Source organism: Rhinolophus hipposideros, assembly GCF_964194185.1.
Source record: "Rhinolophus hipposideros genome assembly, chromosome: 13".
NCBI lineage: Eukaryota > Metazoa > Chordata > Mammalia > Chiroptera > Rhinolophidae > Rhinolophus > Rhinolophus hipposideros.
In genome coordinates, this window is record NC_138059.1 from 75,660,927 (window position 1) to 75,792,594 (window position 131,668).

A 131,668-nucleotide genomic window follows, 5' to 3' on the forward strand; every position below is an offset into this window, starting at 1 on the left:
ATTCTGTAGTCAGGTTGGATTTTTCCTTTGTGGTTTCTTTCATAACTTTTATTTGAAGAAAATTCTCTCGTCAAGACAAAAGCAACCTATAGTTTTTCCAAGTTTTACATGGCTCCTTTTTTCTTCTTTTAATTCTTTAATCCATTTGGAAAATTTTTAGAATATGATGTGATGAGTTATTTATGTAGTTATTTTCCAATCCCATTTACTGAATAATTCATTCCGTTCCCATTAATGTAAATTATTTGTACAGCAGGCTTTTTTTATACAGTACCGATTATGTTATATTAATCTTGGTCATTATTTATTTTGTTTGGGAGAGAATATCTGCCCCTATAGTTGACTCAGGAAATAACTAGCTATTCCAGTTTCTTTTTTTCCCCAGATGAATTTAAGAGTCATTTGCAAGGTTTTCTGCCCTTATCTTCACCCCCCCACACACACACGCACACCCCAAATTGTGTTCTAGCGTGATGATGAAGAGTGTTGACAGTTCCAGACAGATCAGATTTGGAGAGGAAAGTCCAGAGCAGTGTTTCTAAAGGCTTTTTCTGGGCACTTTATCAGAACTAATGAGCCGACACTGGTGGTCGTGGCCCAGGAGTCTGCTCTTCAGCCGTCCTTCCTGGTGGGCAGTATGTGGTGTGGGGACACAGGGTCATGTGAGAGGGCCCCACACAGACCAGGGCCCAGACAAAGGTGGAGCAGTGACATAAAAGGGGCGGGTGAGATCGATTTCAAGGTAAGCAGTAATAGAATTTATTCTGAGCATTAGATTGTACTGAGTTCAAGTGCTTGTCTAAAGGATATGCCACTGATACAAATAGTGCGTTGAGGAAGGAGCCTTCCCCTCTGGGGGGAAATGATTAATTAATTCATAGACATGTCTAGTTTGATCTGATGTCAGAGTTTACAATCATTACATATCTAAAAAAGTAGGGAGACTCATATAATTTGTGAGGCAAGAGAAAGGTCTGCGCAAAGATGCACAGGGTTGCTGGTGCGCCCTGTTTTGCCACTTAGGGCTCATGACCTTCGGCAGATTACCTGCTTTCTCCAAGCCTCAGTTTTGATACGTGCTCGTAAGTGCGAGGTGGGTACCATGTTTTCTACATAGAGGAGGTAATTATGAAGCGGTCAGACTGGATTAGTTCTCCAGGGGGGAGGGGATAAGAATGGGATCAGAGGACACAGGACCGAGTCCTGAAGAGCTGCCACGTTGGAAGAATGGGTGGAAGAGAGGACCAGCAAATTGTCATGGGTGCTGCTGCCGCCTACCTTGCACGTAGACCAGAATCTGCCTAATGTGTATCCGACTACCGACACGATTCCTGTTGTATTGTGAACGGTGCCTCTGTATGGCTGCTGGTATTCTAAATTCTACTTAATAAGCACGTTGCGCTCTGCGGAGAATAACAATAGTGCGACCAGTTTCCTTTGCATGACTGATTCTGGCTTTTATATGCTGCTCTTTGGGGAACTAAAATTAGACCACAAATTCTAATGAAGAATACAAAATCCTGCTAGACAATAGCAATTCCTGTAATTTTCTGAGGTTTAGGGATCACATCGCAGATTTCAAACAGAGGTTCAAAGCTTTCCCTAGAAAATTTTATAATTCATAACACTTGGGGAGTAATTTGCCTAAATCACTAAGTTGTAACTCTCAGATTTTTGTGTGGACAGCAGCTACTCCGGATACTGATGACACCCAGTTCCCAGGTTCCACGCTGCCTGTTTGTATCTCAGTGGGTCTGGGGTGGGGACCAGCACTCTGCCTTTGCAGACTGACTCAGGGTCACTCTGATGCTGGTCCATAGGCTGCACTGTGAAATGCTGGGGTGCGTTCACGGCAAGGAAATCTTTGCGGGAGGTAGGTTTCCCTGGAGGGGCTAAGCCCTGAGAACCCCGCCTCTGCTCAGCCCCTATATTCACAAGGGTGAGTGTTGCGGGGCTGTGTGCCTGGGGGTCATCCCTCTGAAGCCTGCAGGTCGGGGAGTAAACAGTCAGTTACTCAGGCTGTACCCTTGTTCATGCTTTGCACATTCCACAAGCTCCTCTCACAGGTCTAGTAAGTTCTCGGAGGCCCACCTTTTTGTGTAAGCCTTGTTAGAGATGGATAACAAGCTCTGCAGAGGCAACTGCTCAGACGTTGCCTTGACAACCGTGTTTCAGGTTGTAAGTCTAGAATTTTCTCATCATTATCTGTTCTTCCTACAATGTATCATCACATATTAGAATTCCACCCCCCTAAGGACACTGGAGAAAACATAATCAAGTTATATGAATTTGAAGCAGTTTTTTGACTTACAAACAGGAGTTGTCCTTGTAATATATTGTCCTATGGGTGTCAGCAGTAACTAGGCGAGTGGGAAGGGGGCCTTCACTCATTGCTGTCCCCTGTGAGTGGCTCTACACACTAGCCGTTCAGGTGGACCAACTAGCCGTTAAGTGTTGCTGGAAGGGCACCAGCTGCTCTTAGAAGGAGCAGACTTGAGATTGGCGCCAGCACTTCCCGGCCATGAGAGCTCAGTGACTCATGCTTACCACTCCCTACTCCCTTCTTATACTTGTTACTGCATCGTCAGTCATCGTTTTCAGCCCTTCAGTGCATTTCACCTCACACCACGGTGTGCCACCTTCAGTGCCACCTTCTGGGCTGTACGGCTTGGACTTGGAAAGGGTGATGGCAGTGGGGAGAATGGAGAGAGGTCGATGAGCTCACCGTTTGGTTCCGAGCTTCAGCTGAGACAATGCAAGTGAGCGTTAGTCAGGATATGGGGTGTACACAAGTGTGAACGATCACTATTTGTTTCTCACTCCCCACCCCATCTGCCCATGTAATTCAGTGTCCCGAGGTATCTGTTTGAAGGGCCTTGTAAATGTAGATCTCTGTCAGACATGCTATATGATATTTAAAGATTAGATATAACTAAACTATCTAGCAAGGGGAACTGATTAAATAAATATGATACTTCTATACACTGGAGTACACACTAGTAAATGATGACAACAAACAACTTTTGAGCACTCACTGGGTGCCAGCGATGACTCTGAGTGCTTTGTTTATACATTAAATGGCTTAATTATCGTAACACCCTGTGAGGGAGCTGAAGAACAGAAAGGTTAAGTCATTTGCTCAGTTTCAGAGCTGTTAAGTGATGGAGTGGGGATTTGGTCCCTGGTGCCCACACTTCATGCAGTCTTTCCGACAGTCCGATGAGCAAAGAGGCTCTCGAAGCCGTAGAAAGGCGAACTCCTCCCCCGTCCCCAAGAAATAGGAAGTGCAGCTGGGTAGCTTTTCTGAAAAGAACCAAGGAAGACAGGAAGGAAAGGAAAGCCCAATGGAAGACATGGGTGCATGTGCACAGAACGGCTCGGGAGGCTACACCAGGAGTGGTAAGTGTGGTTCTTCCGGGCGGGCTCTGGGCAGCTGAGGCCAGGATGAAGTCTCAGTCTTCACTGCGAACCTCCCTGTGTCTTTTGATTTGTATGCCGCGTGCAGACATTACCCATTTAAGAAGTAAATACATTTGGAAGCATTGTAAAGCCCTCGGACGTAATGAACCCCCCAAAGCACATAACAACTGTGAGGTAGTTGTTTCTCCCAGTGGGTGTCGTCTGCAATCACAGGTTCACAGTGGGCACTAGAAGGCCTCGCTGCAGGGTGACATCACAAGTATGTTCTCCACCTGTTGCCAGTGACCTGCAGTAGCTTTCAGCCTTGAAGCAAGCAGCAGTCCCCACAGACTTGCCTCCCAGCCCAGCCCCACCCAGAAGGCCCTGTCTCACAGGAAGGCTTAAGCAGCCGCATAGATCAGGACTTTCCCAGTGAAAGATACACAGAAGTTGTCTCATAAGGGTCTTTGAATGAATAAGAGCAGAAAGGGAAGAAAAAGTCGTTGTGTAAGTTTACGTGCCCCCATATCTGTACAGTGGTGAGCTTGATTTGTCACCTGCATCTCATAAACTGGCTCTGTATCTGTTCTGAAACAAACTTCCCAGAGCGATCTGAGCAAGAGCAATTAGCTTAAGTCACCAATTGTACAGAAACTTCCATTTCACTTATCTTCCCCCTCAGGAGTGGGTGGATATGGGAACAGGACTTTAACTTGATCTTCATGACTTGTACCATTTATCCGGTCCATAAAAATCTTTGTAAATGATAAAAGCAAAACTCAATGTTCTACCTAGCTCATGTTGTAATTTTAAATAGGAACGTGTAGGACCTGACAATGACACAGAGATATTTTTGAGGTTGTGGTTTTATGGTCAGTTTGGCTACCAGGCAAGACAGGGCTCTCAGGCTCTTTAACTGCTCAGAGGATAGAAAATACAGGTTTGTCCTGATGGCTATCATGTATTTAAAGGTGTAGAGCCCAAGTTCAGTTCCTGATGAGGTAAATGACAGTGTGAGAAATGAGAAAGGCATTCCATCTTTAAACACATAGAGAACACGTCATAAACTGCACTATTCCCAGTTCTTCTGTCCTCCATGTCGTTGCCCTGGCACTTGAAGCAGGCATTTTCTGTGGGAGGCATGTACTTCCTGTTCCACTTGCATTGTGCTGGAGCATGTGATTGGCTTGGGCCCGTGGGATGTGAGTGGAAGAAACATACGGGACATCTGAGCAGAAGTTGTAAGAGCTGTTCATCTCTTGTCATACCTCTCTTTTCCTTCTGCCCCAGAATGGCTTGGAGCAGACTCTGAGATGAGCCTAGCTGTTTTGTATCATAAGCAAGAAGAAAATCTTTGAGGTTGTGAGCGCTGAGATCTGGGAGCTGTCTCTTACTGCAACATAGCCTGATAAAAGCTGACTGATACAGAGTGATGATTTGAAAAGCCATACTTGCTGCAGGAAAATTTTAAATCAGGAAAAAAAAAATAGGTGGTAAAACACAAGTTCGTAGGCCAGTACCTCACCCCTTTGGCCTGGTGACTGAGGGGCCTGGCAGTGGAGTTGGCTCCTCATGTGGCATGCCAGGTCAGCCATGAGTGGGCAGTGGCCTGGGTATCTCAGCTCCAGGCTGAGCCCCCCTGCCCTGGGCCTCCAGACTTGCAGAGGGACATTTGGAGCCTGGCACACTTGACCATCCATGGGATACAGCAGAACTGCTCTGACAGAGCATTGGAACCCCAAGAACCCTCAAAGAACATGTGTAAAGCACCAGATAACAAGGAGGTTAGGCTTTGCAAGCCATATCATCTCTGTCATACTGCTCACTCTCCCAGTCATACACAATATGTAGTGAACGATTGTGGCTGTGTTTCCATGAAACTTTATGTACAAAAACAGGTGACTGTCCATATTTGGCCTGTAGGCTATACTTTGCTCACCCTTGATCTAATAGAAAAGAAAATGGGACTTTGTTCCGCCAGTATCACACTTAGAAGTCTACTGTCAGCTGAAGAGAGGTTGCTGCACTACACACCTCATCCAGAGAACCTTGAAATGACCTTGCTCACTCAAGAAGCCATCAAAACCATGAAGGGAATTACCCTGGGGAACTATTTGGCAAGTTTAAGGACAACACTATATCATCAAACACAACAAAAGGCCCAGATGTCTTAACAGGGCTGGTGTGTGGACTTGCTGCAGAGTTTGAGGACCTAGAAGCACCAGCCTGTGGGGGAACGTGGCACACACAGTGGCAACCATGATTACAGGTTCTGAACGTAGAAAATATAGACGTTGAGAGGCAGGTATGAACAGGAGTTCATTATTTACCCAGGGTCACTGTGAAATGCGCACGCCCATTCCACACTTGCTTTGTCAGAGAGAACGTGGCTCTGAGCACGTGTCTGGAGAGTGAGCATGAGCTCATTCGGGAAAGGGACCCTAGGGTACCGTATCTTGGCCTTGCTGTTACTTTTCTTGGAAGGAAAACATATTTTATGTTCCAAGACGGAGTTTTTGTCTGCTGCACAAGAAATGAATTTAAATACGTGATACCCTTTCCCCAAAGCCCAGAATACTGAAATACAAGTTTCTTCGAAGTCTTGAGCGTTACTTTCACTGGAATAATGGGGCCAGTATTCTCCCTGGCGTCCTCAGAAAGAATTCTGTTCCCAAGGGGTTAGCGGTGTTATTAAACTTTAGGGACCTGAGGGTAAGTTGGGAGGTTTTTGCTTTTGAAGACTGGAGATTTGTGGGCTTTAGTTCTTGGGGTGGTTCCTTAATAAGCACGTCTACTGATAGTGCAGGTGGCAGTGGTGTGGGTGGAGTCGATGACAGGTTCCTTTTGACCAGATTCTGGTCAAAATCTGCAGATGATGCAGTTGGGGACGAATCCTGCTGCCCAGGCTGGGTCAGGCTTTCCCGACGCCACAGCCATGTGTCCCCTGACTGGTGTACCAGTTTCATTACCTCCCACTACCAGAGGCCTTAAACTCAGTTTAGGAGCTGTGTTTTAGTTGTATGCATGTAACAGGTAACACAAGACAGGCCTCTGTCATTTTGGTTTCTGAATATAAAATGGATATGTTTTTCCTAAGTTATGTTGTAACCACAGCAAACCCTTTTGTTGTTTCAGAGGAAATGTAAGTACCTCAGGAGAAAAACGTTATTTGCTAATGTCCTATTTTGGCCTGAGGTTTTATTTAAATAATTTTGCCAGAACGTAGAATTAAAACCTTAATTCTGCTGCCTTTCTTAGGTTCTTAATTTATAATGTCCCAGCTTTGTTGGCATAGCCTTTGAGTTGGACACAGCTACAGTCTTTGTATACTGGGGTATATGTAATGGGCAATCACCAGAGGACTACTTTGGAGATGGAGATTGAGTAGCTGTGCTGCCAGGCAGCATGTGCAGGAATCAGACAAGCAAACAGCGCAGCGTGAGACGTAACAGCAGTATACATAGCGGGCGATGGGCGAGAGCAGAGAGCCTGGTGTCCTGCAGGAAGACGACAGGCAGAGTCGGACGTGGAGTAATGTTCTCCATGATAGGGAGGGCTGGTGGCGGATAGCATGGAGCACACAGAGAAATCGAGGCGGTCTGGAAGTCGTGGGGTGTGGAAGAAGAATGCAAAATGGAAAGAATTGGGATGAAGCTCAAAAGACAAAGCCATGTGGATGCTGCCCTATCACTGGTGAGGGTCCGTTCAGTGATTAAAGCCAGGGGTGAAGCAGTATGGAAGATGAAGGGAGGAAGAGTCACAAAGAGGAGATTGCAAAGGTCCAGGAAAGACATGGTGTGTGTCTGCATTAACATAGTTGTAGTGGATCGAAAGGAAATGATACATTTACAGATACTTACTAGGACCTGACAGTTGATTGGCTGAAAGAGGTCATTGAGAAAAAAGCATTTCGAATGTCCTCCTCACACCGTGAGGGAGGATTGATTTTACCAGTCACCAGAGACTGGGAGAGGGCTTGCTTCGTAAACTGGTGAACGTGGTGCTTCTGTGACGTGTGGTGCTTCTGTGGCAGGGGGCCCAGCGTGGGCAGTAAGACAGGCAAGCGCGAGGCCCAGAGCGGAGGCCCACCCCGTGGAAACAGGAGCCACCACTGTCGGGTTCCCATGTGGCCAAGTGGGCTTGAGCAGGCAGAGAGAAGAGAAAATGGGCTAAGGACTGAGACAGGCTTCATCAGCATCAAGATGGGGCTGGTGGTAGGAAAAGAAGTCTGCGAGGGGAGCCAGCGTGAGTGGTCAGAGTGCTCAGTGACGTTCCAGGCAGCTGCGTCCCATGATAACTGCATTTTGTTTCGGGATGAGAACTCTGCCACCAGATTACAGCACTGTGTCCATGGTCCTGATTACTTCTCTGATGCTTTCGAAAGCGTACAGGTAGCCAGGACAGTACCAGGCTCCTTCCCGTCTAGGGCAAAGCAACAGCACTGTAGTGGTTTCGAAGCTCGAAAAACTTTAGGTAGAAGGTGGGAAAAAGATACTGGTTTAATCATCTTTAACAGCTCAGCTTACTTTAATGGTATCTGTCTGCTTACAGCTCTCCTCTACAGCTTTGATTTTAAGACACTGTAAACACTTAACTGTGTGAGCTTCTGTCTTGGGCAGTGTCTCACTGTTCCTACTCACTGACCATATGAAGTGTTACGATATGAGGGTCCTTCCCCTCGGCAGTTACTTATTTAAAAAATCCTATTGTGATAATACTGTGGTTTTCATCAAGAAAAAATATGCTACAAACCGAAAAGGTTCAGAAAACTGCTATAGCTATCATTGCTGTCATTTCAGTAGTTTTGAAAATCACCACCCTATTCAGATAAATATTGCCTAGCCTCTTTATTTGATGCTTTTTAATAAAAAGTAAGCTGTGACATGACAGGAATACACATTTAAAATTGAGACCTCAACCTTTCTATGACGGCACAAACAAATGAAAGAATTAGGTGACAATAAAACTTTTTGACCTCATTTCTTCCTGTCTGCTCCTCTCTGTGGAGCCCTTCGAATCTTCTGCTGCAACAGATGCCTGCCTCCTGACAGTAACGTCCCGAGCTTGCGCCAGGATCGGATCATCCTGCCTCTGCTCAGGTTCACGGCCCAGGCAGAGTCTCGGTTGTTCTGCCAACTTGGCATTGGCACCTGGAAAGTACTCGTGTGCATGGCTCCCACTTCTGTCCAATTTCTGGGTTTGTCTGTACAAAATAAGACTGGCTCAGTGGGTACAGAATGTTCGGTGCAGCTGCTCGCTTACCTTGGGATATATGTGAGTTCCATTAATCGGAACTGACATCCGATAATTAAAAGGGTTTGCGAAAGCTTAAACATCATCAGCAGGAAACTGGGAACATTGTTCCATACGACACCTTTGAGCATCAGTCAGAGCGGGAAGCTTTCCAGGTGTTAACATAGCACATCCAGAAAAGATGTGCTATGTAATCAGATATAGTAATGATACCATTCAAATAGAGGGAATGCCAAAAAATCACGCATTGAATTATGAAACAGATTATATGTCTTTGCAAGTAGGAATTTTCACCTCTTAGTTCCTCCGCAACTTACACATGTAGAATCAGTGATTTGATCTCATATGTCTTTCGGTGAAGTGTTTTTATGGGCATGGAAGGCGTCTCAGCACTGCATACACATGCGGAAAAGAACGGGAAATTAAATGCAAGCGTCAGGGATTTGCAGGGTTGATGTCTTCACCTTTAAGTGCAAGATGATTAATTTTTTTATATCCCCAGTCATTTAATGTGGAATCAGAATAAAACATTCAATGAGAAGGGGAAGAAATATTTATATATTTGCATGAACATATGCTATAAAGAATAAATGCTCTATAGAAATATGTTCATGTTTCTAGAGTTATATACTCATTCATATATTACATACACATATTTCTAGAGCTAAGGAGTTCTGAATTTTTAAAATTACTTTTTTTTATTTATTGAAGATGTAGTCACATAGTTCAGTGTTCAACAATTAGAAAATGAACAAATTTTCTTCCGTCCTGCCCCCCCCCCAAACACACACCCGCCATTCCCTCAGGTATTAACAACCACCCTCGTGCACTTGCAGACCTGGTCTGTGCATGTCCCAGGAGACACGCAGCCTTCAGTGTTTCCTTTTAACCCGGTGGTAGCGTGCTCCTTGCAGTATTCTGTATAGTATTCTGTGTCTTCAGCGGTTTTTTTAAAAGTCACTAATACATGTTTATGTGTATTTGTTTTGTTGCACACGAGCTTCCTTATTTCTTTTTATGACTGCATGTGGGTGAGTCTTAATTGAACTTGTCTCTCATTCTGCCCCTGTCAGTGTGGCTCTTAGGGAATCTTAACCCAAAGTAGTCAAATCTTATAATTCTCTAAGAGAAGCCATAAAATCTTTATGCTAAAAATTTCGTATCTTATATGTAGATACTAATTTTTAAAATTCTTTAGAAAACAATGCAAGTCATATATATACACATATATACACACACATATATGTGTGTATACGTATTACATTTGTAAGTTAAATCTGACCAGTCAGCCACTGTCCACTTTTTAAAAAAACTTTGCATCATTTAATTTAGTCCAAATCCTGTTTTTCTGTAGTGTATCTAAACCAACATTTAGAACTATATTAATACTGTATTTTAGGATTATGTAGATGTATTTAAGAACATATTATTTCAATCTATCTCTGAGGTTACTTTTGACAAACTTTTTCAATGTTCTCTTCCTGCTACATTAAACTTGCTTTATCTGATCATAAATTTTTAGGTTGCTGACTTAAATTTTTATTTTGACATGCAAATAGATATTTGAATCATAAACCAGATGAATAAAGTTTCTGAATAACATTAAGGTACTAACCACTGATGCTAGACATTCTCTAATAGCTGAATTATATTTAGACCAGAAGAGGGCACAAGAGCTATAGCAGTGAGAAATTACACACCAGACTGTGGACTCTTCCTCAAAGGACTGCATGAGAAGCCAGCCTATGCGATTTGTAATTCTTTTTTTCCTGATTAAAGAAACCATTCCTTACCCTGTGAAAATTTCTCCTTCCTTTTGAATTACATAGTGACTGAAGAAAACCAGAGTACAAACCTAAGAAAAAACAACTGAAACGCACACCACTCCAATTGGACAATCCCGAAATGACTCTCCCCACCATGTGGAACACCTGCAGAGCCAGCATGTGCGCCAAGAGAGCCACAGTTGTGCTTTAGGGCCGGGCCCCCTATGGAGGAGCAGGTTTTATGCCTGGAAAGGTAGGACCGCGTCTGGAAGACCTGACTCAGTCCTGAAAGCACAGATGTCACACACTGAGTCCTGGCTCCCTGCATGTGCGACCACGTTCCTGTTTGGAGGTGGAGGTTCCATTTGTGGAACCCCACTTGTGGGTCAGGGAGACCGGATCCATTCTTGTTGAACAATATTCCACATATGGAGGGACAGATTCCATGCCTGCAGGGCCCGATTCCAGGCCTCAAGAAGCAGCTCCCTGTGAGTGGGAGACCTTTTCCAGGCCTGAAGGTCCAAGGCCAGAGCCTGGGGAGCCTGGCTTCATGGCTGAAGGCCAGGGCCCCAGAGCCCAACGAGACCGTCCTGCCATGGTCTGCTCTGGCTGGGAAAGAGGATCTACATGCAATTTCTAACTCCAGAAATGGCCCAGTAATTGCCGAATTGAGACTGTGTTGTGATCAAGTGACCAAGAATAAGCAGAAAAATTAGGAGGCTTGCCAGGAGCTCTTGTGCAGTGGCCCAGGAAAATAATGCTTCTTCTGAACAAAAGTATTTGAAGGGGACAGTGGGAGACACAAATCAAGTATTTGGGTTACACATTTAGTAGTCGTGACCACTCAACATAGTAGCTGCATCATTAGTGATGGAGCAGTAATTAGTGTGCACCTGCATTGCTAGGTCTGTACCTGAATGGCATCATTTAGTTCCGGGGATGTGTCCTCCTGACAAATGAGGAAACTGTGGCACAGAGTTTGGCTGATTTTCCCAAGCCTCCTAGCTGGTATGCAGTAAAGGAAGACTGTGAGCTCTGCTCCATTTTGTACATTTTAAATGAGAATGGGCTTTGTCTGCAGGCTTGAATGAGCCCCAAACAAGTAGTACTTAATGCTGATCCTGTCTTTGTGGTGTGATGCACAAAATCTGAGCGGCAAAATCACCTTACATAGTATAAGAAATGCAATATCAACTCCCATAACTATTCCTTATAGCAATAAACAAGTTCCATTCGACTTCAGAGGTATGAAGGAATGGCACGCACAAAGCGAGCTGTCCCCAGTTAGTTCTTATAAAGCAATTTTTATCCCTGAAGAATTGTAGGAAATTAACTAATTAACCTTCGCCATATCCTTTGGAAAGAGGTGAGTGTCCTCTGTCTGCCAGAGCGAGCGGGACTCAGGATGCTTTCTGCCTGTCATGCACGCTGGGCAGCAGGCTCCAGGCCTTTCACACACACACGGTGACATTGAGGGTAGTCGGGTTGGTTCATTCACTAAGCAGATGTGTATTTAACACCATTTCTAGAAACCTGTCACTGGGCTGATGTCCCCCAGTGGTGAGGCATCTCCTGGCTGAATGCAGTGAGATTATGCGGGTGGGGTGATCTCTTTACAAAACACAGCAAACCCACCTTGAGCTCTTTGGCCCAGACATGGAACTAGTCTCCGGAGGGCCACCCTCCCCGCGCAGCTGCTGTGGCGTCCTTCTCACGCTGTCCAGCCTGCAGTTGACGCCTGGCTGAGCAGCACAAGTGTACCGCCTTGAACTTGAGATGCAGCCCCCAGTGTTTGTATCCGTCTGCTCCACACAGCTAGCGACACTTCCCACTGCCACATCTGACCTTCATTTTCAGCCCGTTCTCGTCTCTAGCACCATCTCACCAGTCTGAGAACAATTTAGCTCCCCGAGCCCGGAATCTGAGGTTCAGCATGCAGTCATCTGCTAGTCTAGCACTGACTGCTGGGCTAGTAACACTGTGAAAAGTACGCTTGTGTGTTGTCTTCTGCAAGGTTCCCCAGAAAAAAGGGGACACTTGTGCCAACGGTGTGTAGAGAGGACGTGCTCGGGAGAAACCAGTCAGGGAGGGAGAGATTCTGGGCAGCACAGGGGCTGGAGTGCAGTTCTTGTTCCACAGGAAGGGGGCGAGGCTGGTGTGTGCCCACGTGAGTCAGTCGTTGGATATGAGCCACCCTCAAAGAGGCACCAGGTCCATGGCGGGCATCTCTAGGTGAGGAGGCCCCCATTGGCCTTGCAGAAGACATCTGTCAGCAGCCACCTTCTGCAGCACCTGGGAGATGGGCACATGGGTCCGGCACAGGGCATCAGGCAGAACACCACCCTGGGCCCTGGCCCACCTCACACCACTCAACTCTGCCTACTTATTGTGTTGCGTTTTCTTGTACCCTCACCTTTTTCTGGCTTCAGTTTGGTCACAATTTCTGGATAAAGCAGAAGAGGCTTAGTGAGACAAACTACAGCCCTACTACTGCCTTGGGTCCAGAAGAAGCAACTAAAACCCATTCCCACCATCCTGTCCCACTGGTGTCTGTTCCGCTCCCCCTCAGCTCACACTTCTGCTGCTCTAGTTGGCTCGCCCGCTGGTGGACCTAGCCCTGATGACTTACCAGGCCATTAGCGCTTGTTGTATTGGCCCGTTCCAGTTAAACCCGGGCACGGAGTGTTTCTGGAGCTGCCCAGTGGCCACCGTGGATGCCCAGTGCATTTCTCCTTGCCTCTTGTATAATACCAGTCCTACCTCTTCATGATGATTACTTGGCATTTCATTCCTTTGTCTGCTGGCCTATTGGAACCATGATCCCAAGGAAACAGGTAGCAGCCGTAGCTTTTTGTTTAGTGAGACTTGCCCTGTCCTTTGGCAGAAGTATTCCCTTTCTGGGAACCAGGGTCTCTATTCCCACAGAGCCTCGTTACAGAGGCGGGAAACACAAATTCCCCAAGAAGTTCGCTGGGGATGATGTGACTAGGGCCCCTTGTACTTCTGCACCTTGGTTCCCATGTACTGGGGACACAAGAGCATGTAATGCAGGTAGATTTAGGGCATGGGCCACATCCTGAGGAAGCGTGTGCCACAGTTGCAGGGCTTTGTCTTGTCGGCTGGCATGTAGCAGCAGCAGCGGGTCCCGTCACCATGCGCCCACGGGATGTCCCAAGGATGACGCCATGACGGGTGTTCAGGACTGCTCCCTTACTGCACTCCCTCTGTACACCCCTCCACTGCACTCCCTCTGTACACCCCCTCCACTGCACTCCCTCTGTACACCCCCTCCACTGCACTCCCTCTGTACACCCCTCCACTGCACTCCCTCTGTACACCCCCTCCACTGCACTCCCTCTGTACACCCCTCCACTGCACTCCCTCTGTACACCCCCTCCACTGCACTCCCTCTGTACACCCCCTCCACTGCACTCCCTCTGTACACCCCTCCACTGCACTTCCTCTGTACACCCCTCCACTGCACTCCCTCTGTACGCCCCCTCCACTGCACTCCCTCTGTACGCCCCCTCCACTGCACTCCCTCTGTACGCCCCCTCCACTGCACTCCCTCTGTACACCCCTCCACTGCACTCCCTCTGTACACCCCTCCACTGCACTCCCTCTGTACACTCCCTCCACTGCACTCCCTCTGTACACCCCCTCCACTGCACTCCCTCTGTACACCCCCTCCACTGCACTCCCTCTGTACACCCCCTCCACTGCACTCCCTCTGTACACCCCTCCACTGCACTCCCTCTGTACACCCCCTCCACTGCACTCCCTCTGTACACCCCTCCACTGCACTCCCTCTGTACACCCCTCCACTGCACTCCCTCTGTACGCCCCCTCCACTGCACTCCCTCTGTACGCCCCCTCCACTGCACTCCCTCTGTACGCCCCCTCCACTGCACTCCCTCTGTACGCCCCCTCCACTGCACTCCCTCTGTACACCCCTCCACTGCACTCCCTCTGTACACCCCTCCACTGCACTCCCTCTGTACACCCCCTCCACTGCACTCCCTCTGTACACTCCCTCCACTGCACTCCCTCTGTACACCCCTCCACTGCACTCCCTCTGTACACCCCTCCACTGCACTCCCTCTGTACACCCCCTCCACTGCACTCCCTCTGTACACCCCTCCACTGCACTCCCTCTGTACACCCCTCCACTGCACTCCCTCTGTACACCCCCTCCACTGCACTCCCTCTGTACACTCCCTCCACTGCACTCCCTCTGTACGCCCCCTCCACTGCACTCCCTCTGTACACCCCCTCCACTGCACTCCCTCTGTACACTCCCTCCACTGCACTCCCTCTGTACGCCCCCTCCACTGCACTCCCTCTGTACGCCCCCTCCACTGCACTCCCTCTGTACACCCCTCCACTGCACTCCCTCTGTACACCCCCTCCACTGCACTCCCTCTGTACACCCCCTCCACTGCACTCCCTCTGTACACCCCCTTTACTGCACTCCCTCTGTACACCCCCTCCACTGCACTCCCTCTGTACACCCCCTCCACTGCACTCCCTCTGTACACCCCTCCACTGCACTCCCTCTGTACACCCCCTCCACTGCACTCCCTCTGTACACCCCTCCACTGCACTCCCTCTGTACACCCCCTCCACTGCACTCCCTCTGTACACCCCCTCCACTGCACTCCCTCTGTACACCCCTCCACTGCACTCCCTCACGTCAGCTCCAGGGATTGGTGACCCATCCCCAGGAAGTCGGTGAGCTCCCTACATGTCCACAGTTGTGTGAAGAGGCCAGTCAGAAAGGGATGCAGCTTCTTTCAAGGGCCCGAATAAGACCCCTGGGTCATGTACACAGAGCTGTCAGATCCCCTCTCCCACCTCCTTACAAGTCTGATGTTTTAAAAAATGTAGATGCTTATTAAAATTATAATAACTGTTTCCTCTATTTTATGTTTGTGAAATGGTATCTAAGTTCATCAAGCTTACGCTTTCTCTTTTGTGGGTGGGGGAGCCCTTGCTGAGGTTCCCTGAGCACATGCTTAGTCTGCTGGGGACCCAGCCAGGCCCCCCAGCTTTAGCAGTCCTGAGAACAGCTCTCCCTGCAGCTCTCCGGCCTCCTCCGCTCTGTCTTTTTATCATCAATCCAAGTAATTGCATGTTATGACAAGGAAGGAGCTAACATTCTTCATTCTCTTACTCTGATTCCTATATTCCGTATAAGATTTACTTATAAATCTGTTTTATAAATCTTTCCTTCTGTTGTTCATTCATTCCACATTTATTGAGTAACTACCATGTGTCTAGCAATTTACCAGACAAGACATAGAGGAGAACAACAGTGTGTACTCTCTAGCGTCTCAGAGTTCAGACAGACCTCCAGCACGGATACTAAAAAATTACTTGTAAAACACTGCTAAGGCACATGGAAGGGTGTGGGGGGTGCTATGGAAAGGAGGAGGGGGGAACCCAGCGCAGCTCCAGGGGTGGTGGGGGACGGGGGAATGTCTGGGCTGATTCTTAAAACCCAACCAAGTGGCCGCCAAGTGGGTTACCAAGTCTATGTGTTCCGGGCAGAGTGCCAAGGGTAGGGCCAGGAGCCATGCGGGTGGCGACGGAAGCCACGCTTCTGTCCCGTTACTTACGCGCACGGTGTCATGTGAGTGTTGTGCATGCATTCTTTAACCTGACCTCCTCTAAGCTGAGAAAATAGAGGCTCAGTAACATGCCTCGGTGTGGCCCTGACATGCTAAGCTGCGGGCCTTGGGGGGGGAGCCCAGGGCTTTGGATGGCAGCCTTTGTCTGCTTGAGCTCACCATTCCGCTCTGGTAATTCTGGGTGGTCAGGGCGCTGAGGCTGGGACAGGCAGGGTCAGGGCGCCAGCAGGCGACACAGCCAAGGCGCCTTTACCTAGAAGGCTCGCCCTGTGCACAGTGCAGGCGGGGGGCCGGCAGCGGCCTGGGCACTGCTCCACGGACAGGCCGGCTTCCCGGTCTCCTCGCTGGCTGGCGCGAGCATGGGAGGGGCAGTGGTTCCAAGGTAACCTTTGCAGCGACTGCAAAGGGGTGAGGATGGGCCAGAGGTGGGGCGAGGGGCCGTGAGGAGAGGGGTCTGAGGGTATTCCCGGGTTCCTCCTTCACATGAATTGATGAAGTGCGACATTGTTCACCAAAATATGGACGGAGAATATAGACCCATTCAGTTCAAAATGCCAAAGCAGTCTCCATAAGGAGATGTGCTCAGCCAGGCTGAAACATGACTGAACCCTGTGTTCGGCAGTGGGTGAGTGGATAAAAAAATGTGGTGTAGACCTACAGCAATAGTGTTTGCCATGAGAAAGAAAGAAAGCCCACCTCCGTGATAGCATAGCTGTGCTAAGTGAAATAAAACAGACAGAAAGACAAATACCGCATGGCATCACTTATAGGAGGAATCTTTAAAAAAACATGTCGAACTCCTGGAAGCAGAAAGCAGAAAAGTGGATGCCAGGGTGTGAGAGAAATAGGGAGAGTTTCGTAAAGGATACAGGCTTTTAGCTGTAGATGAATAAAGTCTGAGGGTCGGACGTAGAACGAGGTGAGTACAGTGGACAATACTGTATTGGGTAATTGAAATTTGCTAAGAGAACAGAATGAGATGTACCCTCACACACAGAACCTGACTGAGGTAAAACAGAAAAGGAAATTGGGGAAGGATGCCAGGTCGCTCAGGATATCAGGCTGGAGATTAAGTTTGGAGGGCAAGGCTGCCGAAGTCCCAGCCGCAGCCCCCATCACACTGTGGACTTCAGGGCTGGCTGGTGTGGTGTCCCCTCGACACTACGCTGCTTTTGCAGCTGCCATTAATCAAGTTCCCTTCAGGGGCCTTGATCCAGATTTAGAGTTGCCTTTCCACTGAGCCTTGATCCCTCTCTCCTTGAGCCACCCCCAGAGGAGGTGCATCCTGCCCGGATGAGGACCCCTCCTGGGGGACGGGTCCCTAGACAGGAGGGAGGCAGCCAAAGCAGTGGAGGAGTCCACTCACCTGCGGGGAGCGGTGGTGAGTCAGGCCCCACAGCAGAGCCTGCTGGAGAATTGTACACACGGAGCCAGGTGGATTCCTGGCTGTCTGAGGGGCTGAGGTAAGCTCCCCACGAGCAGAGAGGGACTGCAGGCAGTACATTCCCACACAGTTGTCAGCTTCTGAAATGCCTGACTAGCTTCCTGTCAAAGTCTTACCAACACCTGAGAGCTGGACCCGAGAATTACGCTTCTTTCCTTTCCTGGGCCCTTGGGAAGAAGATGCACTTCCTCCTGCCGGTGTCTCCCTTGTGTCTGATAGTACCTGGGCGGCGCGCTTCTGCGGTCCAGGGAGACGTGTGTGAGAACAGCTCTTCAGAGTGCACGCTGTCTACATTAAAAGAGAACCCGCAGGGCGGTTGGCTGCCACCCTGCAGAGCCTGTTGGACTTGGCTGTGAATGGGGACCTAATCCCGCTATGGCCTGGAGCCTCCCACGAGCATCAGAGAAGTCAGCTGTGGTACCCTGGTGCTGTGCGGAAAGCGGAAGCAGATGAATGACTAGGTGGTTGTCTGATCATTGATATTTTTTCTCGACAGACCATTAGAGGAAATAAGCAAAGCCACAGCAACAGACATTGTCATGTGAGTCAGCAAAGGTGACAGGAGCGCTTTTACTGACTTGCTACAAATAGCCCCTGGTTTTGGGGGGTGACTACTGATTATTCCCGTTCTCATTATAATCAGAGGTCGTCGTCTTTGTTACCTGCTCTTGTCACCGTGAGGTTGGCATAAAAATATTACCACTTTCAGGGCAGTTACAGGGGCCAGACTTATGCTGTGCTTGTTGCAGAAAAATCTATTCCACTCACTCTCCCGTGGCAAGAACTGATACTGTATTTTCTAAACTTGATGTTCATGGCCAGTACGCCCCCTCCTCCTCTTTCTGATCATTCTCCTTCAGTGATTGAGTGAATGAATACATGACTAGTATCCATGTGATGAGTTGGCCAGTCTGGTTTTAAGTGGTTGTGTGTTTTGATGAGCAGTATCAAAGGACAGACCTACTCCAGCAGTTCAGATCATGAGATTTGCAGTTAATCAGGGAAAAGCACACAGAGATGGTAGATCGATACTCCTGAAGCACAGCTCCAGGCAGTCTGCCCTGGCTGAGTGTGACGGCTCCATCTCCCCACCCAGTGGAGTCCCACATGGCACCCTGGACGTAGGTGTCTGCACCCGGTAGCCTCTGCCTGTCTTCCGATGGACTGTTCTGCTGTCTTGTACACACAGTGTAGACCAGGTCGGTGGTGCTTACATTACCTGGGAAGCTTTTTAAAACACTGGTGCCCAGGGCCCACTGCATGCTCATGGAATGTGCACCCTTATTTTGGTTGTCTATCGCTGTAAAACCAACCAGTCCGAGACTTACCATTATGAAACAGTGATGTCATGTCATAGGGCCATATTCGTTGCTCCGGAATTCAGAAGAGAACAGAATGACAGTGTGTCTCTGATGTTTGGGGGCCTGGCAGAGACGACAAAGATGGCTGGACATGGCAGACAGCCAGGTGCTGCCGTCTGCAGGTGTCTGTGCTCACAACTCTGCTGCTTGCGCTGGGAGGACTCAGGCTCGGCTCTGCTGGTGGCTGGGGCACCTGCACACGCTTCTCCATGTAGCTTGGCCTTCCTCAGAGCATGCGGGGGCCAGGGCATCAGGTTTCCCACGGGGAGGCCGGGCATCCAGGGGCAAATACTCTGCTGACAAAGAGGAATTGTGGGGCCTTTTGCACAGTTAGCCTCGGGGTACATGGCATAGCCATACACCCTGGTCATTCCAACATGCAGGCAGGGCTGGACCTGGGGTGCGGGAGGGAGACATGGGGTGCAGCAGTGAAGAAGGCGGTCACCCTGGGGGCCCTACAGGTGTAAGGTAGCCTGTCCTTCTGTCCTTTTGTGCCCACGTGCCTCCTGGCTTCGCCTCGCTACCTGGATCCCGTGTGTCCTGTATATGAATCACGGGTGGGAGGGGCTGAGTTTCCCCGGCCCATTCAGGACCCCTGGGGTGGGGACTGGGCTGCTGTGAGATAGGAACATGCCCAGTGGCCCAAGGACAGACTCCCTCTGCTTTGCCGCACCTTTTGCTCATGCTGTTCCCTTCACTGTCTGACAGCTGGGCAGGACCTACCAAGTGTTCGGCTCCACCTCAGATGCCACCTCGGTGTCAAGCCCTCTTGGTCCCATCAGTCGTCAGATCATAAACTGTCCCTCCTAAGAACCCCAGCACTCGTTCTGTGCCTAACGCACTCCCATTCTTCCTGTGCGGTGGCTGTTTGGTGACCTGTGTTACAGAAAGAACATGTTCTCATTTCTCGGGAAGCCACAGCATCAGATCTGGCCCCTGCCGCCAGTTCTCACAGGCACGGAGGTCCGAGGCCCGTCTGGCCCCAGATGTCCGGGGGGTGTCACCCCACAGCTGCTGGTGTGCATCGCACACATTACAGATGCCCAGTACACAGTGGCTGTTTCTCCTGAGCAGCCCTGGGGAAGCCCTCAGGTGCTGACTAATTACTCTGATTAAATTCTAAAGCATGGCCAGGGACTGACTTCAGGGCCTTCTTGCTGGAGCACCACCTGACCATCTCACACGTCCCCCCGACACCCCCACACCCCCACACCCCCAGCGATCTTGGGCTTCCTCTGCAGAGTCCACAGCACGGGCCTCTGACCGTGGCACTGATGCACTGAAGCGAAGAACCCTCTGAGCGACCCCCGCCCTCCCGCGCATTGGGACCATTTTGCTGGTGAGGAAAACTGAGGCTTAAAGGTAACTTGCTGGATCACAAGATAACAAAGTAAGGAGGGCAGGTTTGGAACCCAGGCCCCCAAGAGGCCGGAACTGAGTCGCTTCACCCCCTGCTCCTCGAGCCCCGCGTTAAGTGACAGGATCCCAGAACCAGCCGCTTTGGGGAGGGTGGGGCAGTCAGGTCCCAGGGACCACACGCAGCTTTTGCCAACTTTGCTTTTAAGCTGGGGGTGCTTTCCTCGGCGCTTTGGCCGCTCGGGATAAACCCTCTTCCATCTGTCCCCTCTGTCTGTGCCGCCCCCTCCCTCGAGGCACGTGGGGCTGTCGTGGATGGGCAGGGGCCTCGGGTCATGTCCGGCCACGCGGGTCCGATCTGTTCCCGGTGGGGGGCACAGCGCGCTGCTGAGCGCGGGGAGGGAGCCCGAGCGAGGGGCCCGGAGTCGGAGCGCGGGGGCGGGCGACTGGGCGCGGGCGAGGGACGCGCGGGGCCGCGGAGCCCGAGAGGCGGGGGCGGCGCGAGTCGGGGGCTGGCGCGGGGCGGGGCCGGGGCGGGGGCGGGCGGGGCCGGGCGGGGCCGCGGAGCCCGAGAGGCGGGGGCGGTGCGAGGCGGGGGCTGGAGCGGGGCGGGGCAGGGCGGGGCCGGGGCGGGGCCGGGCGGGGACGCGGAGCCCGAGAGGCGGGGGCGGCGCGAGGCGGGGGCGGGGCCGGGGCGGGGCCGGGGCGGGGCCGGGCGGGGACGCGGAGCCCGAGAGGCGGGGGCAGCGCGAGGCGGGGGCGGGGCCGGGGCGGGGCCGGGGCGGGGCCGGGCGGGGCCGCGGAGCCCGAGAGGCGGGGGCAGCGCGAGGCGGGGGCGGGACTGGGGCGGGGCCGGGGCGGGGCCGGGCGGGGACGCGGAGGCCGAGAGGCGCGAGCCGGGCTCTGCGAGCGGGCGGCCCCGCAGACCGGCCGGCGCGGCAGGGCTGCCAGGATGGAGGGAGCCCCCGGGAGCCCCGAGGATGCCCGCGGGACGCCGCCGTCCTCCGGCACCTCCTCGGAGGAGCTCAGCTCCGCCTGCCAGCTGTCCAAGGGCATGTCGATCTTCCTGGACGTAAGTGCAGGCGGGAGGCGTTGGGTCGCGCCCCAGCCCCCTCCCTCCCCGGTGCTGAGCTGCACCGCGCGCCTCCGGCCGCCCCCCGCCCCCGCCCGCCCCCCGGGACGAGCCGGAGCGGTGCCCGCCCCGCAGCCCGGCAGCGGGGGCTGCAGCCTGCACGCGTCCCAACAGGCTGGGTTTCGCGGCACCGATTTGTAAGCGCAGTCTCCGTCGGGTGAGCCTGGCGCGGGAAGAGGGCAGGCCGGTGACCCCGCGCGCCTGGGGTGCTGGGGGCGCAGTGTGCCCTGCCGCCCAGGGCGACACGCGAAGCCTGGCAGACACGCTGCCTCCCCGGCCCCCCGGGGACACTTTGACAACACTTGTTTTCCTTTGTCAGCGGTGGTCAGTCTCCCTTTCATGACGACCCTTCCCTGCCCCTCCCGGTGCATCCCCCCCCCCCCATTCTCCAGTGCAAGTCGTGATTCTCTTCATCGTCCGCACCTGCCTGTCTTCCTTTGGTCCTGTCCCTGGCTCCCTCCATTTCTCTGAGACAGCGGTTGGTCTCCCTCATGCTTTCTCTTCTGTTCTCTGCTGTTTTGCTGTCCTCATGCTGTGGTTCCTAGCTCTATAGGAGGCTTTTTATTATTTATTTCTCAATTTTGCTTCACTCTCCCTTCCTGCTGTTTCTGTTCTTTATTTTATCCACCCTGTTGCCCAGCTCTTTTCTCTGCCTTAAGGATTGGCGGTTTCCAGTCCCTCAGTTGCCTGCAGGCTCAGTCTCTCCCTCTTTCTCCCCTCCACCCCCCTTGCTCTCTCAGCCCCTCAGTTGTCACAATCATGCTGTCCCCCCAGGTAGTTTCTGGCTCAGTGGAGGACAATTCTGGCTGCTTCATTTTTAGGCAGATGGAAAATAGGCAGAGCATTGAGGAGTGCTGCGTGCTCTCTGCTCTGCCCTTCTCTGTGTCCTCATTTCTTGTTAGGATGGAGGTCAGGGGCCAGAGGCCAAGTACATGTGTTTGTGGAGAGATGAAAATAGCAGGAAATCCAATTGTTCAGTATCCTAATGTGGAGGCAGAGATGATGGAAATAATGGGAGGGAGGAGGAGACCTCCCGGTTTATTTTGAAGGGGTCAGCTAGAATGTTTTAATTGGACCGTGTAAGTAATTAGTCCTGGTCTAAAGCAAATGATATTCGTAAGGTTCCACTGGGCCTCCTATCAGCCTTCTCCCCTCATCACCCTGCGCTTCCAGCTGGGGGTCTAGACGTTGCAGGTTGGCCCTCGTCTTCCCACCGAACCCAAAGTGTTCTCTCGTAGGATGAGGGATGGTAAGACAGTAAGGTCCTAGCCTCAGAGCGCTCATCTCTGTGTGGCTTGGGGACAATCAGGTGATGCTATTGGGGCCTGTGTCTCACGGCTGCTACATTCCTCTGCAGTCCTGCTGTTCAGGACCAACAGGATGAGGCACACAACACATCTGAGGATATCCTCAAGGATAGAGTCAGGGCTCCCCCAAGTAATGTCAGTCATGAAGGCCACAGCTCAGCTGTCATGAGATTGGTTGACTCACAGAGGGTGAGCGGGCCCTCCATTCATTCTGACCTGGCCTTCACTCTGTCCCCAGGGTACCAAGTGCATCCCTGTGCCTTGGCACAGTCCTGGTGACACTGTACTGATGATGGATTGAAGCCATGAAGGTGGAAAGGCATCCTCCCTGGCACACACGCCAACCTAGGCCCAACTGTTCAAACTGCTACTTTAAACAATGGAAGAGAGAAGATTGAAATCTCCTTCATTACTACGTATACGCGATTTTTCCCAGGCTCAGTGAATGAGCAGCAGTGAGTCCTTGTCATGAAGGAGCGTGTATCTGTGAATAGGCCAGGCTTGTCTTCTTAGGTCTCCTCCTAGAATTGAACAGTAACAGTGTAAAACTGGTGCCGCCTGAGGTACTGACCTGCTTGTAAAACGCAAGAATCACACACACAAAAAAAGGCCCTGGGTTTTATTTCAAATAGAAAAGATTTTGTTTACACTTTCCTCTGAGTTATTTTGTGAAAAATCTATTGCTTTGGTGAAATATGTGACATGAAAAATGATTTGTTACTTAGGGATTTTTGAATTATTCATTTTCAGACCATATTGCTTCTAGCAAAAACTAAAATGTGAAATATAAATACATAATTTTATTTAATTAGTTTTAATATATTCTAGTAGCAATGCTAAGAAAGATTGCCTTTTGAATTCTGTTCAGATTATAATAAGTAGGTGATGAAAATTCCTATTCCAAAGAGGAACAGAAGTGAAACCAATTAGAAGCTTCTGCATCACAGAGACTGATTTCCAAATTTGTGGAAAACTTTTTGATTTCCAGTGTTTATATTCCAATGCTGCTGGAACAGTCAATCCGCTAAGAAATGATTCAAACCGCTTTTGAGGATACTGTTAATAATATAACTAGACATGTCCAGCTGGTTAGAGACTAGTCACAGGTCTGAAACTCAGAGAGAGATTTACCATAACTGTTGGCTTTTGTTTCATTTTCCCTATTTCCAAGTCAGCAATAATAGTGAGTACGATAGTTAATTCAAAGGTTAGTGCGAATAAGAGTCCATTGGACAGATCCTCGAGGAAAAAGGAAATGTGTTACATAAACTGGAGCTATGAGCATATGAATGCATAAGCAACAGTAGTCAAGTCCACAAATGAATGCAAGGGCTGTTTCTTTATCAATCTAACTTGTATGGTTTTCTTTCCAAAAACTGGCAGAATGAAGTGGCAGTTCATCATAAGTGCTCCTGTTACGTGCCAGGGCTTAGGAACCCAGGGCTGGTGTCAGGAACACGCATGTGCTGACAGTGGGGTGGTGTGTGTGCACGGCATACCTGCAGCTGCACGGGTTGTGTGGCTGTCTTCCTTTGACACCAGTGACTGTCTTCTCCCAGGTGGCTGCATTCCAGGGGACAGAGAACAAGTCCATGTAGCAGGGACCCTCTGTTCCATTAATTAACTCTACTGCTGTGCAAAGGGAGAAAAGCAAACCTCATCCCCAAAAGCAAGATAATTCCCAAGTGAAGTTTGTTGCAACTTTACTCTGGTGATGCCACTGTCTTCTCCCAGTTTTCCCAGTTTTGGTTTTAACTGGAAGGGAAGTGGTGAGGCAGAAGTGGGGTGGAAGGTTGCAAAGGAGAGCTGATTTCACCGTTTGTCTTCTTTTCCTTCCTGCAAACAAGCATGCCCATGTGTACACCGTGAACAAAAGACAGCGCCTGGCAGTCAGGGACTGGGTGAAAATGAGCCATAGTTTCTCCTTGCAAAGATACCTAATCCCAAAGCCTGTGTACGGTACTATCTGCGTGAGAGCTGACATGGACAGAGCACTGTCAGAGCAGAAACGGTTTTCCGGATTCAGTGGTTCTGTGACTAAATTCTGTTTCGGCCCCCTGTCTGGCATAGGACACAGCTGATGATTTGAGTGAGATCGTCCAGTTGGGAGAATGGCCACTAACCCCAGCATTGTTTACCCTAATTGGCAAGGCAGATGTCGCTCTGCTGGTTTCAGGAACCAGCAGAAATAAAGAAGACTTCATGTTGCTGTCAGCACACATTGGAAACTTTCCCCACACAAGGCCTAACCTGGGCGAAATGGGGACGATGAGACCGTATGTGTTGACTGTGTTTCTGCGTCCGTCTCTCAGTGCCTGCTTCCCCACGCCCTATCTCATGGTGACTGGTGGCATGGTGGAAAGTGACCTGCTGGGTGCTGAGCCCCATACCCCCAGACTCACCTTCTAGGTCTGCCCTCCTGGTTGAGCTCCACCTTCCCCTTCCCAGCTTCACCTTCACTCACCTTCCAGGAGTTCACTGAGTGACTGGCCTGTTAGCTCCCTTGTTGATTCTAACCTGGTACATGGTAGAAGGCCCTGAGCAAACACTGGCTCAGTAATGGTGGTTCTGTACATTTTCTATGCCTCCAAGATAACATTTGTATTTTAACACCTGCCTTTAATAACGTCAAATGAGAAATGAGGAATTTCAATCAAGACCATCCAAAAATACCTTTTGGGGTAAAAGATGCTATTTGAAAATCCTTAAATTGTTGCAAAAACATAGCCTTTAAGTTTTATTTCTGACCATAATATTTTTATCTCTGTACTATGTATTTTGTGATAGCAACCAATAAGATGAGCTGATTAGATTACTGTGGTAGTGTGATGTAATGGACTCAGTTCTCATCTGCAGTGCATTTTCTATGTGTTTGTGGGCTCAGAGGCAAAATTTACAGCAGAAATAGTTCTGTGCATGTTTAATTACAAAGCATTATCTTAATGTCTTAATTTCATCTCTAAGAAGCTGAATGCTATTGAAGATCATTCTTTTAAAGATTTTATTGGGGAAGGGGAACAGGACTTTATTGGGGAACAGTGTGTACTTCTGGGACTTTTCCAAGTCAAGTTATTGTCCTTTCAATCTCATTTATGGAGGGCGCAGCTCAGCTCCAGGTACAGTTGTTAGTTGCAGGGGGCACAGCAACTAACAACGACTTGCGGGAGTCGAACCGGCAACCTTGTGGTTGAGAGCCCGCGCTCCAACCAACTGAGCCATCTGGCCACCTGGGAGCTGAGCAGCAGCTCATTGACTTCATTCTAATTGTGGAGGGCACAGCTCGCTGGCCCATGTGGGAATCGAACCGGCAGCCCCGTTGCCCAGAGCTCGCGCTCTAACCAACTGAGCCACCCGTTCACCCCTGAAGATCATTCTTTATGAGATGAGATGATGACGTCCTGGGTCCAGGTCTCTGGTGTGTTGTTAGCCTCTCCTAGTCGTTTCAAACTCATAAGAACACAATAGAGCTTGAAATAAAATCATAAAGTTTTATCAAATGTCAGAAGGTGACTGTGCTGCTTATCTCCCTGACTCTGCTGGGCCTCCTAGTTTCAGAGAAGAGGAAGAAGCTAGTTATGATGGAGAGATGGATCCCCCCAAATCTCTAGAAATTACCTCTGTGGGGTAGGAAGAATTTGTGTCTCATTCTGCTCCAAGGTAGAAGCTCTTGGTATTGAAAGCAGTCATCTTGCAATAACTACATATGTTTGGTATAAAAGGGGACCAACTTCTTAGGCATACAACTGATACATACCTGTTGCTGGAAATTTTTTATAGGTGATATTTTTAGTAATAATGTCAATATTTTATCATAAAAACATATTGTAACCTGATGAGATTTGTACATACTTCATGTCTATGAAGTCAACAGAAGGAAAGGAGGCTGATGTTTCTGTACTAGAAAACAGTAAGACAGAAAACCCTGTAATAATAACAGCTGTCACTCATGTTTCAAGCTTGTCACCCGAAGTGACGACCTCAGTACAAGAGTGGCTCTGGTTATGTAAGCACAGCTACGTGCCGCTCTGGAAAAGAGGTCCCGGGGCCCCTTTCAGGTAATTCAGGTTGTCTCCTCAATATGATCAAGGGCCATTTTCTTTGGGACTGTATGTAACGTACGAGGTCTGACAATTAAGTTCAAGAACTCTTTCTAGAAAAAGTGCTACCTACCTCATTGCTGAATATCACTATGGTCACCTTTGAAGTGCTCCCCTTGGGAAGCTATGCACTGACGCCAGCACCTAGTTCACCTTTCAATGCAATTCTGGAACTCTTTTTCTGGAATGGTCATCAGAGCTGTCGTTGTATGACCCTTGATGTTCTGAATGTCATCTAAATGTCTTCCTTTCAATATTTCCTTTATCTTCTGGTAAAGAAAGAAGTCACTGGGGGTCAGATCAGGTAAGTAGGGAAGGTCTTCTAATACAGTTATGTGTTTACTGCCTAAAAACTCCCTCACAGACAGTGCTGTGTGAGCTGGTACATTGTCGTGATGCAAGAGCCATGAATTGTTGGCGAAAAGTTCAGGTGGTCTAAGTTTTTCACACATCCTTTTCAGCACTTCCAAATAGTAAACTTGGTTACTGTTTGTCCAGTTGGTACAAATTCATAATGAATAATCCCTTTGATATCAGAAAAGGTTAGCAACAAGTTTGCGAACTTAATTGTCCAACCTCGTAACTATGTAAGACGTTACCCACATTTTTTCTGTCAGTATACAGTATCAGGGCTCATTTGATTGTGTCTAATAGAAAAATAACCCAAACTATCTTGAGATTTAAAAAAAACAATAACGTATAGCTTCCTGTAATGAAAAGTCTGCACGGCTTGGTCAAGGCGGACTTGTCATCGGGGTTCAGTTTCTCTCAGGCTCTGCATACCGCGCGTCCTTGAATGTTGCTTGTTTCCAGGACATATGTTGTATGAATGTCTGGATCTGCTGTAGTAATGTACTCCATACAGGTGGCATCCTCTCCATTCTGAAGGCTAGAGAGGTGAGATGAAGGTGTTGGGGGACCCCAGGGCAGAATCTGTGCCTCTCCTGCCTCTGGGAGTGGCCGTCAGACCTCCCTTCCAATGGCTGTCAGCTGCACCCCTCCCTACCTGCCTCCAACATCACATGGGGGGGCTTTCTTCTCTGTGTCTGCATCTCTGAGTCTCTTCTTATAATGTCACTGGTCACTGGGATTAGGACCCACACCAATTCAGTAAGACCTTATCTGACTTTGATTACATCAGCAAAGCCTGTTTCCAAGCAAGGTCACAGGCACAGTTTCTGGGGGTGAGGACTTCAACACCTGCTTTTGGGCGACACAGTTCCGCCATGACTTATGCAACAGCAGAAAGGCTGACAGCAGTTCCTCACCTGTTTCTTCCTACATTCTAAGTCAGCAAAAGAGAAAGTGTATCTCTCTTGGCAGCTCAGACAGAACTGTCATTCGGGCCTGTCACTCACTGGCTCACTGTGCTCGGGCCAAGTAGTCACTGTGGCCAGGAGATGTGACCCGTGTCCGCCAGGCCCAATGGCTCTGCCCAGCCCTGGGGCTCATAGGCTCTGAGTGGAGGAGCGATGGCTGTCTCAGAAGCAAATTAGAAATCATTACCAAAGATGCTGGGCTACTAAGTGGTTTATAGCCACCAAACAGAATTTAAAATTGGTTCAAGAAAATATAATGCACAGTTCTTACAGTATGGACACCTATTTACCCACAATTGGTTTTTCTCTTTTTGCTTTCTGTTCATTCCCAGTTCTATCGAGATATGATTGACTTATAGTAAATCGCACATATTGAAAGTGAAAGTTAATGGGTTTTTACATATTTTACGCCCATGAAACCATTATCACAATCAAGATAAGAAACGGATCTGCCATTCCAGAGAGTTTCCCCATGCCCTGCGCCACCCTGATCTGTTTCTGTCGCTGTAGATTGCTTTATGTTTTCTAATTTTGTAGACATGGAATTGTATGGCCGGTATTCTTTTATGTCTGGTTTCATGCTTAGGACAGTTATTTGGCGGCCCGTCCCAGTTGCTGTGTGTCAGGTGCAGGTTCCATTCCAGCTCTCACAGTGCCCACCACATGTGGGCACTCCCACCACTGTGTGTCCCTTCACTGGTTTGTGGGCATCTGGGCTGTTTCCAGGTTTTGACTATTATGAAGACAGATCTCAATTAGGAAACCTTTATTCTAATTGGAAATTCTTCTATGTAATAATGGGTAAATTATATGTGAGTATAATGCTTACTGCATTACTTACAAAAAATGGTGATAAAATGTTTCGTTTTTCTTTTCCAGATACTGAGGAGAGCAGACAAAAATGGTAAGACCAAAAATCTGCAGTTTCTGTTAATTAGTCACTTATCTTTTAGATCTCCTTATGAAGAATAACATGGAAAAGGGGAGAACTCAAGGTGTTGACATAAAATGTCAGCTTCTTGTCCCAGGAGGAGTTTCAGGCACCTTCATGGCACGTCCAGACCCTCGTGACATGCTGACACAAGCATTTACATTTGGCAGGAAGATGGAATTTATGCCTGTGAAGTGAGGAGCCGTCATAGCTCTGGCTTTTCCTTCTTATGCTTTAAATTAATGAGAAGGGAATAACAGCTTCTGTTGGTTGAGTATCTACTACGTAACAGGCATTTGCCTGCATGTCTTAGCGTTAATAAAATACAGAGCTGAGATTTGGGCCCAGGTCTGTGTGGCATGGAAGTCCAGGCTCTCCACAGGGACCTCCCGTCATGGCTATGGGGGTGGGCACATTCTGAGACGGCCACGCAGGCACACCCAGAGCCCTCCCCACTCACAGCTCCTGCCGCAGTGCTCCTGCTTCAGGAGTGTGTGCTGGACGTGATCATCTACAGACACAGAAACAGGAGCAACTAGAAGCACAAATTGCTCTGCCAACAGGACGCAGTTTAGGCGCTGCCTTCCTGAAGTGCTGCTGTCCCGCAGTATCCTGACTCCTCATTCCTCCTCGAATTTTGTTCCATGGAATACCCACGCAGAGCTTACTGGGTTTATTGTGCTGCTGGAGTAGAGTACACAATAGACCTACATTGTTGACAAGTGTTTCTTGACATATTTATGATAAAAAGAGTTCTTTCCTTTTCTTGAATTCCAGTTTCTTACCTGTAAGGAGAGACTACAGGCAGAGTCCAGCTCTGACAGCGTAGACACATGTTATAGTCCAGTTTGCCATTAGCAGCCAGACCGAGGAAAGCTTGATGGTACCACACGCCTTTCCACACCATAGAGGAGCACTGAAACAGGGTCCCACGTCCTGATACTGTTTAACGGTGGCTAGGCACCAAAATGTTTTTGCAAACTGTGTTGCAGTGGTTGGTGTGTCATCAGTTCAAAGGGGTGTTTGTTTTCACTTGCACCACCTGACTGATTTTGTAGACAGACAGCGATGCTGTCGTCTTGGCTCGTCAGGCAGATGCCCAGTATCCAGCCCGAAAACCCCGCTGGGCAGTCCGTCTGTCCCCACGGACTGCCTCAGAAATGCCTCATGTCCCCCTCCCGCTCCTAATTGTCAGGCCACACCCCTTTCTTGGACCCCGAGGCTCTGGGTGAGGGCCACGCTTACCTGTGTGTCTGTCTCTCTTCTCGCCTTCAGAGCTTTCCTCTTTGGCAGCCCCCCATCATGACCCACGGTCACAATAACACCAGTTCACATGATGAGTGGGTTTTGTGGCCACCTCGTACCATGCTCTGTGGGGGGCACACGGGCACCGGGAGCCCCGGGCAGTTGGGCTCAGCCCCACGTTTCCTCTCCCGCCTCCTCCCTGTTCCCATCCAGTGCCCAAGGGCTGCCTGCCTGCTGCTCACCCACGTTTGCACCCCTGGAAGCACTTGGGCTTCTTCTCTGACACCCTCTGCGGACTGATCCCTGCCTTGACCGCTCTCAGCCAGCTCCATCCCTGCTCGGGGCCCTTGTCTGGGGAGGTTCCCATGCCCCTGCACCCGCTGCCCTAACTCTCCACACTTGGCTGCCTGGAGCATGGTCCTCAGGTGAGAACTGAAGACCCAGCCTCAGGCGAGACATGCCTCCAGGGCACGGAGCTTATGCTAAGGTAGACACTGGGCAGCCAGCAGAGGTGCCCCGTGGATGCCCGCTGAATGAATCAGGAAGGAGGAAGGATATTCCACCCCAGTTCCCATTCCTTTCCGTCTGCCTACTCGCTCCCGGCTTTTGTCCTGCTTCTCTTCTCCCTCGTTCTCATTGTGACGGAGGCAAAGGGAGGGCAGAGCCAGGCAGCCGTGCCACCTCGTAGCTTTGTGGCGCTGGGCAAGTAGCAGATGGCACCTCAGGTTTCTCCTCCAGCCCATGGAGATAAGGACATCTACCCCTGCCGTGGGTTATTACAAACAACACATGAGGTCGATGCACCAGGTCCCCGGGGGCCGTGCCTGACACGAGCTCGGGGTGCTGCTGTTGGGGTGTATATTGTCACTGTTACTCAAAGCTTGAGCTCTTTTTGTGTTGTGCTACCTTGGCTGTCGGAGTCAGTTGGTGACATTCCAGTCATTTATGTTTCAGTGGAGTTTAGTTGGGGGGAAAAAGACTGTTTACCATACATGCACAATTGGGAAAGGAAGTGGGTAATCAAATGTAAGTGAGAAGATACCGGCATAAAATCCCCCTACTGTACCCTTTGTCCCTCACATTCTGTGTCTGCAAACAACCAGCTGCCCAATGTACTTGTTCTCTGGGGGGCAGATTCTCGTATGACAACTCCTGGACTGCAGAACTGCTGCTGGAATGACAACAGAGTACGAGGCCATCCGCAGTATGATAGTACCTAGCACCAGAGTACATGTAGCTTTTGGGATCTGTCTGACATGAACGAAACTGCTGGAAAAGGGGAGAAAACACATGAGTAGTGATCAGCTCTAATGTGGCATCTTGGACCATCTTGGTGTTTGGTTTGGGTTGTTGTTTTTAACTTGCAGTCTAGGGTCCTAAACTGAAAGGTGAACCTCAACATAGGATTGCTTCCGGGAGATGTGAGCGCTCTGACCCAAGGAGTAGAGTGAAACCTAGAAATGCGGCTCCTGAGGAAGCTCGGTCATATGCAGGTTGAATGAAAATGGAAATGATGCACTGGCATTTGTAAAATTTGCTTAAGAGTTAACACAAAATCTTACTAGTAAGGGGGATCCATTGCACACGCATGCATGCACACACTCACATGCACACACACACACATGCCCGCACACGTATGCACACATACACATGTGCACACACTCACACACACGTGCACACACCCGCACCCGTGTGCCCCAACAATGACCCTATTGGAAGAAGCGGCTGATTACCCATGCACTGTGTAGGAAGGTGTGACTGCAACTTCTGACTAAAGACTTTTTAACAAAATAAGGGGAAAACAAATGTTCTATTTCTACAGTACAGTTTTTTTTTTCTAAAATTGGAAAGCAGTTTCACCCTCGTAAGTGTATTGCTTTTCTGCCAAAAGCAGAAAAGTGTGAAAATTCTTATCTTTACAGAGCTGGGCATATCAGTCGTCACAGAAAGAAACAGAAAATCCAGATTCAAATCTCTGAAGCAATGGTGTGGCTGCCATGGGCGGCCAACGGCCCAGGCGTCAGAGCTGGTCCCGTGGCCAGTGGGCGGGTGTGTCTGCCTCACACGGGCTTCTACGACAGCGTTCTCTGGGACCCAGACTCTGCATTCTTTCCCTTTCTCTTTGCAATGTACTCATCTTCATTCCCTCTGGATGCAGGACGCATGCGGCATTATGGCTGAGCTTGTACTCTAGTCAGATGTAAGTTCAAACTCTGGACAGGACAGAATGCGAATTAGAAAGCAATTCTACACTCTAATCAATACTGACATGGAGAGCTTTGCAGCGCTTCCTTACTTTCTGGCTCCATAAAATTTTCAGGCCCATCTTCTGTAATTGCTGCCTCCCTCCTACAATCAGCCGCTTCTCCAAGGAGCCCTGACCTTTGCTTTTGGGGGATGGTACTGGAAACCAAGATGTGGGTGATACACATGCTCATCGCTACTGGGGTGTCATCGCTGCTTCTGAGCTCCCTTAGCCGATGGAGAGGGAAGCACATGTGAATGCGAAGGCGGGCGTGCGTGTGCACATTTCCGTAGCTGCGTCTGTGTGCCTGTGTGTCCCTGCCTCAGGGAACGTGAGTTCACACTGACACTTAGAGTGTACACCGTCAGCCTGTGGTCACTGCACCTCCTCCCTTTGCTCTCCGAACCTCTCCCTCCAACAGTGAGAGCCACCATTTACATACTGTCACCCCAGCACACATGTACAGCCCAGGCTGTGTCACAGACACCCGTGGGGACGTCACCAACCACCGAGTCCCGCTCAGCACGGCCCATTTCCCTTAGTGCAGACCACTCATTTCTAGTCGCCCACCCTCCCTCCCTCCACTGAGGCGGGTGCAAACATTTCTGATACAGCTAAGCTTTCTGTCCCATGCGGATCCCTCCTTGGGATCCTCTGAACTCTTCAGTCGACTTCATCAGCTACTAAGAGGAGCGTTGAAGTCTCCATCTATAGTAGTTGGTTTGTCTATTTCCCTTCTCACGTCTATCAGTATTTGCCTCATGTACTTTGATGCTCTATTGGTAGGTGCATACACTCTTGGAATTATTGTCATCTGGGAGAATTGACCCCTTTATAATTAGGCAATCCCCCTGTTTATCCCTGATCATTTTCCTTGTTTTAAAGTCTATTTTGTTTGAAGTTAATATAGCTACTGAGCTTCCTTTTGCTTAGCATTCTTGTCAGGTCCCGTACACCACAGGGTCCCAAGCACGTCTCTGATGGCACTCACTGTGTCCCGTATGTGTCATACATGGGCCCACGTCTGTGCCTCGTCTCTCCTACTAGAGGCCCCTCTGTATTCTGTGTCTCACAAGAGGTAAAATTTGTTTGGCTTAAGAAGTGCTTGTTTGTTTAAAGAAGAAAGGACTGCACACCTGTGTTGGGCTATCGTGACAATTCTGACAGCTACATGGTAACGTCTAGTCATCCGTGTGCAGTTGTAAAACATCTGTTATTTATTCTGTAGCCTGCGAGGTCCTGTATATGAAGGCAAAAGTCCTAAATAATCGACTGTCTTGAGCTTTTCTTCGGTTGTGTGGATATCTTTTTGGTATGGCCAGTTACATTGCTTGTTAAATGTGTTTGCTGTGTGAGTAACTGAACCCAAAATACCCCAAACCACACAGACATGTTTCGTCAGGGTGACTACATCTGCAGTCTATGTGCTATGAAGACGTAGTAAATGATTTTTCTTGTTCACACCTCGAGTTGTTCTCTCTTCTTGAATATGTGTGTGTACATACACAAATAAACCTGCACAAGCATTTGCACAAAGTTTTAAAAATTAAAAGGTAAAAGAGTGTACAGTTTAAAATGATCTCTTCTGCTTGTCCTTAACATTTCAGATGATGGAAAATTGTCCTTTGAAGAATTCAAGGCCTACTTTGCCGATGGGCTTCTGAGTGAAGAAGAATTACACACGCTCTTCCACACCATTGACACCCACAACACCAAGTAAGGAGCTTTCATCCCGGGTTCTGTGCCCAAGGGGCCGTGGGAGCGAGTGCACAGCACTGCAAGGCAGGAGGTGCGGGCACACCCGTCGTTCTCCGGGGCTCACTTCTGAGGTGCCCCCTCTGTGACAACTGCCGTGTTCTGAAAACGAGTACCAGCCAGAAAACACTAATCTTGTGTCGGTGTGCTCCTAACGGAGTTTCAGAGTGTGCAAATCTGAAACAAACACATGGACAACTCGTTCTGATCAGTCTTTAATAAGTAAGTCGAGTCCTGCCTCGTTCCTTAGGTCTACGCTCAGTGTGCTGCATGTAACACCGGTGCTCGGGCCACTCTTCTTACAGCAGTTGGGCCAGTTCCCACTGCTCGCTCCGTTACCGGCCCCTGCAAGCGCAGACAGCAGAGGACCCAGAGCGTCCTCGGAGTGACCGGTGCACCCGGCGATTGTCTGTTCCATTTACTGTCCACTTGCAGACTGTCCTGTATTAGCACAGCTTTGATACAGGTTCTGTTGTGTTCTTACTACAAGTCACATAAAACATAGGAATGTAGGATGTAGGACAATAGAAACGTGCTGTTGCTTGACTTGGGTAGCGAACCAAATCATGTTATTTGTGCCAGTCGTGCTCACAGAACTCTAATGTGGAAACGCACCGTGCCAGCCGTGCCCAGGGACCCAGCCTGTGTCTGCTGCTGGAGCAGTCACTGTGTCCCTTTAGGCAGAGCATGGACTTGGTCCCCGTCGGAGAGCAGGCATGCCAGGAAAATGCTCTGGGGCTACATCCGTGCAGGCATTTGCTTGCAACAAGCTAGTAAGAAACAGTGAAAAATTAAATTCACTTTACTCAAGCAGATGGATATTTTAAAAAGACTATTTGGTAAGTTTCTTGCCTTTTCTTAGGGTTTCGGATTCCTGTGAAATATGTGGCTTTGGGTTTTGTTGTCAGAGCAGTGTTAGCAGATAACGGTGTCAGACGTTCTATTCTGTTTAACAAGACCAGGCAATCAGGTCCCTGGTAAGTGCCGGGGCCAGCTGACAGTTCAAGGGCAGCAGACCCACCCCCTGGTCATCTCTAAATGACATCACAAATGCTGGACTGAGGCTACTCATGGCACTGTGGGATGGGACTTTTAGCTCAGTTTGGCAGGGTAAGGTAGCCAGGAGCTGAGTCTTTATGGTAGAGTAGAAACCAATCAGGTAAAGGAAGAAATGGGGGAGTATTCCCATCGGAGGCGAAAGACCTAGATGCACAGGAGAATGGGAGCCTGTCAAAATGTCAGCTGTGAGGCTGAGAGTAGGTGGGGAAAGATCTGGAAAGAATGAGCCAGACAAGAAGGACTCTGCATTAGGAGATTGCAGAAGTGCCTCCACCTAACCTACAGGGACGCTTTAAAGCATGCAGGCCAGGGAGCATGGTCTCTGTGGTCACTCTGGCTGGATGCAAGACAGGCTTCCGGGGCAGAGGCAGAGGAGAACGGCCCATGTCCGCTGAATCCTCAGATCACTGTGGGTCGTCCTGAGAAATGAGCCCGGGACAGAGCCGAGGTTCCTTTGTAGGAATGGAGAAGCTTGGACTCCCTTGTGTCATGGTTATTTCTACTTCATGGAGTTTTAGTAACATTTAACAGTACCTCAGTTTGGAGCAATATTGATGGTCAAAGTTGCAAAATTAGGTATCTTCTCTCTGGGTCAAATATGTCTATCCTTTCTTCTATTTAAAAAAAAGTATGTTACTCTCTCAGTCATTTCAATTAGCCTTACTGCAGCGCCATTAAAGCTTTTTTAAACACATTTTCCCTCAAATTTTGTAAAAGTTACTGTTTATGAAAGAATACTTAAAGACCTTAAAATTTAAGTTTGAAAGAAAAGACTAGCAAAAAAATTAACGTAAAGCTTTGTTTGGTAGCTTACAAATTGAAACCATCACACCAGTGAGAGAGCAGGAATATAGAAGGAAGAGTGTTGAGTCAAGAGGAAATATTGGTGGTTCAGCCCGACTGCCGTCACTTATCAGAAAATCAGCTTGTGTGCATTATGCAGTCAGTTAAGGAAAACACGAAGAAGGTTGCAGAGACCCTTATGTTTAAGCACAGCACCGGCAGGGGACGCGTTCCCTGGAGACCAGAAACGGTTCTCTGAGTACGCTGCCCTCTGGAGTCCTTGATTGCCAGCATGGCCTGGTTGCAGACGAGGTGGCAGTGCTGCTGTTGTCTCAGGGAACCAGAGGAGTTCCCACAGCCTGCAGGGGGCTGTGGTGACAGGTGGACGCCTGAAGTCTGCAAGCCAAGCGTTCCTCTCTCCAGGCTCAAGTAACTATGGGTGCTGGGTGCTGGAACTTGGACCCAGCTCTTGTTAAATCACTGACGTACTTGTTAAATCACTGACATACGCCAAAGCAACAGGAACGTCACCACCGACTGAAAGAGCACAGTCCATCTTGAGCTCACTCTGAAAGTTTACAGTTTTCCTAAACAAAACTGAAATTTTCTCTCCAAACTTTCACTTACTTTTCTTAGTTCTATTCTTTAGCACTATGCTGAATATGGATAGTTTCTGACAAATCTTTCTAATATTTGAAGACAGGTCTTATGCACCAATGATGACATAGTAATAAAAGGGTAAGAATATCAAAGGGAAGGGTTGTTCCCCATGGCAGAATTTTGTTGCTTCTGAAACGAAAAGGTTGTTCATCTTGTATTTGTGAATGACAGTTAAATTCTGAAGTGCGATGAGTTGGTTGACAAAGCACTTTGTCTCTTGAGTCACCCCCATTGCGCTGCTCATGTAGGCAGTTTGTGGGCAGAGGAAGAGAAAGCAGGATCAGCAGTCGGTTGGTCCCAAGAGCCTGTAGCACGGCCTGCACCGCATGGTGACAGAAACTCATTGCAAGTCCAGTGGTGGGCACAGGGCGTGTCCCTGTTCATGTGGCCCCTGCCACCTTCAGCTGGAAGGCGGCAGCGACCAAGCCCTTAGCGCCTGGAGAACAGTTCAGGCCCCCGCCCCATGGCCGCAAGAGCTGGGCTGAGTGTGGCATGAATACGGTACACAGTCGAGAAGCCACAGGAGAGGGAGGTGGTGTCACTGTATGGCAAGTCCCGAGTACCCCAGGCTGATGTGAGGCAGGCCAGCTGGGGTGACAGGCCCCGGCAGGAGTGCTCCCGGCACTCAGATCAGGCCCCAGCTGGCCACCAGCAAGCCGACGGACAGCTCCGTGTCAGGACTTAGCTGGAGGGACCCAGCCGGGGCCGGCCTGTCCAGGATTACGTGTCTTCTGGCGCGTGTGCAGACAAGGCCAGTGCATGTGCACTGTTTTCCAGAGGGAGGTGCCATTGAACTGGCCCCGCTGGCCAACGACTTTCCTTCAGATGCTTTTGCCAAGTGAGGCGGGGCCAGAGGGGCGATGGAGCTGGGGAGGGGAGATGACATCCTTCGGATATGTTTTCCTTGGCTTTTCCCAGGCCCCACGTGGCAGAGGTCCCAGCAGACCATGTAGTAGGCTGTGCTTGCGGGCTGTGCCTGGCAGATACCTGCGCAGCTGACTTACAGGCCCTCAGATGTCATGCAAGGAACGTGCCTGCCCCCTCGCTCTCCTCTTTCCTGTGTCGGCTGTCATGGTGGGCCACCCTCTTGTCACCAGCGTCGCAAGCTCCCAGAGAGACGGCTTTCCTTTCCAGTGGTCCCAGCAAAATTCTGGTCTTGAATGGTGTTAACCTAGCTTGGCTCTCGTGCACATCACTGAGAAATCACTGTTTTCAGGAAAACGTAATGTGAAAGGGAACCATATACTGTCATCAGAATACAAGGGATAGATGCTGGGCCAGGAAAACCTGAGGCTCCTGCAGATCAAATAAGAGCCTCCTCAGCCTCAGAGACTTCCCCTTCCCATCTCAGGTCTCAGATTTTAGAGGAAGACGATCTGCCTCCCCAGAGGCAGGGGGTACGGGTGCGGGGGCTTGAATTCCAGATTTCCTGCTGCGTGTGGGGTCGCTCAGGAAATCTGAAGCTCTGTGGAGGCAGAGACAGAAGCCAGCGAGAAGGCTCTGTTGTAACAGGCGGCCGGTCCGCTGTGCTGTCCAGGGTGCTGACCACCGGGCTGTCCGTCCCGGGGCCACTATGCTGTCCAGGGTGCTGACCACCTGGCCATCTGTCCCCGGGGCCACTATGCTGTCCAGGGTGCTGACCACCTGGCCATCTGTCCCCGGGACAACTATGGTGTCCAGGGTGCTGACCACCGGGCCGTCCTGTCCCCGGGGCCACTATGCTGTCCAGGGTGCTGACCACCGGGCTGTCTGTCCCCGGGGCCACTATGCTGTCCAGGGTGCTGACCACCGGGCTGTCTGTCCCCGGGGCCACTATGCTGTCCAGGGTGCTGACCACCGGGCTGTCTGTCCCCGGGGCCACTATGCTGTCCAAGGTGCTGACCACTGGGCCGTCTGTCCCCGGGTCCTGTTCTCCGGGCTCCAGCTACCAGGGTCATGCCTGGAAAGCCACTTCTTTGCTCCTTGTGGTCCTGCCAGGTCTCTGTCTTCAGGGGCCGCCAAACTTAGGTGGTCTCAGTGAGTAATGTCTGGCCCTGCTCCTTCAGTCTTTCTGCACGATCTCCATCTAGCTGGGATACTCTGTGCACTCTCACATAACACATTATCCGTATGTACTAAGAATTTAAAAATTAGACTGTGTGTGTGGCCAAGGTAAACACCATTGACTGGACCCTATTTGGGCGCCTCGGGCCATGCTGTTAGAGACTGAAAACAAGTCCACCGTCTCACCAGGACTCGCCCCAGTCAGAAACCAGATCTGCAGTTATCGATTCTGTTGGGCCATTAGAATCACCCGTGGCTGTCAGACTCCCTCAGCATTCACTCAGTTTGGGGTGTGCCTTTCACTTCAGTCGTCTCTGAAATCCATGTACTTTTTTTGAGCATTTTCAGCTCATAAAGAGGTGGAGAGAAAGAACGGGCTGTTTCCTGAGAACTACTGCCAAATATCTTTTCTTTTCTGAGAAAGCATTTCCTCGCACCCCACTGTCCCCCTAGGTCAGGCTGCTCCACAGTTTGCAGCATGGCTTGGGGGGCTGGGTGCCCTCCCCTGCAGGAAGAGAGAGGGAGCCACAAGCAGAAACCCGCTGTATGATTACAAAGATAAGTACAATTTTAGGGACTTGGAAAGGAAAGAATTTTAAGGAGAATTGTTTCAAGTGACATGGAAATGGTTTCTCCTTAGTTATAACTTATGCGGGGGGGAAGGATTTTCTCTGACGAAGATGGTAGACAGGCCAAATATTGTGTCAAGGCAGTCATATGTAATTTCTAAAAACTACGTAATTTCTAAAGGAAATATTTAATTTCTAATTGAACAGGGAAATATATTCACTAATGACTGTGTGCGAGGCACTTATATAATCTTATTTGCTCTTCCCAAAAACCAAATTAAAAAGTTTCTATTATTCACAGCCTACCATTAAGGATACAGGAAGTTAAGTAACTTTCCCAAGGTCGCACAGAGTACGTGTAAAGGCCTGGGATTCTCTCAGGGTCGTCTGAGACAAAGCCCACTCTTCCCATTGTCACGCCACCTCCGTAGGTTTTTAGCTCTTTATTGTATGTATCAGAAACCAAAACATTCCAAGGCCAGTTTTGAAATTCACTTTCAGGTATATGTACATGTATATGCACATACACACACATATACATATATATACATACGTATACACACACGCATATAATTTTTTTTTAAGGAGAGCGCAGCTCACAGTGGCCCATGCAGGGATCAGACCAGCAACCTTGGTGTTATTAGTACCACACTCTAACCAACTGAGCTAACCGGCCACCCCCTGGTATATTATTCTTGATGAAAAGGTGGTTAACGCTCCAGCAGGAGACTATATTTGGATGTACACTATAGAGGTAATTGCTTTAATTGCTGCCGTTATCTCTTCTCTTTTTATATCCATTATGTAGGATTTTCACACTGTGGGAGTTGCTACAATGTAGAAGTGCTATTCCTTTTCTCTGTGGACATTATTTCCATTCTTGGCACATTTTTCCTGCCTCCAGCCTGCCTTTCTATCTTGAATTCATCTGCTTTTGGACTCAGTCCCCTCACCGCCCTCCTTTCCATCACTTTACATTTGCTGCATTTTCTCCATTGTTCTTCAGAGCACTCACAGAGTTTTACTGTTTCCTTTCATCACTTGTATTAAAGGCCTTTGCTTTCAAACCTTGTGCTTTTAATCTCACCTGGAGAATTATTTTCTGGCTGTCGTCCCGTCGTCTCTTCCCGTCAGTAAAGAACTTGAATTCTCTCTTAATCGTAACGGAACAGTTTCTGCACATCAGCCATAACACATTTGCAAACGGTGAATCAAAATCAATTACTAGTCAAAATCAAAACCGTCTACTGAGAAAACCAGGTGAATTATTTATTCACACAAGTGCATGTTCTTTCTTACCTCACCAGTGTCTGCCGAGTGGATGAAATCCAGCCAGTGAACTGTTAACCCCAGTCTCTTTAAAGTACTGTGCTCGCTTCTGGGACAGGTCCCTGCCCAGCTCCCGGGCCCAGTGCACACACCAGTTCTGTCCTTTCTCCCTGGCTGACTTGTCCTGGGAACCCACCTAACTCTCTTGATTGTCACAACAACATGCAAGCTTCCTCTCTTGCAGCTACATTATTTTCAAGAACAGTCAGTTTGGGGGAGCATTACAGTTATTTTTCTCTGTGATGCCTCAAGATTTCAGAATTCCTGAAATAAATGGAGGTTACAAACAACTTGGAAGTCAGTGTCACTTTTGAAATGAATGGTTTTCAAAAGCAATTTCTTTAGGAAAATACTTTCCCCACAATAAGAATTATATGAATAACTCATGCTTATTGTAAAAAGATTTCACACAATGTAGAAATGATTAAAAAAAAAAGAGCATAAAAATGCCTGAGTCCCACCACTTGGAGATACCTACCGGTAGCCTTTGGTTACTATACTTCCAGTGTGTGCATTGTTTTAATCAGAGACCTTTTTGTCTGGCTCTCTTCTCCTCCCCACGGCCCCCTGTCCCTTTCCCCGTAACCAGTTGTTGCTACCGCCTAAAGTGTGGTGCAGGTGGGGGGCACTGATTAGCTGGAAAAGGCGTGCAGCAGGACACTGCGGCGACCGTGGGGGTTAGAGCTTGCTTACTGACCTTAGACAGGCGAAGCCACGGACGCGTCCTGCCAAGTAAGGAAGCAAAATGATTCCTCACTGGGGACAGGAAATGATAAGTCTGGCTTTAGACTCAATGAAACAGTTTCACAGGTTAGTCCTCTTTTAAAATAGTTGTCTATCCCTGTGAATTAAAAACCATGAAACGTAATGTGAAGACGTAAATGTGGATGATTTCCTTTTTTTAACAGACTCAAATTAAGAATTTCTTCTTGTCCCAGTATATTTCATGGTTCTGCATTTATGTGTAAAAAGGTTTCTAATGCTTAAAAAGCAGCGTCTACTGCATAGGATGTTATATTCTCTTTTCTGATCTTAAAAGGTTTCTTAGTGGGAAAAATAGACTAAATAGCAAGAGCTTTCTTTAGCTGTTCAGTCGAACTGTGCCAGGAAGGAAACGAGCCTGGTGCCAGCAGGACCTCATCGCCCTCAGCTCACTCACTCATGGGTGCAGTGGCTTCATTTTATTTTTCATCTTCTCTGGGAATCCATTTTTAATCACCTTTAGATTAAAAACAATGAATCAGAATAATTACAAATCTGCGCATGGAGGCCCACGGGCATTGCTCATCCGCATAAGTAATTTCCCCTTCCCGTCCGCACTGCCCTCAGGTTCAAGTCCACAGGTGCAGATGTGAGACTGGCACAGAGCTTCTTTCTTTTCTTTCTTTCATTTGTTTTTGAATTGTAAATAGTTTCCAAGTGAAAATTCAGAATGGCAAATTTGACAACTGTTATTCCAGTTGAGATTGCAGTCTCTAAGAAATTAGTCATTTATTACCTACTTATTCATTTATTTATTCAACAAGTACATGTTAATCATTTGCAGTGGATACTACATGCCATATATTATGCATAAATAAATGAATACTTCACATTTGTGGACGGCCGGCATATTGATGAATAGAAAGTTGTTTTCCAAATATCTTCTGTAGGGTTGGCTTCTTGCAGAAGTAGAGTCCGTGTCTCCTGCTGAGCATGGGGAGCCATGAAGAGGCAGTCTTGTCCATCACCAGGTCTGTTTCCATGCCTATCTAACCCAGGATCTTTACAATAGTTCATTCCTGGTGACAAAAAGCAGTTTAACATGTTTATGTTACTGTTTGAACAACCTATCTTCTAACAAAAATTGGATTGTCTGGAAGTTATTAGTAAGACACTAACTTTTTAAAAATTGCTTCAAAACACCAGAGACTCCTGGGTTATGTGTCAGTGGAGGTCACCTGTCTCTCTTTGGCCAAAGGTCAGTCATTGAAGGAAATAATATAGACAGGGAAATCAAATCCCAGTACGGGAAAAATAATTGATCAGGGCCTCTGCTGTGGGCTCATCCAGAATCACATAGGGAGACTTACCATTTGACCTTTATTTCAAAAGTATGAGTTGCGATCATGGAATTGTATCTGCAGACTCCGAGTCCCTTTCGGCCTGGTTTCTCTTTCTCTCTCCCACTCTGCTCCCTCTCCAAACTTGATGTTGAAAAATTACGTCTGTACTGGACTAACTTAAACTAGAGTGGATTGTAAGAGTTCTGCAGTCTTTGGGTTTTTGTTTTGCTCTTAATTCTAATCGTCTCTTGACATTTCTACTTGCATTTTGTTTTCCTGGCAGTTTCATGACACCTGAAAGGGATGATGTCTTTGAAATAGAGTACATTCAGAGAGACATTCCAATGAAAAGAACAGGGTGTGTTTTTTATTTACTTGCTCTGAATGTATGAAAGATTATCATCCTCAGTTGTTGTTTTTAGTGGAATTATCCTTTACATTGAAGAAAATAATCTATATTTCAAAGCCTATGAGCGAAACATCCCCTCCCTTTCTCGGTCACAGGCTACACAGGAAATTTCTGTCCTTGATTTGTTATTTCAGAAACCTTTGGTACAAGGTTTCTTAACCTGGGAAATGAAATCCCTGGAAATTTCATATAAAATGTTATAGATATTACATATTTTCATTTTTGTGAAAGGGGGAAGAATGGCTGATACAGGCTTTCAATGTTCTAGGTCAAACCAGCAAAGAACCGCCACTCCAGATTTGTCTTCACTCTTAACTTCTAAGTCAAAGAAATCACCAGCCACTAGTGAATAATTTTATGTCAACCCTGATATAGCAAAAAAGAATTTACATATTGTCAGAGGCTACCACTAGAGCTTCTTGGGAATTGCAGGGTCGAAGACCCTAGAGATTAGGGAGAGAAGGAGGCTGTTAAAGTCGGGTCTGCCTCGCCCACACACACGGAGCTTGCCTTCCTTCCAGTAGAGACCTACCAGTTGTTTACTCTGTGCCAGGCACTGTGCTAAGTGCTGGGGATATTGTGGCACCCAAGGGATTTATACATTAGCCGAAAGGAGGAAAAGTGGTAACTCGTAGATTGTGACAAGGAACTACAACTGCTTTAGGGTTGACCCAGTACTACGGGCCAGTGAAGGCTTCTTAGAAGTTAATTTACAAGCCGTGTCCTGAGCTGTTGTCAGAAGAGGTGACGCTGTGGCTGGGGATGGAGAGACCTTCCAGCCGAAGAGAATCCATGTGGGAGCCTTCAGGGGAGACAGTGTGATACATGGCAGGTGCCAAAGGTCACCGGTTCAAGGGGGACGGCAAGGGGGCTCCAGAGACCAGCAGGGCCCGCTGAGGAAACGCTGTGACCGCCAGGTCAGTGCGGAGCTGTGAATGGGTCTTGAACATGGACATGACTGGATTGGGTGCATGATTTAAAAAGATGGGTCTCCCCAAAATGCCGAGGATTGGTGGGCGGAGACAGGTGTGGAGACGGACCAGGCCCGTGGCCTGTTCTAAGCTCCTCCCAGGCTTTAACCCATAACATGTACAGCAAACATGAGTGAGCCATTGTGCCCATGAGGAGACACAGCACCAGGGATTCCCCCAAAGTCCCCAGAGCCTTTTTGGGGGCCCCGCCCCGCACAGCCCTTGGCGAGTCAGACTTTGCCCGCTGCCTGGGCTGCGCTCTGCTGCTATGTGCTGGCCAAGCGACACTGCAGCGCTCTGCTTCCTTTGAATATTCAGTGCAGCTAAGAAGAGTTTGTGGCAGGAAGTAGTGAAAACGTATGAACAAGTGTTACGAAGCCTGCCAGCCGAGGCAGGAGCTACATAAACATGTGACGTTTGTTTGGCTTGGGCGACAGGACAGTCCCGAGCACATGACGCACAGCCCAGGGCCGCCCTCTGGGTTGGGGAGAGGAAGCATGTGGCTGTGCAGCCCTACATCATCTGTCCTGACTCTTTGGGGGATATGGCTGCTGTTGGGGCACCAGTGTCCTCCACCAAAACATGTAGTAGTAATTGAAGAGCTGTTATCGGGAAGAACAGAATGGCCGTGATGAGCCTGTCGGTTTAGTGGAGAATGTGCGGGAAATGCCATGGAGGGTGGAGCCAGCTCTCCGTACTGAAGAGCCTCAGAAATGGAAGTCCATGACAGGACCCGCCCTGTTCCCAAGCTCGTCTGCAGGGAGCAGTGGCAGCTGGGTAATGGGCTTCTCCGAAAGGACATGAGCACAGCACAGAGATAGGTGGGGGTCAGAGGACGTGGACTTCGGTGACAGCAGGAAAGGGAGGTGAGAACGGCTGTCCGGCTTGGTGCTGCGCCTCGCCCTCTCTCCTCTCCGTACCAGTATCTCAGCAGTGAGCGTGGCCTGGGGACTTGTTTCCCCAGACAGCAAGGAGAGGGGGGACTGAGCACACCCACCTCAGTCATAAGCAAGAAGAGCCCTCCTGATGGATAAGGGGTGGTGGCCCTGAGATTACCCGGCAGCAGTCTGGGTCCTGACAGGAATTACCAGAGACAAGGGTGGAGGGCGGTCGTTCAGGCTGAGGGGTCATTTGGGACACTGGGTGGCCAGGAGCCCACGTGGAAGGGAGAAGCTGGGATCCCACAAGATGAGCCGCAGGGAGCCCCCTGGAAGGCCACTCATCACAGATCACCTCTGCCTTTGGGCAAGAAGACGACGCCAGTATAAATCCATACGCCTAACAAACGTGATGTCGCTTGTGTTTGACATTTTCCCTTGTTTCTCATCCCTTAAGGACAGGTGCAGGACAGGATGGAGGGTTGCCCCCTGGACTGCCTGCAGGACACCCTGCTATGTGGCGGGGCTCCTTGGGTGCTACTGCCCCTGTTTCCCGGGGGCTGGAGCAGAGTGCTGGAGCGCTGTGCTCTGCAGGAGGCGGCCTCACCTGCGCTGCATGGTCAGCTCTTCGGCCACACGCAGGCTTTCCCGAGGCAGGGCATTGCATGCAACACCGCCACGGCCGAGACATGCTGCCATCGGGGTGGCCAGAGGGTTTGTCTTTGGTGGTCGTTCGAGGGATCTCAGACCATCACACATGACTGTTAACAGGATGTGCTTGAAGAGTTTTATGAAGTTGCTAATGAATTTCAGAGCAGTGTATGCAGTACGTGATTGTAAGTGCTGGAAAATTTGCCTTAGAGTGTGGCAGGTAGGGACAGATGGAAATATGAAGTGTGCTCCACTGTGCCCTTCCAGAACCATCCCTTTGGTTGAATGGGAGGAGAATTACTGGTCTTTTGCCTTTTTGTCCATGAGGTAATAGGTAAGCACTTCCCATGACAAAGGAAGGAGGGAAGCATCTTTTTGTTTCTTCTTTCTTTTTCTTTAATTTCTGTCAAAGCTATAATTTGCAGGTTCATGAGTGGAAAAGCTTTAATATTTTCTTTGCATGTAGTAGAGAAAGGAAAGTGATGACTTTTCATAAGGCCTAGTGTCATCGTTAGACATTTGACTGTTACGTCCTCAGCAGCCAGAGCAGTGAGACAGAATGAGGTGACAAGGCCCTAAGGGTCATTTTAGCACTGAACTCTGGGATTTGTGTGATGTCACCTAAACAGATATTTATCAAGCTCTGGCTGTGGGCTAGAAAATACACAAATGCAAAATCTGGCATAATTTTTGGACAGCACTATTTCCTCCTGGATGTTTCCTTTAACATTTGAGATCACTGAAGATGTATGTCAAGGAATCTTGCTTCTGCAGGGAACTTCTGGTCCCATGCCTTCATTTTATGTTTGAGAAAGCTGAGTTCAGAGGAGAGAAGTGAGTTGCCAGAATTGTGGCTGATGGGGCCTGGGCTGGATCCCGTGTCCCTGAGCCCGTGTTTTCTCCACTCTGTGTGGAGCCTTACTTCCAGAGGTAGCCGACCTTGACACGCAGGTGGGAGGGAACAGGAAACGTTAACTGCGTTTCTGTAACTTAACTTCTGTTTTGCGCATCCATTCCGCTGGTAAAAATTCAAGCTCCATCCGTCAGGGTCACGCCCTCCATTCTGGGGTCTGTGTGAGACCTGGGGTGTCTGAGCGCGACATCACAGACAGAAGGGGCCTGTTCCTCCGTGCTCATGCTCCGTGATGCCCTGCAGTGTGGGCTTCCTTCTCCCCTGATTTTGGTCATTGCTTAAGGCAGGTCCCTTGTATCTCCCTTTTTCTTATCTGCCAGCCCGTTCCTTCCAGCTCCCTGTGCCAGGTCTGCAGCTGTCGGGTCCCGAGCACCTCTGTTGGGTCCCTAAGCCTCTGGGCAGGTGACTTTGTGACGCTCATTGCCCAGGCGCTCCTGCCCAGACATGCGTGTCTGCTGCTCCCATCATGGCTGTGTCTGTGTGGAGATGGTCACAGAACCTCCCTGCTGTCAGAGCTCCACCTTCCCTCAGGTTCTGCCACCAAAAACACACGTCCTCTGCCAGGTCCACCTTCCAGACTTGGCCTTGGGAGACACAGGGCAGAGGACCTCAGGGAGAGTGATTCCTGAATCTAAGTTCTCCTCTCTCTCCACTTTCTTCTTTTCCTCATTTTCTCTAGAGAATCTTTATCTAGCTGGCGGATGAGAAGATTTAGAAATTACTGAGTCATAGCATTCTAAATCTTTCATCTTACCTGGGTCTAAGCTTTTCAAAAGTAAAGAATCGGACCTCATGCGTTAGTCAGGGTTCTCCAGAGGAGCAGACTAACAGGATGTGGATTAATATATTATAGAAGATTTAGTTTAAGGAATTGGCTCCTGATATTATGGAGGCCAGCCAGCCCAACATCTGCAGGATGAGCTGGCAGGCTGCTGGTGCAGGTCAAGTCCAGAGGCCATTGCTAGAGCGTTCCCTGTCGCCCGGGGGCGGGGGAGGGAGGGTCAGTCTTTTCTCTGGTCAGGCCTTCAACTGATTGGATGAGGCCCACCCACACCATGGAGGGTGATTTATTTTACTCACAGATCACCCATTTAACTGCCGTCCCATCCAAAACCACTCTCACAGAGACATCCAGAATAATGCGTGGCAATATCCATGGCCACTGTGGAGCAGTCACGATGACACATGACATTAACAATCACAACCCCCTCTGCCTGTGCTCAGCCTGGTCACTGCTTCTCCTAGTCCCCGGAAGTAGAAGGCAGTAATGGTGAGTGCTGCGGGGCAGAAGCGGAAGAGGAGACTCTGAGTCGTATCTTAAAGCACCTACCAGGCATAGTCACAATGCTTACGATTTGCTTTGTCATCAGTTAGAACTTTTCAGCATGCCACTTCATAAGTACAATTTCATTTCTATAGGTGTTTATCTTTGTTCTTCCAAAAAAATAATAAAGCTTATTGAAAGCAGGCACTGATTTCTCTCCCATTGATGATAGTGTTTTGTGCAATAGACAATAGACAATAAATAGCATTAATTGAAAAGTTTGTTTTTAAAGCACAAGGTGCAGTACTATATAGTTAAGTGAAAACTATGCAATTTTCAAGTAATAATTGGCAATAAAAGAATATTTGAAGTATAACTGCTTTTATTTAGCTTGATTTTTTCTTTTTAACTTTCTTGAGACGTGCATTTTTTTTGTCTTTATGAAACATCAAAACTAGTCTGGTGAAAGTTCTAGAAAAAATTTTCCAAAATGAGGAAAGGTTTTTGCTCAAAACAGCAGACGGTTTTTCTTGAGTGTCATCTTTGTTCTTGATTTTTAAAGTAGAATACTCCTGAGTGATTATAGAAAGCCAGCAAAGCGATGCTTACATCTTCTTTGAATTGCTGGGAGACCACAGAATTTTCTAGAATGAGGTGCCATCTGGTATATCCTGTATTCTGTGAAGCAGAGATCAAGCTGAGCTAAGTGAACAGAAAGTGGCTTATCCTTAATTACCACAGAATGATTCCTAATTGTCTTCATGCCAGCTTTCATGTAACACTGAGCACAGCCAAGCTACTGTTTCAGTGTCTTTCATCAGATCACCTTTCAGGTCTGGCATGAGTTCACCAGTTTTGCAGTATGCATTGTAACAGGAATCTTTTATGCGTGTCATCAACACGGATGACTGGCAGTCCTGACACACAGGGCCACCTCCTCGTTTGAGCTTCTGACAAAGAAGCAAGAATGCAATATTCCTCTGCTATAGGGCGAGGCATGAGGAATAGAGCATGGCGTACACGTGTTACCTTGCCCTGACCTAACGTAAACCATCACTTGGGCATAGGATGGCCTAGGCCTGGCTCCATCATCCTACCTGTGATAGGTCATCATTTCCATGGCTGAGGGTGAAGGAAGTGCTGTCCCATGGCAGATGACTAAGAGCCCACCCCCCGGTCTGCTGAGGTATCATTATTTAGGCATCCCTTAGAGTCAGAGCTGCCACTCCAGGGGGTATAAAGGGCTACAGGCGTCACATATGCTACTATTCACCCTTCACAAGTACTCCTTTGAGGGAGGTGTGATGATTATTATCCCCAGTCTGTCCTCGAGGGACCAGCTGAGAAATGTAAGCTCCCTAAGGTTGCACAGATCGTAAATGGGGGAGCCCAGCACACACTCAGCTCTGACTGTCACCAACTAAAGGACACTGCCTCACGGAACAAATTTAAGCCCATGCATGTCAAGGAAATCAATCAAGATATGGAAGAGCCTGAAGGGGCCTGGAGCACAGGAGAAGCCTCGAAAAGAGAACGGCACACTTCTTTGTCCAAACCTAAAATTTAAAGAAAAACTTGGATGCTTTGCTAAATATGAAATTCCATCAATAAAGAGTCTCTGTAAAAGAGAAAGCCCTTATACTGGCCCCATGCACAACTTTCATACTTGATACAAGATGCAATTTTTGCAGTATTTGTGCCTGAAACCTGTTCAAACAAAATCAGAGCCTTGGACTGTACTTGACATCTTGTTTGGATCTTCGTGCACTGCGTCCCCAGGCCATCTGCCACCAGTGTACGAGGTACTTAGAGAACCTCCCCCTGGAGCTTCAGCAAGTCCCTGCGAGTGGGGTGGGCCAGTGGCGGGCCAGTGGTGTCGGCGGTGTTGGGGGTGTAGAAAGCGCAATCAAACGTCCCAGAGAACGGAGCAGAGCCTAGGCGAACCTGTGGGGGCGTTAACCTGTGCTGCCACACTGCGGCCTGGAACGTGCAGCACACGTGCGACCTCAGGGCCACGCTGGGCGCAGCTGGGGCGGGCTGGGCATTGGGCACAGGATCTCCAGGTGCTTCCCGGTACCCTGAAGGCTGAGGCTCTGCTCTGAGCAGTGCCAGGCCACCCCACTGGGAAAGCGGGGAAGTGGGCTGCAGTAATGGAGCTGAGGTTTGAGGGAGGAGACAGCACTAGAGCTGACTGGAGTAAGTGTGGGGACAGAGTCCCAGAGAACAGTTTCCAGGCTCTCGGCTGGAAAGGTGCTGGCTCGGGTAGTAGATGGCTGTCAGCTGTGGCTAATTGCCCATCAGCTGTAACCCGTTAGCCATTAGCCACTGATGTAACTGCCAGGGCTACGCTGATTGGTTGGTAGGTTGGTTGGCAGAGAAGAGGACGGCGGATTGAGGATCGTGTGGTTCCTCCTTGCTGTGTTTCCATCCCAGCCGCCAGCGAGACTATAGTGGTATAAACCCCCATCCATGGCTCTGTGGGTGTTCCTTTTTGGCCTCACCATGTCCTGCGTTCTTGTGAGGGGAGCAGGACCAGAATCCTCGCATGACAGTAAGTGTGAGGACCGATGGCCTGTGGATGGGCAGGGTCAGAGGGCCTCCCGTGACCGTGACCGAGCAAGAACTTGCACTCCAGCCCGGCCTCTGAGGCCCCGGGCCTGGCTTACCACAGAGCACGGCTGGAACGTGATGTTTGCAGTTGGAGACCCAACTTGTGTAGAAGACGCTCTGTCCCCACTGCTTGGAACTCGGGCCTCCCTAGAGCCAGACAGTGGTGAGTACCAGGACGTCTGTGTTTGTGATTGTCGCGCCCACGCTGTGAACAGGCATGTGTCATTGTGACACAGGCTCCACTTCCATGCAGCAGGTCCTTTGCAGACTGTTCCATTTCCAAAAAAACACTTTCTTTGTTTGATTTGAGGATGTATTAGAGGCCGTGTTGAAAGGTAGAGGCTGTTTACTGAAATCACCTTTGCAACGTTTTGAAAAAGGAGACTCCTGAGCCACGTCTTGAATTTCTAAGGGTTTTGCCTTGAAATCTGCATTTTAAAGAATTCTTCAGGTGGTTCAGGTGCTCAGCCAGATTTGGAAACCTCTAAAGTAGAAAACAGACATGGGTATGAACCAGTTAGATTTCTGCCTTTTTTTCCTTTTTTTTGTTTTGTTTTAATTTTAGGCTTAGACAAAGAAATATACCTCCCTGTCTTGGAGGCTATACCTCTGCTCCAGTCCCACTCTCCACCTGTTTCTGCCTCTTTCCTCTCAGCCTCTTGTCCCAGCCCTGTAAAGACAACTTTCTTCCTTCATTTGAACGCCTCGTCCCCTGTGTCTTAGTCCTGCCTGATTTCTTGCTTTGATGCCACGTTTCTCCAAAGAGTCATGGTTATGTTTGCGTGCATTTCGTAGGCTCCCAATTTCAGGGAAGGACTGGAACTTGTTTGAAAAGCTGCCAGAACACTGACTGTGAATTGCAGTGGTGGTTCTTCGTTCCTTGTTATCGCTTGTTCAGTGTAGTGATCCCCTGGACCTCTCTTCTTCTTTGCTTCTAGAGCCTCATTTCTCTTCCAGTCCGTTACATGTTTTAGATTAGGAATGGCTGCTGAATCTTATTAAATTCCCCTTTAGTTCTTATGAGTATGCTGGGTATTCTCCTTTAAGTTATGTTAGGAGTTCTGTTGACTTATGTCCTGATGTCGACCGTTCTGCATCCCTGCGCCACATCTTCCTGGGTCAGGCTTTGTTCTTCTTATAGGAATGTGTCGTATCTGCTAACCTCTCGTCTTCTCTTCATCAGAGCCATGGGTGTCTGTTGTATACATGTAAACACTGAGCCATGTAACTCTTTGGTACGTGTTAGAAATCCTTTGAAATAAGTGATGGATCAAACTTATCTCAGAGGTTGCACTTAGGGAGTTCTAGCAGCTGTACCAAGTTGGGAATCATGACAACTAACAGTAAGTGCTTACTTTGTGCCACGTACTCTTTTAGCTGCTGGACATGTGCTGACCCGTTTATATCTTGTGGCATTGCTGTGAGCGAGAAATTCTTATTTTCTCCATCTGGGGGCTGAGGATCTGAGACTCAGGCACGGAGTCATCAGCGTGACCTAGACCGTCACTGGTAGAGTCAGGATTTGAACTCGGCCATTCTGGTTCCGGAGACTCACCGTGTGCAGTGCTCCCGGCATGCTGCTGGGGGTACAGACCCCAGGCCCCAGGAATTGTTTGGTCAGAGACAGAATCCGGCGCCATCGTTGTTAGTCACTGATGACTGGCTACTTAAGCGATGTGGCTTTTATAAGCAAAATGTAATAGCTACTGCCATCTATTAACATAATATAGTTGGGGGCATAACTGTACTTAGCCATTGAAAAGCTTTAAAAATATTCCCAAAGTAATACTTGTTTTTTCACCTTTTCAGCAATCTTGACACAGAAGAACTATGTGGTAAGTGTCTTTAAGACCAATCAAATCCATTATTTGCTTTGGAATGAAAAAGAACACTGTCCTATTTCCACATACCCTGAAATTAATGCCATAGATAATGTCGTGGAATGAAAGCGATTTCTTTATCAGTGAGCTTTGCTCTAGCGTGTATCTCACTGCAGAAAGAACTGGTCCTCATTAATTTGGTAGTGGGAGAGGAATTGTTAGTGAAAATGGTACCGTTAGTTTCACAAGAGTAAATTCTCCAGCAGTTTGAATGTATTTTAAAATTGTTGTTTAACGCAACTTTCTTGTTCTCTTTAAATACATTGTGCAGGGTTCTCTGTTACTGTTTTGCAAAACTGACCCTTGGTGTGTGAAAACAGCCTAGTTCCACACCTGCCTAGAGCATTCTGGAGTTTTAAATGTGACTTGCAAAACAGGTGATTCAATGGGGAGAGAAATCTTTACACATCCCCGATTTAATGGCCTCCTCACTTATTTTCTTCATCTTTGTGGAAACAAAAGTCAAAGGCTAGGAATGCAGAAAAGCAAATATTTTTGAGGACAAATATTTCTTTGTTATGAAAAAATTATGGAGTATAGTGAGACTGTTCCATTTGAAACAGCCATACTTCTCTGAAAACTGGAAGGTTTTAAGTTTTACACTTTAAGTGTACAGAGTAACACCTTTGTCCAAGTTTCGTCTTGTCAGGGAGGAACAAACTTCCCTCTGCCCCTCTTGGATTTTTTCAGCTGATCTAATCAAATCTACCTGAGACATATTAACAAGAGAAAATAACTAAATATAATTACATACATACGTGTGTGAACCCAACATACATGAGAGGTTCAGAGACAGAGAGGGGGAGTGAGGTATGTAAGACGTTCTGAGCTAAGTGTTGACGAAAGAACACCCAGCATATAGAAAAGTCATGTAAGAGTATTTTTTGAACCAAATTTTGAGGACATGCCTAGAAGGAAAATCTCAACCTACAGTAACCACACACAGGATGGTCTGGTCTGACTACACATTCCTAACCGGGCAGGTCGTAGTGCGTAGTCATGTCCCAGGCTGGTACCTCCTTATTAAAGTGAACTCTGTCCATTGATCTTGTGCATCTAGGATAACATAAGCAGTTTCCACTAGACGTGCTGAAGTCTAGCCTGGTGGTCTCCGTGGCTTCGTGTGATTGTACTTTCATTCACTTTAGTTCCATAAACATTGGCGGCACAGGAGAGAGACAGTGATACACTGCAGCTTATCTGAAAACAGGTTCCCAGGCGTGGGGCGGGCTTCTGACCTCAGATGGTAGTGACAGAATTCTGGATCTTTTCAATATAGGACTTTCTGTTAGGTTGGTCTTGTCTCTAGACCCAAGTTTATATTTTCCTATTTTTATAGGAAAGAACATTTTTTCAAGAATAATGGAAACCATCCAGGATTTTTATTTTTAAATGAAATAAGTACAGTGACTCTTTAGTCTCATTTGAATACCTTCCAGTTTTCATGTGTAACTGACATTTTGTTTCACTCATTTATGGAATACATAGTTGATTTTCTTGTTTTATGATTACCTAAATGCAAACTTGAGTTTATTTCAATACTTCTACTTTTCAGAATATTTTTCTCAGCACTTGGGCGAGTATGAAAATGTACTATCAGCACTTGAAGACCTAAATCTTTCCATCCTGAAGGCAATGGGCAAAACCAAAAAAGTAAGGAAATGTTGGTGTTTATTTTTCTATAAAATCTCTCCTTTGAAAAATGTTTTTCATGAACATCATACCTATTTTCTAATGCGTCAGAAGTATCCATTTGTTTTTCTCACTGATAATTCATCTCTGTTCCTATTAAATGAGCTATTTTGTTCATTCACAGTACAGTTACAAAACGTTTACGAGCTGTCAGGTACTGTGCTTCGTGCTGAGGATACAAGATAGGAGCAGTTCAGGCAGCTGTTACCTGATGTGAAGCAAGTGTGCAGACGCCCATCACAGTGGGTGCGTGTGTCTGGATGTCCTGATTCTTGCTGCAGGGAATGACCCTGAGCCATCAGAGACAGGGTAATTCTAGCCCAGCAAGAACCAGATTCTGCAGAGAGCGTTCAGGGAAATAAGGATGGTCAATAGGCTGAAGTGCAGAATCCCCAAGAGTGGTGGGCGATGAAACAGGAGCGGGAGGTGCGGACACACCTTTCATGATATTGCTGACAAACCTAAGGGTTTAGGCCCGAGTCCTAAGTGCAAACTAATCAGCCACTATCTTTGGCAGAGCTGTGAAAACTCATGCAGTGTTTTGAAAAGACCATGCAAGAATTAGCTTGGAATTAGGGTGGAGAACATGGGGTAGAATCAGGAAGGTGAGTGAGGTGGCGAATTCACTGATCCAGGGAGGCTGGAGGTATTGACAGAGATATGGAGAAAAATAAATGAATGCAAATACATCTGAGATCCTGGTGGTAGAGCTTGGAAAAGGATTGGATGTGGGGGTGGGTGGGAGAAGGACGCGTCCAGGCTGAAGTCTAGTTTTTAGCTTGTGTACCTGGCTAGTAGCACTGCCTGGGCAGAGAGTGCTGGGGACGACCGGGTTTGAGACGGGAAGAGCCAAAGTTCTCTTTCAGACGATGGAGTCTAGGCTGCCTTTGAGGCGCCTAAGGAAATGCAAGCCAGCCTGTGGTACCCAGGCCTGGAGCTGAGAGGTGAAGTCCAGACGGGGCTAGAAGCCTGTGGGTGTCAGTCATAGGCAGAGAGCTTGAATGATGGCGTCTGTAGGCAGAAGATCGCCTGAGGAGGACAGGGGACCCAGCGCGAGCTGTAAGGGACTCCAGCTCTTGGTAACGTGTGGAGAGCATGGAGCCAGTGAGAGTCAAGAGTCAGAGGAGGCGTGGGCAGAGGGTGCAGAGGGGATTTGGCGAAGTGGGGAGTGAGCAGGACTTGACCAGCATGGAGCGGTCAAGCGCCATGAGAACTGAAGTTTCCTTGCCAGAAAGCGAGGAGAGGAATGTCACCTTACAAGGTGCACACCGAGAAATGCAGTTCTACAGCGTGCGTGGGGTTTCTGGGCAAAGACAGCAGATGTACACTTACACTGAGCTCTGCTGGCCTGAGGCCCCATGAAAAAGACTGAAAGGAGATTTGTTTAATGGGAAATGTATAGCAACAAAATGTGGAAACGGAAAAGCAAACGGACATGTGGTCGCTGCAATCTTTACCAACCCGGGGGGGAAAAGGTCTTTGCATGAAAAAAAAGAAAAGAAAAGAAATTGTTAAAAATAAAATTGGGAAAGGTTCTTTGTAGCTCAAAGATGAGTGAGCTCAGGAGGCTGACAGTTTTCCAGCCTTTGCGCAGCTGACGTCCTCTAGGTGCGTCCAGCACAGTGACCTTTCCGAGGCGGAAATCGAGCATTTCCTTTTAAGAATCTCTGTATATTTTTACCCAGATGAAAAGTCCTATCTCAGTAGGAAGGGCTGGCTGTTCTGGGCTTTCATGAGAAATGAAACTCCAGCCGTTGGTGGTTTGTCCCTGGCAGCACCTCTGTCTGCTGTTCAGAGAATGGAAGAAGCAGCTTCCGACCATGCAGCTTGAACTCAGGACAGATACAGCCTGTCGTCATGACTGTCCTCCTCTCTCCTGCTGCCCGAGCCCCAGCCCCCTATCCATCCTTGGGTTTAGCTAGATTTCTGTGATTCGCTGTATTTCCGGAACAAGCACCAGAGGTCAAATTCCATGGGGTCATTTGAAAGCCCTGAGAGTAGCTAAAACCGGTCTGACTGGAATTTCACAAAACCACTGGGTTGTCAGCTCATTTTCCCTCCTGCAGGCCTGAGAAGCTAACTTACCCACATCACCATTTTGTGTTGTGCGGAGGTAGACGTCTCGTGCCCACGCTGACATTCCCTGTGGGCTGGGTTGTGTTCCATACGCCTGTGGGAAGGCTGACAGGAGCTTTTCGCAAGCTGAGTAACAGAATTCCCAGGGGGTTGTGGTCCCCTTGCGCAGTGACTCTGGGAAAAGGTCCAAAATTACAATATAGGTAGTTTATAGTTTTCTTCCAAAAGTTACTCTTCAAACAAGCACATCCTGGAATACATCTTCAGGGATAGTAAGAAGAACAGACGAGTCCCAGCACCCCTGAGCCTGTCTCTTCCTCGCCTCCTGCACCTACCTGTCTTTGGGGTCTGTGGTGTTTATCTCCTGGCATCTGTAGACAATTTCATGTCAACAACCGCAACTCTCCTCTCTTCTTCTCACCGTGTACTTAGCCTCTTGGCCTCCCCGGGCTCTGTATTCGTTTCACTAATGAGACATCACAGTGTTTTCATGTAGGAGAGTTCTTACTGTAAAGGAGGAGGAGAAATAGCAGTAGGTCTCAGAATTCATATCTGGGGAAAACATCATTGATTATTTTTACTATACTATTGATTACTATAATTACTATGTAGGATTTATCATTAAAAATTGCGTTTGCTTCAGGTAAAATGTAGGGGCTAAAATCATACCATGGGGGGAATAGTGAAACATCCTCTGAAGCTCAAAAAGGCAGGGACTTTCATCCTGAGCATTTCATTATAATCCTTTTAACTATTTCCAAACATAAAATGAAAAAAAAAATATCTTTGGCCTTCGGAGCAAGCACAGGAAAAGATTTTCCACAAGGCGTATTTGCCATCCCATGTGTTCCTTGAAATGGTCTTTTATGGAGTGTGTTTAGGAAGGAGAACAGGAGAAGCCCGTGAGGCCTGAGCCTTAGCGTCCTTCCCTCTCGGCGAGACTTGTACCGCTGCTGGCAGAAGGGACCCGGGCCCTTGGAAAGGCAGCTCCCCTAGACGGCCCATGTGCTCCCGACAGGTCTGCAGAACTGCACACTCAGGCGTCCAGGGCAGAGGGACTCGCCACCCCTGTCTGGGCGGCCAGGGGCAGGACTGAGGTCAGAGACCTGACCAGTTCACATGAGTCTGCTTGTGGGGTGTCAGAGGTGAGACACTATGGCACTGAGGTGACCACTATGGCTCAGAGAGGAGTGTGTGAATAGTTCAGGCGGAGGTCATTAAGGTGGTGGCTGGGACAGGAGGGACGAAGCTCCCTAGAAGCTGGGTGGGCCCAGGAGCTGCTGGCACCCGCCTGGCAGCCATGTCACTCGTACTTTCTAGCCATGGGCATGGCCCTGCCAGGTCCTGGCACCTGGCCTGACCTACCTGAGCCACAGACAGAATCTGTGTGACCTCCTCCTTAGCACTTTAGGCCTGTGGGCTGTGAGCAGTGAGGGAGTGCCCGGCCCCAGTCAGGGCGAGCCTGCGAGTGGTCAGGGCTCAGGGTGCTCTCTGTCCTCTGTGCTTCCCAGGGCCCTGGCGAGGAGCGGTAGCGAGTGGAAACATGCTCATTTCACAAGTGTGGAAACTGAGTCACAAAGTACTTCGATGCTTTATTGATGTCATAAAGTTAGTGAGATTTAAACCTAGTGATTCTCATGTGAAACTTTTTAATTTAAAGGCTTATGTGGTCCAGTATGGGACATGTTACAAATATGCAATTCTGAATTGCATCATGGCACAAAATCTTCCCGTGCTACAGGCATTTGGTCTTTGAAACAGTTGACCTCTTCAGAGTTCAGCTGTGGACCAGCAAAGGCTGGAGACTTCCAACTCCTCTGATAAAGTTATTTCTAATTTTGTTTTAGGCAAATGAACAAATAGGTGTCCAGAGATGAGTGTGACATGAAGAACACATCAAAGAAATTGCAGACAGGAGATGATATTAAATGCTGAAACTAATTAAACACTGAAAGCAGAAGATGAATGGTGCATAGCAAAGTTCTGGGCAAGGGAAGTTCACACATTTTTAAATACACTCTATCGTCATCAGAGAAATAGATGGAACTGTAATTAGGAAGCAAAGGAAGTTGCAGCCCATGTCAAACAAGGGATGTTGGCCTTTTTAGGAGAGTGAAATATATGCAAAGATGAGCTAATACCTTTGAGAACAGGAGGCAAAAGTATTGGTGGACTTGTGAGTGTAGGTAGATTTCTGAGGGTCCACAGGCGTCTACGTAGGAGATCAGCTGGTTTTTCCTAAACAGCCCCCTAGTGACGCTGATCTGGCATTTTCATTCCTGGTGCATTGCCTCCGGAGACCCACGTTCACTAGCCGAACACACCAGGTGGGGCCTGTGTTCGAGCTCACGTCCTCTCTCGGCGGACCACCTCTGTGTCCTGACCACATCTGCTCCATGCTGGAAAACTCAGGTGTATTTGAACTTGGGAAAGTACACGTCTACCCTGATGACTGTTCTTTCCAAACAGATTTGTCTGTTTCACCATTTCTACATAGTTTCATAAGAGTTATAATTATTTTTTTCAAATTCTAAGTAGAATTTTTATTGGATTCGCATTAAACTTGTAAAGTAATTTTGAGAGAACTATCTCTTGGTAACATTGTGCCTTCCCATGCAGGTGCATATCTGTTTCTAAATTTATTCAAGCTTCCCTTTACTTCTCCTTACGTCACTTTATAGATGATTTTATATTTTTGTAGCTTTTATAAATGCTCTACGTCTCCATATTCCTAGCTTAAAATTTGTGGCATGTTGGAGAATGATGGATTTCTGTGTATAGACTAACTGGGTTAGTTGCCGTCTTGAGTAGCTGCTCTGTGACATGCCATTTATCTTCCTTTGCCGACCTCATGAGCTTGAAGGTGAAGACGCATTGCCACTTCAGTGGCAGAACCAACCCATCTTATCTGCAGTGTCGCGTTCTGACTCACCTCCCATCTTTCTCATCTGAACTTGGAAGCTATACTATGTGCCTGTTGTATTACATAAATTTTGAGTTTCTACTTCAGTGCCACAGATAATGATAAATTATGACTCTGCACCTGAAAATCTTACATACTAGAGGAACAAGGTAATTTTTCACAATATCACATATGACTTTTAAAAGATTAAGTCACAAAATCGTACAGACTCGTAAAACATTAACATATTCTTTATCTATTTTTATTGGAAGAGAAAAAAAGCAGTGATAATACAACAGTGAACACATAATGTACTTAATTGCCAGTACATTGATATAGGCCATGAATAAACTTGACATTCAAAACAGAAATCTGTTAACTGAGTGGTCAGATAAAACTTCAGAAGAGGTGAGCCTCAAAGATGGGCGGGGTGTTAACAGAGAAAGGAGAAAGAAGAGTCTTCAGGGAAGGACCTTTCTTTCACCTTTTAAAGCCAGCCGTTTGGGGGCTGGTTCTGTCAGAGGCTCGCATTCGCGTCCCGAAGTGATGGCTTTTGTTGATGGAAAGGGTCAGCTTGGCCACATTACACCTTATTTACTGTTTCTTGAGGAGTATGCAAATGGCAGGCAGTGATCTTGCAAATAATCTTGAGTTGAAAGGACTTAAAAAAAAAACCACACTAACCAATTCCTAGACTGTGATAGTTAGAGTCTTGGTGATCACTCTGTTTCCAGGCATTCCCATCAGTCCTGCCAAACCTGGGACCCCCACCCCCACCACAACCAGAGAGAAGATGAGGGCAGGAGCTGCAGTGGTTACTGTCATGCCCCTGTGGTTTTCAGTAGCTGTTCATTTCCTTTATGGAAACCTTTGTTTTTCTTTCTTAAGTTGCTGACTGGAGCACTTATGTTCTTAGTGGAAGTGGGGAGTTAATTTTCAACTGGTGAAGTGTGAGTACCAAGTACACACTGTATGTAGACAGAAAGCCAGTTTGCGTCACCAGGCGTACAGATCTGAACCACACTCGCCGTCATGCTCCCTGCTCCCGAATAGCTGATATTTGGCACGTTAAAGCTGCACAAGGGAGACAAGTGAGAACAGACATTTCTGGGGGCTCCGCAGCGCAGCATGTGGCTCTTTCTGTCGTGAGGCTGACGCTGGAGGTGACTCATTCTTTGCATGTAGAGGGAAACATTGAAACTGGGCTGTGCTGTATTCCTCAGGTCTGACAGGCATCAGTTACTGTGAGGTCGAAGTTGTGTTTTTCCCTTTCCTGTTTTCCATTGCAAAAACACTATGTCTTAAGGATCAGTTTGCCAGCGCCCTGATTGAATAGTGTATTTACAACAGAATGAGTGTGTGGGGCGTCACACTGGTCCTCCTGTGTGGCCCCAGGACACCCGGTGCTGTGTGATGTCCCCTTTGGAAAGATTAGTTCTGTGGCCAGCCGCTTGTGCCCGAGCACATGGCCGGTAGCGCCAACAGACCTGCAGGGTCACAGATGTGGGGTCTCGGCTGTGGTGCGGCTCAGAAGTGACCCACTCCTAGAGCTCCGGTGTCTTGGACCAACTTCCGTCTGAGTCCTGTTATGGGTCACGTTCACTTTTCAGGACCGCCCAGTGCCCTGCACGTGGCCTAACTTGTCAGCGTGCGAGGAGGTGATTTATTTGTGCGCGCAGGGGTCCGTGCTGGCTGTGTGTTTTACTCTGTGAGATGGAACATCTACGCACGCAACCGCTTAGCTTTTGTTTTTCAACCAAATGATAAGAATGCCATAATACCGCTAGCGTTTATTGAGCAATGACCACTTAGTAAAGACTGGTGAACACCTTTCGTATCTTACTGAATTCTACCATTTTATTTGGTAGGTTCTGCTTTGTTCCTGTAAATGTCTGAAAAAACTGAGGCCAAAAAACAGTACAGTAACTCACTCAAGATCACAGCCAAGATGTGGACAAAAATCTCAAAGTGTCGCCCTGTGAATTTCTTCCTAGCTCTCCTTGGCTTGAAGTTACCATGGTTTCTAGTCAGTTTTTTTAAAAAATGACAAAAGTCATGATTGGGTGGATAGAAGAGAAAATATTTTCGGACTTGTCAGTTGTTATAGTTACCTCCTGCTGGGTAACAAACTTCCCCCCAAAATAATAGTCATTTCATGCAGTTTTTGAGGGTCGGAAACCCAGAAGTTATGTAGCTGAGTGATTCTGACTCAGGTTGTCATGAGGGTGTAGCCAGCAAATCTAGCCCACACTCACGGGGAGAAGAATTAAACTCCACTTCTTCACGGGAAGAGGATCAAAGAATCTGTGCATGTATCTTTCAAACCGCCGAAGCAGTCAGCTTTTTACTCTGGGTGTGGACATGGAGTGGGGGAAGAGAATCTTTATCTGCTTTTCATATTAATATCTGCCTCCATTAAAAGAAACCCAGTTGGTTTTTAAAACTCTGACCTGCATGTCCGTTCCTTGTCTTAGCAGAGTGCCATTAATGCTGAAAAGTACTGAGAGTCAGTTGTGTTTTGCCTGTAGAACTGTGCCTCGGGCCACATACACAAATGGGTGTTTAATGAGCAGTGTGACAAGCATGTGTGACAGGGTGTGACGAAACACCTTCTCTGTGTTTGAGTTAATAGTAAAGATGGCTATTCTAAAACCAGCTTTTAAAGAAGTACTTCGGGGGTACCAGCTTTCAAAGAGGGTTCGAGTTTACACTGACTGAAGCTGTCTCAGCATGACTGCGTTCAGTCACTGGGACAGCAGGACAGCCTGCTGGGAAGGGAAGGGGCCTCCGGAGGCTCTTGGAGCAGAATGGTGCCATGCAGAGCTTGGAATGCACTTGTGGGAATGGATCCGAGTACACACAGTAGGGACAGGAGCTAGGAACACCTCGCTCTGTCCAGTTGACGTGGACGCTGCCGGAGTACACGGTGTTGAAATTGAAAGAAGATCTGTGGGCAGAGTTGCTGGCAGAGGGTGGGATGGAAGTCACGTAATGGTGGCAGGGAGGTGACATGAGCAGATGTGTGAGGGACAGTGCACTGTGGTCGCGCCCGTCACTTTGTACTTGCCTGTCACCCTGACTGTCTTGAGGTGTCTTGTGCAAGGGCTGGTTAAGGCCCCGGGAAATGTTTGAATACATAACCTGCTCGCAAGAGAGCTGAGCGTGTGTGCCCAGCATGAATCAGCTGGAAGGGAAGAGGGGTGGGGTGACAGCAGTCCCTTCCTGGACGGTGGGGGCACCAAACTGAGTGCCCACGCAGGGCACTAGGAAGAAGGTGACCAGGGAGCAGACTCACGGGATTGCCACCGAAGAACCTGCCCAGGGCGGCAACATACCGTTCTGAATGTAGCAGCTCCTGGAGGGAGACTGCCTGTCTCCAGTCCCCCGGGCTCCACCAGTGCCAGAGGCAGTCAGGGCCCCGCAAGGGGCCAGATGCGCGGTGGCCAGCAGGTGAGGGCGTGGGGGGCCTGCAAAGAAGAAGGGTTTAGCTGCTGTAATCCCAGTGCTCGTGTGAGTCTGTGTTTTGTATCGGGGGCTGTCTTTTAGAAAGCTGCAGGCCAGCATCAGCTTTGCTCACAGTTGGGTTTTTCCTTCGTCCATTAGGTTGCAACTTGTCTACGAAATGGCTTTGTCTGTGATACATCTTGAGGTCCTGATTTTCTGTTCTGTTCTCTCATTTTGAGAGCTATAACTAAGATTGTAAATGTGGCAGAACATGGCAGGTGCCGCCGAGCAATATTCTTAGAGTATCTTAGAAACAGATTTCCATGCTGGTTCTATAAAGTGTGAGGAGGACAGAGAGACATCGTGTAAGTGTCATATAAAGGGCATTGATGCCATATTCAGGTAACTGTTCTCAGTTCCAAGTGCTTTTTTCCCACATAAATATTGTTAATAATGACGGGGATAGATAGACCCTGATTCTCTCTTACCACGTCAGGAAATGCACGGTACTGGAAGAAAGAGGGACCTACTGCTATTTCCTTGTCAGTTGTGCCTTTGAGTTCTGCAGAGGTCACTCATTTACACGAACATATGGGAACTGTCCTCCCCCAAACTCTGCAAATCAGCATAAAGGCAGCGGTGTCTCTGGAAGAACAGTGTCAGAACTGGGAGAGAGTCACCTTGGGTCCCCGGCCTGTTGCTTGCGAGGGGGTGCCCCAGTGAGCCTGTCGTTCCACATTTGTCAGCTGTGAACAACTGCACTTCTTTCCTCGGCTGTTGTGAGGGTGACGTGAGGTGTGTGTGCTGTATGTCTAGCACTGTCTGGGGCCCATCTGGGGAGTCAGAAGAGACTGGTTCTCCTTTTACTTCCGGGTCATGCCCAAGTTTCAGCCTTTGTTATTGGAAAACACTGCAAAGCATGTGGTTGGGAGCTTTATCCAGATATGATGGGTTGTTTCTTAGAACAACCAAAACATTTTGTTTCTATAAGAAAGAAAGAGAACTCAACAGAGCAGCAAACTACTCATCTAATAAAAGTTTGGAAGGTTCATCCTCCAAAGGAAACCTTCAACCGACAGGCTCCATCCTGATTCTTTGAAGTGTTACAAGAACTGTAGCACTCCAGAAACTTCCCTTCAGGGAAAGGACACAGGCTTCGGGTGGCCTGTGAAGCCCAGTCAGTCGCTGAGGCGACTGGCTCGTTCCTGGGAGAACGCCAGTCTGCTGGATGCACAGGGACGCGTGTGTGTGTCCTGCGTGACCGACCAGGCTGCCATTTACAGACTGATAACAGTCAGTCACAGAGCCACCCAGACCCAACAGGAATTCACTCCTCAGTACAGGGCAGGGCTGAGAGCGGAGCACGGCTTCTGGTGGGCCGTCGGCTCATTCACATGATGGACACACACTGTCTGCAGCGACAGAATGCGGCCTCCTTTCCGTCCTGGGGGCAGACTGTGATACGTCGTGGTGCATGCTGGGTATGCCTTTCTAGATTCAGAAAAAGTCAGAATTTTGTAACATATCCGGCCCCAGCAGTTTCAGTAAAAGAAGATTGAGTCAGCATGGCTCGATCAACATACAGGGTATGTTAAACAGATTCCATCAGATTGTCCGACACCATTGCCTGTTGGCATTGCCAAGGCACAGAGTCTTGCACTGAAAAACAGAACACCCTCTCTGTTCTTTGAGAGGCTCACTGCATTTCAGAGAGCAACAGGCACATCAGGTGTCACAAGTGAAAATGAAGCCCCAGTGCCCTGGGGAAATATGGGTGGCCTGTTAGCCCTTCAGCACAGACGCGGACTCTCGTAGGAGGCTGGCTGCTTGTGCAGGTGCACCGGCTTCTGCCCAGTCAGGAACGCTCCCACTAGTGGGCTTCGCTCCTGAGAGCAGTCAGGGCAGCCTCCTGGGACCCACGGCTGGTGCGGTCAGACGGCCGTGAGCTTGAGCCTTGGCTTGAAGAAGAATTCCTTTTGCTGTTTGCTGGAGTTATAGGAGAGGCTGTGTATTGTCGCTTACATGCTCGGTATCCTGTCTGGTGCAGTCATCTGTGCTTCCCTAGGCGGTAAAGAGAACGGCCTTTCAATTGTCTCCTACGTCTGGAAAGTCTCTGTAATCACACTACCGTTAGGAAAAGCCCATAATCACACATGTCACAATGGAGCTGTATTTTAATCAAGCCTCGGGGTTTCTTATGAGAATAGACTCAGACAGGAAGGAAGTCCAGGGCCCACCCCAAGGCCCTGTCTCTCAGCTCCCCACTTCCACCCACCATCACTCAGGACCCCAAATCTAAATTACAAATATAACCTTGTCTGTAGACCTGAGTGGTACTAGTACCTGTGGATTGAAACCAATATTCCCCCACGTCAGTGAAATCGAACATTATATGAACCATTCAGGAGCCTGTAAAGCCACAGAGCCCTGAAAACTGAATAGTTTCAATGTCTGGGGCCCACTGGGGCTGACCCCTCCAGGAGGCCTCAAGTTCAATGGAAGCAGCAGGTCCTGGGGCGTGCTGGTCCGCACCAAGGTGACAGAGTCGGTAGCTGCTCAGCTCAGGCTCCCTCAGGCCCCTGGCCCTGTCACACAGAAGCCAGTGTAATTCCTGCTGGTCCTGAGCATTTGGTGTCACAGCCACTGGGCATTCATTTACCCCAGACTCGTCAGGCTCCTGCAGGGGGCAGGCACTCAGCCTGGTTCCTCACCTCCCTTCCCACCCACAGTAGTTCATCTGTTTCACCCCGACAGCCCCTTACGTGGCACAGCAAACATTTATGGAGGACTGATCTGCTCAACTCCTCTGGAAAGCAGATGCCCCGATGGAGTTAGGGGTGCAAAAGATTGTGGCAGGCGGGGTGGGGGGGAACTCCTGGAAGGGACGAGGGGACAGGAAGCAGGAGGAGAGGGAAGAATCTTCAGAAGGTGACACAGGTCTGACACCTGGAGAAAGGCATAAAAAGCATGTGCCAAAGCCCCACCAGGCCAACGGGGAGCCGCAGAGCAAAGCCTGCCCATAAGACAGGCCCCATGTCATATGGAAATGGCTCCATTCTTTAGCCTTGGAAATGGCTCCATTCTTTAGCCTTCACCGCTGCCTGCGTGTGACCAGGACAGAGATGGCTTGAGCAGGACATTTTGTGGGCCTGAATTCAGTCACAACTCACTTGTAAGCTGCTGCTGCTGGAGGCTGTTAGTCAAGTCGTCTGCCCTTCTCCGAAAGCCTTCACTGCTGCCGCAGGACCCGGTTTACACCGAGGGTGATTCAGGAACGTGCAGCGTCCACAAATCCATCCAGTTCAGCTTCAAGAGATCCTGTCTCCTAAGTCTCACAGGTTTTCCAGTCTTTCAGAGTCCAGTCCCAGGTGTCCTGGGAAGGGAACCACCTGACGTCCTCCTTATCTAATAACGTAGCAAACCATAGTTGAGAGCTTGCTAAGAGTGAGAGGGTGGGACCCCCAAAATTCCAAGCTGGAGAAAGGTGAGAAACTCCGGGACAGAAACATGTGCAGTAAGGGGCTGTGACCCCACCAAAACAGACTGCCTACACCTGGCCCTGCTGCAGTGTGTGACCTGCTGCTCAGATCTCATCTGTGTTTATGTGACATTATACAGCACACCTGGTCTTCGTATGTATTTCCTAGGCCCTGCTTTGGCCCAGAAAGGTTGACAATGTACTCCTTCATCGTAGGAAATAGTAACTTAGGTACGTCCTTAGTCCTGCCAAGTTTAATAACAAAGCTAAACATCATTGTTCCTAGAATGTTCTGGAAATATTCTGAGATCCAGGTTGACAGAGCATGGGAAGGAAAGCAGACATTCCTTCCCAGAGTTCCACACTCGAGGATTTGAAACAGAGTGCTTACTGGGAGCTTTGAAGACCACGTTCGTATTGAAAGAGGTGCTGTGAAGGCACCCTCTCTCCTCAGAAGGAATGGAGTTTACTTAGTGTTTTTACATTTTCTTTATAGAATCATGTCCTTCATTTCATTAAGAAAATAAGTAAGTGAAGCAACTGACCTCAGTCTTTATCTACTGGAAATGGGAAGATTCAAGGGTCTTGTGAAACATCAGGATGATTACGTCACAGTGACCGTAAATCTCCCCATGCTGGTCTGCTTGAAGACCGATAGCAAGGAGAGAGGGTAGCGTGGGCCTGAGAAAATAGCGTCTCATTTGGGAAGAAGAGGAAAAATGGTTCTCCCCACCCAGAGCAGGATGACTGGTAAACACAGACTCCATCTGTTGTGGGGTAGAAGCTGAGACCCATGTTCCCATCTCCTAGATTTGAGGGAAAACTAAGGGCAGTGAATGGACTTGCCTAAAGTCACACTGTGAGGTCATGGCCAAGCCTGCCATCCAACACAGAATCGCATCCTCCTAGAGGATTAAAACCATGATTCAGGATTGGGTAGAAATGCTCAAATTAGATGCTTTCCGTCCAGTCTCTAACTGTAAGCACAGAGCCGCCTCTGAGCATAACTGAGGTTATGGCTGTAACCTTCCAGGCACAGGATTCTACAGCGGTTGCCATGGCAAAGAGGTACAATCTAAGCCTCTGATGAAAGTGAACCTTTTGTGAGACGCAGTAAGCTTCCTATCAGACGCTCATCACGATCTCAGTCCTTTCGTCTCCTGCAGCACCCCACGCCTGGAGCTGGTCATGGTTCACATACTCACCAAATTAATTCTGCTCCATCCATTTCGTGACTTTTTTCAGTAACATAAATGTACTTTAATCATTCAGAAGATTTGACTGTTTTGATTTCAGTTATGAAAAGTAGATTGATAGTGAGGTTCTAACTTATATTTCTTTCTTCTAGAATATAAATTTTACCTTTCACTATTAAGGTTTTTGAGTGTTTGAGTCAATATTGAACATAGAAAACCTGTCTCAAATATGAAAGGAATAGAAAATTACAAACGAGATAACTGGCAGCCTAGAGCTATTAATTCTAGCATAGGTTTTGATAAATCTTCACCTGAAGGCTGTAATTGTTTCTGAGAAAAATCCTTGAGGCTGATATCATTTAAGTGTCTCTGCTCAAGAAAAACTGAATTTCAGAAATTATATTGCCTCTTTGCTACTATCAGCTGAAAGAGAAATTCGGCTGCAATTCAGATAACATATTCCCTCCTTTTAACTGCCCATTTTCTGCCCTGAAAAGCTTACCTGCCAGCGGTGCCCTTGCGGGCACAGTGTTATAACCCGGAGCCTCTGACCGTCTGAGCTCCATGGGGCTGGAACTTGCTGTTTCTATCCAGAGATGTGTAACACCGATCCAGAATTGATCAAAAGGCTTTTTGTGTTTTAAACACTGTTCCATAGGAGGCCACAGGAAAAGAACACCTCTGTTCTAGCCTCGTCTAGGAGAGGTCTGTGATCTTGAGCGAGTCACCTTAATCTGTGTGGACCTCATTTTGGAAATGAGGAATTTGGATTCACTGTTCCCTTCCAGGCCATAATGCATTGTCTTCGGTTAAATAGCTGATTGTCTATGAAAGTCAGTGACTTTCTGATGCTGACTTTTGTTTTCCACATCGATAGACTATAGATATCTGTTACTATTCTTAATTAAATGTGTCTCATGCCAAATGAGACTTTTTAGTGATCATATACATTTAATGGAAGAACTAGAATGTTCCTTAATAGTAAATACTGTGTGTATTTAGTGTTTGCCTAAAACCTCGTTTGCACCCCTTTTATGTTTTATGTGCGTTAATGTAAGGTCAGTGTTTGTGAATTACACATTTTAGTGTATACAACTGCAAAGGCAGGCACTTTTATTTCCTCCTTTAACACACCGTACACGGCTATCTTTACAATGGGAGATTCAGTAAATAATAAAGGTACTGATATATATATATTATATTGTTTCCTTTTCAAAGTAAAGACTAGTCAATGAACTGGAAAGTAAAACTTCATTTAAAAAAAGATGTGGTGAGAGTCATTTGAAAATAGAGGTTTAGAATGTTTCCTTTCTTAATGTTTCTCGGTCTTTATTATTCTTACTTACTGTTCATGAATTTCTGTATCTTACTGTGGTGAGCACACTTAACATGAGATCTCCTCTCACGTGTTTACCTACACAGAGCAGTCCTGTCCCCTGTAGGTACAGCGGTGCACAGCCTCGTACACTGAGACCTGGAGCCCCTCGGTCAGTAACTCCCCATCCCTTCCTCACGTCTGGACCCTCTGAATGTGACTATGTTAGATGCCGCATATAAATGGAATCAGGCAGTCATTGTCTCCCAGCATTTGCTTATTACACGTGTCATAATGACCTCAAGGTTCGTCCGTGTGGTCACACATTGCAGAATTTCCTCTCTTTAAAGGCAGAATGTGTTCCACTGTGTGTGTGCACACCACATTGTCTCCGTCCACTCCTCCAGCTGGGACATGGAAGTTGTGTCTGCTTCTTGGCTGTTGGAAAGAGTGCTGCAGTGAACAGGACGTGCTAACCTCTCTCCGACATCATTAGTCTTTTGTGTAAGCACTCAGAAGTCACCATAGATCTGTGTTTAATTTTTGGACAAACCTCTGTAACAGCTGCATCATTTTGCATTTCCACCGACAGTGTACGAGGTTCCATTTTCTCCACATCCTCGTCCACACTTGCCTCTTTTTTTTTTATAATAGTCGTTCTGATGTAACATCTCATTATGGTTTTGATTTTCAGCTTCCTGATGACTAGTGGTATTAGGCATTTTTTCATATGCCTGTTGTTCACTCATGTATCTTCTTTGGAGAAATATCTATTTAAGTCCTTAGTCCGTTTAATCAGGTTATTAATTATTTTGCTATTGATTTGTAAGAGTTCATTATATATCTTGGAGATTAACCTTTTATCAGATACATGGTTTGCAAATATTTTCTCCCATTGCGTTGATTGCTTCCTTTGCTATACAGAAGCTTTTTCATTTGATGTCATCCCACTTGTCTTTTTGTTTTTGTTGCCTATGCTGTTGGTGTCATAGCGAAAAAAAATCATTGTCAAGACCAATGTCTTGACACTATTCTTCTGTGTTTTCTTCTGGGAGATTTCCAGTTTCAAGTCTTACATTAAGCCTTTAATCTATTTTGAGTTGATTTTTGTATATGACATAAGATCAGGGTCCAAATTCATTCTGTTAATTGCGGAGTTGACTTTTTTTTCTATTTTATTTTTTCTATTTTTTAATTGTTTTGTTAGTTTCACGTGATAGCAGTCCATTTTATTTATTTATTCATTGTTTTATTTATTTTTTAATTTTATTTTATGATAGCAGTCTATTTTAAACTGATTAGTTTAATCACATACCAAAACTCTGCACTGTAACTTTTCCCCGTACCCACATGTTATGTTGTTGTCACAGTAAACACGCATTCATATTGTGTATCTTTCAACATGTTAGTTATGGTTATAACCTTAATATTTGTCTTTTAATTTTAATCCTAGAATTAAAAATGATTTACTGACCATCATTACAGTAATACAGCGTTCTATATTTGTCTATATATTTACCTTTACCAGTGAGTTCCATACTTACTTATGCTATTGTGTTGCTGTTTAGCATCCTTTCATTTCAACTGGAAGAGTTGTTCTTTGGGTAACCCTAGAGATGTTGGGGTATGGGATGGAGGGACCAGCTCTGTCCCTATGCAGGTTAGAGGATGAGAGCTAGAATTTTTCATTTTTGCTCTGTGCTGAGCAGAGGCCAGGATCTATGGCATCTACCAGCCCAAGCCACCATCTCGCTTCACACCGGGCACCACATTGTGCCAAGCCTGTCAGAGCTCCAAGACTGTCCAGACAGAAGCCAGTCCTCTGGGGAGCCCCCTCAAAAAGTTGGGGTGCTATGTGTACAAACCTGAGAGAGGCTGGGAGCTAATGGTCGCTTCTTGATCATACGGTGCTTTGCTGGGGCCAGGGTCTCTGCTGAGAAGGTGTCCTGAATCTCCCTGTTGGCTTCAGGGAGTCTGCTTTCACGTTTGCTCAAGGTGCAGGAGCCTTTCAGTTAGTTTTTGGATTATTCACAGGGAAGTTGGGACTTGTTGCTCAGTCAGCGTCTTTGTGGGGGCCGGAGGGCTCCGGGGTCCTTGCTGTCCCGCTGCTGTCACTCACCTACTTATTATCTTCAGAGTAGGAAACTGGAGTCTGATTCCAAAGCCCATCCTCTTCCAAGCACACCACAGTTGCCTCTTTTCCTGAAACTTCCCCGATTATTCTGATACAAAGCATACCATTAATGAGCTGCATGTGGAGAAAAGGAATGAATTATGTGCTTACAAATGCCAAGGGTCTCGCCTCTCTCCATGTGTGTCACACACACATGCACATTACAGTTTTTGTGCTATCAGTAGTTCAATAAATATTAAATTGAAACTAAAATATTCTTTTATTAATAAAAAATACTTAAAATAATAATGCAGCGTATTCAAAAACACAGGAAAATGAAGTCTGTCAAACATAATGGGACTTAATCTGTCAGAGAGCTAGTTTAGTGATTGTATGTAACACTGTAATTTTACATTTAATTCCACTCAGTCGTTCTGCTTCTAGGAGTTTGCCTAAGGAAATAATTTAATATGTGTGCAAAGAATATTCATCATATAAAGTTTCTGATTTTTCTTACTATAAACAATCTAAATGTCCAAGAATATGGGATTGGATTAATAAATTAATGTAATGGAACAGACCACTCAGCCATTAATAATTATATTACAAATGGATATTTGTGGACATGAAAGATGGATGTATTTTTAAGTGCAAACAGCTGAAGCACATGCCATTGGGCACATACAAAAGGGAAGACTGGTGCTCAGACTGTCACATTGAATTCAGAGGATTAATAGCTGAGACCCCCCCCCTCCAATCACCCAACAGTTAAGATTTCTCTTTATGAGAACTGTTGACAGTTCAGACGCATAGCAGTCCCTAAGAAACCTGACTTGAAAGCAGTTGTCATGCTCAGGGTTTTACTTTAAGGAATCCTAGCCCTGTTCTAGCTCGTCACACCGACATGTGGACATTCTGGCTTTCCAGCCACACAGATGAAAATAGTCATGAGGCCGTGTTGCCACCTTGCACTGCTGGAATGTTCTTAAGACCTGAGAAACATCTGTTCATCTCCTTGCTAATATACATGAAGGACTAAACTGTATTTGAAACCAGAGGCAGAATCTGGCTATTGGATACCACCTGTACATGTTTTTACTGCTTTCTTAGACTAGTAGAAGTGGGTTTTGTCAGTCTCTCAAATTCCAGGTTTTGTTCAAAGCAACATATGCCTTAAGCCAACATATCAGTTGGCTTATCAGGGAGTTCAGCAAGCAAAGATTACAACCAACACACTTGTTGAGAATAAAAAGGGCCAGGCTTTGACCTTTTCCAGCTTGTTACCTATTGAATTTTCCATCTGCTTGTTTTGTCTTCCTAAGGAACCTGTGTGTATCTGAGAGAACGAGCAGGAAAATGGACCTGTGCCTCCTGGGTCTGCAGTCCTAAACCCTGGGTCCAGAATAGGGGAGGAAAGAGGCTGACAAATGGCCCAGAAAGTGAGCTGAAGACCAGCAGTCTGTTCAGAACAAAGTTGTGTTTCTCTCTGTTGCAGAGCCCACGTGAGCAGGAGGCTGGGCAGCAGCACGCACTGCCAGCAGGGGTAGGACGCCGGGCAGGCAGCTGGTGCCAGGGGGCGGCCAGGGCGCTCCAGCGAGTCTCCAGCTGGTCCCCGTTTTGCAAGACCCTTTAAGCGATTGTGGGGAGCTGCCACGAGCTAGGTTTCATTCTGGGCATTCTGAAGGTGGAGATGATTAAGACGTGTTGCCTCCCTTTAAAGAGCTGGCCGGAGACGGGGGAGATGAAGTAACCGACAGCTTACAGTGTGAAACGACAAATTCTGTTCCGCAGGCAGAGAAAAGGAAGGGTGTTGCAGGAACACAGAGGGCAGGGAGCCTGCCTGTTCCTACGAGGAGAGGTGGTGGGTGTGGGGCAGGGAAGGCTGTACAGAGATGGTGCCATGAGCTGTTCTGGGAGGATGAGCAGAAGCCACAGGGAAAGATCTGTTTTCCTCCCCAACGGGCGGGCAGCGCATAAGAGCAGATCTTCATAATCAGCCAAGAACGCGTAATTGTGCAGAGCCTTAAGCCCGCCCACCAGCCCTTTTAGTGTCAGGGCCTCAGCATGTCTGCCACGTGGACCAGCTGGTTGTGCGTTGCCCAGTGTCATCTGGAGTGTCCCAGTGAGGACAGCAGACTCTGCAGAGCAAGATGAAAGTCTCAGCACGATAGTGTGTAACTTTGCTGTGATCACACAGCGCCGTACAGCCAGCCGTCCATACACCTAAGGCTAATGTCACCAAGACTGCGAGCAAACACAGTGAGTTCTCAGCTCGCAGGCGTTTCTCTGCAAACAAGCAGATATCGGTGAGCCTCTGTGTGGGCCAGAGAGGCCTGCAGAGGTCTCAGCATGACCTTGGTGTCTGACTTCAGTGACTGCAGTGTTTCAAGTGGGTAACTGGAAAAAAGTTTCATTCCCATAGTGCTGCCAGGACAAACGCTTAACATTTAAATGCGAGCAGCAGGAGGCCGGTGTGGGGCTGCATTGCTCAGTAGGTGGGCACGTCTTTCACTTGCCAGACTGCCCACAAGCAGCTGTAAAGCGCCCGTCATTTGCTTTGGGTCAGTCACGCTGCACACCAGTCGCAGTGACTACTTGCAGAATCTCTGACCACGTAATTATGTCTTCTCCTCATTGTAACCACTTTCATTTCAACATATGCTCTAGAAAATGGAAATGACTGTGGGGAAAGAATCAAGAACACCTTTCTTCTATCACATTTCCTTTTCATCTCAAAGGAAAGCTTTACTCAATTAAAAAACAAAAAACTGAGAAATAAGTTTCACAGAAACTTATTTTCACAGAAAATATTTAGCAAGCTATTTGATCAAATAAAATATTTTGTATAGTTTTTTAGCTTGAAGTAACTCACCAAAATGCCTTATGTTGTTATGAGCATGTAATGTTTTGTCTTATGGTTAGTTTCTTGGGTAGAATTTAAAGGTATAAAAATTTTTTATTTGTAAATAAGACCATTAAATATAGTTGATACAAAAATTTTCTGTTGTTTACCTGCAGAAAGTGAATTTGAAAAGAGACTGATGATTGATTGAAACCTTTTACAATTTCAAATTGGGAAGGAAACTAGGTTTTCTGTGACATTCTGCTAACAGAAGAATTCTCAAGTAAAGTACATTAGGAGGCTGCAGGTCCAGTATTCCCGGCTTTAGAGGTGATGACAGCACAAAATATGTGTAAGCTGGAATGTGCCAAAGTTGTTTAGTCTGAGTTGTGAGAAAGCCGAGACCTTGAAAGATAAAATAACTAAGTCTTCTCAGTTTGGGCACAACTGTCATTAAGGTTCCCCAGCACATTGTGTCCCCTGGCATTATCTGTCACCACTGTTCTTTTCAACCATGAAAAACATCATTTTGTTTAGCGGCAAAGCCACATAAATTTGTCCTTCGCTGAACTCATATGTACTGTTCCCAGCCGAGGCTCTGAGTCAGGCTTAGCTGGCTGTTCCAGCACCAGGACCGGCTTCTGGCACCACTTCACCCCATGCTGCTCTGGTTGTCTTGTTTCTTGGTTCTCCCTGAAACTGTGGAGGACAAGCGTCCGCAACCCAGACCGTGCTGGGCAAGGGTAACTCGTTTCTGTGGAGATGTCGCTTGACCTGGGGCCGATGACATGCCCGGAGCGTCCAGTAGCTGCGGTGTTGTACTGCAAGTGACAGGCACATGGAGTTCAGGTGTCCCTCCCGAGGGAGGGACAGAGCACATTTACAAAACTGTTTAAATATTCTGAGCCCAACACATGCTGAATTGTGAGATAACTGCATGTAATTATTTCCACTTCAGTACACTATAGATGAGGCATAATAAATACATGGAGAGGGAAATAAGCCAATTGCTGAAACATGACTGCATTTACTTGGTAACAAATGACACGATGGCACCATCGTCATGTAAATGAAACAGAACAAACCCTGTGTAGTCACATTCCAACCTCTTTTCAGATATTTTTTATTTTCCTACCATTTTCTGTTCCATAATTCTACTGAATCTTGTCTTTTTCCCCAGTTGAGGCAGGTCACTTAGAGATGGGCTAATCCAGTCATTTCTGCAGCACTTTTATTCAGCTTCTGGTGGGTGGGTGGGTCTCTTCTCCCCTGTCTCACCTTTTCGAAGATGAAGCTGAGATTGATGGGTACTTGGGGGGAAAACGATTTCTAGTTATCTTTCCCTGCCATGCTTCTAATGGCATGTGTTTTGTCGTCCTTAGAACTACCAAGAGGCCTCCAATTTGGAACAATTTGTAACTCGATTTTTACTGAAGGAGACCTTGAATCAGCTGCAGTCTCTCCAGAATTCTCTGGAATGTGCCATGGAAACTACTGAGGAGCAAACCCGTCAAGAAAGGCAAGTTAAATGTTTTCACATTATGTCTCTTTAGTGAACTGTGTTTACAGAAAACCAGATGAGGGGCATTGTACTGACACTTGTGAAAACTAAAACTGAGAATTAACATATTCAAACAGGACAGCAGGGGCCGCCACGGGGTGCTTGTGTCTGCCTCTAAAGAGACCGTTCTCCTTCTCCTCTTACTGCTCCTCATATCTTCAACACATTTTAATGGAGAATGTCATAGACGAGGAAGACTTTAAAAGGCTCTGTGATGATATGAAGACACATTTCACATAATCCCAGTCCTTAGGGTGCTGACATCTGTTCCATAAATAAGATGTGAACTCTGAACCTGAGATGCAGGGTACACAGTGAGCGGTACCATAGGCAAGGTAAAGCAAACCACCATGGGATTGCACAAGGTAAAAGATTAAATACGGATAGAGGGATGAAAGACAACTTCACGGCGTTTCCTGATGACGTTTGAGCTCATCTTGGCAATGGGGATAATTTCAAAATGCAGAAATGATGGGAACGAGCCTTACAGGCAAAGTGAACGTGGATCTAAAGGGGAACCTGAGAATTCGGTTACCATGATTATGGAAATAGGGAAAAGAGAATGATGGGAAAGGATATCACACTCCAGTGCCAGCAATAATATCACTGAGAAGATAAGTAGTGATATTTTAACAGTTATGTAAATAAAAGCACTAATGCTAAAGAGAAAGCTGAGTTAGAAATGTGTAGAGGAGATACCAAAATAATTCCTGCCAACAGTTGGTGCTTTCTTGAGTTGTCATCGTTTAGAGAAGAGCTTGGCAAAACTCTCAGTTATGCAACATATTTTTGCAAGTGTTACTTTAAACCTGTGGATATGACTTATCTAACTTTTGCATTTTAAATTAGGGAGAAACACAGTTTTTTGAACAGGTTAATAATAGGCTGTTCTGTAAGGTTGATTTTTCTAAACAAATTAATGCATACGTAATTATTAGGACATCTCAGAAAAACAGTGGAATTTTCAGCCGTGTGTTGACAGTGTTGTGAATGAGTGAGCACCACCAAAATTGGACCAAAAAAGCCTGTAATCTCAGCTCTCAGAGCTCACGCAGCTGATGAAGGTGCGCGCACTCCTTGCCGGTCCTGTACCATTGCAACTTCCTGTTTTCATTGCACTGGGTGATTCCATATCAAATGGCAAAGTAGAACAATTAGCTCTAGAAAAGCAACAACCCAGCTCCTTGGGTTTGAGCAAGGATAAGTGAACATCATAAAGCCCAGTGAAATAGATTTCACGTTCCTACTGAAAAAACGAGGCCTAATGTCTTTTGTTTAGATTTTTTGGACGTAAAATGGATTCTTCTTTTTTATAATCAGTCATTTGCCAGCTGAAAGGAGGCTGAGGCAGCGCTCAGCTCCCCGTGCTCGCCTGCCCTTTGGGTTGTTCTGTAGCCACCCCCAGCACACAGGCTCTCTGTCAGGCTGCAGCCTGGCCTTGAACTTTGACCGCCACCAACAGCTGCACAGCAGCTATATTTACTGAGAAGAAGCATGATGATAGAATTTAAGAAAAGTGGAAGACACTAGAGAAGAAACGAACCTGTATGTCTGGGTGTCTAGCTCACAACCTGGAAGAGTGGGAAGTCCTACAGGTCGTCTGTCACTTTGGGTAGTGCTGCTGTGTAGGATTTGCTGAAGGCACCCAGGGAGGCCCACATCCCACTGCAAATGATTCTGCTCCTGGGAAGTTTCTGGGGGAAGAATACACAAAGAAGGAAATAGAAAAGGAGCTTCACTACAGGTGTGTGTCGGTGTGGTGTCTCTGGAGACTCTGACACTGAATCAGGCCCAGGCCTGGAGGGTCTTGTTTCCCCCAAGGCTCTGTCTTCCTCCCAGCTGACCACCAGGCCAGTGAGGGGAGTACCGGCGCCTCCCCAGTGTGGAAAAGACAGGGAGCCGGCTGCTGCTGCCCATGTCGCAAACAAGAGACCAGTGAGAAGCCTCCTGGGGAGACAAGACTTGAACCGACCTGCAGGGTGGTTTAACGGCAGCTGATGTGCTTGCTTCCTGCAGGGGTGGGTGCCCTCGCCGGCTCTCAGCACCTGCCCATAACACCCTCAGCACCCGCCCTCACCCACTCAGAGCACCCACAGCACCCAGCCACAGCACCCGCCCTCACCCGCCCGCAGCGCCCGCCCTCACCTGCCCACAGCACCTGGCTGACTCCCTGGCTGGCTTGCTCACTGGTTGAGCAGCACTTTCTCTGGAAGCCTTCGCTCAGAACAGAGCTTTGCAGCCCACTCCAGCACGGTCCACTCCCTCGTCCCCTTACTCGGAGCTGCGTAGCCCCTGTCCCTTACCTGCTTATTTCCCACATTAGACTTTTGAGTCTCTAGACGGCAGGGGATGGCCTTGTCTCCCTGCCTGGCACAGCTGCATGTGAAAGCTATGAAACGTACTGAATGAAAGGAAACCAAGGTAACGTGCACCGGAGGGGCAGTGAAAAGGCCCCGGGGCAGTGAGGAGACCTGCCTACCTGGCATCTGGGCTTAAGAAGGGTCTTACAAGCTACACACATGCGTTTACACGTAAAACTAGCAGAGATTGTCATTGGTGGTTTTAAAGAGAGGAGAAATCAAATGAAAGAGAGGTTTAAGGGACCTCAGTCTCACAGTGGTGCATGGTGAAGGTTTGGGGAAGAGGAGAGGTCAGCTCAGCGCACCCAGATGTCACACAGGAAGGAGCCGCCGTCCGCCACACCTGGGCTGTGACCATGTGCTTGCCTGCAGTGTCATTGTGACTTTGGGGGTTACCGTGTGTGAAACATAAGGATGTGAGGACTCTGTGGAATGTGACAGCTCTGGGAAGTCCTCTGTCCCACCGTCAGCCCCGGTCGGGGGTCACACAGCGTCGTGCACCCTGCAGGACCTCTGTCTGTTCCTGTGAAAGTGGCATTTTCACGTCAGAGGGACGTGTGCAGCTGGAATGCCAGAGGGCTGAGGTTTTCAGGTGGCATTCTGCAACTCTGCAAGCTGGCTAAACTGAGCCACTTTCACTCCTTTCCTTTGAAGAACCTGATAGCAGGTGACAAGAATACCCTTACGTTATACTGAGGTGTCCCTCTGGATGACCCTGTTCTCTTACATAAACCTTCATAAGCTGGATTCCCGAGAACACGGCTAGAATTCTATGTGAATTCCTTCTTTATAATGGAATCTGCAAACGGTTCTGTTTCCCAAAGTGCTTTATCCAGAGAGATGGCTCATTCGTTCCTTCTGGGCTTGGGTGTTATTTTCTCCTTTTGATGGCTATCCCTTTTAGAAGTAGGGAAAGGCTTTAATTTCACTTCCGGCTGATCATAAAATTCACAGTTTACGTTCCCTTAGCTTGAACATCTAGTCACCTACTCCTGCAACCCCACAAGCTGCCAGAAAATCGACTTTTTTTATGCCAGAGGCAAATCTAGGAAGATCTAGTTAAACATTAGAGAGTAAATATATATGATTTCTTTTGCTCCCTCCCTAAAGCCTTCAAAAAATGGCATTAAAAGTGCCTGGAAAGAAAGTCCTAACCACACAAGGCTAAAAAGGATGAAAGGAGAGGCAAAGGGATGGGTGAATCTGGTGGTGGCAGGTGAGAGGGGCTGGGAGAGCAGCCCCACTGGAGGGGCGGGCGGCGGGGGTGGGGGCGGTGCCTCCTGGAGAAAGTGAACGGATGTACCCTGGCTCATCTGGGGTTCGGGGCACAACACTAAGAAGGAGGCGTCAAGGGAGATTTGGGACCCCCTCAGAATGCTCTGCTCCCAGAGCACTGACACCGGCCTCAGCCTCCCATCGGGGACACTTCTCGGGCCATCTCTTGGTCCAGGCGTTGGTGTCCCCTGGTGAACAGCCCAGCTAGGCCCCCCGCAGAGCAGCTGCAGGCTGGAGCCCTCACCACACACAGATTCCAGTCGTCCTTGTTGCTCCTTCCTCTGCAATAGGCAGGGTCAAGCAGGACAACACAGCTACATAAAGGGACTGAGCAGAAACAGCGCTCATAGCATAAACTGCCAGGGGAGAATCGTCAGTGTCCCGAGGAAGCGAGGAGAGTCTGCGTTCAGGAACTAAGGAGAGGATGCTGGTTTTTTAAAAAGAATATTCAAAGCACACAAAGGAGCTCTTAGAAATTGTGATTGCGGAAATTAAAACCTCTGTGGAAGATTGGGATGTAGTGTGATGCTGTTTCCACAAAGAGATGAAAAGTAGGAAAAACAAACAAAACTATCGGGTAAGTCCAAGAGGCCTGATATTTGACACGCAGTAATTCCAGGAAAAGAACCAAAGTGAAAAATGGTTAGAGAGTTCAGTCAGAGCAGGGAGTGGGAATAACAGAAGCCTGACCCCAGGGCATGTGGCAGGCTGTAATTCTCGGGTTTTTCAGCTCACTTCCCTGGGAAGCTGGACTTGGGGGACTGAGCCCCGACCCTGGGCTGACCACTGTGTCTGTTGATAGGCGAGGCCCAGCCAAGCCAGAGGTCCTGTCTATCCAGTGGCCTGGGAAACGGTCAGGTCGCCGAGTCCACAGACACAACAGCTTCTCCCCCAACAGCCCTCAGTTTCCTGGTCCAGGTAATGAATGCAGCTTTGTGATTTCTCTTCTGAATAGTCAACTCCGTGTGTGTTTTCACAGTGACTTATTTTTAAACCTGCAGCCAGGGCGGTAGGAAGGGTGTGTGTTCCTGATGCACGTGAGTGTCTGAAGCCAAAGCAGCCAACAGGCTTGGGTGTTAAGAACTGGGTGATGGTTCTCACCATCGTCCTGTCAGACCCCTGGCGGTGCCACCGGGTGGGACAGAGACAGGGAGGGCTGGGGCGCGGCCCCCTCTCTGCAAAGGAGCTGTGCTTTCATCTTAGCCTACTACGCACTGGACGCCAAGCCCGCTGGGCACACCCTGAACCCACATAGGAAGGGCTCTTGTTTTCCTTCACGGTGGGACTGAAATCAGCTGTTAGTTCTGAAAGTTTATTGGAAGAAAACCGCAGTAATAATCATTAGGTTATTGCATTTTAACCACGTCATTTATAATAATTACTTTCGAATCAATTGGAAATATGCAAACTCAGGTTGGTAAATATCAGACTAATTGTTATAAATTGTGTGTGTATGTGTGTGTATGTCTGTGCACATATCACTTGAACATGTGGTTTTAACACAAATGAATCTTTAAATACCTAACATTTCAGAAAATCAAAGTGCTAACTAAAGCCTATATTACACAGACTCTACTGGAAATATTTCAAAGAACACTGTCTTATTTTATAGGGTAGATGTTAGTGCCTCCATTTCCCCAGAAAGTGAAGTGATCATAGGTCATTTTTACTACAGAACAAACAAACCTGAGGTCAGTGCTGATGGCTGCAGCACTTGGTTTTCATCCCAGGGCCTCTGGCCACGTGGGGTGCGGGCGCTGTCAGCCCGACACGGCTCCGGGCTGTAGCTTGGCTTCAGTGCCATTCTGCTGGGGTCGGTGGCCACTTGGGGCAGCTTGTCCTCCTCGGGGTGTCAGAGTCACACCGCTCACTTAAAAGTGCGGTGTGCATTTTATCTGCAAGCCCAGTAACGGGGGTGGCGAGTGGACCCCATCATGGGTGGAGGTGCTGCCCTCAGGGCGAGGCTGGAAACAGAGAACTACAGCAGGGAGACGAGGAAATGACAGTACTGTGCTCCGGCGTCACAGCATAGATTGGCCTTTCCACTTGAACCATTCAGAAACTGATGTTAAGCCCTGCTGTGCTCGCCACCTTCAGTTCTTCAAGGAACCACCGATGGCCATGAGCCGCCCATAGCACCACATGGCCACGTGCTACCTGATTTGGGATGGAAGCCGCTGTGGGTACACCAGCGACATTTCCTGTTCCCAGCACCCTCAGCGGGCTCTTTGCAGGCGCATGCCTGCCACATGCTCCGTCTTCCTCCTGCGTCCTGAGGCACTGGCTGAGCTCTGAGGGGCATTTCACCCCAGAAGCCGATTCTGACGGGAGTGCTACGTCTTTGGAAGTGAGGTCTTATCTTCCTAACAGTCAAAGCTAAACAAGGCTTTCTAGTCTTCAGTTAAGTCACATCCTCCTATCAAGAAATGGTAATGTATCACTTCAGCAAAGCCAGCTGTGCCGAGGGCGCCTGGGGACGCCAGAGTGTCTGTGCAGGGCTCATAAGGTGACAGTGACAGCAGCGGAGCTGGGCGGTGTTTACCTTGTTGGCGCCCGGCACACTGTCCCTGCAGGTGAGCTGTGCCTGTGAGCACGCACGTCTGTTCTCACAGTCACTCTGGGGCTGGGGATCCTGCACGTAATTACACTGAGGCCACAGGAGTCAAGTCATGTCACCAGCACCGGTGGCCCCAGTGTCCGCACTCACTGCCGTGTCCTGACCGCATTGTCCGTGTGAATGCGGATTAGTCCGGAGGCAAGTGGCCGCCTGCTGCCCTGCCTTCTGTCTGGTTGTAGCCATTTAGGCCACGACTCCTGACACTGCTCCACTAGTGAGATTAGAATCAGGGATCCATGCTTTCCTTTCTCCAAAACAAAAATGACGCAGCCACGAGGACAGAACGGCTCAGCAGGAGCTGTTCATTAGCCTATGAAAGGTCAGGGCAGGCCACAACCTAATACACAGGCCTGTGAAAATGAGCCTGGGGGCTCGGACCCTACGCAGCAGAGAGCAGTAACAGGGCGCTCGTGAACTGGCCTCAGGCTGTAGGCCATCAGTGACCCGCGCTCCTCCAGGGCGGCGAAAGGAAAGCCGAGGCGCACGCCTCCCCTCTGCCCACACTGTAACACATTCCCCCTGTATTTCCCTTAAGGCTTATCAGAGGAGGGTAACCAGTGGATGGCCCAGATCAACAGGCTGCAGAAACTAATCGATAGACTGGAAAGGAAGGTGGGTGCTTCCGCTTCTTTCTTCTCCCCTCGCTTTACAGGGGATTGTGATTCTCGTCCCCACCCCAGAGAGCACCCATGGCTGCCCAGGTCTGGGTCCCAGCCAGGATCCCGGTGATGCTGGGAATGGCTGCTTGGGAGTTATTTGGGGTTTTGTGAAAGCAAATGCAGACGCTGCTGTAAGTTCGCCTTCCCCACCCCACTCCTGTTACCTGGAGAGAGGCTGTGGTGGTGACCGTGAACTCAGTCTGCTGCACCGTCTGCCTCAGACTGTGGGACTAGGCCGCGTGTGCTGCGTGGATGCAAATGGCTGACTGCTGCGGAGTGGCTGTGTGACATCCTAAGAGAGGAGACTGCATCCTGGGCTTCTGGAAATTAGCGAATGAAGTGATGACTTTCAGCATTAAAACCAGTTAGGATGTGACGAAGACTTCCTTAGAACGTGCGTCATGTGCCTAATTACGGTGTTTTCCTGCCCGATTCGATGAGTCCCCGGCAGCCCTGACGTGGTAGTGACTCCCCTCGGACAGCTGGCTGGAGAGGCAGCCTCTGTCACCATTCGGAGCCTGAGTTTCTTGCGCTGCCCGGCCCCATGTCAGGGCCTTAGGTCTGAGACAGGTACCGACTGTGCAGAATCCAGCCACCGGCAGAGCTCTCCGCCAGCACAACGAGCCAGGCTTTCTGAGTGTGGTGGTTGGTGCAGAACCCGGCCCAGCGTCAGTGCCCTGGGAACGGGGCAGCCCTCGCAGCCAACAGCCTCCTCACCCTGGCGTTTTCTTTTCCCGCCCTCCCCTCTCTGTTTTCACAAATCTTGTGTCCACTTGTTGTTCTCTTTCCACGGCATTGGTAAACCTTAGTAATGACGGACTGAACACACCTGAAATTGCTTCTCACAGTTGATCCAATGGGTGAAAGTCTCTATTGGAACAACTCATTTTTTAAAAATCTGAATTCTTTCATCGCCTTTCAGATAATGTGGTTCTCTTCGTTCAATAGTAGCCATAAAGAAGCTGCCATTCAAATATATGCTGTTTCTCGTAATTAACTAATTTCTGGTCTCTCCCTGCCCCCCGATTTCTTCCTCTAACTGAAGGATCTTAAACTTGAACCTCTGGAAGAAGAAGTTACTGAAGGGAACACTAAATCTGTAAGTACTTTTTCTGGGTCAGAATTTTAGAAATATATACTTTGAAAATATGATTTAATTCCTTCAAAATTAGTTACTATCTCAGTGAAAATTTGAAAAAGTGTAAGGAATCCTTGGGCATATTTCACTTTGTATGGCTAAGAAGTATTTTCTACATGGTGACTTGTGGAAACCCAATGCCTTCCCCACAGGGTTTTGTGACGCTCCTGCTGGGTGTTATGTGCAGAATGAAAATCTTACACGTGTGAGCTATTGAGTGAGCTCATGGGCACAAGTGGCATACGAGGGCAGGTTCAGACTGCAATTCAGTCATGTTTTATGCTCCCTGCCATCTCTTAGCCAGGGCCAGGGCCAGGCCCAGCAAGTTTTAAAAGATCTGTCACCCACAAGCGTTGCGGATTCAATAGCATTAAGAGTAGTTAAAAAATAGCACTGGGCAAGCTGGTCGGCATTCAATGTTACTTAAAAGCAGGGAAGGCTATTCCTTAACCGTTTTCAATCCTGTGTAAAGGTGAAGTAATCATGTCTTTGGGAACACACAGATAGTAATAATAATAGTCTGAACTGGTTTGTTTTTGCAGAAATACCACTAAGATAGTTGTTATTAAAAGTTGTGTATTTTCCTTGTGGTTGTGCCTACATTACTGCCCACTCACTCCATAATCTGTATTCAGAATGACCAAAACAGTTTCCACTGTTCCTTCACAGCTAGCATTCATAATTGTATGCCACTGTGTGTTGAATGACTTCTCCTGGTGAGCAAAAGCAGTTTGAGAATTCATGCACTAGAGAAGTGTTTCCTTTCCCATATCAGAAAGAGAAGAACAAACCTGTTTTACACACTTCTTGTCTAAAAGCTAATCTTTCCTAAGCCTTCACTGCATGCCAGGTGTTGTGCCAAACGCCCATATAACTCATTTCATCCTCATAGTAGCCTTGTGAGGTGGTGCTGCTATGGGCCCATTTTACAGATAAAGAGATTGGGGTGTAGAGATGTGGATATGCCCCAGCTGAGCCCCAGCAGTGAGGGCTCCTCACATCGTAACAGTCCCCCTCGGCGTGCGGTGCCCTGCCAGGCAGTGAGGGACACTTGCTGTCTGCCGTGAGCTGGCGAGCTCACAGATGACTGTGTTTTGTGAGATTCCGCAGCCCTGGGGCAGAGCAGGGATTGGGTAGGCTGGTAAGCACACAGCCAGTCTTGGACTCCAGCAGCTGCCATGTCTAGTTGTCTGGGACACGAGCCGTTGTGTAACGATGAGTATAAGATATGGTTTCTTTTTTTAAGTTCATTTTTTTTTCTCAGCTCGGTGTAAGAGAAGTAACATTATCTATCATGGTCAAGATCTTTACATACACGATTCCATTGAATCCTCCCCCAAACTCTGTGATATCATTCCCTCTACTCCAATGTCGCATATCAGAAGACATAAGATGACCAAGATTATGTTATTAACTTCTTCTGTCCACAGAGCTGGTACAATTGAACCAGTTATTTTAAATCAAGACCCCTTAACTTAAAGGAGAAAGAAGAAAGGAAAGAGGACAGATGGTGGAGACAGATAAGAGAACCCCCAGATACACACAGGCCCTAGAGTTTTCCAGACCACCTCAAATCCTTTGCTGGAATGACTAATATATAAATAGAATTATTAAAGGAATTCTAAGGACAGGCAATGGCTGAAAGCGAAAACACAAATAATTGATCAGTAACTGCATGCCAGGCTCTGAGGGAGAATATACAGTGGTGAATATTACGGCTGGGGGACGACTAGAAGGAAATGGAGGCAGTGAAAAGGGGTCTACAATAAGGTGTGACAAGGGACCGCCACCTGCTTTAGGGGCCCAGGAAAGGCTGCCAACCATACAGTCCTAGATAAATGGACATCAGGTATCATCCCGGATCTGGCCGTGGACCTGGACATGGGTGGTTTTGGTGTACAAAACTGGCGTGGCGGGACAGTGGGTTCCGTCAGCCGGCCGGGCGCTCGTGGTTCCCGCACAGGGGTTCCCGCACAGGCGGCCCGGCCCGCACCGTCCCCGACACGGGCCCCCCACGCGGGCTCCGTGCTGCGCGCTGTGTGCGGGGCGGCAGGCGGGGCGGCCCGGGGCCCAGAATGCAGCACGTGCCGTTCACCCGGGAGCCTGTGCGGCCCGCGCGGGGCGGGGGGGGGCGGGGGGGGTCCCTAACGCCGCGCCGCCCCCACAGCACATCCTGCTGGTGCAGCGCCGGATGTCGGTGGTGGCCGAGGACGCGGCGGCCTTCCAGGGGGCGCTGAAACGCTACGCGGACGGCGCGGCCGCCCAGCGCGGCTGCTTGCGGTGAGTGCCCCGCGCCGGGTCTGCGGGCGGTCGGGGCGCGGGCGGGTCGGGGCGGGGCGCGGGCGGGGCGGGGCGCGGGGCGGGGCGCGGGGCGGGGCGCGGGCGGGGCGGGGCGCGGGCGGGCGGGGCGCGGGCGGTCGGGGCGGGGGCGGGGCGCGGGTCGGGGCGCGGGGCGGGGCGCGGGCGGGGCGGGGCGCGGGGCGGTCGGGGCGGGGGCGGGGCGCGGGTCGGGGCGCGGGCGGGGCGGGGCGGGGCGCGGGGCGGGCGGGGCGCGGGCGGGGCGCGGGGCGGGGCGCGGGCGGGGCGGGGCGCGGGCGGGCGGGGCGCGGGCGGTCGGGGCGGGGCGCGGGCGGGGCGGGGCGCGGGCGGTCGGGGCGGGGCGCGGGCGGGGCGCGGGCGGGGCGGGGCGGGCGCGGGCGGGGCGCGGGCGGTCGGGGCGGGGCGCGGGCGGTCGGGGCGGGGCGCGGGCGGGGCGCGGGCGGGCGGGGCGCGGGCGGGCGGGGCGCGGGCGGGCGGGGCGCGGGCGGGGCGGGGCGCGGGCGGGCGGGGCGCGGGCGGGGCGGGGCGCGGGGCGGGGCGGGGCGCGGGGCGGGGCGTGGGCGGGCGGGGCGCGGGGCGGGGCGGGGCGCGGGCGGGGCGGGGCGCGGGGCGGGGCGCGGGGCGGGGCGCGGGCGGGGCGGGGCGCGGGCGGGCGGGGCGCGGGCGGTCGGGGCGGGGGCGGTCGGGGCGGGGGCGGGGCGCGGGTCGGGGCGCGGGGCGGGGCGCGGGCGGGGCGGGGCGCGGGGCGGTCGGGGCGGGGGCGGGGCGCGGGTCGGGGCGCGGGCGGGGCGGGGCGGGGCGCGGGGCGGTCGGGGCGGGGGCGGGGCGCGGGCGGGGCGCGGGGCGGGGCGCGGGCGGGGCGGGGCGCGGGCGGTCGGGGCGCGGGCGGGGCGCGGGCGGTCGGGGCGGGGCGCGGGCGGGGCGGGGCGCGGGCGGTCGGGGCGGGGCGCGGGCGGGGCGCGGGCGGGGCGGGGCGCGGGCGGGTGGGGCGCGGGCGGGCGGGGCGCGGGCGGTCGGGGCGGGGGCGGTCGGGGCGGGGGCGGGGCGCGGGTCGGGGCGCGGGGCGGGGCGCGGGCGGGGCGGGGCGCGGGGCGGTCGGGGCGGGGGCGGGGCGCGGGTCGGGGCGCGGGCGGGGCGGGGCGGGGCGCGGGGCGGTCGGGGCGGGGGCGGGGCGCGGGCGGGGCGCGGGGCGGGGCGCGGGCGGGGCGGGGCGCGGGCGGTCGGGGCGCGGGCGGGCGGGGCGGGGCGCGGGCGGGGCGGGGCGCGGGCGGTCGGGGCGGGGCGCGGGCGGGGCGCGGGCGGGGCGGGGCGGGCGCGGGCGGGGCGCGGGCGGTCGGGGCGGGGCGCGGGCGGTCGGGGCGGGGCGCGGGCGGTCGGGGCGGGGCGCGGGCGGGGCGCGGGCGGGCGGGGCGCGGGCGGGCGGGGCGGGGCGCGGGCGGTCGGGGCGGGGCGCGGGCGGTCGGGGCGGGGCGCGGGGCGGTCGGGGCGCGGGCGGTCGGGGCACGGGCGGGGCGCGGGGCGGGGCGCGGGCGGGGCGGGGCGCGTCGCCGTCGGGGCGCCGAGGCCGGTGACAGGCAGGGGGCGCCCGTCTCGGCGGCAGCTTCCCGCAGGCCGAGCGCCCCGTGCGGCCCGCGGGCCGTCGCCCACCCAACGCCTGGCGGGGCAGCTGGACCCCAGCCCCGGCTCGCGTGCCCGCAGGCCCCGGGGCGGAAGCGAGGAAGCCGCTGTCTGACGTCCGGATCGCAGGCGGGTCGCGGCCCCCGCCCACGGGACGCGCTGCGCTGACCTTCAGGGCCCGGCCAAGGGCGCCGCCGCGAGAACGCACCGTCCGCTTTGGCGCGTCCAGTCTCCAGGGACGGAGTCAGGCGGTCGCTCGCTTAGCAAAGGGCACGAAGCTTCACTGCCTTAGAGGGTCACAAATATTGCTTGACTGTGTAGGGAAGATGATGTGAAGCTGCTGGGAGCAGAGTAGAGGGATCACAGCAGGATGTGGCCCGCTGTCCTCTGGCAACGCGAGCAACCTCTGCTGTGACGTGCGGAGAACAAAATCCTTTCCCTGCCACGTAACCCGGGACTCGGGGCCTCCTGTGCCCGGCGGGTTGGTTGCACAGCTCCTCACCCGTTTCTTCCTGCCCATTCTCCAGCGAATGTCTTGCTTTCACAGGAATCATCAGAGCAGATTTTGTCCCATGGAATAAGCATCAGTCAGTCCCCACAATGGAGAGTATGCGGAGCGCACACTAGCTGCTGGCCGGGCCATTCAGTTGTGCCAGCCTCTCAAGCCGTCACCGTCACCGGGCTCCTTGGCGGGCTGAGGGAGTCAAGCTCTGAGCCGTCCGCTTTCAGTCTCCTCGTCTGCGTTTGGCCCAGACTCCCTGTGGTTAGACAGGAAATGCTGCTATAAAATGAAGTAGAAATTAAGGATTTACTAGGCAACTCACTTTGTGTCCATTTTCTCATTTGATCGTCACTGCAGGCTCCCGAGCTGTGTATCACAGCGGGGCTAGGCTCCAATGGGATCAGTGGATTCAACAACATGCCCAAAACCCACGTGTGAGCCTTCCTACTAAGCCTTTGGCCACCCTCGAATTAGTTTCCTGGACTTTTCTGTGGTTAACCAGGGATAGAATGGGCAAGATCCCTACTGTCCCAATTACAAGGTCATGCTTTTTAATCTTGGGTCACTGAATTAGAGAGGCTTTGGCCCTCTACGTAGTTGACTGGGAGACTCGGAGGTTTGGGGACTGACAGAGCCCCCGTCATACAATTCAGTCCATTGAGTTTAGGCATTTTTTTGGTTTGTATGGTAGGAAAATATTTTTGACACTTTTTGAAATTTTGATTTTTCAATTACAGTTGACATGCAGTATTATTAGTTTCAGGGGTGCAGCATAGTGGTTAGACGTTTCTGTAATTTACAGTGATACCCCTAACTAGTCTAGCCTCCTGGCACCATGCAGAGTGATTACAATATTCCTATATTCCCTGTGCTGTATTTTATGCCCCCCCCTTCCCAGTGACTTTTGTAACCACCAATTTGTATTTCTTAATGCCTTCACCTTTTTCACAGGGCTCCCCAACCCCCCTGCTGCCCATCAACCATCAGTTTGTTCTCTGTGAGTCAGTTTGTTCTCTTGTTTTTTAGATTACACACACATGAAATCATGTTATTTTTTTCTCTCTTAGTTCACTGAGCATAATACCCTGTATTATCCATGTTGTCACAAATGGTGATTTCATTCTTATGGCTGAGTAATATTCTGTTGTATTTATGTACCACCTCTTTATCCAGTCATCTACTGATGGGTTTCTTCCATATCTTTCTGAATAAATGAAATGTTGCAAAAGTTATATTTGTGATGTCTGTAATATACTGAGAAAGTCTCATGATGCCAAACCAGAAAACTAGAAAGTTGTTACGTCAAACAGACATATTGAAGTTAGACTCCTGACAAAAGTCTTCAATTTTCTGGCAGGCACCATAGGTGTTTCCTTTACCAGTGGATAAGATCATTTCATACCACCAAGAGATACGATTAGAAATAATGGTTTGCTCCTTGACTTTAAAGTGGCTTTAAAGTAGCTTGACTTTCCTGTGGCTAATTTTGCCTTTTTGTTTGCATTTCAGTATTTCTATACAGAAACTTTCAAATGAACCTCGCTACATGATATATGAGTTCTGGGAGGACAGTAGTGCGTGGAATAGGTAAGTGATTAGCAGGCTGTCTTTAATTTATTCATTCTATTTATTTTGTTTTGCCAGGGAGCTGGCCACATACATGATGAATTCCAGGACTTGTAGGAAATGCTCCATGCCCTCTATCTACCTCGCCTTAAAACTTGGCCCATTTGCTTCTTTTCAAAATCCCACTCTTTTAGGAATTTACTTCCTGGGTTAGAAACCACTTTCCTCTTGGAACACAAATGCTCTTGGTAATGGTCCCGCTTTAAGTAGTAACATTTTACTGATGCTTTCAGGTAAAAAATTTTATATATGGGCCATAGTTGTCTAAAGCATGGGAGAGAGGTGAGGGACATGGGATGCAGAAAAGGACAAGAAAAAAAATTTTTACTTCCTAATTTTTCTTAAGCTCTGTAAATTTTACAACAAAATTATGTATATAGTGGTTAAGGTCATAGCAGCCTCACTTTTCTAAATGTCTTTAAGCACTGCAAATAAAGGGGAAATATAAGACATTGGAAAAGATTAAAAATAGATCAACATCTCTTGGTAATCAAATCATCACACTGTACACTTCGTATATAATCATTTGTCAATTACTCAGTCAAGTTAAGGCAACTTCTTTAAAATAATTGCTAATAAGTAACAAATATATAATTAGAAAAATGTGATGAAAGAAATTTGCAGATTATACAGTTCTAGTTGGTTTTAAATGGCACAGAGAATACAGCTCTCCTAATTTCACATTTAGGGTGCAAAGCACAGTAATGGAAGTAGTGGAATACCTGAGAACTTAGTTGATACATGTTTCACCTAGAAGTTTCGTTTTTGTGGCTATCTGAAGGCATTTTATGTTATCATGCCTAATGACACCAATACAACTTCAGGCACTTCAAAGAGGCTTAAAGTAACTGATTTAAGTCTATGCTCCCAGCCTACTCTTTCAGAGGATGTTTCTTTTTGTTCACCAAGGACGGAAAAATCTATAATCCCTCTTCATAGCTATCCTAGGTTTTAAACATCCTTAGAGCCAAGAGAATCCTTCCTTCTGTTTAAACTTCTTGCTGCCATTCAAGTCAATCTCCTTTTTGTTTCACTTCTGTAGAGATTTAACGGTCTCCTGTTTTTAAGTCTTTTTTTTTAAATTTCTGATGACAACTGTTAAATTACTCGTCTTTTTTTGTTCGTTTGTTTGTAAGTAACTCTAAAAAGAAGTCTGTATTCAGGCACTTAATCCAAATCATCCAAAATCTTGTCATCTTCACTGAAGAACTCTGCTGCTCTCTACTTAGGAAGATTGTTAATAAAAATTCACAGCCTTAACCTATAATTTACATAGCCACCTTCAGACGAATTACAGCAAGACCTTCCAAAGAAGTAACGTGGACTTCTTGGAAACTCCAGAACTCATCTCTACTATGCTAGTTCCTGGTAACTATCCTGGGTCCACGGTGCTTCTGTGAGCTTTTGATAGTCTGGCACTTTTTCAAAGAGAGAGAGGGGGGAGGAAATGGAATCTGTATTTATTTATTCTATTGCCTTTAGTCCTTAGTCCACCCTATTTGTATTTCTGGCTTTATTAAACCTATTATTAGTCTGTTGTTGGTCACCTTCAAAATGTTACCTTGAAGTACATGTTAAATCATGGTATTTGTTTACCACATTATAATGTAGTGTTTGGAATAAGATTAGAAATAAGTGACCCACATACTGGAAATTATTAGATTTATGTTAGAAATACTTTTTTATTATAATAGTTGTTAAAATATTACTTGTAATGGGGGAAAAGGAGAAAGAGGAATAACAAATGAAATTGTGTGAGACGTACGGCATAACAAAAGCTTAATATAACTGAGGACCAAACTCATTTGTTCACTTCTCCATCCATGCAGTTACTGGTTCAACATCTAATTACTGAGTGGTAATCTGTGCTCGGCAGGGCTCCTGAGGGGGTAGCCCTTTGCACTAGCAGTGACTGCACTCCAATTTTGAAGAAGCACTGTGCATGTTACCAAGTGAAATGCAGTCCCTACCCATGAAAGGCTGGCTGTGCAGTGGGAGATACGGATGTCTACAGAAAAGAACCCAGCTCAGGGCATACAGTAGTAGTTACCATCCGAGTCCTGTTTTACGTGGATTTAGAACAGTGACTGCTTCTGTAACGGTGCATGAGGAGGAGTTGACCCTTGAGCTGGACCTTAAAAAATGAGATTTGGACAAATAAGATCCTGTTGTCAGCAAGAGTATTATTTAAACAGCTTTGAAAACAAATTTTAATCCTTTTCATTTGTTTCTCAAAGCATGTCACTGCCATAGGTTTGTCTTTGGGATAATTATATTCACTGGGGAAAACATTTACAAGTTTACAATATTGATAGGCTAAAATATATTTTTTTAAAACACACGCACTTGCTTATACTTAATCTTTCTGAAATCGGTATATAAGGGAGTATTTCCAAACTACCACTCACTACTTGGTAGCTTAAAACAATAACATGATTTTATCTACACGGCATTTGTAATCTCATTACCAAGACAAATTCTACTCATATGTGACAGAAAATTTCTCAGTTAGGCTATGACCAAGTGCCAAAAGGTATGGGATAAACCACAGTTGCACAGGAAGAGTCCATCCTGGTTCCCACAGTTAGGAAATAGTGACTGAGAAAGGTGGGTACATATGCAGGCTAAGGTGGGAATGGTCTCTAAGAATGATTTACACCCCTTAGGCAGGTATTTTCCTCCTTTAAACACCTGTTTTTCTCTTTCAGCTTCCTGGTGGACCCTGAACAACAACTAGATGGTCCTAGGCATTTGCTTTATCATTACAAATACAAACCAAACGCTTACTAAGATGTGTTGTACTCTTCTTAAATGTCTTCTGTAACTTTATCTTGTGTGAATTTTTGCTCAATTTTCAAAGTTCACCACCATTCTCAATATTTGCTGTTGTGCTATATTGTAACCCCATACCCTTAGTCATAAAGTTCTAATATGTGAAAAAATGTTCACCTAAAGGAACAAAATTGTGAAAAAGAAATTATGATAAAGAAAAAGTAATTAAGTGGCAATTTTTAGTATGTTACTTCATAGAACAGATTTGTAGATTTGTCAAAAGGTTAAATTGGTGTTTTGTGATTTTTAAGTAACTGATTTTTCTGAGTGAAGTTTATACTTCAGTAATGCCTACTCCATTCCCAACTCATGATCATATGACTATTCACTTTACATTACTTAAAAAGTTAATACATTATCCAATGTGACTGGTGTCCTTATAGGCAGAGAGAACGCATAAGGATTCAGGTGCTCAGAGAAAAGGTCACGTCAGACCACAGTAAGAAGGTGGCCAACTGAAAGCCAAGGACAGAGGCCTCAGGAGAAACCAACCCTGCCAACACCTTGATCTTGGACTCCTAGTCTCTAGAAGTAAGAAAATGTTTACTGTTTCAGCTAAAAACAAAAAACAAAAAAACTATTAATAGGTAACTGTGTCTAAAAACCTTGGCTGTAATCTGTATTGATTATAAAGTGGTTTTCCACAAGTGAACAGTTCAGTGAGAGGGTACCATTTGTTAATGTGTACAATTCCTATCATTTTTCAGTATAATTCCTGGGATGTAAATGAAGAACAGTGGAGTTAGTTTTACTTTGAGAAAATCTGGTTAAAAAAAAAAAATCTGGTTCAAATTTCACGCCATATAATCCAGGTGGCAAAAATTTCTTATGAAAAGTAGACATTTGTATTTAAAGAGTAATTGAAAATTTGTTAAAAACAAAATTTTAACCTGAGTGAACAAAGAAGAAATATAGAATAAGCACAAATTTTAGGGAAGTAATAAAATAGTAGGGAAGGTACGGGACGGAAGTTTCAGCACTGGAATGACTACAATCCCCGTTTCACTAGAAGAACTAAAACTATGTACCTTACATACTTTTCTGTGCAAGCTCAGAAATAGTGTTTAACAGTAAAATCTTTTCTGATGATATATGCTGCTAACAAACATACAGTGCATGTTGAAATTTGTCACGATGTCATTCTCTAGTTCAAATTCCTTTGAAACCACAGATATTGCAGGGCCAAAAATTGTAAGGTAAAGTTTTTTTTTCCCCTTTTTCTTTTTTTCAAGCTAAATTATTTTTTCATAGATCTACTACACATAGGACATAAATTTTTACATAATATATACACACATATGTATGTCAATACGTGTGTGTCTTGGGACATTTCTAAAGATGAGAAACACTATGAGACAATACCTGGCTCAACTTTTAATTTATATACATAGCAAAGAACAACAGACATGTACAATGGCAAGATAAAACAGTTCCAGTTTGCACTCTGATTATGTACAGTAAGAAAGGATCAAAAGACAAACCTAGGGTACGTTTGACCTACAGACTCTTATTAAAAACACTAGTTATAAATGGTTTCAAAAATACAAATTACAGCCAATCAAAACGTTATGGCCAGTCCATTTAAGTATCATATTCAGAAGGTGCGGGATCCAGTCTTTGGGGAGGAGGCAGTGTTACTAAGGGTTCTGCCCTCTTAAGTCACTGCACCATGTGGAAAGGTTCTTCAGATTCCAAATTGGAAAAGGGTCTATCGTATTTTAACTAAAATCAAAAGACCTTGAGAACAGGCAAATAATAAAGCAAACCAATTTAATTATATGGTAATTCTGACCCCAGCTCTTATATAAATTATTCATGTATTCTGTGTGAGAGCATTTCTGCGTGTGTGTGTGTGTATATATATATATGTATATATATATATATACACATATATACATATATACATATATATGTCCAAAAATATATGTATATGTATATATATAATGGAGCCTATAATATAAAGGGAAAATGGGGCAAAAAAACCCACCCCTATATAAATAAATATCTCATTTGAAAGTAACTGATAAATTCATAGTTAATGAAGTTTTTTTCTATTTCAAAAAAAAAATCTATATTTCTATGGAACAAAGTAATGAAAAGTAGGGTGCTAAAAGACCAAGAGGGGATAGCTACTTAAAGCGTAACTATGGATAAGAAACCCAAAGACCAGTGAAGAAACAGGTACTGGTTTTAGGAGTTTACAATTCAGTTCAAGATAAACTTTCTGCCAAACAATGGCCTTCCCAACAGACAGGGGAATAAGAGCATCTGAGAGTAGGAGTAAGGAGACTTTACACTTACCTTTATATCTGCAATATTTTTTTGACGCTGCGCTGGAAGAAACGTTTCCTTGTGACAGTAAAATCCAGAGTGACAAACTGCAGGAAATTTATTGTATAAAAGTTCGAGCAGCTAAAAGTTTTAAGCCCAAAAATTCTTCATCCGTACGTGTTTTAAGACATTACAGAATTGAATCTTAATGTACCTCAATTATTTGCAAATGCCTAAATGTTTCATCTTCGGAAATAATTTCACTTTTTGGAGTTGCTCAACTGCTACTGTTCATATGGTCTGATTAGTAACACAAGTAGCAGCTATTTTTCACTTTCAATACCACTGTTTCCAAAATGTCAATCTTTGATTGTAATTATGACTCAGACAATGTTATGAAAACCTACAGAGCAATCTTATATTGGAAAAGAAATGCGTACTAAAATTTCTCCCTCCTGTCATTGAGATTTCTGCATTGAGCATTCTGAATCGTTCTAAGCCTCTGCAGAGATTGTAAAGATCCTTTCAAGTGCTGGTTGGAAATGGCTGTGAAACAAAGCAAAAGCAACTTTAAAAGCAACAAGAAATTATGTACCATATATACATCGTACCAAATACTTTTTATATTTGAGAATCTTTACAGCTTCCATTTCCATTATTGCAAGTGATGAAAAACAAAAAAATTGCAAGTAGCATGCAAATTATCAAGTCTATTTCACTAACCACAAGTGTTCCTTCCCAATTTATGCAGGAAACTGCCTGCAAGCTGAAACTGATTAGAAAATTCTTTATAGTTTAAAATATCTCTTTCTCATGTTAAGAGAAACCAAATATCCATCAAATTTAAAAATAAATTGAATTGTCATAGTCCATTATAGTTATTGTTACTATATCCACTTCATTTGCAGGTGTCCAAAATACAAAACAATTCTTCATCTGTTCTTAAAATGCTACTTAAAACTGTGGTTGTTTTCCTGTAATATAGAAGAAACGGTTAATTTATTAGATTGAATGAACACAGTTTTAGTATTTCATTTGTCAAACCAAAAATACTGTGACCCTACCAAGTGCTTACAGCTTGAAATGCATGATACTATAGAATCTATTAAAGTAACTGGAATTTGGCAGATAAAACAAGTATGTGTAATAAAACATAAGTAATTCATGTTTAAATAGATTAGATTGTATTCCAAACCTGTTGTTTCTGTGATGCCTAATTTTTAAAAACTGTTATTAATGCATAAATCAAATTTTAACTCAATTCTAATGTATGAGGTGTGTTCAAAATAATAAGTATGTCAAACTTATTTACAAAATAAACTATTAGAGACAGAAAGCCTGAAATTGAACGAGTCACTATTTTATATAGCATTGAAGTTTAAGGTTTATTCTTACAAGATCTCTGAACAGATGGGACAATTCAAACGTCATTAAGGGCATTTTTCCTATTTAAATTACTGCTTTAATTTTTAAAAGCATTGACTGGAGGAGTGCAAGTTACAGACAAATTAAGCAACACCGATGTACTATGAGCAAGTTAAAACTCAAAAATTTTAAAAATTGTAATTAAAGAAAAAGATGTATTTAAAAGATGTGTTTAAAAAATGTAATTAAAGAAAAAGTTATGAAGTCCAAAGAGTTAGAAATCCCTGAAATGGAGACACAGGAGGTAGTCTGTATGACTTGGAGCCAATCTCAGCTCATCTTCATAGTATTCTAATTGTTGTTTTTAACCAATACTGTGTTTATGAAAACTCTGTAAAAGTCACATTCCAGTCAAAATGGAAAAGACCATAAAAGATGAAAATCAACATTTACCGAGTATGCAATGAAAGGACTCCCATACTAAGTACTTTTATACATTGTTAGGATTTCATCCTAACAAGTGGAGATCAAACTGAGGCTAAGGAAGGTTAAGTCTTAAGTTTGAACAGGACACCAGTACACAGAGTAACCCAAGCAAGCCTGATGCCAACACTCATGTCCTTCCTATCAATACCATAAAAGATATTTATTTTGATGGAATCTGATGAGGTGACAGAACTACAAAAGGCTGAGAACAGCAAAGACATGCTGAAGAAGAGTAAGTGGGATGACTTTTTTTACGATTTAAAAAGACAAATGAACAGAACAGAGGGCCCAGAAACACAGCACATATTTTACCACAAGGTGGCAGAGGACTTACCACTTCAATACATATTGCTAAGATGTGAGGAGATCCGTGCAGAGAAAAACAAACACACACTTCCACCTCACATCATACAGCAAAATCAATTCCAGGTATAATATAGAACTTAACTGAAAAATGGAACTTTTAGAAGAAAATTTTGCATGCTCTTTTTATGACCTTTCAATGGAAAAATATTTTTTGAAATATGAACTATTCCAATGAAATATAACTATTCCATTCTATTTCTTGGCGAGAGTGGTTAAGTACTTAACAGTAATTGGTTACATTATATATTTAGATTTATGTACCTTTCTCAATTATATTTCACAATGAAAACAATTAAAAATCGAGAGAATCAAATGAAAATATTAAACACAAACGTTCTGGAATTAAAATAAATCAAAATTAGAAAACTACTTACTGGTTTTTGAAGTACAATGGGATGATCAGGCAGAAAGTCTGGTTTTTTCCTGCAGATGGAAACACTTGACAGCTTCAACAGGAAATCTCTGCTGTATTTAATTCTCTCTGTAGATATTAAACATCAAATATAATATTATAAAACTTAGAACTCTCCCAGATCATTTTTTGATGATGTGATCATATCAATAGATGCAGAAAAAGTATTTGACAAACTTCAACATCGATTTATGATAAAATTCCTCAGCAAAGTGGGGATAGAGGGAACATACCTCAACATAATAAAGGCCACATATGACAAATGCACAGGTAATGACATACTCAATGGAAAAAAGCTAAAGGGTTTTTTCTTCAAAATCAGGAACAAGATAAGGACGTCCAATTTCCACTTTTATTCAAGATAGTATTGGAAGTCCTAACCACAGCAGTCAGACAGGACGAAGAAAGAAATTGGCATCCAAATTGGCAAGGAAGAAATAAAACTGGTGCTATTAGCAGATGGCATGATATTATATGCAGAACTCCCTGAAGACTCCACCAAAAAAACTATCAGAAGAAATGAATTCAGTAATGTTTCAGGCTACAAAATTAACTGACGGAAATCTGTTGATTTCTATACACTAATAACAAATGATCAGGAGAAATTAAGAAAACAATCCCATTTACAATCGCATCAAAAAGAACAAAGCACCTAGAAATAAGCTTAAACAAGAAGCTGAAAGACCTGTACTCTGAAAACTATAAGACACTGAAGAAATTGAAGCAGACACACAAAATTATGGAAAGATACACTGTGCTCATGCAATTAGAAGGATTAAAATGTCCGTATTACCCAAAGCAATCTACAGATTCAATGCAACCCCAAATACCAATAGTCCTCTTCTCAGAACTAGAACAAATAATCCTTAAATTTATATAGAACCACAAGAGACCCTGAAGAGCCAATCAATGCTAAGTTAAGAAAAAATAACTAAAAAGAACATATCACGCTTCCTGATTTCAAACTACTATACTACAATGTTATATTAATCAAAACAGGATAGTACTGGCATAAAAACAGACACATCAATCAATGACCAGAATAGAGAGCCCAGAAATAAGCCCAGGTTTATATTATATGGTCAATTAATCTACAAAAAAGGAGGCAAGAATATACAATGGGGAAAATGACAGTCTCTTCAATAAGTGGTATTAAGGAACCCTGGACAGATACAAGCAAAAAATAGAAGCTGGACCACTTTCTTACATCATAGACAAGGATAAACTCAAAATGAGTTAAAATACTTAAATGTGAGACCTGAAACCATAAAACTCCTAGAGGAAACCACAGACAGTAAATTCTTTGGCGTCCTTCTTAGCAGTAACTTTTCTTTTTGATACTCCTCGAGGAAAGGCAACAAAAGCAAACATAAATGGGACTACATCAAACTAAAAAGCTTTTGCACAGTGAAGGAAGCCAGCAACATAACAAAATGACAGCCTACTGAATGGGAAAAGATACCCATAAATGATATATCCGGTAAGGGGTAAAGATCCAAAATATAAGAAACTCATACATCTCAACATCAAAACAACAGTTGGATTGGAAAATGAGCACAGGACCTGAATATACATACATTTCTCCAAAGAAGACATACCGATGGCCAACAGACATATAAAAAGATGCTCTATAGATATCATTATCAGGAAAATGTAAATTAAAACTACAACAGGATACCACGTCACACCTGTCAGAATGGCAATGTCAAAAAGTCAACACACAACAAGTGTTGGTGCGGATGTGGAGAGAGAGGAACCCTCATGCACTATGGGAAAGACTGTAAGTGGGTGCAGCCACTATGAGAAACAGTATGGATGTTCCTCGAAAAATTAAAAATAGAACTATCACCCATCCCAGCAATTACACTTCTTGATACTTATCCAAAGAAAACAAAAACACTAATTTGATACATGCAAGATACATGCACCCATATGTTCCTTGCAGCATTATTTCAATAGGCAAGATATGGAAGCAACCTAGCTGTCCATCGCTAAACAAATAAATAAAGATGTGGTTCATGTATACAATGGACTATTACTCATCAATGAAAAATAATTAAATATTGTCATTTGCGACAACATGGATGGCCCTAGAGAGTACTATGCTAAATGAAATAAGTCAGAAAGACAAAAACAGTATGATTTCACTTGTATGTGGAATCTAAAAAAAAAAGAAAAACGAAAAACTAAAATAAAAACATGCTCATAACTACAGAAAACAAAATGATGGTTGCAAGAAGGGAGGAGGATGATGGAATGGGTGATAAAAGTGAAGGTGAATAAGAAGTACAAACTTTCCAGTAATAAACTAAATAAGCCAAGGTGACATAGTGTACAGCCCAGTGAATATAGTCGATAATATAGTAACTTTGCATGTCACAGATAGACTTACTGTGGATGATACTGTAAGATCTACAATTATCAAATCAACATGTTGTACACCAAACATGTTATTGTATGTCAACCATACTTTAATTAAAAAAAAAAAATTTAAAGAACGTGGAGTAAAGGGAACCCCATGTATAGTGTTGCTATTAATATAAATTGGTGTAGCCACTATGGAAAATAGTATGGAAGTACCGCAAAAAATTAGAAATAGAACGAGTTCATTGCTTGTTAGCTTGCCTTACAAGAAATGTGGAGGGACTCCTTCAGGATCACACACGGTAACGAGACTCCACAAGAAGAAATAAAGAACACTAGTAAACATAACTGCACAGGTAAATAGATAGGTCAGTATCAATGAATTCTGGATGTAACACCTTTTTTTTCTTATGTGATTTAAAAGACAAATCATAAAAATGCATAAGTCTAGGTTGATACGTTACATAGTCTATAAAAATGGAATTTATGATGATAATAAAATAAAGGTGGGAAGGAGCTATACAGAAGCAAAGTTTTATGGAATACTGAAAGCAAGTTGATTGAATTCAAATTAGATCTCTGTAAATTATCCCCCAGTGCAACAACTAGGAAAATAACCATACACACACACACACACACACACACACACACACACACAGAGTTATGAATAGATTTTATATATATATATATATATATGTATACACACACACACACACACACACACACACATATATGGAAATAAAAAGCAAAAAAAATGGTACACTAGAAAGAATCTATTAAGTCCGAAAGAAGACATCAATGGGAGAATTGAAGAACAAAAAAATATGACTTATAGAAGACAAATAGCAAAATGAGTAGAGTAAGTCCTTCCTTATCAGTAATTACATTCAATGTCATGAAATCTCCAATTAAAGAGCAGAGATTGTACCACCGTTTCTTAATCCAGTTGTCTACCGATGGGCATTTCGGTTGTTTCCATGTCTTGGCTATTGTGAATAGCGCTGCAGTAAACATAGGGGTATATATATTTTTCAAATTAGCATTTTGGAGTTCTCTGGATAGATACCTAAGAGTGGAATTGCTGGGTCATAAGGTAGTTCCATTTCCAGTTTTTTGATTCCATACTGATTTCCACAATGGCTGTACAAATCTGCAATCCCACCAACAGTGCACGAGGTATGCATTACATTGTTTTGTACACCTGAAACTAAAAAAAACACAAAAAAAAGAAACAAAAAAAAAGAAACTAATAAGATAAACTGGGGTGATGGAAGGAGAACTGACTGAGTGGTAAACACACAATGTGATATATAGATGATTACTACAGAATTGTATACTTGAAACCTATGTAACTTTAGTAACCACTGTCACCCCAATAAACTTGAATTAAAAATAAATATTAAAAAGGCAGAGATTGGCAGAATAGATAAAAATATCTAAAGATAATCACTTTATATCCAATCACCAAAGTAAGTTTAAAGAAAAAGAATGAAAAAGATATCTGATGCAGAAAATAACCAAGAGAACTGGAGTGTGCTCAGACAAAAAGACTTTAGGTTGGAAGACCACAATGGAATGAATCCAGATAACAACAACAGAAGTAAAACTGGAAAATTCACAAATATGTGGAAATTAATGAACTATAGAAATGATCCCTGAAAGTAAAGTCTTAATATGTGGAAATTAAAAACATTCTCTTAACCAATGGGTCAAAGAACAGACAACCGAGGACTGATGAAATAGTTTGAGACAAATGAAAACAAAGACAAAACATATCAAAACTTATGGGATGCAGCAAAAGCATTGTTCAGAGTAAAATTTATAGCTACAAATACCTACATTAAAAAATGAGAATAGCTCAAATAAATTACTAACATTAAACATTAAGGAATTAGAAAAAGAAAAGCAATCTAAATCAAAAGCTAGCAGAATGAAGGAAATAGTAATGATTAGAGTGGAGAAAAATTAAATAAGAGAAGAAAAATTAAATAAGAGAAAAAAATAGATAAAATAAATGAAACCAAATTTAGTTATTTGGAAAGATCAAAACTGACAAAGACTAAGAAGACTCAAATTTCGAAAATCACGAATGACACTTGATTTTGTATCCTGCAACTTTACTGAGTTCATCTATTAGCACTAATAATTTTGTATGTGGATTCTTGAGGATTTTCTATATTTTAAGATTGTGTCATCTGTGAATAGAGATAACTTTACTTTGTCCTTTCCAAATCTGAATAGCTTTTTATTTCCTTTTCTTGCCTAATTGCTCTTGCTAGAAGTTCCAGTATACTCTTAATGAAAAGTGTTGAAACTGTGGTGATCACTGTAAGGTATATAAAAGTTGAATTACTATGTTATATACCTAAAACATAATATTGAATGTCAACTATAATTAAAATTAAATGTTAAGAGTAGTGAGAGTGGGCATCCTTGACTTGTTATTGGTCTTAGAGTGAGGGGAAAGCTATCAGTCCTGCACCACTGAGGGTGATGTTAGCTGTGGAGTTTTCATATATACCCTTTATCGTGTTGAGGAAGTTCCCTTCTATTCCTTCAACGGTGAGAGGTTTTATCACGAAAGGGTTTTGCCAAATGCTTGTCAGCATTAGCTGTGATGGTAATGTGTTTCTACAGCTGCACACTGTTAAGGTGTTGTAATGTCCCGATTGATTTTCACGTGCTGGGACCACCCTGGCATTCTTGGAATTAGTCCCATGTGCCCGTGATGTATAATCTGTTTACTGCGCTGTTGGATTTGGCTTGCTAGTATTTTGTTAATTTTTTAATCTATATTGTAAGAGATATTGACCTGTAGTTTTGACAGTTTTTTTTTTCCATGCGATATTTTTGTCTGGCTTAGGTATCAGCCTCTAAAAATAGCTGGGAAATTTCCCCTCCTATTTTTGGAAGAGTTTGAGAAAGACTGGTGTCAATTCTTTAAATGTTTTACAGATTCACTAGTGAAGCCATGAAATCCTGGACTTTTCTTTCTTGGGAGATTTTTTAATTAAAAATACAATCTTCTTACTTGCTATAGATTTATTCAGATTTTCTATTTCTTCTTCACTAGATTCTGGCAATTTCTGTGTTTCTAGAAATTTCTCTGTTGCACCCAGGTAATCTAATTTGTTGGCATACAATTATTTGTTCACTGTATCCTCTTAGAATACTTTTTATTTCTGTAAACTTATAGTAATATCCCCACACAAAATCGGTTGTACTTTCTACACTATCAATGAACAATGCAAAAAAGAAATTTAGAAATCAATTACATTACCATCAAGAAGAATAGTTAGAAATAAATCTGACCAAAGAGATATGAGATTGGTACACTGAAAATTGTAAAACACTGCTGAAATAAAGACCTAAATGAATGGAAACATATACCATGTTCGTGGGTTGGAAAACGTAATATTGTTAGTATGACAACAATGACAATAATCCCCTAAAGTCATCTATGAATTCAAGATCATCCCTATCAAAAATCCAAGGAAAAGATATCCTAAAAACCACATGGAATTGCAAGGGACCCCAAAAAAAACAAAAAGACCTTAAAAAAGAACAAAACTGGAAGACTCACACTTACCAATTTCAAAACTTACCATAAAGTTATAGTAATCAAAACACTGTGGTACTGCTATAAGGACATACAGATCAAGGGAACAGAACAGACAATCCAGGAATAAACACATAAACCCATGGTCAAATGATCTTCAACAAAGATGCCAAGATCAATTAATGGAGAAAAATTACTCTCTTTAACAAATGGTATGCCACAACTGAATATCCAAGGGGGTAAGCTGGGCTCTTACCTCACACTATATACAAAAATTAATTCAAATGAATCAAAGACCTAAATATAAGAGCTGAAACTATAAAACTCATAAGGATGAATCTTCCAATCTTGATTTTTAGTAATGATTTCTTAGGTATGACACAAAAAGCATGACAAAGGGAAGGAGAAAGAGGGAGAGCAGGGAAAGAGGAAAGGGGAAGGCGGAGAGTGAGAGAGAGAATAGATAAGGGTCTACTATCGAGAGCTCTTACAACTCAACAACAGAAGGAAAACAACCCAATTAAAAAAAGGTCTCAGGACTTGAATAGACTTTTCTCCAAAGAAGAATTACAAATGGCCAAAAAGTACATGAAAAGACACTCAAATTCATTAGTCATTAGACAAATACAAATCAAAATTACAAGGAGATAAGTACTTCACACCCACTAGGATGGCTATAATAAATACAGATCCTAACAAGGATGTACAGAAATTGGAATCCTCATATATTGCTAATGGGAATATGAAGTGGTGTTGCTACCACGGAAAACAATTTGTCAATTCTTCAAAAAGTTAAATATACAATCACCATATGACCCAGCAAGTCTTCTCCTAACTATATATATCCAAAAGAACTTAAAGCAGATGTCCAAACAAAATCTTGTACACAAATATTCATAGCAACGTTATTCATGATAGCCAAAAAGTAAAAACGACCCAAATGTCCATCAACTGAGAAACAAACAAAATGTGGCATTATACATACAATGGAATAGTATTCAGCACTAAAAAGGAAAGACATATGATACATGCTATACATGAATGGACCTTGAAAACCTTATAGTAACCAAAAGAAGCCAGACACAAAACATCACATATTGTATACTTCCATTAAATGAGATGTTCAGAACAAGTAAATCTATCAAGACAAAAAGCAAACGAGTTTGCCAGGGGCTGAGCAGAAGGGAGAATGGGGAGTATTCTCTTAATGGGTATATTTTTCTGGGGTGATAAAAATGTTCTGGAATTAGACAGTTGTGATGGTTGCACGATAAAGTACTAACAGCCACTGAACTGTACATTTTACAGTGGTTTAAAATAAACCATTAAAACAACAGCTGCACAGCATACAAAAGAGTCACTAGTCCAGGATAATGGAGGATTACAAAAGGAAAGTCTCCTCCAGGATTCTTAGTGTCTAGACCAACTGATACAGTTAAGCATAATGACAATATCATAGAGTGACAGTTGTCAGAGCATTTGAGGGGGAAAATTAATAACAGTTATACAGAAAAACAAAGTAAGCATTAGCTCCAGGAAAATTGAAGAATTTTAAGAAAGAGAGATGCATCTCTCAGCTAAGCAACTATATTCACATACTAGTCATATAACATAGAGAAGGGAGCCTTGTGAAAGAATGCTGTGGAGAGGGCAGACAGAGGCTGAAGGAACGGGTGGAAGATACATGTTCTTCCACTGAGGTGGAAGATGTACGTTCTCATTTTCCAAAATTCTCCATCAATTTATAATACCAAAAAATGAGAAATTAAGAAAATTTAAACATTGTATTTAGAAATATAGAGTTAAATACTCAGAGAAAAAGCTAATACAGTATTCTGATAACTTTTAACTTTTGAACTACATACATAGATTACTTGGTAAAAATTTGGAAACTAAATTATTTTATATTTTACTAAAAAGTAGCTACTGTGGGAGAGACTACTGATTCTCCGTAAGAGTTCTTTCCTTCTGCTTCAATAACAGAATTCCTAGCTGGCTGCGCAGCTAAAGATGACATTTTCCACTCTGCTTTGCAAAGCATGACTAAGTGCTGGCCAATGAGATATTAAGTGAAAGTGACATATGCAATTTCTGGGCCACTCCTTTAAAGAGAACTACCTTTCCTTTCATCTCCTTCCTGATGGCAAGATATGGCACATGATGGCTGGCACAGAGGCATTCATCTTGGGCAATGAGATAGAAGCCATGTGTTAAAGGCAGCAAAGCCATGAGACAGTACACATAACCCTTCAACAACGTGGGGGTTAGGGGTACTGACCACACACTCCCCCAGTGAAAAATCCACGCATAACTTTTGACTCCCCCAAAATTTAATGACTAATAGCCAACTGTTGACTGGAAGCCTTATGAATAATAACATAAACAGCTGATTTAACACTTATTTTGTATGTTAGCTGTATTATATACTGTATTCTTATACTAAAGTAAGCTAGAGAAGAGGAATCATTATTAAGGAAATCATAAGGAAGGGAAAATACATTTAACAATATTTACTTAAAAAAGAAATTCTCACGTAAGTGCACCTGCACGGTTCAAACCCATGTTGTTCAAGGGCCAACTGTATAACCCTGGGACCAGCAGTCACTTCACAGAACAGAGCAAGTACACCAGCTCAAAAGTTTACATGATATAGAAGATACAGAAATAAATTTCTACTTTGTTTAAGCCATTCCTATTGTGGTCTCACCTTCACAGCTGTCAAACCTACAGCCTGACTAATGTGGACAGAAATCAACCAAAACAATGTAATAAAATTTCTTATGTACATAAGGTTTGCAGCTAAGCAAATATTACTTTCACATGAATGCTAAGACTCGCTTATGAAATTTGGGAATTATGATAAAAAATTACCTTTTTTAACTGGAGACTGATGTTGCTGTTGGTCTTTAAGACCTTGAGCAAAGGTTTGCATTCCATTCGTCTTACACTGTTGAAAACAGAAAGCACACTTTTTAACTAAAGTTTAAACTTTTTATACAATGCTTTTTTTTAACCATCCAAAAATATTTTCCTAAACAATCAAAGTATTAGTCAAGGCATATTTTTGAAGTAATGGATAAATCAGGTCCTAGGTGTACTAATCAAAAATAAGCAACAAAAATATCTTTCAAAATACATTTGAATATAACTATTTTAGTCATGATTATAATTATTTTTGAAAGGGAACCTAAAACCAAAGATGAATAGTAAATTAAATAATTCCAAAGTAAGTAAACATAGATTTTAATTCATGAAAACAGCAGATTTTTTATTCATGAAAACCTGCAATAACAATACTATTTACTTTTTTCGAAGTTATGTAAAGTAGATCCTTGATGTCAGCATATAAACTGTTCACACATTAACTGGAAATATGGAAAATAAGAAAATATCGCTTCATCCAATGAAGCAAAGAGAAAGAAGAAACACTGTCAGAACTCAACATCCTGAGAAGAGGAGGCCTTCCCAAAGTTTTCCAGCCCTACTTGTTGGACCATCTTTACTATGGTCTTGGCTAAACTAATCTGATGACATTTTAAACAATATTTTCACTCTTCTACTGACTACATCCTCACCAAGAAATATTCTGATTACAATTTAGCTTCCCGTAAATTTCCCTAAAGCAGATAATACACCAGTAGAACCAATGAGAGAATCCCAGAATAAAAGACAGCCAGATTTCTCATTATAAAATAATGGGTTTTCTGATTTTATAAATCAGTTTCGTGTACTTGGTCAACACAGTCTACCCCTAGGGATGATCTACTCTTTTAGCAGACAAAAATCAATTTGCAAACAGTAGGCCAGACTCTGCACCATGGTAATTCCCTAAGGTAGGTTTCTGTGGGGATATCCTTAAAAATGAGTATCTCCGCTCCATCAATCACTATGTTAGCAAGTTGTAGCCCATTCTTTAAATATCTGCAAATTCTACCCAGCTAACTGCCTAAAGTCAAAGAATTGATTGTCTTACCATATGACACAACGAAGAGTAATGAGGTAATTCTACATCACCAAGACATCACAATAAATCATCAGATAAAAATCAAATTTTGTCACACCAAAGACTTGGTTCTCCAAAGTTCTTCCTGTTAGATTTAATAAACTATAAAAACAATTATATGGTTCTTTAAAAAAATTAATATTTTCAAACTGAAAAATTCATCAGAGGCACACTTCACTAGCTTTGTAACACTACCTAAATGCAAGACCTAAAATCAAAATCAAAAGTAAACTAAAATCTGGAAAAAATAAATAAATCAAGCAAACAATCTGTTTCTAAAATAGTATCAAAAACAATAAAATACTTAGGAATAAATTTAACCAAAGAGGTGAAATATCTGTACACAGAAAAACTATATAAGATACTGATTAAAGATATTGAAGATGAAGGTAAATGGAAAGATATCCTATGTTCTTGGATTGGAAGAATATTATTAAAACGTCCAAGTACCTAACGCAATCTACAGATCCAATGCAATCCCTACCTAAATTCCAGTAGCATTATTCATAGAAATAGAAAAAAACATCCTAATACTCACATGGAACCACAAAAGACCCTGAATAGTCAAAGTAGTCTTGTAAGAACAAAGCTGGAGGCATCACACTTCCTGACTTCAAAGTATATTACAAGGCAGTAATAATCAAAATAGTAAGATACTGGCTTAAAAACACACATAGACCAATGGGGCAGAATAGACAGCACAAAAATAAACCAACGCATATACATTCAACTATTCCTTGACAAGAAAGCCTTAAATACAGAATGTTGAAGAACAGTCTCTTCAAAATATAGTGTTTGAGAGAAGTGACTATCCATGTGCAAAAGAATGAAATTGGACTCTTATCTAATACTATGAACAAAAATGAACTCAAAATGGTCAAAGACAAATAAAACACCTGAAACCATATCACTCCTAAAAGAAAATGGGAAAACCTTCACATTCATCTTGGCAGTGATTTTTTGGATATAATACCAAATGCTCAAGCAACAAAAGCACCTATAAATAAGTAGTAGAACTATATCCAACTAAAAACGAAGAAAAGAAAATCAACAATGAAAGAACAACCTACAGAAAAGGGACAAAATATTTGCAAACGATGTATCTGATATGGACTTAATACCAAAAATATATAAGGAATTCCTACAACATAATAGCAAACAAACAAGTAATCCAATTTTTAAAAAATAGTAAGAGGAACTGAATAAACATTTCTCCAAAGGAGACATACCGATCAGCTATCGCGTCATAACAGTCAGAGTGGCTATCGTCAATAAACATTTGTTGGCGAGGATGTGGTGAAAAGGGAACCCTCATGCACTGCTGGTAGGATTGTAAATGGGTGCAGCCATGATGGAAAACCGTATCGAAGTTGCTCAGAACATTAAAAATAGAACTGCCATATGACCCAGCAATCCACTTCTGGGTATTAATCCGAAGAAATCCAAAACACTGATTTGAAAAGATATATGAACCCCTATGTGCACTGCAGCATTATTTCAACAGCTTAGATATGGCATCAACCTAACTGCATTGGTAGATAATTGGATAAAGATGTGGTACATACATACAATGGAATACTACTCGGCTATAAAAAAAAATGAATTCTTACCATTTGTGACAACATGGAGGAACTTGAGAGTATTATGTTAAGTGAAATAAGTCAGACAGAGAAAGACAAATAGCATATGATTCCACCTATATGTGGAATCTAAAAAACAAAATAGTAGTCATAAGGATGTAGGGTAGCATAAAGAATATAGTGAATAACATTGTAGTAACTATGCATGGTGTTAGACGGATACTAGATTAATCCAGGTGATAGAGGGAGGGAACTTGGGGGACAGAATGAAAAAGGTGAAGGGATTAAGAAGTAGAAATTGGTAGTTACAAAATAATCATGGGGATGTAAATTAAAGCATAGGGAATATAGTCAATAATATGGTAAAAACTATGTATAGTGCCAGGTGAGTACTAGACTAGTCAGGGGGATCACATCTTAAATTATATAAATGTCTAACCACTCTGCTGCACACCTGAAATTAATATAACATTGAATGTTAACTGTGATTGAAAACTTTAAAAGGAAGGGGAAAGGTGAAGGGGAATAAGAGGTTCAGATTTCTAGATATAAAGTAAGTTAAGTCATGGGGATGTAACGTACAGCATAGGGAATTTGGTCAATAATGTGATAGCATGGTACAGAGTCAGATGGTTACGAGACTTATGGTGATCACTTCCTTAGGCATATAAATGTTGACAAGTATCGTGTACACCTGAAACCGACATAATGTTGTATGTTACTTATATTTTTTAATAAAAATATTTTTAAAAATTTAAAAATAAAAAATAGACAACAAAATAAACAAACAAAACAGAAACAAACTCATAGATACAGAGAACAAATTGATGGTTGCCACATGAAACGGGTTAAGGGAATGGGTGAAAAAGTTGAAAGCAGTTATAAAACAGTCATGGAAATGTAAAGTACAGGATGGCAAATATAGTCAATAATATTTTAATAACTATGTATGGTGCCAGGTGAGTACTACACTTACTGGGGGGATCATTTTGTTAAGTTAAATGAATGTCTAATCACTATGCTGTATGCATGAAACTAATATAATACTGAATGTCAACTATAATTGAAGAAGAAAAAAATTCATTTAAAAAAACATAGCAGACAGAAAAAACGGGAAATGAAACAATGTAGATATAGAACGACCAGAAAACAAAGAAATGGATATAGTAAGTCCTCATATATCAATAATCACCCTAAATGTAAATGGACTAAACTTACCAATCAAAAGGAACAGAGTAGCTGGATGGATTAAAAAACAAGATCCAACTATATGTTGCTTTCAGCAGACCCATCTGAACTATGAAAACATAGGCTCAAAGTGAAGGGGTAGAAGATGATATTCCAAACAAATGGTATCTAGAGAAAAGTGGGTGTAGCCATACTTATATCAGACAAAATTAATTTCAAGACAAAAAGGTAACAAGAGAGACAAAGATGGACATTTCACAGTGATAAAGAGGACAATATATCAGGAAGACATAACAGTTATCAATATACCAGGGTTGCCAAAAAAGTATACAAGTGGACACTTTCGTCAGTGTTGCTCAAGTAGTAGTTCACCATAATCAGAACTGTCTGGACGCTGATGGTAACCACTTTGAACACCTCTTGTAAGTGCAGAAGTCAAACGTGACTTGTATTCATCTTTTATTATCAATATCTATTGAGTATTACAATTTTAATACAGTTTTCCTTTCTTAAAACGTGTATACATTTTTTTGCACCCTCTGTATATGTACCCAACCTAGAAGCACCAAAATATATAAAGCAAGAATTAATAGACCTAAAGGCAGAAACAGAAAGCAACAAAATAATAGTAGAGGAAAGTCATTGGCCTTAAATGACACATTAGATCACATAGAGTTAATAAATATTTATAGAACTTTTCATCCCAAAATGACAGAATGTACATTCTTCTCTAGTACACATGGAACATTCAAAAGGATAGACAATATGTTGGCACAAAAATCAAGTATCGATAAATTTCAGAAGACTGAAATCATATCCAGCATCTTTTCCAAACACCAAGGTATGAAACTGGAAATGAACTACAAGAAGAAAGCTGGAAAATAATCACCAATATGTAGGATTAAACATGTCACTGAACAGCTACTGTGTCAATGAAGAAATAAATCAAAAGATATAAAGAAAGAAATGAAAACATGACATACCAAAACTTTTGGGATCCAGCAAAAGCACTACTAAGAAGGAAGTTTATAGCAATACTGGCCTAGCTCAAGATACAAGAAAAATCTCAATATAACATTACACCTTGAAGAACTAGAAACAGAACAAACAGATCAAACTACAGAGGAGGAAGGAAATGAAGATCAGAGTAGAAATAAAATAAAGACTTAGAAAACATAAATGAAACCAAAAGCTGGTTCATTGTAAACAAACAAAATTGGTAAAGCTTTATTAATTATCCACACTCACCAAGAAAAATAGAGGGCCCAAATAAAATCAGAAATGAAGGAGAAATTTCAGCAAATATCACAGAAATACCAAGGATTATAAGGAACACTAGGAAAGGCTATATGCTACCAAACTGAAATTGGACAACCCGGAAGACAGACAAATTCTTAGAAGCATATAAACTTCCCAGATTGAATTATGAAAAATTACAAAACTTGAATAAACTAATCATTAGTAAGGAAATTAAAACAGTAATCAAAAACCTCCCCAGGACATCCAGGACCAGATGGCTTCACTAGTGAATTCTATCAAACATTCAAAGAAGATTTAATACCAATCCTTCTCAACTCTTCTAGAAATTGAAGAGGAGGAAATGCTTCCTAAATCATATACCAAATATACCAAAGTCCTATACTCTAATACCAAATATACCTAAGTTGTATGCCCTAATACCAAAACCAGGCAAGGACATCACCAAAAAAACACAAAAAAACAAAAAAAAAAACTTTACAGGCCAGTATCTTTGATGAACAGAGATGCAAAAATCCTGAATGAAATACGTTGGCATCTCGGTTTTTGAACGTAATCCATTCTGGAAGACCCTTCGAGTTCTGAAACATTCGAAAACATCCAACAGTTAGGCCTCAGGATCTTGCACTTAGCGGAACCTGCGTGACATGTTTGACTTCCGAGGCGTGTTTCAAAATCGAAGCATTTACTTCCGGGTTTACGGCATTCGTAAACTGAAATATTTGTCAACAGAAACGTTCGAAAACTGAAGTACTACTGTACTAGCAAATTGAGTACAACAATACATTAAAAGAATCACATATCACGATCAGGTGGGATTCATTCCAGAGAATGTAAGGATGGTTCAATGTCTGCAAATCAATCAATATGATACACCACACAAACAATGAGTGATAAAAATCATCTCAATAGATGTAGAAAAAACACTTGACAAGATACAACATCCGTTTATGGTACAAACTCTCAATAAGATGTGTATAATAAAGAGCACATATGAAAAAAAAAGAGCACATATGACAAACCCTCAACTAACATAGTCAATGGTGAAAAACTGAAAGCTTTCCATAAAATCAGGAAAAGGACAAGGATGCCCACTCTTGCCACTGTTATTCAACATAGTACTGGAAGCCCTGTCCAGAGCATTTAAGCAAGTAGAAGAAATAAAGACATCCAAATTGGAAAGGAAGAAGTAAAACTGTCACTATTTGCAACCGACATTATTTTATATATAAAAAACCATAAAGACTCTAAAAAAAACTATTAGAAATAATATACAAATACAGTAAAGTTGCAGGATACAAAAATCAATATTCAAAAATCATGTTTCTATATACTAACAACAAACTATGAGAAAGAGAAATGAAGAAAACAATCCCACTTATAATAGCAACAAAAATAATAAAATAGGAATGAATTTACAAAACATTCCCAAAAAAACTGAAGATGACACAAAGAAATGGAAAGATATGCCACACCCATGGACAGGAGGAATTAACATTATTAACACATCCATTACTACCCAATGTAATTTACAGATTCACTGTATTCCCTATCAAAATCCCAATGGCATTTTTCACAGAAATAGAACAAAAACATCCTCAAGTTTGTATGGAACCACAAAAGGCCCCAAACATCCAAACAATCCTGAGAAAAAAAGAACAAAGCCACAGGTAGGTATCACACTCCCCAATTTAAAACTATACTACAAAACCGCAGTAATCAAAGCAGTGTGGTATAGACAGAAAAACACACAGACCAATGGGACAGAATATATATAGGCAACTAATTTACGACAAAGGAGCCAAGAACATACAGTGAAGAAAGGAAAGGCTCTTCAATAAACAGTCAATACCGGACAGCCATATGCAAAAGCGTGAAACTAGACCACTACTTTACAATATAACACAAAAATTAACTCAAAATGATTAAAGACTCGAATGTAAGTCCTAAAACAATAAAATACATAGAAGAAAACACAGGCTCTAAGCTTGTGGACAGTGGTCTCTGTGGTGTTTTTGTGTGAATTTGTCTGCAAAAGCAAGGGAAACAAAGCAAAAATAAACAAGACTATATCAAACTAAAGAGCTTCTGCACAGCAAAGGAAACCATCAACCAAACAAAAAGACAACCAACCAAATGGGAGAAGATATTTGCAAATGATACTTCTGATGAGTGCTGAATATCCAAAATAGATAAAGAATTCATGCAACTCAACAACAAAAACAAACTATCTGAATAAAAAATGGGCAGAGGATCTGAATAAACATTTTTCCAAGAAGACATACAGATGGCCTACAGGCATAAATGAAAAGATGTTCAACATCATTAATTGTTAGGGAAATGCAAATCAAAACAACAATGAGATATCACCTCACACCTTTAGATTGTCTATGGTCAAAAGAAAAAGAAATGACCACTGTTAGAGACGACATGGAGAAAAAGGAACCCTCATGCATTACTGGGATTGTACATTAGTATAGCTTCTATGATACAGTATGGAAGTTCCTTAAAAAATAAAGAATAGAACTATCATACAATTCATCATCAATTCCTCTTTTGGGTAGTTATCCAAAAAAAATATGAGAACACTAATTCATAAAGATATATGCACCCTTGTGTTCATTGCAGCATTATTTACAATAGCCAAGATATGGAAGCAAAATAAGTATCCATCAATGGATGAATGGATAAGAGAGGGTATACATACAGACAAACACACACACACACACACACACACACACAAACATAATGAAATATTACTCAGCCATAAAATAGATGAAATATTGTCATTTTTCGACAGCATGGATTGATCTTGAGGGTATTATGAAAAGTGTAATAAGTCAGACGGAAAAGGACAAAAACCATGTCATGTCCCTCACATGTGGAATATAAACAAAAAGTAACAAATTAACAAAACAAAAAAAATACTCAAAGACAAAAGAATGGTGGTTATCAGAGGGGAAAGGGGTAGAAGGAGGGAGAATTATGTAAAGGGGGTCAAATATACGACATCCAAAGGAAACCAGACTCTTCATGGCGAGCACACAATAGAATATTCAGATACCAAATTATAACATTGTATACCTGAAATTTATATAATGTTATTAACCAATATTACCATAATAAATTTTTTAAAAAGATTTAAGACTTCTGAACTGAAACACCACAGAAAATAAACAAATCTCTGGACCTATTCTCAGGACATAAAATATTTGCTGTGCATGTAAGAATCCAGAATATATTGTAAAAGAATATAAAAAAAGAAGAAAAAGAACACAAGGAAAGTGGACAGATTATATGAATAAGCAGTTTATGGAAGAGAAAATCCAAATGGCCGAATTAAACATACGATGCTCCACTTCACAAGTAACAAGAGAATTAAACTTTTAAACCAACCAAAAGATATTATTTCTCAAAAATTAAATAAGAAAATAATTTAAAGTGTGACAATTACAAAGTAAGAGTATAGAAAAATCAGAACCCTCATGCATTGCTCATATGAATCACATTGGAGAATAATTTGGCAGTACTTAATAATGCTGACAATTAACATAGCAATTCTACTGCAGTTTTATAACTGTATAAAATGTAACATATACATGGATGTGTGTTGTAGCATTTATTGTAAAACAAAAAAAAGAACCACGCCCATCAGTAGAAAATGCAAAAACGTGGCATATTAATATATAGAAAAGATTTCCCTGTATCAGCACATATGGAACAGCTACATTCACTTTAATAGTTGCCTGCTATCCATCTATGAACATACTTATGATTGTGCAAGCATAATCTATTTCTGGAAGTATCTAGATAAGAAAGTGTTACAATGGCTACTTCTGGTTAGAGGTGACAGGGATAGAGATTGTAGGGAAACTTTTCACTAAATGCTATATTTGCATGCTTTGAGTATCAAACTTCGTGGTTATTTTACTTAGTTGAAAAATTAAATTAGAATTTTTAAAATATAAACCTAAAGGTGAAAAAATAATTATAAAATAATGTGGATATAATACCATTTGTATAAAATTGTAAACCAGTTAAAACAATTCTATTTGTTATAGAAAATGTATCAATATACTCATGGAGGGCCGGCCAGGTGGCTCAGGTGGTTAGAGCACCGTACTCCTAACGCCAAAGGCCGCCGGTTTGATTCCCACATGGGCCAGTGAGCTACAGCTAAGATTGTGAATAACAGTTCTCCCTGGAGCTGGGCTACCGTGAGCAGCCGCAGGTTGATATGTGCTGCCGTGGGCTACCGTGTTCCATCATGAGTGGGCAGTGACCAGCGTGAGTGGCCGGCAGCCATTGTGAGCGTCTGGCAGCCAGCGAGAGCTGCCATGAGCTGCTGTGAGTGACTGGTGACCGATTGCCTCAGTGTGTGGAGCGCAAGGCTCATAATACCAGCATGGGCCAGGAAGCTGTGTCCTACACAACTAGACTGAGAAACTAGACTGAGGCTTGAACTGGAGGGGGGGAGGCGAAAGAAAGGGGAGGAAAAGAAATATATATATATATATATATATATATATATATATATATATACACACACACACATATATATATACACATACATATATAATACATGTGTATACATATATACATAATACATATATACATAATACATAATATAATACATATATATGTGTATATATATACTTATGGAAATCATAACTGAGGACAGTTATCTTGGAGAAAGGTAGGAAAGGGTTGGTGGAGGGCTAAATGGGGGTTTTAAGTTTATCTGTAAAGTTTTCAAAATTTGCTAAAACAAATATAGCAAAATGTTTAGATTTGAAAATGGTGGGCAACAGGTATGATGAATATTTTATTCTAATATATGCTTGAAACATACCAAGTTTTTAAAAAAATATATAAAGCACTTAGCATACTAAAGGCACACAACAGCCATCTATCAAATGTTACTTTCCAGCCTGCAATGCTTCAGTTTATTATAATTTCTAAGACTTACTCTGCTGCCTCCACTTTGTAAGTACTGAGTGTTGCACGGATATTCATTCTGAAAGTCGAAAGGGAATACTACTCCTGGTAGGAGAGAAAAAAAGAACACTATTTTAAATACCCACGTCTTCAATAGATGACATAATATCACCTAAAAACCTTAATTATCCAGGATATTCTAGACACTGTTTTATAATGTTTTTCTGACAGTTCATTTATTCAATACTATGAAATGTCAGCAACTGTGTTAGGAGATGGGTATGTAAGTGAGAACAAAGTTTAGAGATAAATGAGTTTGCAGCCTATTTTAAAATACAAACTCATAAATAATGACTATAATAAAAATAAGTTATATGAAAGGAACAGAGAAAATGGTAGGAGACAGCTAAGTGGGCTTTGGGGTACCAAGAAAGGCCTCACAGAATGAAATATTTCAGTCTGGGTCTTAAAAAAGATTTCTTTATGGACATGAGGTAGACTAGGGTATGGAAATATGTTCAGAAAAGCCAAAATTAATTTCAGATTTACTACACTTTGCCTAATAAAACCCTATTCTTGTCTGGATTTTAAAATGATATAATTTAATGAGAGATAGGGACTATCAGCTCACCCCCATTAACCCTGTAACAAGCTTGGAAGAAAAAAATCAGTGAAAAACGTACTCTGTACAGATGAGGGAGGGAGGGGTGGGGTAAAAAGGGAGGTGACAGAAAGGAGCTACTGACAGCTGCTTTATATCCTTCCCTTTAGGATAAAATCAGAGATTTGACCCCACACACCAGTTTCTTCAGCACACCAGAAGGATATGCCATCAGCATTGCTAAGCTGAGATCCAAAAGATCCATAAAATTTGTCCTAAGTCACAGCAATCTTCCAAGGAAACATTACCAAAGTGGAGACAATCTTCCTTGTAGGAACCAAGGATGGGAGAACAATGGGGGAACTGAGGAATTCGTACCATTTCTATCTTTTCCGCTTCACCTTTGAACCCAAGAAAAGAACGATTTTTTCCTTTTTCAAAGTAAGCCATTATTCAGTTGGAGACATGGACTAGAGACCGTAAATAGGAAACACTCGTGCGGCGCGCGCGTTTGTGTGTGTGTGTGTGTGTGTGTGTGTGTGTGTGTGTGTGTGTCTTTCTCTGTCTGTCTCTTTCTCTCTACCTATCTATACCGGGGTTGCCAAAAAAACTGTATACACATTTTAAGAGATGTTATCTATGTATTAGTTTTTGAAGTTGAATTGAATTACAGTAGCAATGTGTAGTATGACGTTTGCTCAAAAAATGGCATTAATCAAATGAATCGCATCACGATGCGACAGGCAGGACAGTCAAAGAAAATGGCGGAAGCACAGTTGTTCAAAGAACGCAAGACCACTTTGAAGTGGTATCTGAAACTCAAGAACATTGTAAAAGTACAATGGAGACGTGAGTATGCAACAGAACCACCAACACACCTACCACGTTTCCCCAAAAGTAAGATCTAGCCAGACAATCAGCTCTAATGCGTCTTTTGGAGCAAAAATTAATATAAAACCCAGTCTTATTTTAGTTTAAGACCGGGTCTTAATATAGTATAATGTATACAATTATAATATAATAAATATAACAATATAAAATTATAAATATAAGACTGGGTCTTATATAAATTTTTGCTCCAAAAGACATATTAGAACTGATTGTCCACATTAGAACTGATTGTCCAACTGATTGTCCAACTGATTGTCTTATTTTCGGGGAAACAGGGTAACAACTGTATGTGATAAGCATTTGTGATAAGTTTGAAATGCATGGTATTATGTGTGATGTGCACAAGGGAAGATCCGGGAGGCAACAAATCCTGCTTCTTCGGCTATGGTGTTGGAACAGTTTACACAATCACAGCAGAAGTCTGCCATACAATGTTTGCCATAATCAGAAGTGTCTGGACGCTGATCGTAACCACTTTGAGTACCTCTTGTAATTGCAAAAATCAAATGTGACTTGTATTCATCTTTTGTTAGCAGTATCTTTTGAGTATTACAATTTTAATACAGCTCTTTCCTTTCTTAAATAGTGTATACATTTTTTAGCACCCTCTGTATATATGTACCTATATGTATGTATATGGATTACATATACATAGACATATATCTCCTAAATTAGAATATGGAAGCCTTTCTAGCAACAACTAATAAAAAGAATAAAATGGTTAATATCCCAATTTAGGAATTAAATACCAAGTATTTCAAGAATTTGTTCAAAAGGTCAGATTTACGTGCAAAGAAAAAAATTTAATTTTAGACATTATTTGTTTAGATTTCCTGAAAAATTACTATATGCTCCAACTCAAGCACAGCCCTACCTGTAAAGAGTTGTTCTGTACTAATCTTGGTTTTGGGGGGTTTTTTTGCAGTTGGGTATATTTTTTTAAAAGGGTAATTCTCTTTCCAGCATGACTGTTCCACATTGATCTTAATCACAGGGCTCAATTTGTATTGAGAGTATCGATCTGAATAGAAGCCAGTTAACCATAAAAATGAGACAAAAAAATACAAAAAGTTGCTCTCAGGTCAGAGCTATTATTTCTGCTATTAAGATTCGTTTTCTTTGGTACTACTTTTATATTCAGCCAATGATATTATTTATTTTATTTTATTTCTTTAAATATCAACCATGAACAATTACTTTCTATATTATTTAGCCTTTAAAATACTAATTAGCCATTAACCAATTAATATTTAACGATATGCACCCTATGTACTCACCAGGGGGGGAAGTCAGATGGCGAGCAGGTCTTGCTGGTTGAAGCGGTTTGCCAATCAATTTTTTGGTTTCCATTATCACAAAGACCTTGAGGTTCCATACTGTGGAGGGAAAAATACATGTTTATGTTTTGGACAAAATAATCAAGATGCTTTATAGACATACAAATAACCACAACATGCATTTGAAGATAACCTATTTTATGAGTTAAGGTACAAAACACAAACAAAAATGGAAGCATTTAAAATAAAATAAGATACAACAACCTTAGACCCCTGTATAGCATCTATCACAACTGAACATTCCCTCTTGAAAACATTTTCCTCCCTTTACTTCCCTGTTTTCTTTTGGTTGTTTCTAATTTTTTAAATTGCCTCTCCTAATTTCCTTAGTTGTTTCCTCTTCTTCAATTAAATTTAGGAATTCTTCCAAACGTGGCTTTGGTTCTCTTAGCTAACCTCTACTATTCTCATTGGAACTACCTAGCTACATGATATATCCAGTGCCCACCTCTTTTATTTTGTTTAATTTTCTAATTATGCAAGGATATTTCCATTTATATCTTATAACAGGCACCTCACATCCAACATATTCAAAATCGAATTCACTGCTTTGACTCCAAAGATGTCCCTCTTGCTGTTCCTCTTAAGGTCATCATCCCCTCCCTCAGACCACCCTTAGTTACAGACACCTTCAATTTGACATTCTAAATTAGAGCCCCACCGCATAATCACTCTCTGCTTCCTGTCCAGTCTACTTCCAGAATCTCTCTCTTAAATCTGTTTCCTGTACTCCCACCACTACTCTTTTAGTTCTGTCCTCGTTTTAATTCATCTCCCTGATTACCCAGTCTGATGTAAATACTCCCTCCCGCTGTGTTCCCTGGACACAGTGCATACGTCCACATAGTGGAATTCAAAGACTGAAGTATACTATGATCCCTCATTTATTTGTCTTCCATTTATTTGCCTCACTTTAGGCAAAAGTGAGGAATAGGTTTTTCTTAAAATGAGCAAATGAGAGAATACAGCCTCTTTTCCCCAAACTATGAATCCTGTATTTACACACACCTGCTTAAGCTTCAGTTCCTCACCCATCCTGGCTGACTAATACATAATAGAAACAGGAGCCAACATCCAGGTGTCATGCACAGCAAACCATTTGCCTAACTTACATTTTTAATATTCACAACAACTCTATAAATTAGGCACTGTTAATAGAGCTCAGGTGTCAGGTCAGCCTACCTGATGTTATGGCCCCACCATCCTGCTATGTAACTGGAAAACTGCCTCCACCCACTAGATTTGATGTGAAGACTGAATAAGATAATCGGTATGAAGCACCAGCACCATGCTGGGCACACAATAAGTATTCGATAAATGTTAGCTGTATTTTTTTATTCTATTTTTAGGTAAGACTTAGAGAAATTAGGTAACTTGCCGAAGGTCATAAGTAAAGGAAGTAATAGCTTTACCCATGCCCATGTTTGCAGCCAGCACCTTACAATCAAGCCTCAACCTTTCTTTTCACCCCTCCACCAAGCAGAAGTACCCAAATTCTGGTTAAGTACCCTTATGTGCTCAGGAAGCACCCGATATTGTCCGGCAATGTGGTACTTACTGCATTAGCTGCGATTCGCTATCATCTTACTATTAAATTATAGCTCTGTCACTCAGGTATATCTCCAGTGTCTGCCACACAGTGTGTGATACAGAGTGCATGTTCAGTAAATTGTTTAATTCAGAAATATTATTTTGCTTCATCATATAGCTGTACATTCAGGAGCTCTGTCTGGAGTCTCCTCACCCTTCCCGACTGCTCATCTTCCAAACTGCCATTCATCCTTCAAGATCAAAGTCAAGTTCTTGCTACTTCCTTGAAAAATATCCTCAACAGTGACATTAAGTAAAATAGTTCACATAGTTTTCTAGTTTCTAACAAACAGTTGATAGTAAAATAATAACAATAATAATTTCTCTTTTTTCCTACACTAGACCCTACTTTGTTTATCAATTTTTCTAAAATGTATCATAGTAAATCGATTAGTCATACCTCAGAGATACTGTGGTTTCAGTTCCAGACCACCATAATAAACTGAGTATTACATTAAAGCAGTAAAGCGAGTCGGAATCTTTTTGCCGGTGGAGGGTCTTACCTTCCATGTGTTAAAAAAGGGGGGGCAACCAGTTGGCTCAATGGTTAGAGCGCAGTGCTCATAACATCAAGGTCGCTGGTTCGATTCCCACATGCGCCAGAGAACTGCACCCTCCACAACTAGACTGAAAACAATGACTTGACTTAGAGCTGAACTACGCCCTCCACAACTAGACTGAAAAAACGATGACTTCACATGAAGCTGATGGTCCTGGAAAAAAACACTGTTCCCCAATATTCCCCAATTAAAAAAAAAAACCTGTAAAGTGCAATAAAACAAGGTATGCCTGAACATGCCAATTTGAGTAAACTGGATTAGCTGTACCCTAAACCTGCAGCACAGTTTTATTAAATAAATGTGAAAATTTAAATACTTCCTAAACATAACCAAAATCTTCTGATACCTGAATGGGACACAGCTTTTCAAATTTTGATGCCTATTAAGACAAAGTCAAAAGTAAAACCCAACAGGACTTTGCAACAGCTTATCCAGAAAGAACTGGAACTTATTATAAGCAGATCTTAATGCAGATCTTAATGATCTTAAGCAGATCATTAGTCTGTGAATGTTTACATAAATATACAATAGGGTCCAAAACTGCCTTTTAGCTCCAAGTAAATGCTTTCCTATATTTAAAAATACCTTCAGACATAATTCAAATGTTAAAATCATAAATTTATAAACAACCTCTCAAAGTTAGCAATGATAAATAAGCACAAAGTAGTTACTTTTCCCTGAAGTTTACACATAAACAAGCCAGTACTCCATGGTAACACCTATCTATTTTTGTAATGTGTGGAAACTAGTGTTTGAACATGGCTACTAACAACGTTCTAAACAAAAGCAATGCTGTCTGTATTTGCTGGCAATACAACTTTGATGTAATAGGAAACAAAAAAGTTATAAGCATAACTAGCAAAAAATACTTCAAATATTTCTTGAATACTTTCTATGTGGAAGGGAGTATTTAAAATGAGGACTAAAAAATAATCTACTATTGTGTAATTTAATGTTTATCCTAGCCATTTTAATTAGGGCCATAATACTAGTATGTATTATAGTAACTTTCCATCCTGTTTCTCATATGAAACTAACGAATCTGAATACAATAGAGTACTCAGGCACACACTTTCTTGTTTTTCATTGCTCAGCTTAAATTGAGTTGGTAGGTTGTAAAGTCTTTTCCAGTTGATGAGCAATGCAAAACCCACAGTATTCAAATCAGGGATTTTCAAAAGTTGGGGTAGGGGCGGGGCAATGTCACAAAACTATTATATGATTTTGCAACACAATAAACAAAAAAATGAAAAAACTTTACCACCACCTATCCTTTCAATTTATAAAGTAGGAAAAAGTCAGCAAAGGCTCCTCCAGATATATAAATCCACAACAGTTAGGGAAATTAGAAAAGATGATGCCATAAGGTACTCCAAATTTTTTCTTAAGTAAACTGTGCCTGCATAGAGACACTGACATTATATGTAATAAGTTTGGGATGTATACAACATAATAGCATCATGTCTTAATCCATGTTATTAGTGGAAAAGACCAGCATTTTTAAGAAGTAATTATTATTGTAAAACTGATACCCAGGATCATAATCGATGAAGGACAGGACTCCACCAACTAAAGCCTAATTCTCCATTTCGGTTAAACAATAAACACTTAATTATAAAGTCAGTATATGAAACAACTTCAATCAAGCTCACTGAAGGCAGAGCTCCAACAGTTCCCTTTGACATTGCTGGTATTACTGAGGGCAGGCAACTAGGAGATCTGACAATGAAGTCCGCTTACTTGTTGCTATGATGTTGCTAACCTTTTTTGATATCAAAGGGATTATTCTTTATGAATTTGTACCAACTGGACAAACAGTTAACCAAGTTTGCTATTCGGAAGTGCTGAAAAGGATGTGTGAAAAAGCTAGACCCAAACTTTTTCCAAACAATTCATGGCTCTTGCATCAGGACAATGCACCAGCGTACACGGCACTGTCTGCGAGAGAGTTTTTAGCCAGTAAACAAATAACTATATTGGCACACCCTCCCTACTCACCTCATCTGGCCCCCAATGACATATTTACCCAAATATAAAGGAAATATTGAAAAAACTACATTTTGATGACCTTCAGGACATCAAGAGTAATACAATGACAGCTCTGATGGCCCTTCCAGAAAAAGAGTTCCAAAATGGCTTTGAAGGGTGGACTAGGCACTGGCGTCAGTGCATAGCTTCCCAAGGGGAGTCCTTCGAAGGTGACCATAGTGATATTCAACAATGAGGTATGTAGCACTTTTTCTAGGATGAGTTCGCAAACTTAATTGTCCAACCTCCTACGTCAACTGTTACAAAGGACAACAGCTGCAAAAGACACAGAATACCACCTACAACATTGGGTACTAAGTAGTGGACGTGTCATAAAGTTGTCTTTTAAAATGTAAATATATAATTTTATGGTATAAATACTTTTTACAGGACATTTTGATCCAATGTCTCAAAATATTCAATCTGTTAATAAATGCTGAGAAATGGTTACTGAATAGTTTTTTTTTCAAATTTACACATATTCAACAAATGATCTTAAAAGACTGAGTAGGATGAATAGAATATTGGTCTGTAAGTCAGGAAAACCTAAGTGTAGTTGCTATTCTACATCCAGCAATACGAACTATATTAGGTTCCTTTTCTGTTTAAAATAATAAATCAAACTAAACATGAATACTAACGACCTGCTGATTCTGAAATTAGAAATTAATCTAGAATTTTCTAAAATATGGTACAGTAATAAGCACATGCTGACCAACTGGGGCACAATCTTATTACATATACTACTTTTTTCATTAAAACTCTGTTCTTTTTAAGTCCTATTACATGCTAAATGTTTTACATATACGTATTGTCTCATTTATTTTTGAGCAATACATTAACTGATATAGAAAATCATTATTAGTCACTTTACAGATCAAATCATTATTAGTCACTTTACAAATCAGAAACCTGAGACTCAGAAAAATAAGAGACATGCTCAAGTTCACACACTTAATAACTGGTACAAATGAGGATTTGACTATATAGTTCATGCCCTCATCTGTAAAGTTGGCTAACTAAAAGAAAGTAAAAGAAAGACATCTGAGTGGACATTTCTTGTATAGTTAAAAAACTATGAGTAAGGACATTTATGTATAAAGCCTTCCTTAATAAACTGGTATGTGCTAATTAATAACTGCCATTTCCTCATTTTACAATTTTTCTGAGAATACTAAATCAATTATGAGATTATTATGCTTTCTTCATTCTGTAGACATGGTACACAGCCATACTAATCATAAATCACAACATAAAGATACCATGTACTGTATTTAAAAGCTGTGTACCATACTTAAAATTTCCAAATTAAAATTATATATTTCTTTATAAACTGCTAATGGTTCTGCTGCAATTAAGAAATAAGATCATATATAAGCAAAGAAATAAACTGAGAGAAGTGAAAATACCAGGCTTTCATCTGCCTGAAGTATATTTCCCACATGATAACCAGATAAGATTTAATCTCAATTTTCAACCTCAAATACTACTTTTACAAAGTTAGGATTCCTTGAAACCAAAAGTTGCTTTTAAGTCAACAACATATACAGGCAGACCTCAGAGATACTGCAAGTTCAGTTCCAGACAATCTTAATAAAGCTAGTGTCCCAGTAAAGTGAGTGATAATCTTTTTGCTGGGGAGGGTCTCGCTTTCAATTTGTAAATAAAAGCAACACCTGTGGAGTGCAATAAAGTGAGGCGCAATAAAACGAGGTCTGCCTGAACCAATAAACTGATAGGTGAAAAGTAACAAAGAAAATATAGAGGAGTTAAGGGATAAACCAACTATGACTTAGGCGATGAGAGACATTTCATAGAATCAGGTTGCTATTATCAAGAAAAATTATAACTAAAATATCAAAAAGTTTTAAGCCCAGAGTGTTTCATGATATTTTCCATTTCATACCTTCTCTTTACCACTGACAAAAAAAAATGTTTTTCTCTGTGAACCATCTTTCAATACAAAATTTAACATTTACGTTGCATAAAATTGTCCAGGTGCTGTGGTTATCGTAACTGTCAATTCACATTTTTTACAATAGCCTAAAATACCAATAATTAAAAACTTTTGATGCAAATATCGAATCATTATGTTGTACATCGGAAACTAATGTTGCATGTCTTTTTTTTTTTTAATGGCATACCCTTATATCTTCACTAACCATTTCATTTTCTTCTGTGAATTGACCATACATGGTTTTGGGTTCTTTTTACTTAACGGGTTTTCTTTTCTTGTTCAATATGATTTCATGTAATTAGTTATTACTTTGTTGTTTATTTTATTAGTAATAAAAATAACTACAGTAATGCTAAAAAAGAAAAAGAAAAAGGAAAAAAAACGTTTGCCCAAAATTAGTGCTGATGCGAGGGCACGGGAAACAGGAAAGCTTCTCAGTGTCGCACCACCTGGGACGGGTCCTGTGACAGAGGACGCTGTGTGCCTACGCCTGGGTTTTGTTGTGTTGGTGGTTTACTATCCCCTCAGCAGCAACTGGGCAGTAATTCAAAGTCCCCCTCGCCGGGCTTCCCGCTCTAGCCACCTCCCTCTCCTTCCGACGGCCTCGGTCCCTTCGCCTCCACCACGCACCCTGGGACCCTGGCGGCCCTGACTTGTCGCACCGGGTCCCAACGCTTCTCTCCTCACCTCAACTTCCCGCGTCCGCCCACGGAGCCGGCACGCAGACGCCCCCCTCACACCCCGGGCCCGATCGACGGCCCCAGCATGGCTCGTCCTCCCCAGCACTTACCGCCTCAAGGTCAGGAAGACTCGGGGCATCAGCGTCGCCGCGCTCACCTCAGACACAGAGGTTGAGCGCCGTGCAGCCCGTCGGGGAACGGCCTCGGCAGCGCGTCGGCTCGAGGCCCGGAGCGGCGGAGGCAGCTCGGGGAGCGCGTGGGCGGGGCCGAGGGCGGCAGGCGGGACGCGTGGGCGGGGCCGAGGGCGGCTGGCGGGGCGCGTGGGCGGGGCCGAGGGCGGCTGGCGGGGCGCGTGGGCGGGGCCGAGGGCGGCTGGCGGGGCGCGTGGGCGGGGCCGAGGGCGGCTGGCGGGACGCGTGGGCGGGGCCGAGGGCGGCTGGCGGGACGCGTGGGCGGGCCCGAGGGCGGCTCGCGGGGCGCGTGGGCGGGGTCGAGGGCGGCTGGCGGGGCGCGTGGGCGGGGCCGAAGGCGGCTGGCGGGGCGCGTGGGCGGGGCCGAGGGCGGCTCGCGGGGCGCGTGGGCGGGGCCGAGGGCGGCTCGCGGGGCGTGTGGGCGGGGCCGAGGGCGGCTGGCGGGGCGTGTGGGCGGGGCCGAAGGCGGCTGGCGGGGCGCGTGGGCGGGGCCGAGGGCGGCTCGCGGGGCGCGTGGGCGGGGCCGAGGGCGGCTCGCGGGGCGTGTGGGCGGGGCCGAGGGCGGTGCGGGGAGGCGGGAGCAGACGTTAAACTTGCGGCCCGAGCTTCCGGGGCGTGCTGAGCGCGCGGCGCGGGTGGCGGCGCGGGTCTCCGACGTGCAGACAGGGTCACCCCGCGAGTGGGACGGCCGCAGAACAGCTTCGGGGACCCCAGTCGCAGCACTACCTGCCCGCGGCCGCCCGCGCGCTGATGCCCGGTCCCTCCCGTCTGAGCGGCGGCGGCCCCAACGGCCCCGCCCGAGGAGTCTAGTGGAGCTGAGATGCGGCCGTCAGGAATAGAAACATCAGGCAAATCCTTCATCTCACACCGATTCCCGTCCTGAAAGGAGCCATATTAGTCGAAGCAACTGCATCCGAATCTGAACGCTTTATTTTCTGTCTCTGTTATTCGTTTATTCATGTCTTCACATCACCTTTGTCTCTTTTGGTGCAGCACTTGTGCGGTGGGTGGGGGCAGTCCGCGGTAGGAAGGGCTGTTCGTGCCATCCCCAGGGCTAGTAAACAATTCTGGAACAGACTTGGGGCGGGGGTGGGGGGGAGTCTCAGTGCAAGGAATGCCCAAAGTGACCCTGAGGTCTAGAATGTCAGGGGGTTGTTGCTGTTGCGGAGAAGACGGCTGGACGGAGGGGCATGTGACTGTAGGGAGAGGCATGGAGTAGCTGGGAGTCGGAGAAACAGTAGTGGGAAATGAAACGGGCAGTGGACATGAATCAAATTTTGAATCGTTTATAGTTTGTCCTTTTGACAATCTGAAAGATCATTGTGACAGTGTGAAAGGTAGATTTTGGGGTAAAGAATCGCAATATTAAACAGGGCACAAGAAGGCTTCCGGTAACTCCAGCAAGAAATAATGATGTCTGGGTAAATTGTGAAGAGGGGACAGATCTGAGATGTTGCTGAAGTGAAATCAACAGTTTGCTGTCAGACTGGATGGAAGGGGGGAATCAGAAGAGAATCTCAGGTGAATTTTGAGTTTCTGAGGAGAACAAGTGAGTCGCTGGTAGTGACATAAAGTAGGGAATATAAGAGACAGTACAGGTTTGGGGAAGGAAATGATGAGTTCATTTTGGGACTTGTAAATATGAGATTATACTAGGATATTTAAATTGAGGTTTCCAAACAGCTATTTTATGTACACACACACAAAATACATACCCCTACGTATATATCATATACATATACATGTGTGTCATAGGCATGTTATAAATTGCAACATAAGGAAAGAGATGCTGATTAAGAAAACTTACACATTCCAGAAAGAAGTATTTAGAAAGAGAACTCAGAAGGCAAGTAACCTCCAAAGAAGAATGTGTAAAAGCAAAGAAAGTTTGTCTACAAAGGAATAACTGAAGACTGACAGAATGCCTCTCTGAAAATGGATCATCTAAACCAGGCATGAAGGCTGATGTAGAATAAGAAAAAAGCATTTAGCTAAAGGGAACTCTAGGTATGAATGCCTTCTGGTAAGGAAAAACGAAGTTTGGCATATTTCAGAAACTTACGTAAGACCAGTGTGGCCGGGCTATAGAAAGCGAGAAGAAAATGTTGAAGATGAGTTTGGAGAGATGAGTAAAACTGAAATCCTACAGTGTTTTGTAGGCTCCAGTAAGGAGTGTGAACTTTATTCTGAGAGCAATGGGAAGCAGTAACGGGTTTAAGTGGGGCAGTAATATGATAGGACTTACTGTTTCAAAGGTGTGGTCTCACAAGCACTTCCATGCATAGTCAAGTTATTGCTAGCTGTTAGGGCTAGTAGAAGTGGTTTCCAGGAAAACTCCTACCTCCAATTGAGACAACTCACCTGGCATCAGAAAATGAAGTGCAGTGTCAGAGGAGGTGTGTGATAAGAATATGTCCTGTACATGAAGCACCAGAAGTCTGTGGACAATGGAGTCAATATATCCTCCCAACACCAAGATGTAGAAAATTGTAAGTGTAGGACTCAGTTCTCATCAATCTACTCAAAATAGAAGTTTTCTTCTTCAAGAATATATTTAACAATCTAACACAATTATATATACAGCATACACTAAAATTATTTTTTATCTTTTAATAAATGAAATCAATAGAACTTAGGACAAAAAGTGGGGGGAAATTTTTTTTCAGATCAAACGAAAATCAGTAATCTATTGGGATAAATTTTAAGTAGTAGTAATAAATAGACTCCTAAATGTTTTGGTAATCTGAGAAGAAGAATGAAGCATATAAGCACATTGAAACTTTTAAAAATTGCTTGTTGATTTGGCAAGAAATACTGGCATCTACAAGAATAACCTAGAACTCATGATACCTCTCCACAGCAAGAGCTTGACAAATTAATGAGCAATTTAAAAAGTATTTGAAGTTAATCACACTTCCCAAGAAAACTTGAAATGCCCTGAATTCACAACACATCAGTAAGTCATGACTGGTTTCCATCAAATGTAACAAACTAAAAATTGACATGTTTTTACCAAACAAGTTGTGACTGAAGTGAACTTTTCTAAACTTTCAAAAATAAATTTTTATTAACTGCTGAGAAAATATCTATTCTCACAAAGAAAATACATTATAGAACTGTTGTCAACTGAAGAGGAAACAGAAAATATGGGGGTGGTTCAGGAGATTAAAAATAATTTTATGAATTTTTGATGTTTGTGGTATTTGTCATTTTTCTAAATTTGTAATTTGTTGTCACTGCATTGATTTTCTCATTCTAAGGAAATATTTCTATTTAAAAGTTTGGAGAATGGATTGAGGAAAAGCAAGAGTGGAAATAGGAATCCCAGTTAGAAGGTTAATAATTCATAATTAAATGTGTATTATTACTTGTAAGTAGAGGTTTGATTTTCAATTATATTTTCATATTTAACTTTACCTTCATAGTACCTTCCACTCAGTTAATAAAACCCTGTATTGGCACAGGTAACACAGACAAATTGGTTTGCCTGCCCTCATGGTATGTAGTGCCTAGTAACAGTGCAGATCCCTGGGTGGTACTATTGGAAGTCTGTGGAGTTGGGAAAAGCTAAAGAGGTAGTATTATGTAGTGTTTACCAAATGACCTTAGCCCCCTTCTGCCAGTAGTCTGCTTCTCATTCACATAGCCCACAAACATTTACAAAGCATTTTATGGAGGATATACATACACACACAAAGATAACCATGGCAATACAGCAATGCATTAAAATATATAATAGAAATTTGGTTCCATTCAGTTCAGGTCAGCAGAAAAAAAACAAAAACACTTTGAAGGCCTATTATGTGCTGAAGAAGACAAACTGAAATAAGACTCGTATGACTGAGGCACAATCAGCAAGAAGAGAACAGCAGTTTAAGAGTACCTATGAACTAATAATTTATATAGAGGGTAGTATTAGTAGTAGTTAAAAGTATTTACATGGAAAAGAAGTAGTACAACGACAATTCTGGCTGGGGGGTTGCAGGGATGGAGGAAAGGACCATGGAAGGGTTTACAGGGGAGGTTATACTTCCCCTGAGCAAGATTTTCTAGAATAAAAAGTTTACCAATAGATAGGGATATTCCTTGCAAGTGGAAGGACGTTTCCAAAGGCCTACAGAAATGAAACAACAGTCAATTTTGTCAATGGAACTCACTGGTTTGGATTTTAATAAATTTATATTAAAACTACAAGAATCTAAATGAAGGTGTAACAAATATTGTGATCATCACATGGAGAAAATCTTAAACTCTCCTGCTGTTAGTCAGTACAGGCATACCTTGTTTCATTGTGCTGCACTTTGTTGCATTCTGAAGGTTTGTGGACCCTACATGGAGCAAGTCTATTGGTCCCATTACTTCCAACAGCATTTGCTCACATCATGTCTTTTTGGTACTTCTCACAATATTTCAATCTTTTTCATTAGTATATTTGTTATGATTATCTTTGAGCATTTACTCAAAGATACTCAAAGTTACTATTATAATTGTTTTGGGGTGCCAAGAACTATACCCATATAGGATGGCAAACAGATAAATGTTTATCTGTTCTGACTGCTCTACCCCCTCTCTTTCCCTCTCCTTGGTCTTCCCCATTCCGAGACACAACAATATTGGAATTAGGTCAACTAATAACACTACAATAGCCTTTTAGTGTTCAATTCAAGAAAGTTGCATGTCTCACTTTAAATTAAAAGCTAGAAATGATTACGGTTGGTGAGGAAGGCATGTCGAAAGCCAAGCTAGGTGAAAGCTAGGCCTCTTGCACCAAATAGTGAGCCAAGTTGTGAGTAAAAATGAAAATTTCTTGAAGGAAATTCAAAGTGCTACTCCAGGGCAGATACAATGATAAGAAAGCAAAACTTACTGGTGATGGGGAAACTTTTAGTGGTCTGGATAGAGAATCAAACCAGCCACAACATTGCCTTAAGCCAAAACCTACCTCAGAGCAAGGCCCTGACTCTCCTCAATTCTATTAAGGTTGAGAGGTGAGGAGCTGCAGAAGAAAAGTATGAAGCTAGCATAGGTTGGTTCATGAGGTTTAAGGAAAGAAGCCCTCTCCATAACATAAAAGTGCAAGGTGAAGCAGCAAGTTATCCAGAAGATCTACCTAAGATAATTCAGGGGGGTGGCTGCACTAAACCACAGATTTGCAATGGAGACAAAACAGCCCTACATTGGAAGAAGATGCCATCTAGGACTGGCTTCAAAGTTTCAGAGGACAGGCTGGCTCTTGTTAGTGCCCATGCAGCTGGTGACTTGAAGTTGAAACCAGTGCTCAATTACCATTCTGAGAATCCTAGGGCTCTTAAGAATTATGCTTAAACTACTCTGCCTATGCTCTACAAACGTAGAAGCCTGGATAACTACACTTCTGTTTACAACATGGTTTACTGAATATTAAGCCTATTTTTGAGACCAACTGCTCACAAAAAAATTCCTTTTAAAATATGACTGCTCCTGGGTCACCCAAGAGCTCTGATGGAGATGGATAATGAGATTAATGTTGTTTTCATGCCTGTTAACACAACACCCATTCTGCAGCCCACGGATCACAGAGCAATTTTGACTTTCAAGTCTTATTATTTAATAAACACATTTTGCAACAATATAGATAGTGATTCCTCTGATGGATCCGGGCAAAGTAAGTTGAAAACCTTCTGGAAAGGAGTCACCATTCTAGACGCCATTAAGAACATGAGTCATGTACAGAGGTCAAAATAACAACATTAGCAGGGGCTCTGAAGAAGCTGATTTCCACCCTCATGGGTGACTCTGAGGGTTCAAGACTCAGTGGTGGAAACAGCATGAGAACTAGAACTGCAAGAAGAACTGAAGGTGTGACTCAATTGCTTCAATCTCATGGTAAATCTTTAATGAATGAGGAGTTACTTCTTATGGATGAACAAAGAAAGTGGTTTCTTGAGATAGAGTCTACTCCTGGTGAAGAAGCTGTGAAGATCGCTGGAGGGCCAATGAAGGAAAAGTATCACATCAACTCAGCTGATGAAGCAGGGGCAGATGCGAGAGACTGACCAATTCTGGAAGAAGTTCTACTGTGGATAAAATGCTACTGAACAGCATTGCATGCTACAGAGAAATCGTTTGTGAAAGCAAGAGTCTACTCATGTGGAAAACTTCATTGTCGTATTTGTGAAAATTGCCACAGCCACCCA

General features: G+C 44.9%; 2 protein-coding genes across 5 annotated transcripts; one reads left to right on the plus strand and one right to left on the minus strand.

The window, feature by feature from the left end:
* Positions 1–21,082: 21,082 nt before the first annotated feature.
* On the plus strand, positions 21,083–92,637 carry NECAB1 (N-terminal EF-hand calcium binding protein 1). 3 transcript variants are annotated; one of them, XM_081069915.1, is made up of 13 exons: positions 21,084–21,281; positions 28,944–28,968; positions 34,093–34,201; positions 52,234–52,259; positions 53,860–53,957; positions 74,745–74,881; positions 79,361–79,476; positions 81,711–81,787; positions 82,880–82,933; positions 85,140–85,252; positions 88,920–88,997; positions 90,313–90,404; positions 91,745–92,637. In XM_081069915.1, the coding sequence occupies exons 1-13, from the start codon at positions 21,162–21,164 to the stop codon at positions 91,771–91,773; spliced, it is 1,074 nt and encodes a 357-aa protein (XP_080926041.1). In that variant the 5' UTR covers positions 21,084–21,161; the 3' UTR covers positions 91,774–92,637. The 3 variants fall into 3 exon arrangements, with proteins under 3 accessions (XP_080926042.1, XP_080926041.1, XP_080926043.1); XM_081069917.1 differs by having other exon boundaries at positions 90,313–90,432; positions 91,745–92,631; XM_081069916.1 differs by lacking the exons at positions 88,920–88,997; positions 90,313–90,404; positions 91,745–92,637 and adding an exon at positions 87,456–88,640 and having other exon boundaries at positions 21,083–21,281.
* A 1,294-nt stretch (positions 92,638–93,931) lies between these two features.
* LOC308506427 (uncharacterized protein C8orf88) lies at positions 93,932–118,519 on the minus strand (the record flags this gene model as incomplete). 2 transcript variants are annotated; one of them, XM_081069919.1, is made up of 5 exons in its annotated part: positions 93,932–95,113; positions 96,731–96,837; positions 105,563–105,638; positions 115,689–115,762; positions 118,427–118,519. In XM_081069919.1, 5 exons carry the CDS (start codon positions 118,497–118,499, stop codon positions 95,090–95,092), a joined length of 354 nt encoding a protein of 117 aa, XP_080926045.1. In that variant the 3' UTR covers positions 93,932–95,089. The 2 variants fall into 2 exon arrangements, with proteins under 2 accessions (XP_080926045.1, XP_080926044.1); XM_081069918.1 differs by lacking the exon at positions 93,932–95,113 and having other exon boundaries at positions 96,545–96,837; positions 118,427–118,499.
* Positions 118,520–131,668: the final 13,149 nt, after the last annotated feature.

Bases quoted from the DNA above. Each gene is read 5' to 3' on its own strand.
- NECAB1 (XM_081069917.1), top strand. From the start codon at position 21,162: ATGGAGGGAGCCCCCGGGAGCCCCGAGGATGCCCGCGGGACGCCGCCG. The intron at 52,260-53,859 runs GTAAGTGTCTTT...TCTACTTTTCAG, and splicing joins TGACACAGAAGAACTATGTG to AATATTTTTCTCAGCACTTG. The intron at 88,998-90,312 runs GTAAGTGATTAG...TAATTTACATAG, and splicing joins GACAGTAGTGCGTGGAATAG to CCACCTTCAGACGAATTACA.